This window comes from Accipiter gentilis, chromosome 5 (assembly GCF_929443795.1).
Source record: "Accipiter gentilis chromosome 5, bAccGen1.1, whole genome shotgun sequence".
Taxonomy (NCBI): Eukaryota; Metazoa; Chordata; class Aves; order Accipitriformes; family Accipitridae; genus Astur; species Astur gentilis.
In genome coordinates, this window is record NC_064884.1 from 29,899,103 (window position 1) to 30,043,281 (window position 144,179).

Below are 144,179 nucleotides of genomic sequence, written 5' to 3' on the forward strand. Positions count from 1 at the left end.
GGTCTGTAATCACAGTTCAAAGTAAAAAAAAAAAATAAAAAAAAATAAATCTGTAGAGTAGGTGATGAATAGTTACTTTGCTGACTCATTCCAGATATATATACAAGTTCCAACGAAGTGAGCGCCCACAACTGAAGACAGCTCTGATGGAGGTGAGGGGAACGGACCAAAAACCCTGTTAGAAGTACCTCTTCGATCAACCTGCTGTTAAATCACTGCCTGCTGTCAATCAAAGACTGCAATTACCCACACCATATGGGTGACTTAGTTCCGAAATCTTCCAGCAGATGTCCTCACAAGGCAGTGGTGTCAGGGAGATTAGAGATGTCACCATTTAAAGACTGAGATGGGAAGGAAAACAGACTTAAAATAAGGGTGATATAGAGATAGACATATTCAAAGTATTTAATTTATTCTCAAATGCCAAACTTAAAAACATAGGCAGCGTGTTAAAAAAACCAAGGTTGTCATCTTAAAAACTAAAAGGAGAAAAAAAAAGTCACCTGAACAAGTACATAGCTAGCAGATCTGTTTGAAGTAGCACATCTGGTTCTAATTTGTTAGGTAATTCTTACACCTCACTTATAGACAAAAAAGAAGGTTCAAAAAATGTGGTGAAAAGCATGAGCACAAGGAAAACAGCATAAAGACTCTCATCCTATCCTTATCCCTTCTGTTTCATGTTAAAACTGACACTAATTTCATTGTGTGCACGGAGCTGAAGTGCAGCTTTCTGCACCACTCCCTCGTGGCAATGACATACAAATGCTGTCACGACGTTGGTATTCTTGGAAGCATAAAATCTCTCGAGTATTTCAGGGAGACTTAAAAAGAACAATTTCCTTAAAATAGTGTTCCTCATCATTACTGCTACAACTGGAAAGTTTTGATACGACATTAAAATTATTTGACTTGTCCTTCTGTGTAGCAATGAATGCATCCACAGTTAACTACCCACAGACACCTATGATACAATGTCAGTCAAGTACTGCTCCACAAACTCAAAGCTGGGATTCTTTACCCAGGTCTATGTGACCCGTCTCTCCAGCCCTCAGCCCGTTACCTGCTTTAATGCAGATGTTCATGCCTTCATACATGAGATGCCACATCATGGAATGATGAAATCAAGAAGATGAGCATCACTGACTCTTCTTCAAGAGCAGACACAGAAATAAGTGCTGATACTTGGGGCTTTTTGGGAGACTAGCCAACTGGGACATACATGTCAGTCACTACAGTCTGGCTGGTAGAAAGAACTGGAGACTGTCCCAGCTTCAGGAAAATGCTGGGAGGGTGGCTCCAATAGCTGGGACAGACTTGTCTGCCAGAGGTTCTTTGGTGGACTCATTACGGCAGTTATAGACAGAAAGCGTTGCTATGTTCTACATGCTGAATTAGGTCAAAGCTAGCATCATCAATTATACAAACAGATTTCTTATGAAGTCTTAGAGGAGTATGGTTTTTGTCAGTATCTTGTCTGATGCTTCAATAGCATGGGTGACTCTTTTCTGCAGGCTGCTTGTCCTCAATTTCAACAATGGAAGTAAAAACAAAAAGATTTTTAGTTTGGTGTCAGTCAATGACCATGGTGAACAATACAGAACTGTCACATTTCTTAACTGGTGAACACTTTCATGCCACAGAACATCAGATGAAGTACATTCTGCACTTAGTTTGTCCTGAGAAAAGAAGAATCCAGGTTCCACATCCTAAAAAAGCATGGTAAATACAGTAATAAAGCTATTAAACCTTCTCAGCTGTCATGAAAAATTATAAAAATCTCTTTAACCTTTTAGTTGTCCTTTACTTAAATAAATAAATAAAAAAAAGCATAGAAGGATATTCTATGAAATCAAGACTTCCATCTAAAATAATAAAGGACAAATACAAATGAAGGATGATGGCCGGGGGTGGCTACAGTCAATTGTTACCCGTTTAAGATTACTTCACTAAGCTGCCTTTGTCTTGAATCTTAAGCCCCTCACCCTTTAGCCATATGATAAGGAACACAGAATTACAGTCCAAGCAGAGGCTCACTCTGCTGTTTCCAAATAAAGACTTCTTATGGGAACAAATACACATCTCAAACAAAACCATAAAAGATGCTGAAGCAATTGTAACCAGCTTTTCCTCCACAGCTCTAGTTTCATTATGTAAACATATTCCAGTCAAATCTTTACAAACTATGTCAACAAGTCATGATTTCCCCCTCTTATCCCAGGAAAACTGTGCAAGGATAACTGTACACATGTCCAAGAAATAGAGGATGTCATTTTATTGGAGGTCCACAGGTAATTGTATCACATTAGGGAGTGGAAGAATCTCGTGGTATGGCACAACACAATACTTCACTCTAAACACTTAAACAAAAGGTTAAATGATATGCAACATGATCAAATCAGTAATTCTCCATCTTCTAGGCACCACTGATTAATTTAAAATAAATTTTAATAAATTGAAAAAATAATATAGTCCATTAATTTGTTTGTTGCACTGTCTTTAAATGAAACAGCACTTTGAAAGTCACAAATAAAAAAGCAGCACTTTCTCTTAATACCAACACCACTGTAACACATACTGTAGCGTGGCATGCAAATCCATATCTGCAGTCTTTTTGTATTAACAAATGGAATGGTAATTTTCTATCTCAAATATTAGTAGCATAACATGTAAGTGCAGATCATTCTGGCCACAAGTGTGGTAAGCCTTAACAAGTGGGTATTACAAGAGCATAGAACACAGAGCATGACACTTACATCCAAGAATCTCTCTCTTTTGTACTGTACATGGTGTTTGTAACAGGCTGACTTCCAACTTGCTGTACCCCAAGCTTCAGGAAACAAGATTATTGACCGTTTCTGGTTTTGTTTAAAAATAAAATGCAGTCACCATCAAAGCATAACCATTAACAATCTGATCAAAAAAATGCCATAACTCCATTGAAAAAATAACTTGTCTTTTTAGTAGACTCCATTACATGTTAAAGTTTCCATTATAGGCATGTTACGAAGTCTTTAAGTGGTACTGCAGTGTCATTCCTGTTAAGTAGAGATTTGTATAGACACCAAGAAATGGTGCAATGTTCAAAAAAGCTGTTCAAACTGAGCTAAGCTTCACGAGACCACGTACTGAGTCTTCATGCAGTGAATCCTGGCTGGCTAGACTCAGGATGTGCATTGTATGGCTGTGTGTAATAGGACTTCCACTTGGCAGCATCCCAGGGGGTGACGGAGCTTCTTCAGGAGTGAGAAACTGATGACCTTCGTGTTCCTCTTTTAATGGTATCATGTCTGTCAAACCTGTATCTGATGTGAGATTTGGCATAGAAGATGGTGGTGTTGGTTGCCCTAGAGTTAGAGTTGCACAAGGCCCACTGATAGTAGTCTTTCCTGGTAAAGGTAGCTCTTCACTAGTTATGCTTGGCTCACTCTGTAGCAGGGGGGTGGCAGCAGCCTGCAAAACGAATTTAGTGCTCTGAATGCACTGATCTTGGTCACACTGTAGAATGGAAGGATGTCAAAATCATATAAGGCAAACAAAACAGAGAAAAAAAGGGAGAAAATGGACAAAAAGGTATGGAAAAGAATGGGATGTGAAGAGAAAAAAAAGAAAGCCATTAGTATCATTCCATGGTTAGCCAACCAAAAATCCCACTGCATGCTGCCCAGGGGAAAAAAAAAAAAAAAGCATGCATAACTGAGCCAGTGCTTCATATTATTATTGAAGTAAATTATGATAAACATTTCGTGTTCACTTGAGGGTTTTGGTAACCTTTAATATAATATTTTGTGAGTACTGTAATTCAAATGCTTTGCTTATTCTTGTTAGAAGCCATTTGGAAAGCCTAGCTGCACAGTCCATGTGTAACTAACTGCATCAGGCACCTCAAAACCTCTCCAGTTCCAGGTGAGGTGAATCACTTCCACGCTACTCATTCTACCCTAGAGTAGCTAGCAGTTCGGACACAGGCCTAAAAGCATAATCTAAGCTTCTTTCCAAATTCAAAAACGCTAGGCAACTGTCTTTTTAAAATTGGTCTTCCCATGTAGGAATTAAGGTGCTACAGAAGATTTCCAGAACAAGAATTCCTTTGATGCAGGTGATTTTATAGAGATATAGTTGACAATACAGCCTCTACGAGCAAAAATTCCCCCCCCCACCCCCACCCCATTTAATACATTATATATACACTCTAGAGAATATTCGCAACATTATTCGCAATACTCTAGAGGATGTATAGAAATTAGGCAGCACTGCAGATGCATTAATTTGATAACAACTTTCATGATTTTTAGGCTGTTTCTTGATTAATTTGACAATGTGAAGAATCAAGGTACAAAACACAAGTTTTCTGGCAAGCACTTTCACAATAACAAGCCAAATTCAGAATTATATAAATCCAATTAAGTTCAGTGAGTATTACCGGGAATGCTTTTGCTCTACAACATTCCTAAGAACAGTTTATACAAAATTATCATTCATTCCTTGAGATGACAAGACAGGCAGGTGTTTCAATAATGTCCAGCTAGCTAAGTGGGTAGTATACCTACTGCCAAATTAAGTTTCTTTAACACAAACTGGCATGATTTTTGAGAGCTTCCAAGGACAATATATATTTAATTCATAGCCTGATCAGTTATAACACCTAGAGATTTTAAAAATCCTCTTATATTCATTTGCCATATTACTGTTCTGCTGTGCAAGAGAAACACTACAGTCAATGAATACAACTCTATATCCAATGCAGCTAAGAAAATTTGAAAGCAAGCAAGCAGAATAAAAAGAAACATATCCAGAGGTAAGACATGCCTATTCACTGTTGTTATTTCAAGGATTCTGTTAAAGCAATATGTTCTGCTTTATGACTGACTTCTTTGATCTATTATCAAATTACTGAAAGACATTACAAATCCAATATCTGTTCAAGATATTCCCGATCATAACCACTGCTACTAACATTACAGCAATTCCCTAAAATGCCCATTTGAGTTTAATAAGCCACTGTGATATACTCTATGCAAACTCACAGAGACTTTTGCTTCCTTTAGTGTAGATGAAAACCATCACTATGAATGCTTTCTCTGATATTATCAAGTCCTCCAATTCCACCACTGAATAGCTTAATGATTGATGCACACACATTACATGCAGAAAGCGTGCAAGCAGACTACTTGGTCACAGTAGAGAGGCAGTATTTTAAACGTGTCTAGACCAACTACTTTTTGACAGGCTGAAGTCCGATCCTTACTCAGTTACATATTTTCCAACACACACACTTTCAGAAAGATAAATGCACCAACTTCCTGTTACGTAAATTGAGTTCATATATGTTGGAAGCAATTTTTTCCCCCACAAAATGATGAAAAGCCTCTGCCAAACAACTGAAGTGGTCCCACATCATTTCAGAGGGATTACTCACAGGAATAAAGCCAAAACCTTGTGTAAGTACCTTACTAAGAAGAAAACTGTCAGCATCTTTTAAAGTCAAGCTTTCAATTAGTAATTCAGTGTGAATAACTCAGTCTTGATTCACACCTGCTTATTTCAATTAAACTACAGCCTTTCAACCAGCCTTACTATGCAGACCTTAAAAATCTGCTAAATCAATTTTCAAACTTCAGGAAGACCAACAAAATCCATCTTATCTGAAAAGTGGTAGCCAAAGAGCATGTTACATAACAAAGGAATGCCTATAACCACTGGGGTACACTGAAAACAAACAGTGTTAGCAGCTGACTTACTGCTTTTGTGAAGCCTCAGCACTGATCTTCAAAAGGAAATCATTAATGTGTTCCAGGCAATACAAGTACACAGCTTTAAATTAGCTGAAGGTAATTTACTTGAACTCGTTGTATAGCCTGAATTAATTTTCTTCTTACTGAACTCTAGTGCATTTCAACTGAATCAATATTGAAAAGGGAAAGTAGCCTCATAAAGCTCTATTAAAGTGTTATAAAACTTTTCCAGGTGCTGTACATCTCTCCTTCATTTTCATGCACTTCTGAGTTCCCTAAAGCCTCTCCTTTTATTCAGATACATTTCAGGTTTTCTTTTTTTTGTTCTATTTAACAGTGATCAACATGAAATATCTTAGGAAAATACAGGCTGTCAACAGTTTTGAAAAGTGAACTAGAGTGGGGTCTATACTAGAAAAGGTAGATGTGTTCAATGAAGCTCTCAAAAACACCTGATAAAAACAACATGTACTATAGAGGTAGACCATTCTTGAGTCTAAACAGCCAACACAAAACTAAACAAGAATATCAGATTTGTTTATAGGGCTGGCATGGTGGCTTTTCCTTGATTCCATATTTCACTCTCAACTAAATGAAATGTAGGGCCAAAAGTCTTAACAGCTATTAATCACATGAATTATTCAACGCCAGCATTTCAAATGAAATAAAAAAAGCCTATAATTGTAACAAAAAAGGAAGCCAAGCACTGAAATCTAAATAGCTAAAAAATCTACTGTAGAAATTATTCCACCAGTACCTTCTTACTTCAGATCTACTGATTTTCTTTCCCACTTACAATTTCCACTGTTTCAGAGGAACAGCAGATTCTGAAGGTAAGACAAGTTTAATAAGTTCTACAAGTACAGCAGTTCAATTACATATGTGCATAGAATTTTTTAGCCATCTCTGTATTTATTTTCACATCAAAAGGCACAAATTAAAGCAAATTAGACAAAACCTAAAATTCTGTGTTTATTTCACAAACAATAAATACAAACAACTAAGGAAACAATTTTTTCTTTTTTTTTTTCTGAAGAAAATCTTATTTTCTTCTAAGCTACACAAAACACACGTTAACATAGTTGTTGTACATGGCAATATATTTTTCACATTTCAAATGCCGAAGCCAGAGATAATTTACTTTGAATTTTGAATTAACTTTGTTAAAAATTTTCTAAACACTAGTAACATTAAAGAATTGTTACAGTTCTCAGAAGATGGAGAAAAGCAGGTTGAATTATCTCAGCATCTCTGAATAAAGTACAAACAAGAAGTTCGGATGAGACTGACAGCACTGAATGATAGTTCTATAAGTAACAGAAAGGATGCTGAAATACCATAGTAGACGGATACAATAGATGGGTAAAGAGTGGAGGGATGGAGCTGTATAACTGTTCCCAACAGCTGTAGGATTTCACATGCAAAATCATGGTATTGCAGATACTGTGCAACAACCGAGCCACAAACCCCACCAAGTCAATGGCTTCACTAACAAGTAGTACAGTGCATCAGGAGTAATCTATGAAGAGAAACACTTCTGAAGCCAAAGGGGAAACTATATCTGTCCCAGGGATTTTACTTCAGACTAGCTACTGTTTGTTTTTATGGACTGAATGTCCGTGAATGGTTAGAGCACGCTGGGTGCATTCCGGGAGCACACCTTCTGAAAGATATCTAGTTCATGTGCTCCGATAGTGCTCTGCGATGTGAACAAAAATGCAGTAAATATGTGCAATCAAAAGAATTTCTTCTAAAACTTAACCCAAAGCAAACTGCTGAAGTTGATTTACTGCATGTGCCCTTAACCCATTTTAACAATGAAGTAAAATGCTTTAATGAAAAACTTCTATCAACCTTGACTGTGATCATGTTGACTCAATAAGAGCCCTAAGCTACATTTCAGGCAATGATAAATTATACTTGTGAAGTATGACAGTAAATAGAGAAGGAAACACACTTGTAAAACTCCCAGCGAAGTGGGGCTCCTGTTCTTGCTGATCCTTTTACTGTCATGATAGAAATACTTACTCCTAATAATGAGAATATGAAAAGCAAAGGAAAAAGTATGCTAGGATGCTCAGAGTTAATATTCCCTGGATAAGCTGGATTCCTGTTTCCAGATCAGTGCTAGAAATACTGATGTGAACATTTGGGAGAGGACTTTCCTGCATGTCTCACTGCTAATGAATGTTGCGCATGCACTATTATGGTTCCTACAATTTTAAGTGGTATGTATCAGTAAGAAAACAAACCTTCTAAGTAAAGAATTTGCATCTGGGAAAGGAAAGGAAAGGGAGAACTGATAATAAGGGAATTTGGCACACAAAGAACCACCTAAGCACTGAAGAAGAGATGCCTAGATACGCAGGAGTACAAGCGAATTTTTTAAAAACAAAGAAATAAACCTGTCCTGACACAAAGGCAGATAGAAGTAAAATCTATCACTTTATAAGGCATTAGAGAATTCCTAGAGACATAACAGTAAAAATAAACAAAACTAATTCCTCTAAAAAAAGTGCATGGAGTGAGATACATTCTGTGTTTGTTGATAATGGATTACTAAATAATAAAATACCCTACGTCAAAACCCAAGAACCAACTCAGGCTTTTAAGAGAAAGCTAAGTACTACAGAAGTGCAGATCTAGGTAATGGTAGCTGATGGGTTTATGGTGAAATAAGAACTTTTTTCAGAATACAAAGAAAATAAACCTTAAAGAGAAAGAATAAAATACAGACAAAATTATGATTTCATAGTGGGTGAGATATTGTGTTTCATAAAAAAAAATTCTTAAGAATGAGAAGAGAGATACTTGGGCAATCAAACTAATGAAGAGCTTGTAAAAATAATCAGCAATAAAATGCAATAGAGAAATACTTCAGAAATACCACCTCTACAGATCATGATCTCCATGTGACCATGCTTGTCACATGGGTAAGGATATTAAGAAACTGGCTAATGAATTTAGCAGATTAATTTCAAATTATATTGGAAAAGAGATTAAAAACACTGGGAATGTACCAGGAAAAAAATAATTACATGTGCTTCCAGCCTTCAAAAAAGTAAACACCACTTCAGCTCCTAGTAAAATAAGGGAAGTACTAAGGAGAGAACAGGAGAAAAAGCTCTTCTATAAGATCGAGAAAAAAAATAAAATCATAGTATGGATCTGTGAAGCACTGATTATAGCAACAACCCTGACTTTCTGAGATTGTGACAAACCGAGTCACTAGCACGAGTAGGATAGCTCCTATATGAAATATTCTAAGTCTCAAAGGCAAAATTACCACAAAAACTGTTAAATACAAAAATAGTGCCCCACAAATGGTATCCTGAATAAGAGATAATGTATTGCACTGATAACAAGTGTCTGGCAAGTTTAAACTTAGCCTGATATTTATTTTGAGCTTAAATGCAAAAATGATGCTATGCTAAAAGATGTATTAAAATAAATGAAAGCAGAATATAATACTAAGCAACCCAGAAAGATTTAAAGAATGATGAGACGCTAGTTGGGTGAGGCACAAGGATTCTATTTAGAAAGACACAAGTCACTGAGTAAAAGATTTGAGGGAAGGGGAAAGAAAGAAAGGAAAGAAGGAAGGGAAAGAATTGAGAAGACAAGTGTGAGAGAAGATGCTCATTAAAATCTTCCTTTAATATCTATGGGCAGGAGAGACATTTTAGCATGCTATATGGATTAAGTAGTATGACATCTAGACATTAAGATTCAATGTAGAGACAAGAAGATGTAATGCATTCTGGAATAAAAGCCAAGGAGACACAACAAAAAGGTGTACTGCACATCAGATTTCTAATAAGTTACTTCCTGTACTCAAAAGTGTTAAACTTGCTAAAATAGTGTAATAGTGACACATAAATGGCTAAACCTCTGCCTTTTTAAAAGTATTTATGGACTAAGAGTATGACCTACACACGCTCTTAAGTCAAGGGATTTCACTTTGTCTGTCCTTATCTGAAACCACAATAATACAAGCTGCAGTACCAGATACACCCCCTTCAAGCTTGCCAGTTCTTTGTGGTCCACCTGCCTCAGCTCCAAGAAAGCGTTTCTCATTTTATTCCTCTGGCTGGCTTTTTCCCAAGAGGCGTGTAACCTTCCAGAAGGGAAGACTGAATCATATTCCATCTTTTGCCTAACCTTTGTCAGTGACGACACAAGGTAAAAAGGAAACCTTTTCTTCCACACTTTCCCTTTACTGTCTTGCTTTCACTGGAGTCTTGGGCTTGAGCTAGTCTATTATTTAAACCATCAATCACCAAAAGAAATCTTGATGTTTGTGTCTGAACTTATAGCAAGAGGGATTCAGGAGAATCTTACAAAAATTCCTCCTCTTCAAAAAAACCCAACCAAAAAAACCAGACAATGGGATGCCACATGCCTTGTTTTACTTCTGCCATAAAATGTACTCCATTGCCTTTCACTCAAGAATCTTCCACTGTCCTTTTCAGCAGAGAACAAGTCAATGGCTGGTGTTCCCAGTGCTCCTGTTCCCAAACTTCTTCAGAAAAATCTAAGATTGTGTACTTGGAAGAAAGCTGAGAGAAACAGATACTGTAAAGCCTGTAAAAGTACTAGGCAGTCACTTCATGGGAAAAAGGTTTAAATAGAATGATGACTTGATTATTTCTGTCTACATTTAAATTGGAACAGGAAATCTGGTAACTGAACAGAATGGCTGAAAACAACTAAGCTAGCAGTAAGGTGAATTAGTTTTGGTAGGAAAAAAGAAAGTCTGTTATGTGGATGAGACTGAGATCTTAACTGTGAAATAGGGAAATCAGTTTTGTTGTTTGCTGCTTTATGAGATAGAAGAGATGGGAACCTTAAAGTAGGCAGAGACTCTACTGAGAAGAGTAAAAATGTTGACCTCACAACACAGAAAAAGGGAGATGTGAAACAAGAACAAATCAGAGGCAAAGTTATGTCCCACTGCATTGTTGCCAGCACAAAATGAATTTATAATTTCTTATGCTTCAAACAACTCAGGAAAGAATGCAAGATTTTAAACAGGGAATAGAAAATAGTGCTAGAGAGAGTGGGAAACTAAGCGGGTCTTTAACAGTTAGCAACAAAGCTCAAGGGAGAAATTTTAATGCTGATAGCCAGCTGCCACTAGAAGCCAATTGGTCTTGAACATAGACCAGCAATAATACCCTGAGAAAAGTAGCATCACAGTCTTAAAGATATTCCTCCATAGCAAACATGATGTATTACTTTTTCCAAGCTTTTTCTGAGACATCACTTTCAGGAATGAAAGCTGCACATTTCCACATGACTCTGATAACTGTTAAAGAACCCAAGCCTTTCCCAGCTAGAGTAGCGTGATGTTCTAGGATATAAGAAGTTCAAATCCTTAAAGAATTTGCATAATTACAGGTATTAAACTCTAAAATCATAAAGTTAGCTGCTTGACTTAAAGTAATACCATAACAGATCTCTCCATTTCTAGAGACAAATTTAGTCAATTTTCTATCAAACTGGCACAAGATTTTCTCATTAATATCTAGTAATAATGATAGTGTCTTTTATAATGCAAGTATAATTCTTGTGAAGTTAAGATAATTTAATGCCAGGGACTTACTGTGGGTTAATGATCCTCACAAATAAGAAGCCTTGACAGAGTCAGAAAGTTTGGGTAATCCCTGAAAGACTTTAGGATATTTCTAAGGTTTGCTTTCTCATTCTCTCTCTCTCTCTCTTTAAAAAACCTTTTCTCTTCAGAGTTACATTTTCTTTGAGTAAAATTTGCATGGAGCATTACCTTGTTCTGCACAATTGCACCTCATGAAAGATTAAGAGTTAATACTGTGTCTGTAATACATTTTCTCATTAAGGAATCTAACCAATCTTCTATTTAATCCTCAAAATAGTAGGTAAAAACAGCTTAGGAACTACAGCAAAATTTTTATGCCAGTTTATCAGTGACACTAAAACTAATCTGCCTGGGAAGAGTGAGTCTTTTCTTCTTTTGTTCAAAAGCAAGGCTGAATTACGTCAGAAGGCCTTGTGGCGGCCTCTTTTTTGGCAGAGGGAGGGCGTCCATAACTCATGGCTTCTTTGACAAAGTCTTAGAACCCACATAATATGAAGATATGTGGATAACAATTCAGAAGTAGGCATATATGTAAGATGCTTGCCTTTGGAAAAAGATCTCTTTCCAGTTATTCTCTTCTTCTTGGCACTGGAAATCTTATCTTCCATTATGATAGCCAATGCTACCAGCAAAAAACCAAAGTAAAAACTATTGGCACAGCTTCAAAGATGTTTAAAAGCTTTTGTTGTGACAATCCAGTTGCCATTTTTTGTTCATTGGAAGTTCAGTGTCCTCCTGCTCTTTCTTCAACATACTTCTCCCCTAGAAACTCCTCTTTGTTCATCTTTGCTTTTTAAAACACATTAGTCTATGCAAAACTGAAGTGTACAAGCAAAGAAGGAAATAGAGTATGAAGAAAGTGCCATACAAATAACAGTTAGCTGGAAAATGATGAACCAGAGCAAGTCCATGATACTTGAATATTCCAGTTCAAAACACAGGAGGTGTCAACAGTACAAGCCAAAATGCCAGTATATTCAATAAATCAACAGTGTAGAAAAGCCTCTCTTTTTATAATCCACGAGCAACAACTATTACACTGTGTGAAACAAACATTTAAAAGAGCCTTGGGTTTTTTTTTTCCTTTACTGTTAATAAACAAGTCATTCCACCCAGAGTGTCAGCTGTATCCAGTTAGTTATTACTTGATTAGTTCACATGAAAGTGGAGAAGGAAAACATTCACAGGAATCTTGATGAACAACACTATGGGATGATTCCTACCATGTTGCTCTGAGATTGTGTGGCCCCGTACATAGTAATGCCATTTGATGGTCCTGCTAATTGCGGTGTATCTGGTTGTATAAATCCTCTTCTGTCAATTAAGCTAAGGAATAATCAAAATAAAGAAAAAGTGTTAGAGATATTTCTGATCAATAACTACCTCCTCTGGATAAAAAGAAAGAGGAAAGTTTTCTGTCATACAACAGACCTTAATACCTTGCCAATACCTTCAAATGTCCGCTTTTATTCAACTGAAGTACAAGACTTCATTTTTACTCATCAGCAAGGTAGTTGTTTCCTTGTAATACTACCCGCCACAGTCATATGTACTGCTACTTGTCTAGATTTTTGTCATAGGTAAAAGATTTAGAAGCTTACCAGCAGGTACCACAAAACCCAAGAGTTTTAAACCACAGGTGTGAAAACAAATTACAAAACTCTGTAGTGCACTCTGAATCACTATCTATTTTGAAGGTTCTTTTGTTATCAGTTTCCACACCTCTAAATTAAAGCTACTTTATCACAAAATTTAGAAAGAAAGAGGAACTTTGTTTCAGACAACTTACTTGCCAGGTGTTTCATGACAGCTACTTAACACTGCTTATAGTGCTCCACTATTCTTAAAGTGATGCACTCATAAAATTTCCATATAAGAAAATGTTTTGTGGAGAAATCAATAAAAATAAGTAAAAATCTACATAAGATTATAAAAAAAATAGAATGGAATAATCTGACCTAGCTGAAGCTTTTGCTAAAATTCCACATACAATTTTACTCTCAATCTGAGAACTATAAACCTCACTTAGGTTCTGCTAGTTAATACTCACAAAAAGCTGAATGTACAGACCCAAGTACTATATTCTACCTGTGTATTAGCTCATATCACTTCCATACAAAAAAAACCCCAAAACTTTTCAACTGTTTATGCTTCAACGCATTCAAAGTTTTTGTTGTTGTTGTGTTTTTTCTTTCTTTTTTTTTTTTTTTCCAATTAGATAAGTTTCAATTATAGTTCCATACATTTTGAATCACAGGCCAAAATGTTTTTTTCCTGTGTCCTGAACTATGTTACTTCCCATCTGGAAAACTACAAGTTTTACCACAGGATATCAAATTTTAACTGGAGAGTTTATAGTTCCAGCTACTAAGATATAATGACAGGAATGCCTTAAGACACCTGAGAGCTAAAGTCAGCACCAAACTGGTTTTAGTTGCTGATTTATAGGATCTCTAAATTCACTAAGGGTCAAGATGGCTTCAATTTTAAAAGATAAGAACACGATGCATAGAAAAATCTAAGGCATTTCCCTTCTCCAAAGTCAAAGAGGTTTCTATGATTTGGAGACCAGTTTAAGCTTTACTTGTGAACGTCTGCAGAACAGGTTTTTATGTACATTCAAAACACTTAGAAAATTACTGAGATTACAGTATGCCATGTGGAAAGCACTCCTTAAAAATCAGATACTTAAAGTTATATGATTCATTACACCAGAACACTAGTTAGACCTATGCTGACAGCTATGGATCAAATGAAGATCTGAAAGTTACTGTTGAGGACATGTAAAATGCATTCCGAATTTGCTAGCATAGGTTTAAAAATGAGAAACATGTTCTTTTACAGAAGTGAGAAAAGTTCAGATTATTTACAGATCCTCTCTTAATCTGCATTCCATTCTCAAAAGCAATTGAACATTTTGAATTTTAAGCTGTAATTGCTGCTAAGCCACTTTACCAGAATTTAAGGGGAAAAAATTAATATTTAGTGACTTGGGACACAGCTGAGATTGAAAGTAAAAAAATAATTAGATGTTATAATTTACATTTTACAGTTAGTAAATTTTTACCATTCTCCACAAAATATCTCCCTGCAGAAACTCTACATATACTTCAGCTTCTAAATAAATTATGTTGCTACATGGAATTTAGGAAAAAATGTACAAACTGTTAAAACAAACATGTTAAAAAAGCATGTGTGCTGCTGCTTGTATCAGCCTAAACTGCTATTTCAAATACTGTTAATAAAGATTTCCATTTGGAGTCAAACAAAAGAATTTGAAGCATGGCAATGAGATTTTCTGTCACATACTTTTATGAAAAGCAAAATGGCAAAATTAGAGGCTTGGCTTCAGGCACCATCCATATAGGCAGGAAGCAGAAACAGGGTTACTCTTGCTCACCACAGGGATTACAGTCTTAACCCAGTATATGAAAATCTCAACCCAGTTAAGTCTCCTCCTTAGGAAAAGATGTCAGTCTCCTGTTGACCTTTGACTGCTCATAGAAGAACCACCTCTGATATTCATAATAGCAAAGACAGAAATCCCACTTCCAATGAAACACCTTAGCCACTGGACTATAAAGTCACTTACTTTCTTCCCTCTCAATAGTTCAGATTTGTAACTACATAATTCCAGACAAAACAAAACAGCTTCTATTGATGAGTGTGCCACAAAAATAATCTACAAGATGTCAGCCACTGTCTACAGAGGAACTGGGCCTCTATTGTACATATAGTACACCAACTATCTAACCACTTAGCATTGGAATAAGAAGAGAATTAATTCCTTCCAGCTGCCTGTTTTATTTCTCTAGTCTCAGCTCTGTACTATATTTTGTTCAAGCTGAAAAACCATCAGCAACGTTGAATATACAAATATTTTGAATTTCAAAACTGAAAATGTATGCAGCAAAAATTAATCCCTTAAACTTTCTCTGGAATTGCTTCAGTGTAAGACCACCAAATTCAGCTTAATGTATATATGTTAACAGTAGTATAAATAAAGAAGAATTACTGTCCATTTAAATAAAGCGGTTCAGAGTGAAAAGACAAAAATGAACCATTATCAGGCTAGTTGTAGAATTAAGGTTCCTAAACTCATGTCACATTTGTTAGATATGCAAGAGCTTAATAAACTTTCAAATCACCCATCATGCAACCACTAACTAGTAGAAATCTTTTACTGCTAGAAGTTTTTAACTTCAGTGGCAAAAGTTCAAACAACAGATAAACAAGTTTATTTTCATTTCAGATGTCAATCTTAAATACATTTTACTGGATCTGATGACTAACTTAGTTTAACCACAATTTGCCAACTTACCACTTTACTACTTTAGAAAAACTTAATTAAAGCTTCTAATGGACAGTAAAACAAAGCTTTATTTTTGTTGAGTAAACTCAAGCAATAAGAATATTTTTTTCATCAATAATCATGTGGCTTCATTTATACTAACAATACTTTTGATACTCTTACCTTGGAGAGAGTGGCCCACAGAGTGCAGCACAGCAATTAGTAAAGATGTTGCCATAACTGTATGGATTATAGTTTTCTTTACCTCTTTTATTTGACCATGATCCTTTAATCTGAAGAGATATGAAAAAGATGCATCACGCATAATACAATACAGAAAATGGCTGAGGCAAATTAAGGGTTACCAAAGCAGCAACATGCTACTTATATCAGAGGCAGACCAGAGAAAACCCATGATCACACTTTCCAAACAGCTTAGAGCTTTGGGCTGCTATGAAAGGCTGGACACTAAAATCTTACAAGGAAGCACATGCTTTACCTCCATAGATTTAGACAACCCAAAATCTCAAAGGATCCATATAGTCACAGTAGGAATTTCAGCATCTAAACATAATGGTCTAAGCTTAATTTTACAAATATTACAGCATGTTCTACAGAAGAGGTTCAATTGCAACATACCATTAAAGCCAGCAATAGAGCACTTCTTTTCCATACTCTTGGGTAAGTTCTCAAGCTGTGCAATACCACACAACATTATCTGCCCTAAAGTTCACAAATGGCTCTAAAATATTGTGAAGCAACTCCACTCATTTCTAACTTTTAGCACATACTGCATTTCCTTTTAGCTAGTCTTGCTTTTCTGTTTGTGAGATACTTGAGAGCCTGAGTAAAATGTCTTACTGTATCCAACTGGAAATGTATGCTTTAAATGAAATTACTGAATAGTTTACTTGAAATTCAGACATGTTACACTGCTGCAGTTCCCTGCTATCTGACTTTCAACAATCCACAAGAGCCATTTGAGGGAAGGGGAGATAACGAAAGCATGCTGGGTCCATCTAGAGAGACAATGTTGGCCTAAACCTAATAACTGAGCAATACCAGAGTATCTCAACTGTCTTACTGACGAGGTAGATTTCTTCAGAGTCAGGCTACATGCTCAGATACTTGATGCTGAGGCACAATTCATTGTGAGCCTGCTTGTTAAGTTTTTTCTGGTTGATTGGTATTTATTGTAAAATTTATAATTTTAACTGTGACCTTAAACAATAGCAAAACGTGTGCTTGACAGTCCCAAAGATGCTACTATTATATTTTCCAGACACCTACGAAAAAAGGTGCAACAGAAAATTACAATAAAATAATTTTAAGCTTGCAGTAATTTGTTAGATTACTTGCTAAATTCCAATGAGCTTCCTATACCCTTAGCTACCTATTTTTATTTTCTCCTTTCATTCATTTTGTATTTTTCCTTTTAGTTAGGGGGACACACATGAAGCCCCCACACACAGTTAAACATAATTCCACACCAAAACAATGGACAACTATGTGCAAAATACTACAACTGTAGAAATGAGAAAGTTGACGTTTAAATTAATGATATACTCCTTGTCAGAGGTTTTAGATCTCAGACTGGAAAAGAAATTTCAAAGGAAAAGAAAATAAAGGATGAAATTTTTGTGTTGAGAATTCAACATACTTTGCAATTTTTACAGTAAGCAATTTCTGAGTCAAAGAATATTTAGGACTCCCAGTGAAAAACAGGTACTGAAAATTATTTAGTAATTTTTCTACTGTATAAAATACACTTGTTTTTTTGTCTCTCCTCTTCTATATTTTCCTATTTCAAGACACTGGTCCTGTGGGTGTAAATCATAATGGACACACCATGTAACAGCACTTCTACAAGACACAACAAATGTAGTCCAAAAGATCTCTTTTGATATTTTAAATCAAGCATGATCAGGTTACTTCCTTCTTTCCTACTGAGGCATTCACAAAATTATGCAGGCAGGTATGACTTCTCTCAGAATAACAGAGAAAAACCTCCTCGTTACTATTTAGAAACATATATGTAGAAACATACTATGAACTTACATCCTCATTTGTTGTTTGATTGGAGCTGATCAAATACGTGTGAAAACCTGAGAGGCCAACAATGGACCATACTGAGAAAAAACACACCACAGCTTCCAGCACAGTAATTGAAAGTCAAGGAAATATATGCAAGTGGAAAAAAAAAATATATCCAATAACAAGTAGTTATAATCACAAAATTCAGGGTCGTCAACTTACGGTCCACAAGTCCCTTGAGATCTTTGGGGTACTTCAAAGGGGTCAGCAAAAATTAAACTCAGAAAAGCAAGCCTCTTGTCAACTAGGCTTTAGTGTACAGGCCACTGAATAGTATCTACAGTAGCAAATATTTAAGGGTCTGCAGACTGAAAAAGGCTAGAAACTACTGATGAGTGGTTCTGATCTTAACTGCTAAAATTCATATTTTCATGTTCACCCTGTAAAAGTCATCATACTTGTATTAAGACAGGCAAATTGATAAGTAACAGTAAATAACAGTTCTGATGGGGTGAGGGGAAGATCAAACAGAGAGGTACCCCAAAACTAGCTGAATAGCAAAGACTGAACAGATAAGTTTGTACAAATATTTAGTGCACAATGGGAGTCTTGAGCCAGGACTAAGGGTTCTAGATCTGTGCTTATATGTATAGTAACAACAACAACTGAGTAAACTGCATCTCGGTCATATGTTCTAACTGCTAGACACTCCTGTCTGTCTTCTGTTCCTGAAATTAAGATGCTGATAGGGATCCTAACACTAGCAAAGTACACTAGTCCAGGTAAAATATAAAGCCCACTTGCTCTCTCAAGTCCCTCTAATAACTGGATATATTCTACATTACAACTGTGGGGGTGCCTGAATGGCCCAGCCTTCGCAAATGGCCTGGATAACAACTCCTGCTAAGCCTGTGAGTGTAAATAGTTGGGGTGGGGTTGAATACTCAAAACTCAGCAGCATTTGCCCAAAACTTACCATATGAAAGAGAAACACTATCAACTCCCAACTCACTGTACTGCTATTAAACAGTAGCAGGAGGAGGCATCAGCCCGAATTGTAAGAAAATCACAAAAAATGGCAAAAGAGAACTTGAAGTAGGAACAGCAGCAGGCAAAACTTCGTTTGGTACAGCCACAAGACTCTGCTGGCATCTGCGTAGCCCAGACAGAGCACCCTCCCTGTCAAATGCTGTTGGTAGTGTGCATCCAGAGAGCAGACTGCCAGTACCGGGTCTGACATACAGGGACTTGTACCTGAGGTACACGTATGTGAGCTCATGGGGTGCTTTTTCACCTGTGTATTGTAGGGAGCAGCACAGGTACACATAAAGCAAGAGCACCCACACCTCCAAGAGGGTAGCGACGGTTGTGCGTATGCATGCCTGAGCGCACCACTGGAACTGTTCAAACTGCCTGTGTTTTCACTCCTTAGAAACTGCATAACCCAAATGCCATAAAGCAGTAACCAGGGTTTAAAAGTGAGATTGGTGAGGAAAGTCAGTCAGCACTCAGTGTTGCATAGTTACTACAGTTTACATCATTTCTTTACCTCTAAAGGAGTCATCATCTCAGAAATAAGACAATAAAGCTGCTTCTAAACTTTATATAACCAAGCATAAAGAGCAACTTTCTACAGAAGGCTGTCTGCCATAGTTTTTTATTTACACACAATAGCCATGAACTCAGAATACATCTGCTTTGAGAATGATATTTACTACAACACTTCAATAGTGAATTTTTTTAAGAGAATGTGAATCAACATCAGAAAAGGCTTTGGTTCCTAGAAAAATAGATATAACAAAACAGTAGGAACAAGAAAATGGGAAAAGAATAGGATAAAAATTATTTGTATATTAACCATATATCAACCTTTAGTGAAGTCAGTTTCCAAGACAACATCAACTCAAAATATTCCAGAACAAGGACGGAGCCTTAAAACATACAAAAACATCCTTATTGCTGAACCTGTCAATAGAAGAGAAATATGACAGCTCCTCACCATTATACAGACACACAGACTGGAAAAATGCATGGATGGATGTAACTATTTGCAATAAATAATCCTAATATTAGTTAACAGCGAAGAGTTTTGTATTGCAGGTCTGCTTTCACCTAATGAATTGGGAAATACCTGAATTGTCTGTATAACTTCCCCTAAAATCTACTTGACTCAGGGTGGTTTAAAAGCCAGAAAAAAACCATTTGCATTCTGAGCAAATCTGCCTCAAAAGCAGCAGGATGACTGACCAAAGTGCATTGCTGAGCAGCATGTTCACTACTTTCTCCCTCTCATCTCCTCCTCAAACTATGTGGAGTCAAACCAACACAAGATAGGAATTCAGTCTCAGTTGACTGTGCAATAGCCACAACTAAAGCAAGGAGAATGAGGGAGAATGGATAAGGAAGGAGACTGTTGTTATCAGAGGGTTCAGAAAGGTGTAAGAGAAGGAAACAGTCCAACACAAATTGGGCTTTGAGAGGGTAGAAACCATAAGGAAGGCTGTAGATGAGCAGTGTTGGGTAGAGTCTATACACCAAGACTAATAAGAAGAATCACCAGATCAGAAAAGGGGAACCTTAGAGGGAGAAGGGCTCCCTGCAACCTCATCAGATGACAGAGCACACCACTAACAGGATGTTCCTTGCCATGATTACACTCAAAAGAGTCCTGAAAAGTGAGTTTCTCCCCCGCCGGTAATTCCTACCGACAAAAAAAGGGCATTTCTTTCAGTTCAAGACCTCTTTTGGTTCCCCACTGAAAGGGACTTCTTTCCCCAAGAAAGATACTTCTTTTGGTTCTCCAAGATCCAAAAAGACCTCTAGAACAGCAGGGGTGGTTTATGTTAGAGTAACATGACTCCATAAATTAAACATGAATCCATTAATGAAAAGCCAAACAAAAAATTCTCAATATAAAATATAACCTACTAGCATAATATGGTATAACACTCCCCTGGTATCTCACACAGGGTTATTAGCAAGATAGAAATGGCAATGTTCTCTGTGCCTGAATTGACTTGCTTGCTCCAAAGTAGCATTCCCAACACTATTTGGACAATTTAATTTTTTACTGTCAGGAACTGTAGCCAAGGTATTAAATTGTCCAACTTATCACAATCAAACCAGGCCATTTCTACAAGATGCACTACTGAGCCTTTCAAAGCAGCACATCTCTGAATACAAATTATGAATAAGCAGCCCATTGTTCCTGTACAAGGATCCTCAAATGCATAATCAACTACCTTTTGATTTAAGGACAATTGAAAGTTATTCTCAGTTTGAAAATAGTTGAAAGGATAATTTTTTGTAAGAAGTGACTGTAATTGTTTTAATTGGAAGCTATTGTTTCGCTATTTAGAACTGTTTGTGCTTTGTAAAATTATTTGTAAAAAAAAAATCTGAACAGTGGCTTTGTTTAAAAAGGGAGTTTACAGCTCAGTGACTCTACCTGATGAAAACACACACACACAAAATTGTATCTGCAGAATTTGGAGAATTTGACAGTTGAAAAAACTACTTGGAAAGAGAGGTCTGTCCTTATGCACAACTACGAATGACAGAGTTTTTGCTTCCTACTCTTCCGTGGAAAAGAGCAAACTGTGTGAGGTACAATGGACAAAAGACTTTTCCTCGGCACAAGTATGAGAAAGAATTTTTTTTATAGTATCTTTGTGAGAGGTGCAAACTGTTTATTGAGACACAAACCATTCAAAATGTACACATAAGGAGTGAGAAGCTTACAGTCCATACAGAAATGTAAGGGAGAAACTAAACAGTAGTTATGTCAGCTTCATATTATGTTAGCTGCTTTCAGACAGAAGGAGCCTTTTCCATTCTCACCAAATTGAAAATATACAGAAAGCTGCCGTGAAGTGATAAAAAGAACATGGAGTATTTACAGAACAGAACCACAGAATGGTTTGGGTCAGAAGGGACCTTTAAAGATCATCTAGTCCAACCCCCCTGGACACCTTCCACTAGACCAGGTTGCTCAAAGCCCCATCCAACCTGGCCTTGAACACTGCCAGGGATGGGGCATCCACAGCTCCTCTAGGCAACCTGTTCCAGTATCTCACCACTCTCACTGTAAAAATTTTCTTTGTTATAGCCAACCTAAATCTACCCTCTTTCAGTTTAAAAATGTTGTCTCTCATCCTGTCACTACAGGCCCTGGTGAAAAGTCTATGTCTTTCTTATGAGCCCCCTTTATATATTGAAAGACCATAATGCAATCTCCCCAGACTCTTCTCCAGGCTGAACAATAGTAGTCCCTGTGTATGCATGTGTATACTTTTACATAACTTAACAGAAGTTGATACTTGAAAATAACTTCTCTAAAAACAGTAAATCAACATAAGAATACATTCAGGAATTGAACTCTTCAGGGACAGCTTATCGTTTCAGTTGTTCCACAATCTACTTTTTCTATTCTGACAAGAATCAGCCATTTTGGATGCTTTCTGTTGTAAAAGCAGAAGAATTACTGAATATTTTAAATGAAACCACAGCATGGCTATAGTGTGAGATATATTTAAGAATTCCATCACAAATATATAGAGCATATTTCCATCACACATAGAAACTACAGACCTTTGTCAAGAGTACTACTCTGCAAAAGATGAAGAATAAAAACCACCCCAGGCTATAGTCTCTTTCCTACCTCCAACATGTGGTGAGAAATCCTATTGTGCAGGAAGTGATGAAATCATTAACTGATAAAGTCCCAAATGCACATATCCAACAATAGCAAGAAAACAAGCAAAAACACATCTCAGATGTTATTTTGCAACAAGATCTACAATTTGTTTCAGTGAAAGGATATCTTGCAGGACTGTCCTTCAGGGCATTGAGGAACCCTGTTTGTTGAGAACCTGTAGAAATAGAACCCAAAATTACCAGCCAAGTAAGAAATTGGACTACAAGCTGTTTTCACTATAGTTAACACAATATTTGAAGATCAACCAAGTAATCATAGAATAGTTTTACTAATATGAATCTGAGAATATGTTGCTCAGCAGCAACAACATGGAAAAAACCTTGGGTAAGTTATCAGGTCTAACATCTGCAGGATATTTTCTCAGTCATACCAAATTGATACACGCATACTTTCCCATGAACAAGATTTCTGATCATGCCTGTTCTTTTCAGACCTAATATGGAAACAAAAAATTATAAGCTACTTTTTTTGTTTTGAAATACTATTTTTCAAAGTAACTCTTTGACTTGGAAAATTTATTCTATAAACCCAGATTCTGAACTTTCCCTCCTTTGCTCTGGAAGCAGCCAAAGTTGTCTAGACTGTAATCCTGCTCCTATTGCACCTGCACAGAAGGTTTTTCTACTAGGTGCCTGTTGTCTCTGGGCAAGTAAGAGAATATCTACTACTGAAAAGCGCTCAAGAGCAGCATGATCCAATGAACTAGAGATACAGAAGCATCCACTTGGGTTCCACAACCATGAGATATTAATCAAAAAGGGTAATTTGACAATTTGTTGATTGCAACAAGAGAATAAGTTTGTAGAAACTGACTTAATGTCATATAGCTATAGGCAATTAGTTTTGCATTTTACTGTATAACTTAAGTGATTTAAATGCCATCAGGCTGAAATTAGCAAAAATTTTTGTCTTAGCTGAATTAATCTGAAAATTTTTATGAAGAAAGAGGAATTTTGTCTTTAAAACAAATAAGAAAAAAAAAATATCTGTGTGCATATACACATATATATTCTCTAGACCTGCCTGGTCAATTTTACTGTTTGCCATTAAAAAGGGAAAGTTACTTACCTTGTATTTCTGACCCTTTTCAGACTCTTATAACTGGTTCTTATTCTCATGGCACAAAACTAATGGAACTTCCCCTACCTTCTTACTATTTTTAGGATCCTTAACGGCAATGGCAGCAGGTAGGTGTGATTTCTATTCCCTACTGCTGGTCATACTTTTCCAAGCAGTTCCCAATACATCAGAAGGGGAAGGCTCCTCACTGCAACAAACAGTTAAAATACTGATGCCTCAAACAGAGCTGAGCAACTGTGAAGACAGACACTACCACTGAAAAAGTGTTCAGCTTGGGGAGATGGAAGGAAATCTTTAGCAAGCAAGCAAGACCTTTAAAGTATCTGATTTACAAATTCATTTTACCATCTTTAGTAATACCATGTGCACATATTCATAATCCTGAAAAGGGCAAATTTCTAGTGAATGCCTTAGAAAGCCACAGAAAAAAACCAGTTAAGATGTATCTCATATCTCATCACCACTTAGGCCCACCAAAATTATAAAAATACTAGCTGGCAAGGTGTATTAAAAAATGACACAAATTTCAAAAATTTGTCTAAATTAAGAGACATTTAAAAAAACAAAACCAAAATAGGTTTCCTATGTAATCAACAATGTCAGAGAAGGAACTTCCCTATTAGGATGAACCAAAAGGGATTTTTTTTTTGTTTGTTTAACGTCAATGCCTACAAATTGCTCTAACTATCCCCCAGTCCTTCCTAAAAGAATATTGTCAGAAGACATTCAGACTAACACAGAGTATCTAGAACAAAGTGTTGCTGAAGGTAATCCTCCTAGGATTGTCTTCAGAAAAGCTAAGAACAGGATTTGACTAAGTCAGCAGACTTCCTCCAGAATCAAGAATTTTGCCAGGACTTACAGAACCACATATGGATGACTGATACGAAAAACATAAGGAAGATCATAGTCCCAGGTCTAAAAACTGAGACTTAATTCAGACACACTAACACTCTTCACTCTATGCCAAGTGCAAAGGTTCAGATTAAGAAACAGAATCCTGCGTACTGGTTAGCTGAAGAATGGCAGGACTGCAAAACAGAATAAAAATAGTTGAGTAAGTATTAGAAAGGTAGATATGAGGACTTCTAGAAGCATGGTAGGCACAGAGAGAATGGAGTGATTGATATAAGAAAACCTTATTTGTAAAGAATGCTTTTTTTTGGACACAGTCAAGAATATGGTAGATAAATTTGAAAGATGGGCTTGAAGCTCAAATGTAGCAAATAAACATTGAGGAACTAATCACAATTCATACCTGCTCCCATTGCCTTTGAGGACCAACCAATCTTTAGAACTAATGAGTTTTTTCCTGTCTCATCCAAGGTAGATAAACCTCCATAGAGAGACCATTCTACAGGTGATATACTTAGACAATTCAGCATTTAACATTTCCTATACATTATCTGTAACACCTACACAATACTAAAGTGCTTCTCAACCACACAGAGGCACAATTAATTTCTCTGCTCTTTGTCTAATTCATACTTAGAATTAGGCATGGACACTTTGAAGTCCACTGGATAAATCTACTTGACATACAGAATGTGAAATAGTGGCATAATATCATTTTTCAGCATATGAATTACCAAAGAAGAAAAAGCACTGTAGTCTTTGTGAAATAAAGGTAGGCTAGCTTAAAAAGTAGCTTTACATTGTCAGACTGGTAATGTTTTCAACTACTGAATTCTAGCAAAGTAAGATGACAGAAAAATCCCATGCTTCCTTCTTCTTAAATGTAAAAGGTGTGCATGTGTAAGCCCACATAAATGTAAAGGATTTAACTATTAATGGAAAGTGTTCTTTTTGCGATAATTACATTTCCCTTTTTAAACAATATGTACATCTTATCTCTGCTCTTTCAACAGGTATAAGAAATGCTGTATCTGGCAGTAAGAACAACTTGTTGATCCAGACCCCCTCAAAATTAGGTGCCCCTAGTTCTAGTTTATGTGCTAGATTTCTGAGCTATAGGAGAGCTGCTCAGTGCTTGTATCCCTCTCTTTTGTGAGGCACAAGTAACAGCAGGAGTTCTGCTTTTTAAAATACAAATTTTCCCTGCACAGTGTAAGCAATTTAGGAAATTGAGCACAATCTGGCATATTTTTCAGTAAAACATTCTCTAAATATTGCCATTATCAAGTTAGCTTTATAAACGTGTTATAAACTGAAATTATTACTTCTATCAGGTTTCCATTTTAATACAGAATACAGAGAAATAAAAAGATCACATTTCCAAAATGATTACAGAAATACTCTTCAAGGCAATAGCCTATATAATTAGTGAAAAGATAGAAGAGTCTTAAGCTTCTGAGTGATAGGGTGTTAAAAAACCCACACAACATACAAAAGATCTTTAAAGACAAGTCATATAACCTATCACCATAAATTAGAACATCATCATCATCATATAGAAGCTACCAAAATTTGCTAGGTGTGTGGGAAAAAAAGACAGTACCCAAAAGAGTGTTGACCTCAAACCCAATCCAGAATACAAATAAAAATCAATCTTAAGCTCATGAATATTCATCTTCCTATAGCTTATCTGATTCACTCCATTATGAACTGGTTATTCTCACAATGTCTATGCAAATGAAAGTAACTTGTGTTTAAAAATAGGGTAGAGAAAGATGTAAAACTAAACAGCAAACAACAAAAAGTGTAAAATACCTCCAACCTATTTCCTAGTAATTTACCTGTTTTGATGGCAAGTGACCCATGCTTACCGTTAAAAAAGTACACAAAAGTTCTTTGGGAAAATGAGACTATCTGTATACTTAGACATGCAGTATGTGTGCTGCTTTTCCAATAAATCATCCATAAAAGGACAAAAAAATTAAGAAAATTAACACTGTATTAAGATAAAGCCAGCGCTAGGTCAATGACTACCATGACCAGGGTCTACTACAGACCAGAATGGTACTCACTGGGATTGTGAAGCTTCAGAGAAAAGGCAAATAAATAAATAAATAAATAAACCCTGAATGATCAAAAGATTAACTTAAAAATAAAAAACTTAAGCAAATGGTTACATACGTAATCTGATTTCACCAGCATACTTACGAAGGATGACGTGGGTGATAACGAATGCAAATATAAAGACTGTCAGAAAGGACAGAGATAAAATAAACATATAAAAAAATCTGTAGTTTCTTTTCCCCACACAGTTGCCTACCCAGGGACAGTGGTGATCAAACCGTTCTGAAATGAGAGGCAGAAGAAAAAAAAATGGAAAACAATTAATAAAATGCTGTTTATTTGAAAAAAAGCTCTCTGAATACTATATTAAAACTCATGATTTAACTGGCATTTGCAAATTAGCCACGGAGAAATTCTTATTTAGAGAGGAAAAAATAGAAAAGAAAAAAAAGGAGTACTTTAATGAAACCTTACAGCTTTTAAAGAAATCAAAGGATGACTGAGGTGAACTCCTCTTAAACTAAACAGCATTATCGTGATAAATCATGCAGTCAGACCAATAAGCATGTATTTATCCACTGTCACATGGAGTGGAACCACCTCAATTGTATTTTATTTTTTCAATATAAGGGTTTTTTTCTTCCAGTGACTCTTACACTCAAAACTGGTGGGTTTGATGTTGTTTTATTTATGTCTGTCATGACTATACCTCTGACTTATGTCTACTATCATCTCATCCATCCATTATGGTATATGAAATATTTACACGCTCTCACTTCCTTTTATTGCTTCACTCAAAATATTCTCCGTTCCAGACCACCTATTTTTCCACTTAGAGTTGACACTGCCATACAAAATCATTAAAAATAGCAAAATCCTTCAAATAAACAATTTTTCAAATGTTAAAATTCAGACAATCTTGTAAAATTTGCTTATACTTCTTCTGGTTTTAGGGTTGGTTGGTTTTTTTAATAATATATTCAATCTTGCAGAAATTTATTGTAAACCACATGGTATAAAAATTGGTAGATGTCATCTGAATGCCCTGTTACCCTTTGCAGTATAGGCTCCCTCTTCTTTTTACTAAACCAAACCTTCTCCCTTTATTTCCCTGAGAGTTTAACTCATTCAAGAGATAGGAAGGAAAAGGCCAGGGTGGGTCAGAAACAAGTGTCCCCAACATGGAGGAAATGCCCCAGTGCTGGAAAGCAGCATAGGGAACAGTTCGCTCTGTTTCTCCCCAGGCAGTCTGGACCTCCCATTCCCCTCCCAGTATGCCGCGTAATGGAAACAGAGCAGTTGTCAGGAAACAAACTGGCATTTCCAAACTTTGCTTTGGAGAGATTATGCAGACAGAATTTAAAATTTTCTAATCAAATCCAAGATTGTAACATAAGACAGATGCTCTCATGCTGTCTCTCTCTCATTCTCTGACCCTTGTCCAAATCCTGTTTTGTTTTCTGTAACTTTTATGCACCCATTGACGTACAATATCAAACTATTTGTAATTCCACAGGAAAGGCAAGCTATAAATTTGAAGTCCTTAAACCCTATGTTAAAAAGGCACATCTGTCCAAGCACACCAGTTTATTTTAGCTATGGCTTTATGTTAAAGACCCACATTAGAGGTTTTCCTTGAAGGATGTATTATCTTCATTTAAAAAAAAAAAAAAAAAGTAAAAACAACATTCGCAACAGAGTTCACCAGACTTCCAGGGTTTTTTTTTTTAAATGGTTTTGCATGACAGCTGTTTGGATCACATGTTTCTGCCATAAATCTGTTTCAAATTCCAATGGGGCTATTCAAGGTGAAGTTACTGAACTTTCTTAAGATAAGGCTTCAGAAATACTTTGATTTAGTGAGTACTGCTACGAATACCAAGAACTAAACGCTCTGGTATCTAAAAGGGTAGGCAATACTATCTTTATTCAGTGCAATACAGTTGTATTCCCAAAATAAGTTCACATTGCATTTGAACAGTGCTTATTTTTGCATTTGTGTTTCTGAATGAGTCCTTATGTTCTGATGAGCATTTTACTTCATTTAATGGGTACCTAATACAACACATGAGCAAATAATAACACAAAGAAAAAAACAGTTACGGAGCCTTTTGAAGAGCATAATCCTAGGGTACTTTTGTACCCTACTGCTTCAGGAAAAAAAAAGAAAAATCATGACATGTCTTTCAAAGATGAATCCTGTATATACATATTCTTTCTCTTCTATGCTGACACAGTAGGAATCAACAAATTATATTGACATAAAGCTCAGTTTCTAGCCATGAAACAATATTTAGATATACGTAGACATCTATTTGATAGATTCAGATAAATGCTGGCAAACATAAAAACACACACATACATACACCCTCCTATCTATAAGCCCACATACAGATATATACAGACATATATATTCCTTTCTAAAGAGTGACTTGATTTTTAACCTACTTGTCATTCCTCTCCAATTTCTGTCTTCAAACTTTCTCGGCAAACTGAAAGGCTCTGCTTTCTCAATAAATACCTTGCCAATTATTGCAAAGCTAAGTAACTATCCAAGATGTTTGTAAAGCAGATATGGACAGAAAAGGCTAGTTGGATATGAAAAACACCGCTACAGTGTTAAATCTGAATCAACTCAAATGAAAAAGGAGACGTACTGAAGGGTTTACATGAATGTTATGAATGAATAAACTGGGCCTCATTTTTCTCAGTCATAAAATAGAAAGGCACGTGACATTTATGCTATATGCCACAAAACAGTATATTAAAAAGCAAGGGAATATTCTACTCAGCAGAGCACAAATATGTAAATCCAAGTTAAAGATAATAGCCTTTACAGCTTGTGAGCTGCTCTGCTTAGCTGTTAATGCAAGAGAAAACAGCCAATCCTGGCAAAATGAACAGACACATACTAAGCAGAAATTTCTAATGCTGTTAAATATAAACTCTCTTAAATCTACAGCTGTTTCTTCTTACAAAAAGACATGGTTTAATAAGTATTAATGAAGAAATAACACAGTATCTTAAGGTTCACCTCTGGCACTCCAGATGTCTGCAAACTGAACAACCAACTTGGCTTGGACAATGTTGGCAGCAAAATTAAGATTTACCTCCACTGAGAAATTGAAAACTACTGATGCTGAAAAAACCTGGGAATTCTGGCCCTTGTAAACTTAAAATGCAGAGCAAATACAAATGCAACTGATTGTTATGAAGAATAACAGACTGTTTAGAGGTCATGACTGCAGTTCTGGTTTAAATTCATAGAATATGTGCTGCTGTATTCGATCATACATTTTGTGACAAGGTTAATGTAAAAATATTTGAGGCAAATGAAGAGAATCAAAACATTGGTAATACAAACTCTTGTTAATAAAGTGTATTAGAACTCCTAATGAGGGAGGAAGAAAGATGCAAGGGCTGAAAAGTTTGTCCATGGAAGCATCCCACAGAGAGAAAAGTTGTGATAGATCATCCTCCTTGCACTCAATTTTAAGCAAAAGCAGCAAGGTATTTGCCTTCAGGATGTGGAATGACATTGCAGTCATACCTACCTAATCGAGAACTACTGCTAAAACAGATGGCCCAGCTTCTCCCCTTTTAGCAGTCCTGTGAACCATCTCTTGCCTGTGTGTTAATGGCTCTCCATCCTTAGGCCAAGCCTGGTGTTCATTTTACCCTGTGGGGAGCTGGTTGACAGAGCCAGATGAACTTAAATCTATGGGTAATGTTCTGTTGCCTAGCTCCCCAGACCAGCTTATCACAGTATCAAACACCAAAGTTGGCCCAAGTGAAGCAGTGAGAACAGACTGCCAGAGAAGGGATGAAATGACCCTTTCAGAAGAAGCTAAGTGTTAATTCAGCTTAGCTGTAGCACCAACCTTACTACAGGTTAACACTTATCTATCAGGACTGCAGGAGAAATCCAGTTTTGATTAATTTTTCAGGGTCTGAGAACAAAAGCTGAAGAAAATAAAGGAGACCAAGAAGATGTGTGAACACTTCATAAGGTGAGGTGTCAATGGAAAGAGGAGATGGGTAAATGGAGACCAAAAACGCTGCTGTAAAGACCACAGAAAACCAAAGAGGTAAGAAACCTCAAGAGCTGTTACAGCAAACCTGCAACAGTGACTTTATTTTACTAGTCTTTATTTGCCTCTAGGCACAAAGGAGAGAATCACGGCGGGGGGGGAGAGGATGAAGTTCAGATACTGTCCTTCTGGAAGCAGAAAGCTGTCAGCATGACTCAGTGCTCTCATTAACACTCGCCTAATAATATATGCTAACTGGATGACAGAAGAACATACAAATTATGTCATACTTCTAGACATTTCTCAGTTTTTACCTTCCCTGAAACATTTACATTTGAAAAGTTGCTTAAGAAACATTAACTGCTGGATATCTCAGATAAAAACAAAACTGAGAACACTTCCCATTTTAATAAGCAACAGTCTTATACATGGAGAGTGTTTCCTTCAGAAGCCACACCAAAGCATGTTCCTTGCTGCTCAGAATCAAAGACTCAAGTCTCTACTTTTCCACAGCACAGCATGTTGACTCTTAAATCCTTAAAATTTGTTCAGCTTCCATTTTTCAATCACTACACTCCGGAAACCACATAAAAAATGACCCCAATGCTTTCCTTCCTCTTTCAATACATTTAATAAAAGCTTCATAATTTACAAGGAACAAAAAAGCATTTTTACATGGAACATTTGTAGGCCAGCTTGGCCCTTCAGTGTGCAGCTTTTCTCATCTGTTCACATGTGATCTCAGAAATATTTATTATTATTTATGAACTGCTTCCTTTTTCCTTTGCTCAACTGGATCACTGCACACCAACATACATTTTCTAAAGCTTAATATGAAGGCAGGTCTCAAAGACAAAAAAGTCTACAGGTGCAAAAATATCTAGGTTGCATTACTAGGAGATTCCAATAAGCACAAGTTAGAATTTAATTGCTAGTTCTTTCATCCCATTCAAGTAAAGCATTGTAAGGTAAAGACACAAACCTAAGGGCATTCACTGTATGTTACCATCTTTATTTAACACATGCAAACACACATCCAGGACCAGGAAGAGTCAACAGCCTGCTATTCAGATCTTGCCTCAGTCAAAAAAAATCACATTACAACTCAACCAACTGGGCCAGCATTACTCAAAAATACTTTTGATAGTAGCAGTACAACATAGGACTACAAAGTCCATTGTCGTGGACGGACACTGAGCAATTATGTAGAGATACCGACACATCTGCACATATTTATAATGATGACAATTACAGCTTTTTGTAGGACTATGATGTCATGATATGACCACATCTACTCAGGCTTCTTGACTTGATATTTTGTACGACAAATGGTACTTTCAGAATTTGGTTGCTCTTGAAACATTTACGAAAACAAATGAGGTTTTTTAAAAGTACATAAAAGGAATACTTTTTATTACAAAAAGTATTTATTTTCTTCTAAGATACAGCAGTCCAATCCCGTACACAGGCACAAAAGCAAATATAACTGTGGTATTAAATCCTTTACAATCAGTTCAGAATGTCTGATAATTTAACACAATTAATAAAAAAATCTTGTATCTGATATTCATAGCATATTCATAAAAACTATACTTAGCTCAGATGTTCAGTTCCACTGACTGAAGTCATCACTCCTAAGAAAATTGTTTATTTAATAATATTAAAAAAACCCCACTGATGGGACTTGCCATCAATTGGCAACAGCAATCAAATAAATACATGGATCAATTTAACTTACACAACATTCACCTGTGTGACAGTCATTCCCCCAACAATGCCTTTGCTGCTACTTTTGTGGAATGAAATCAGAGTAGAAATTTATGTGAAGAAAATGGTGAATAACAAAAGATCATTTGCAAGTTACATTTATATGCATGCTGATGTTATTTTAGAACATCTGTTATGGACAATACACAATGGATCCTTTAAATCACTGAGCTTCAGTACTTTTGTACTCTGATCCCAAATCAAAACACCCCAAAAAACCCAAACGGAACAGAAAGAGCCTTTTAGCCTCAAGTTTACATTTGGGAAATACTCACCAAAGGTTTACTCCAGATTACATTCTGGACACTAATTTCTACAAGGTGATGCAAACTGAAACAGCAATGCAATACTAGGAAAGATGGCCCTCTATTAATGAAATGAATTAATAATGTGCATGGATATCTACAACAAAAAGTCTATCAGAAACACAAACACAAGAGCTACTCAACAAATACTTCACTCCCACAATTGTTTAAATACTGTCTCAGACAGCTAAGCTATTCGAGTGGGTTTTTTAAAGAAAATCAGTTGCAATGTCAACTTTTTCCATGCTAATCAACTTCAATAGTATCAAACTAATGTTACTCATAAAAATAAAATAAACATGCTTAATTTTTTAAATAAAAATAGCATTTGATTTCTTAGGAAAATATATAGCCATTGCCCTAGGATAGCTCATAGTAATTAAACCATGTTGTCACATAGCTCACTTCACTGCTACCTGCAATAATAAATGTTGACTAATGAACAACAAGCCCCTTTGACTGCATGCACGTTAATGGTGGCATTTTAAAGGCAGCAGCAGTTTAAAATGACTGTTCTTTGATAGGTACGAAGAGTGCACAGCAAAGGACCTCATTGCTTAACAATCTCTCCTTACATACCTATTCTTGTCAATACAGTACCTTCACACACTGGAAACCAAACAAGCGCCGGACACACACCCAACCATGGAGGAAGAGTTAAAAACCCCAACTTGTCCCTAAGGGAAGCGTAATAATCCTTAGCAGGGATCAGCATCCACAGAGTTCATGGATTTGTTCCTCTCTTTTCTACATGAAAGCACATTTTTTACACACTTCTGTTGCTGCCTTGCATCTGCCTTTGAATTCCTTAACCATCTTTCAAATAGTTATTGCACCAAATGTAAATATTTGTTTATTTTCTTAGGTTCCTAATATTTTTTTTCCCCTGGTAATTTCTCTCTCTAATTTTTACTCTGACATCTGAGGTTTACAACATCATTTACACAGTTGGGTAATAAGATCATCTCTGCTTTTTTTATATGCAGACCAATACATAAGCCACGACCTCTCTCTGAAGTAACCTATATTACTATTATCTTTTTTTAAAGATACTTTGCCATATTTCCCAGGGCTTTGGCTTAGACTTAAAAACTCTGACACACACGCCATGCTTCCTGAATTTCTAAAGTACTTCTAGTATATATATGGCACAATCATAAACAAATAATATATCACTTCTCTAAGTGCTGGTGTGTACCCTGGCAGCTTCTTGAGTGCCCCAAAAAGGTAGCACAAACAAGAAGAACCAAAGCCATTTCTCACATGTAAGAACTAGGAAGAGAAGAGCAGAGAAAAGAGAACGTAACAGCCAACTTTGTAGTTTTAACTGTTCAGCTAGAGAGTCACTTCAAGAGACCCAGAGCTAAGGTTTAACACATTCAAAAATCAGGCCCCAAAATGAAGTGAAAATTGTACTCTCTTCATTGTGGGAAATGCAAGGAAAGAAATAGGTAAAGCTCATGAAAATGAACTGAATCAAGAAGGGAGATCATAAGGTAATGAAGGAGGAATGCTACAGAATGGAATTAAACCCAAGCAAAACAAGGTCCTGACATCAAACAAATCCACACTGATTATAAAGGACCACAGAGTCCTTGGAAAATTACTCTCAGACACATTGTCAGTGTTAAAAAACCAAACTGTTACAATGCCACCTCTCAGCCTCTTTTTGAAGTAATTTGTGTTCTCCAGGTTGGAAGGTGGTAGTATCTGGAGTGACTACAGGGAAAGGCTTCTCCCAGAACACACTGGTAATTCTCAATCTTTGTCTTACATTGCATGTGTTATATGTGTGTTTTAACAATTAATTCCCCACTTTAAGAACGTAAATTTACAGCACTGGTGCCTAGTCTGGAAAATTACTTTTAAAAACAATTATTTTATCCAAATTCTGCTGTTTGGCATACTGCTGGGTACATAACACATTGTATTTTCAAAACAATAAATTAATGTAGTCTGGTCAAGACCAAAACCAAAAGGCAATGCCTACAATTGCCTGGCAGAAGTGTTTTACAGAAGCAAAGATTTAACCAGAAAGGGGGTGCCTATTGGCTTCTAATATAGCATCATTTCTCTTAAAATCTTGACACTTGGTCTAATGTTTAGGATATGTATAAAAGCAATCAGACTTACAAGTGAGAGGAATCCTATCTATTTCCTACTGAAAACAGAAACATCGATAGAAAATGCCAGTGTGGTATGTGCACCTTCAGCACTACTGGCATCCTGGTTCCCCATCTCTAAAAGTTTTTATTAGGTACAAGGAAGGCCAACTAGGATCCATAAAGAGCTATTGAAAAAAAAGGGAAAACCTCCAGGGTTCAAGAAGGCCTGTACTGAAAATTTCTGAGAGCGTGAGAATATTCAGCAGGAAGAATCCCCGTGTGGTCGCCCTCTTCTCCCATTCTTCCCCAGGGATCCACTCCAGCCATCGCGGGAAATGGGCTACTGCACGAACCAAAACTTTGGTCTAACTTAGAATGCCATTCTCAGGTTCATCAGTGATTTCTGAAAAAATCAAACTAAATGTTTCAAAGTTAAGTTCTGACATCCAGTTTGAAAAATTTGAGCTTTGAATCCTCTGTGGAAAAGAAAAAAAATAATCACGTGTTGAAAGAAACACAGTGGAACTGGAAAAGATAAGCTATCTTTATCCATCAGTCACACAGAAATTTATGATGTACAGATTCTGAAACAAATAAAGAGGCTATATTCTCTTAGATTAATATAAATGGTGGATCTCTTCTTCCACCATACTGGATTTTTGCCTTAATCTAAATCAGTTACTTTGCTTGATAAGCAAAACTGTAGCATGTGAATGCAAGGAAGGCTTTAGACATTTAGATTATTGGACTAAGTTGATTAACTGCTTGCTAATCATTATTCACTCTTTCTTGTTAGTTATTCAGTAGTATATTTAAATAAATTGTTTGGAAATAGTCAGGTCTTCTTGTTCAGCTTTTATTATAGAAATCAAATTAAACAAGACGAAAATTATTTATTAAAACCAAACAATAAAAGGATATTACACAGTTGATGTTGAAATGACAAAAAAATTTTTTAAAAAAGTCATTTGGTCATTTCAGAAGAAAGCCCAACCACTGGCTTCTTACTAGCATCACACAGTGAAACCAAAACCTCTTGCCAAAACCCAGCAATAACTAGCTTGAGCTCAGAATTTATGGCTGCTGTGTTTTGTTTTTTTTAACCTTTATCTCTTGTATTTATGTGTACATTATTTTCAATTCATTTATAATTTTTAAGCAACATAATGGTACACAAAAAACCCTTGAGAGGCTAATTTCCAACTGCCATTCGCAAAGGCAGTTAAAGAAAGCAAGTCAGGAATACACCCAAGATATTTCCCTCAGGGAACACTTATTCAACCAAATTTTTGAAGGTATTACATAAATGCAACCAACTACATCTATATGAAAATCCAGATTTTTCCAGATACTACTATGAAAATATTGTAAAGCTAAAGGAGTTTGAAGTATTATTATGGGTAGAACTCAAATTAGTTTGGTTTTTTTAAAACTATTTCTTCATATTTTTATCTAAATATACTATGTAGCCATTTATAAAAAATCAGTGATGAAATGAAAATCAGAAACAAGATAAAGTAACAGATATGCCCATTAGACAACTAGAAAGTTAGGATTAATTCAAAAGAAGGAAAAAACAAACAATGAATAAATTTTTGTATGTACTTACACATTTAAAACGCTGCTAAGGATTCCTTACAGAATTAAAAGCTTCAACAGAAAATACAGAATGAAAGAACCTCTCTTTCACACCGCATTCATTTGCCCAGTATCATAAAACACCTTTAGGTAAAAGTAGCATACTGTGTTTTCTGAGCAGTGAGTGTCGGTTTGAAGAAAGACTCCATTCCTGTGTCACATAGTCTCTGTAGTTAGTTTATAACTACACAGCAAAAGGTTCAGGAACTATATGGTAAAAAGGAATGCATAGCTATATTGGTAGTGAGTTGCAATCGTGAGTTACGTAAATATCCATGTGTGTGTGAAATAGGAATATTTTTGCATTGGTTTAGCTACATCAGTGAGGAACTAGCAAATGATAGTGGCACAAGAACACTCATTGCTATTACAAGATTTATTCACAAACTAAAATAAATAAAAGCACCATTGTATAGACAATCCTACCTTAAGAGTGGTGGTAAACTGCATAACATATTCTGATTAAGCGTACGCTCTTAGACTACTAGTTTTCCACAAGTACATGAGCAATCCAATTCTCCTGACACCTATTTTTCACAGAAGATTAGTTGCAGGTACTTGCAGATTTCACTTTTTGCATTCAATACACCTGAATATTTATATGCCAAATACCTATACCTAATTAGGAAACAAAAGTACTATGCAATGTACCCTGAAAAAGTCATAGATTATTGTAATTCCCATTATAAATGTTGAAGAGAAAAACCACAGGAAATTCATTCCAATAAATGGATGGAATTATTTTAAAACAACTAACTTCAAATTAAAAATTGTGCAAGAGGAAATTACAATGATCACACCTCCTTTATGAGCAGAAAAGACTAATCTTGGATACAATTATCACTTATATGAGCCATTTGCTCAGACTCTTTTCTGATATACATTCATAATAATTCAAATTTGTTGCTTCATTACAGGCATAATCAGAAGACAAAGATTAAGTTGTTTCCCTGCCATCACTAATTGTATGTTTCACAGAGTAGGTTGTCCAAATTTAGTATGAAAAGGACACCACTGGATTACAGAATAACCTGTAGAAAAATCCTTCATACCAGTTTATTAAAAAACCTGAAACATTGCTTTAAAATAAGCTTCAGGATGTGTGTGTGGGAGTTGCTCTTATTTATGCACTCTCAGTAAAGACAACAGCCTTTATCTTTTATTTACTGCACTGGTCAACAACCACATTTTCATATTATCAGGTTTGCTGAGCAATACCACAACACTGTAATGTCCAGGTTACACATTGGATATATTTTTCTGAAAATGTGTCAACTGCAATTCATAAACATCCCTACTTGCCAAGCTCAATAGCTTTTACAACACTTACAAAATTCTAACACATTAGAAAAACTTATTTACTGAAGGAACCGTCTACAGATACCAATCAATTGTATAGGGCCAAAAGGCTAAACTTTTCACTCTGATGTAAGTGTAGTCCCTAAATGAATATCATCTAAACATGAAACTGTAATTCTTCCAGTGACTGCTTTATATCTAAAAATATCACTGCTGAATGCTGCAATTACATTTCTCAGCTGGAGACATCTTTCTACATTATTTTCTTGAATGCATAAGATCCAGGCTCAACAGTGTGCTAATCAGCTGCACTAAACTCTAAATGTGATCTAATTAACTAGAAACTACTCAGATTTGATTGGTGGGTTTTTTTGGTTTGCTTTTAAATCCAAGCGTATCTTAATCACCTTGTCTGCCCTCCAAAGAAAATAGTCATGAAAAAAGACAAGGTGTTCAGGGAAAAAAAAACCCCTATCATTACAAAATACCCTTAGGACCTGACAACATCTACTTACTCTCAAAATAGCATGCTTGCCCAGTAATTTCTTATGGATTCTGACTTTAAAATTTCTAGTCTTAAAACTGTTCTAAGGTAAGAATCACCAACAGTATGTATTCCGGTCACAGTGCAAGCCCTAACCATTTGAACCATGTCTTACAGTTAGTCTGTAAGGAACTGGAGAAGCAGGTCCTTGCCCTCAGTTTAGTTTGGTGAAGGAAACAATTCTGAGACTCCCATAGAACTTGGTTCTCTGCACTGGAAAGTTCATCGCACATACTATGCAGCCCTATTCGAGTTGGGTGTGTTCTTTGTCTTGCAAAGCAGGTTAGGAAAGATGTATGCATCAGAAGATATTTTTCCTTCTTAGATTAGCAACAACTATCTGTTAGGCCAAATCTCCTCTTCTGCCTCCTCTAAAATTCTTAACATTTAACAGAGCTTGTAGGAAAGAAGGGTGAACACAGCAAGTGACCTCATGAGTAATCTTGTCACTAACTAATTCTTTTCTCTCTTGTATCACAAGTATACATAACAATATATAAGCTACTAAATTGAACATATGCCATGTCTTTTTTTACTCACCTACGCAGTTATCACAAAGGCTGCAATGTGAGGCACGAGGTGGGCGGAAAATCTTGCAAGTAAAACAGTATTTTAATTTCACTGTCTGTCCATTGATGATCACTTCTTTTGTTCTGGGAGGGGGGCGGTATCCTCCTGAACTGGAGCCATTTGCAATATCTAAACATGGAAATACAACGCATTAAATTTTTCACATGAGCTATGGTGTATGCATAGAACTGTCCCTGATAGCAATCTATAGCAAGTTTCAAATTTATATTAACACACTTAAAATAAACAATTTTTTCCCTTCTCATTTTTCTCAAATAACATGTAGTAAAGATAATAAATTACAAATAGCATCCATAGCCAATCAATTTGAATTAAAGAAAACACCCAAACCCAATTCTCAAATGCTGACAGCTACCTTGATCCCAAAACTCTTATACTGCACCCTAACAGTTTGTAGAGAATACATTAAAGACAACTATTGACTATTGGTGCAGGATGGTAAAACTTGGACAAGTTCTCTTTAGGATTTTCCTGAATTTTTTAGAATTTCTGTAATAACAAAAAGTCTCTCTACAAGTGCTGCAGAAATTCTACAGCCTAATACAGAATCTGCACATTTACTTAAGCAACAGCAGCTCTGTCATTAGAGCTTGGAATATGGTAGAAATAAAACCAATCATCACTTTGAGATCTCTTAAATGCTGTGATACAATGGAGCACATTCAGAATAGTATTTCTCGTCTCTTGCTATTTCTAAGTTTGAAAATCTAACTCCTGGTGTTACTTTTACACATCTTGGAGTTTGTTGCATAAAGAAAGTTTCCAACTACCTCATTTGGTACAAATGGTGGGGTTTTCTTTGTTTGCTTGCTTTTATGTTAGGATATCAGCATTCATTTTTCCAGCAACTAAAAGACTGATTAGGCTAAATCATTAAAGTTCAACTTCATCCTTTAGATGTGCCCAAGCTGAGCTATACTCTGAAAGCTGAACATGTAAAAGTGGTACCTTTTTCTCAGTTTATCTGTTCTTGTGTAATCACAATCAAATCAAACCACAGAAGTGAAAAAAACCTGAATTATTACTCTTGAACAGGCAGAACAGCAAGAACAATAGGAAAGTAAAATAATTATTTTCCAATATATGAATGAAACTACATTTCAAGGTCACAGTCACCTGCATAACTGTGCTTTAAGTTGTCCCCCTCACTTTCATGTTGGACAAGCGTGGGGCTGGATGACCCACCTAAAAGATCCATGACTTGTATTTGAGCTCAAATTGTTAAAAATATCACTCTCATTTATAATTTCTGCCAGGTCTGCAGTCATATTTACACAGGCTTCAAACTACACATTTTCCAAGGGGGCAACTAGAAAGCCTTTTACACCTAGCAAGGTATTCAAATTAGTGACAGCATAGCTGTGCTAGCAAAGGTGTAATTATACAATATGCTAGATTTGACAGCAAATCTAGCTTAAGAAGTTCCCATCTGCAACGTGCTCACCCACTCCATAAATATGCATCAATAAAAGTATTTGTGGGACACCACTGTAAACCTGACCATCGAAACAACTGGACTTCAGAAAACTCTCTGGGAGAAGAGGGTGGAAGGAGGGGAGCAATAGCTAAGAATGATGGAATCTGGATGTGAAGCTCCCAAGCATCCCTTATGAGAATGAAGTGGTGAATACTGAAGAAACAGCAGCTTAGAAGCAGCTTACTAGACCCTGATGTGGTATAGACATTTGCTTGTGTTTGATCTAAAGCAGCTCCTGCAAAGTTCCTGCGATGCTGGGCCAGGTCCTATGATCCGCACATGGAAGCACAGATTACCGTGTGGCTCCCATAACAATCAATAACACAGATTTTGACCTCAAGGACAATGCTACTTGACACAGCATTTTTGATTAAATAAGTATTGCGTTTTACAAGCTACCTAGACAATAAAAATTGTTTAATGTGCAATATGGACATTAGCTTAAGTTTCCTTTTTTGTTGTTGTTTACAGTTACGTTGTTTAAAAGAAACCATTAATTAAATGACTGTGATTTTCAAGCACCCTAGCAGATACAAGAATTTTATGAGGTCAATAGAAATAAATTGATTTCTTCAGGTTATAGTAAAAAACATTTTATTTACTTGCATAATGGTTTATTTGTCCTCATGACACATCAGTTTGAGTTATGTAATTTTTTTATTTTTACATTTTAATTCAGAACTAAGCTGAAAAGATGTTCTTCTGAGGGCATAGAACAACTGTGCTTATACTATTTAAAGCTTTACAGAGACATGCATGATTCCTAAATCCAGAAAATAGGGAAGAATTTCTTATAATTCAGAGATTACATTAAAAAAGCTTCCATATCTACAATGAAAACTTCTTTTGTGTAGAACAAGTTATCAGAGGCTGCACAAAATGCTGAAATAACTAACTTGTAGTACTAGTACAGATCTACAGAAGACAATACTTTTTAGAGGAGAAAAACACCGTAGTATGTTTTTGTTATTAGAAATCCCGTATAGCTGATTTTAGTTACTACCACTGAAAAATATAAATACATTTTAACACACTGTGCTTTCAGTAACATATCACCAGCAGGCTTGTAATATTCTTAGTCCTATAAATCCATGAACCTTACAAAACACAGTGTTATGCCATAGTCTGACCATAGTATGGTCAAGATAGACTTAAATTGTGAACAAAAAAGTATGTTATTAGCCCTAATTAGCTTTTTATCCAATAAAGCATTTAACATGTGCATGTGTATCATGTTCATTAATAAACCAATGATTTCCATTTGACACTCATACTCAAATTTAGGTGCATAACTGTCAAAAACACTAACAAAGCCTGAATTTCATATAGGTGTAGCTTTCTATACTGCTAAAAATGTTGATGCATTGAACTTCCTGAAGTAACACTAATATTTCAGATTTTCTTCTTCTACAAAATCTTATTATTCCTGAATATGTACATAATCATTGAAAGGAAATTACTTAAACCAGTCAAGGTGAATTGTTTAGAAGAAAAATTCTCTTTTTTCTAATGAAACATTTATGCATAAAAATGCACATTGACTAAAACTTTCCACCCACCATTTCAAGAAGTTCAAAAAGTGCACTGTATTTATTTTATTTTAAAATGGGCTCTGGCAGAATCTTGAAGGCAACTTTCCTCTTCTCTGGTAGAGAGGGAAGACTGCTGGCCAGCCCATTATACTTACAACACTGGTTTTCTAAGAGGATTTCCTTCCAACCCTTTGCAGGGAAGTTCAAGTTCACAGGGACAGCAAATCCTAGCTCTCTGAGAAAAATTAATCTCAGAATCCAAGGGTGAAAGCTGATGCAAATGAAATTAATGAAAACAGTCTTGCTGACTTTCCATGAAGTCAGGATTTTACGCACAATCCTAAATTGCATAATCAAACCAGAAAGTCCCAGTCTTTCTGTTTATTAACAATTTTTTTTCTGGAAACAAGCAGCAGGGCAAGGTCAAATGTGCTTGGATTTAATCAGATTTATCTAACCTAAATGTGCTAAACATGTCCTGATCTCACAGTGATTTTTCAGACTGTAACTAGCCTTCAATTGGACTGCTCATACCTGGGTTCTAACACAGTTAAATCTTTTAATATATGCAGTCCCTTTAAGGCACAATAAGATTAACCTTTACAGAATCACCTTCCCCAAATAAACCTGCATTTGACCAGTACTTTTTACACTTTCTCTTCCAATCTGTTACTGATGTAGTAATGCAAGTTATTTCACAAAAAGGGTAAAATTTTCCCACTAAGGGGATTTGCCTTCCATCCTCTCTGCTCTGACACATTTTATAACTTCTCTAGCAGCATTAAATGTTCATGCACTAGGTGGGGCTCCAGCATTTTTAGTACCCTATTAGAAAAAGCCCAAACACACAATCCATATCCTTGCAGGAGCAAGGTACCCAAACTGCTGCAAGGAAGTCACTCCAAGTATTTAATGGAGGTACAGCACAGTCTAGCAACCTTCTAATGTGACAACAAACTCCACTTAGATCTCTCAAATTATTATGCTGAAAACAAGTGGGAGGTGCTGTTTAGATGAGACACAGAGGCTGGAATTTTGTATACATATCGCCAGGATTCTCCTGCTCAATCAAGCATTTGCTTTTTTGGTCAATTTTTCTAAGATCCTAGGACAAACAGTCTCAGGAAGGCCTCTTCACCTTGTCTCTACACAAACTTCATAATCGTATCACACAAGGTTTGCCGTCAACTTTAAAGGGACACAATTTCAATCTTCAAACAATATCATTAGAAAAGTTAGTAACTTGAAGTAGTTGTAATGTTTCCTGCTAAGAAAAACAGATAATGCAATGAAAAAAAATCTTTATGTATGACCTATAACATCTGGAGAACAAAATGAAAAAATGTAAATCTCTAAGAAAAATCTTCCTCTGTGTTTAACCACTTAAGCCTACGCTACATGCTTAACAACAGTGGGCTACAAGAGGAAAGAGTAATTTATTTTTTTTAGGGAAAAGAACTTAAATAAAATTTTCTTGTTTCCAGACAGTAATCTCAAGGACAAACAATACTGGGAACCTGGCTTAGACTGAAACCAGCAGCTGCTAACTGCATTCTTCACATAATTCTTCATCTGATAGCCAACAAGAGATACCGAGAAATATTCCTCCTGACTTTAGATAAAAGACTTACTGCCTTGATTTCAGAAGAACCTATGTATTATTTTCTTAAGAGCAGAATTGCATCATCTTCTTGAAGACTAAAACTTTATGCGAAAGTTATTCTTGCTCCCAGAAAGAAAGAAGAATCTTTAGTGATTTGCTGAGGGAAAGAAGCATAGAGAGTAAGAGCTTTCTGAAATACTTACCTGATGCACAAAGTAATTTCACTAGATTTATTTTAAGAATGTTGTTTAAAACATGCAATATTAGGTATGACTATAAGCCTATCAAGCTGGTATCCTACCTTTGGAGTGAAAGCAAAAACATACCCACGTTGTACCCATAAGCAGTATGTATTTGTTCAGACTACTGTCAATTCTATGAAATGCCTATGCTGTAGCAGAGATTTAATTTTATACGGCTCTAAGGAAACCAAATTGTGCATTTCAAAACAAATGAAAGACAGGCAAGGAATTGTAGAGAAGTCTCAAACGTAGTCTTGAACATCAATGAAAATTAGAGTGCCAAGACAAAAACAACTTCCAGAGATGGCATGCTGATGTAGCTGATACACTGAGTTCAGAGCTTTTTGAAAAGGCAAAAGCAAGCCAACAGAAACTGTGAACTGGCCTGAGCTGGTTGTAGCTCTTGTAGGAAGATATACATAAGTTAAGACAGTTAACCTGAAGAAAAATCCAAAGCATTTCCTCGCTATAAATGGACCTTTTTACGGCTGGAAGGATAAATTACGATGATCATCTTTTTATTTATCTGCATCACCTATCCAATGCAAGAAAGACGGATATTGTGGAAGAATTGTTAATCTTGTATACCTCACACAGACAAACACTCTCCCATCTGTGAATCCCATTCTCCTGGGTTTGGTTATCCTTTTGAGCCTTATATTTAGAATTTTATTATCCTATAAACATTTTTCCACTTGAGGTGACTTCACACTAAACTAACTACAAGAGACACATATCATAACTGCAAAGAGGTTACAAAATAAGGCTGCTTCTAGTTTTCATGTTCCCATAGAAAAAACAGCCCCTCTCAATACAGTATATTGTGTGATTGCAGAACCCATGCTTATATGCACCATGAAAAGGATGCAACTACCATTGGGGAATGACTTTTCAGTTTTCATAAAAGTTACAATCGAAGTAAATCAACAAGTTTAATTTCCCGGGGGGGTGGGGGGGTGGGGGTGGGAGGTCCTGCTGCATTTAACTGAGATTATAGCACTTTTACAGAAAATAATCCTACATTATCTTCAGTGATTTTGCTTTATACAAGCCTCATGCATCTAGTTGCTTTTGTTCTATTATGTTATATGAGAAAACACTACAGTATTTTAAGACTTATGCTCCTCCCCTCTCTTAGGCCAAACAGATATATTTCTTAAATATTTTCTTACAGGTCATGGTTTCCAGACTTCTCTGTTTTGCTGCCTTGCTCTTGAGTTTCCACACATGGTGTCAAAAACTAGACGGTCAACTGAGCTGTCATCATCACTAGGTATTGCAGAATGTCACTTCTCCTGGTTTATGTAATGACTTCTTAAGCATCCCCCAAAGAATTTCCCCTTTTTCTTATGCTATTATGATGCTGACTCAATCTGTTTGTGGACAATACTCAAGTCCCCTTTTACTGTACTATTCACTACTTAGCCCCCTTTTTGTTAGCATTTGATTTCCATTTGTAACCATGCAGTTTGTATTTGTTCCCTAAATTTGCTAAGACTATTTAGAGTATATTTAAAAAAAAAAAAATTAAAAAAATAATCAAGCCAAGTGCTTGCAAATTCCCGCAACTCATCATCAACTTCAGAGTTAAGCATAGTCCCTTTTTCTTGAGCCCACAGTCAGTCTCTGCAAGATCCTACTTGATCACTTACTGTTTGCCACTAGACTGTCTTTCCAGAAAGCTGCTCACTGACTTTGTGGTAATTTCATCTACACCTTATTTCCAAAGTTTATATAGAAAGAATCCTATGCAGAACAGCATCAAGAACTATGTTACAGTCAAAATTCAGCACATCTGCTTCTTGTTTTCCACCAAGACAGTTACTTGGCTCTTGAAATACTTTGTTGCTTGTTTTGAGTCTTAACTGGCCATAAACCCCACCCCCTGCCAGCCCCAATTCTTACAATTTGATCATTTAGCAGTTTGCTCCCTATCTTTCCAGACAGAAAATAGTGTCTACCGATAGAATAGACAGATTTCTATTAGAGTAAAATATTAGACAGACAGATATAGATGCAGTATAGTAGATTGACAGATTTTATTTTTTTTTTTAACTACTACTACTGTCCCTCTTCTGACCTGCACTTCCTATCAGCTGGCAAGAAGCGTGCAAGTTCTCTTCTGAGATCAAAGCAGCGTTGAATCCTTCAGACTGCCCTCTGTTATTTCTCATTTCCCAATTACACATCATGCCTTCAGCTTCTCTTTCTTCCTCTGACCTCTAACATAACCGGTCCTGTTGTCTTCTACTGTTACTTGCTGGTTATAAATGACTTTATTCCCCTTTTTTCCAACATTTTCCCTATATGTCTGTGCCACCTCTTTATACTCACCTTTAGAAACTGTCTCCATTTCTGATACAAGTATCTTTCTGACTGCAATCTTCATAAAACTAGGAATACAAGCAGAACAGCCTCTTCCTACACTTCCCAACCTTCCTCTGTATGAGGATAGCTTGATGATGTGCACTTAATATACTATTTTTCAATAGAGGTCCCTTTTGCTTTGTGGACATCCTTTTTTTCCCCTCTCAATTCCTTTCACTTTTTGTTTATGAACACGGATGGTGGCTGGACTACTACCACCTCACCAAATCTTCAAGGAACAACTGCTTTCCATTCCTGTACCCTGGTGGTGGAAACAGTAGCATCACAGCTCTGTTAGTCCTTTATCTTCAGGTGGAAAAAGGTGATAGCCTAGGTGGAAACATTTCACACTGTCAGCATGACCACCCTATTTCCAAAAAGTCACTTGAATGAAGTACCAGAAGTTTCTTTAGAAGGTATTATTTTGAGAACTGTTCTCCTTACTCAGCTCATCCTGTTATATGCTTTCTGACATGCAAAAATAAAGTTTAATAAGCTTTAAAAGAACTTCAAATTAGCATTCTTAAATCAGAATTCCTCCTCTAGGCACATAACAGTTTCTCACCCCATCTGTAATAATTTCTGCGAGGCTCCTTCCCAAAGAAACAGGTAGGGCAGAGTAAGACTCAAGTTTATCTAAGAATAAAGTAAAAGCCACAGATTGGACACGTTACACGCACAAATTTTAGAAAAGAAACAATTCAGTAAAGGCATTATTTTTAGGTGATTTATCTGAAAAATCTCTTGCCTCGAAGTATATTACTGTTAACCTTGCACCCCATCTTTAGAAGGCACCTCAAGTTCAAAGGTACAGCAAGTTCCACAGCAATCAAACCAGAATGATAGTTTTGGAGCATGTAGAAGTTATCTTTTGAACTGCTGGAGCCATCCAGCTTTTCCTGCTGCACAGATGCCACTCCACTAGGATACATCTTTTTAGGCACATTAAAAAATATATTTTAATAGTACAAAGATGCTTCTTTCCATTTCCATTGCTGATTCCACAATCAGTTTTAGGGCAGAAGGATTTGTCATAGCTACCTCGCTTGTTCCTCTCCATTAGACTTGCCATAAGCCCTCATGCTTGGGAATTTGAGCCCCAAACTCCACATTTGGTGGCAATATAGTTCCTCACTTCCTCCGCTCCATTGGCCCTTTTTGGAAGACTACTGGTTTTGCTACTGCTGAAGAAATGACAGAGGTTTTGATCAGCTCAGCAGTCAGAACCTGTGAAGCAAGTCTTGTGCTACCATTTTTAAAAAAGATTTGTAAATACAATTCTGAAACAGTCCCACATGGAAACACTTTGACTCTCCTAATCAAATTTTTAATGCAATCTTTGTCTTTTTTTCAGTATCCAATTTTTATTTTTCATTTTGTTTAGCCAAAACTCTTTATCTGACAGACTCTTTCTTTAGGGAAAAATTATTGTCTGCTGCTTATTTGAAATAATTTATTTCCTTACTTAGACTAATGTTGCTTTGAATACAGGGTAAATAATCAATTCCTTGAACAGGAACCTGTGCCTGTATTTTGGGCTAAAGCTTATTCTAGGTAAAGGATTTCTTAAAAGAGATGAATGAAACTAGACCGTAACACTTATTAGGAAAAGGTGCTAAATAAATGCTTCATTATATTTTTCCATATTTTTATGCTTAAAAAAACCCCATGAAACGAAACCCAAAACCAAACCAACCCCCCCCCCCCCCCCCCCAACAACAAAACAACTTGGTGAGTTTTTGTAGCTTAGGCTACACACCTTCGCTCTGAGGCTTTCAGATGCTTAAGCAAGATGATTCAACCACTTTGGAAACTCAGATGAACAGCAAACATTTTAATACCTCTATCATATTGCAGAATTTGAAGAAAGGACCTGAAACTTAGCATGTGCTGTAGCCTTTGGGCTTAGCATGCAACTTTTTCTGGACAAATTTTGGCAGAAGAATGATGGGTGGGGGAGAGGGGAGGTCACAGTTCACATATCCTCAGTAGCAGCTTGTTAAGAGCTATAGAGTTAACTTAGGGATTTCTTTACTGCAGAGCACATGTTAACTCTTGTTTCTGAACAGATTATGAACACTCCATCACTGCAGAGAAACTAAGGATGTCACATCCCAGCAGAACTGGGCTTATCGGAGACTGCTACAGTCAAGCACATAGGGCAAGGAATCTGGCTCTCCCTCTTACCACCTCCAAAACAAAGAGGAGGCACCTGCCCAGCCCAGAGAAAGGAAAAGCTTTCAGGAAATCCCAGCACAGAAACACAAGGTGAGTAAAAAGCAGAGTGGAAGGAAGGATCAGAAACACAGGAAGTAGTGACAGACAACAAAAGATGCAACCAAGTAGGATCCAGGGCTGAAGAGAAGTACAGGAAAGACAGGGCAGAACTCGGGGTGTACGTACCTAACAGATGCAATATATGTAAGAGGCAGAAAAGAGCCCCAGAGCGGACTCTAAACACCAGAAAGCACAGGATTCTCCAGAAACAGGAACCAAAACCCAAAGAACTTTTTGGAACAAACTGCGGGTAACTTGTTTTTGTGTCAAGGCCCCAATAACAAGAAGTGCATTGTTATAACTGCTGCCTTCTGCCTTCCCTGTCTAGGTTTTCATTACTTAAGGAACAACTTACTGCTCCTTTTGATTTTTTTGTGTGTGTCTATTTTATAACCACTGGCTTATGAAAATAACGCATCTAAACCACTTTCTATGCCAATTAGAAAGCATTCAAAATACCTCATCCTTCAAATGGAGCCAAGAACACATTCAGTTAATATTTATAGCTTGTTTATACGTCTACCATTCTATAAGAATGGAGAATTAAACTTTACATCACAAAAACTCTGAAGTGACTATTACACCATGTCCATTTCAAAATCATAGACACAATTAAATATTGCATATATGGGTACTTGATTTAAAAACTGAGGAATTAATTTGCTGTGGTTAAGTTGGGAAAAATCCTTTAATAAAAGCGTATTTAAAACGTCATTTAAAGACCACTAAAGATTTCACCAAGTAGCTGGATATAGCAGTGAAAAATATCTGTCATAACAAGATAACTAAACACTAATACCTACTCTACAACAACTCACTTGCAATCTCATTTAGCAGACCGTCATCATTATCATCTTTATACATAATTACTGAAAAGGTAAATTTCCATTAGAAAGCCCATCTGTATTACATAAAAAGAATAGGTTATACAAGTTTTTGTTCTGAAAACATTTTCCCTTACTGCACCATCATTATTACTGGTAGATAATCAGCAAGGTAATTTCAGTAGCAGCTTCATTAATGGATTTTAATTTCATTTTCTGCCTAAGGGACTCAAGAAATTAAAAGAAACAGACACAGAAATGGAAAAGTACCGACAGAGATGATAGGGAACATAGGACAGTACCTAGATGGATACTACTGTTCTTTTCAGCATCTTACGCTCCTCTCTGTTCCTTTCTCAAATGCAGGTGTGAAAGCCTCCCACTGTTTAGGAAGATTTTATTTCATTAATTTTCAAACACTTTAAGGAATTAGGACTATAATTTTTCTACAGCTGAACTATCAGCCAGCAGTGGTACAATTCAAAAGACCATACCTATCTTTCTCTTCTAAAATTGACAACCATTTGTTTTCTCTCAGCAAGCTGCTCTCAGTAAGGGAAGCAACATCCTTACTTTAACCAGAGTTAAGATAACTTCCCTCAAATACATTTTTCTTCACAGACAGTTATGCTCCAGCTTTTCCTTAGTGATCTCACACTGTAGTAGGAATAAATTATTCTCTCAATCATCAATACTTGCCTCATTACTGAGAAAAAGCAACAAAACAAAACAGAACATCAGTAGTAAGAAGCCCAACGATTTGTCTGCAGATCTTGCTTCTAGCCAGTTTTGAAATCCTATCCTTAGCCAAAAACAGGTTTAAAGAAATCTGTTAATACAGTAAGTGAAAGAAAGATGGCTGGTCAACAGGCTTGGATACAAACATCTCCCCTTCTAGTTCTGGTTTAAATATGCTTCATGAGTGCAGACTTCCATACAGTGTTCTCCTATGGTGGTCCAGTCTTTTGCTAACGAGAACCTCTTCTGATTAGGTACAGCAGTGTCCCACACAATGCTGCTTTTCTGACAAGGTAAAAGGCCAGCTAACACAAATGGGTTGGTCGTATGCGTATAAGTAGTATGGTACGTGTGTTGTTCAGTAGAAATAGGTGATAATTTAAAAACAAGCTTTATGTTCATCTAACAATTGTTAAGCTTTCATTTTTAAACTAACTTTAAATGCCAAATTTGATAAAGGTGAAATTTAACTAAAACATACAACTTTTTTTTCTTAATTTAAACTTTTAAAAGTATCATTCATGTTTTATTTTATTTAGAAAGCAGGACTGCTTCCTTTATTAAATGTCTTAAGTAACTCATACCAGATATGATAAAGATCTACATTTTTTTCTTTGGAAACAGCTTAGATTCTGTTAGTTATCATTAGGACAGCAGAGAGCAGGATGATGACTGGCAAATTAAGATTACTTGTGCTTCACCACAAGAAGAGAGAAAAATAGGAGTGCTGGGATTGCTGAAGTAAAACATGTAGGAGACTTCATGGCGGCAGACTTATGAAGTGTAAAGGTTTAATAGAAATCTAAGTTCTTCAAGTAAGTCTTATGGAAGGTTATTCAATTAGAAAGATATTCTTATGATTGCAAATATCTAATAAATATATTTACTTTCTAATCATAAGACATTTTACTGGGAACTCCAGTACTGAAACAGGCAAAACATGTCTGCTTTTCCCCCAACACCACAGTAATAAAACTGAAGAAAAACTCCATTTAAAAAAAACACAGAATACTTGCAAGCCATCATAGTAATTACAGCAGTAATAAAACAGTTACTTGGGAAGCTCTATTTCAAAATGGCTCTTTCTGGAAAACTCTGAATTTTAAACAACTTTTTATCTCCAAATTAGAACACAATTTTATGATGTAAAGGGACATTCCTTTTTGGCAACACTAAGGAATACACCTGCCTGAATTCCATCCTCCTCCCACATGTTATTCCTGAAGAGAGGATAGTTTTTTCTGAGAAGAAATATGGGCAAAAAAGAGAAAGGAGGGGGAAATTATAACTTTTCCCACATTTCCCTTAATAGTTTTGAGATGCTTCTTTTCCCCACTCTCCATTCTTTCCTTCCCAGCTATAAAAATATTCCCATTACCCATTATAGCAACTTACGCACTTCTGTGCAGCACATTACATACTCAGTATTTGATTCTGAAAAATGTTTGCAGTGACAGCACTGGCAAAAGCTAAAAAATAAGCTCTAAAATCAGTCTTCCTAAGAAATCTGTTAGCTTTCCCAACAATATAGATTTGAACTTTGGCATCTGTTTTCCACGTATCTGGATTCTGTGAATATTTGGCATCTGTTTTCTACATACCTGGATTCTGTGAACATTAGGAATTCTTCTATTACACAAGCAAGGACTGAAATGACTGTGTTTGAAGAAAATTCCAGTTCCTCAGTATAAGAACATTTTTAATGGTTTTTTTTAGAGTATAGAGAGAATACAGGTCCATAATGCTCCTCCATTTCTGTTTTAATTTCTTTATGGCATGTAAGGGCAGGCTGACTGAACATTTTCTTTTTAAATAATCCAGAGTCCCATATCCGAAAGTAAGCAAACAGAAGAAATTTATATAAATTTAAATTCATCCATCTAGGATGGATCTATCTGGGTCATCTAGGACCTAACAGTTTTGTTCCCTGTATACTATGCACAGTATGGTCCTGACTGGCTAAATGTAACCTTCCTGTCATGGCAATGACAGCTGGCTCCTGGCTCTGCACAATTAGATTATACAATGTATAAAAGTAATGTATGTTTTCTTCCTGAAATGTGAATGCCTGCAGAATACATTGTTTTTGGAAAGCTATACCAGGTCTATAAAATTCGGTGAACTACACACCTCAGACTTCACACACACCCATGAGAAAAGATTTCCTTCCCACAAGGTTCAATGACCATGTTACATGATCATACAGTTCCAAAAGTCTCAAACCTACACAAAGAGCATAGAGAGTAAGTACAATTAGCTGCTGCACATAGCATGCTGCAAATGTGTTGATTCCACTTCAGAACTCAAATCCAAACACTCTGAAATACACAAAATGCTGTTTATTACACAGACAACTTTTTATCTTAATGTGTAACATAGTATAACAGCTGTGGTCAGGACCTTCCAAACCTGATGAAAGAAAGTGATCTCACTGTCGCAACAATCAATGAACTCATCACCATATTTTGAAATCCTGCTTCTTTTAAAAATAATCCATACCAAAGATAATGTGTGTTTCCAGAAAATAAAACAATTCTTCCTCATCCAAAAGCAGTTTTCTGAAACTGAGCCCTTCAGACAAGACTTTTTAATCGCAATGAAACCGTTAGATTCAAACAACCACTGAAGTGTGTATGTATTTAAAAACAAACTTGTTACCTTTCTTCTGCTAAAGGCTCATGAGAACCTAAAATAGTAATTACAAGTCATTGCTTTTTTTGTTTTACCTTAAACAGTATTATTTCTTTGTCTGACAGATCTCTTAAGTGGAAGATATAGCTGCATGATGTGCTTACTGTCTCTTAATAGCTAAGTAGTAAGAGGAAACTAATGCCATATTGTTGTTAACATTTTGCTATTTTGACATGAATTCTCCTATCATTCCCACTTATGTGGGCATGGTTCACAGCACGATTTTGGTGCGTACAAACTACATTTGATTTCTGAGGAAACTAAACCAGGACTTCTGCTCCATGAACTCTACCTCACAACATGGTGTTAGAGTCTACACCAATGACTTAGCTCCTCAGACATTTTCCTAGTGCTTTGTGGAAGACATATAGTCTAGAAAACCAGACAAAACCTGGTCTGAAGTAAACCCCTCAAATTCACATTCTACAGATGCAGAAGCATCTGCAACAACAGCTTTAGTGCACGCATTTGCTTCTACTGCATTAAATTATTTGTCACAGTAAACAAAGCCTAAGACTGTACTTTAGTATTAAACATCAAGGACCCTGCAGGTATTTCTCCTGTGCTTGCATAAAACTGTTTTCTGTTTTTTTCAATTATATGAGCAAGTGTTCCTCTGAAATTGCTTCAGTAAATGGTATTTCCACTGACTATCATATCAAAGCAGATATAGTAGCCTTAAGTAAGCTTCAGTAGCTTACTAAAACTGAGCAAACAAAACCACTGTTTATGAAGCAGCTCTGCAAACTCATCCTGTGCTTTCTTATCTAGGTAGCACATTTTAGCTATTGAGCCTATTCACAGCTGTAAAATCTAGTTCACTCTCCTTTAATTGTGCTGGCTTTACACAGATGAAAAATAGTAATATTTTATTGCTGTTACTGAAGAAAAATCTCCCCAAGACTGCATCAACTTACAAGACTGTATATTAACAGAGACTTATCTGACTCTTTCACAATATAAACAACAACATAATTAAATTCAGTTAAACTCTGAGGGTGCATTACTTTAAAAGACACACAATTCTAGAACCTTTGCAATATCAGCTTTCTTGCCAAAACCACTTTAGAAAGTATTCTCTTGTGTACCACAGAAAGACTTCTACCAGACTTGCCAAAAAGTATTTACAGTAATAACTATCACTCTCCAAGGCCAGGATTTTGTTTACTATCTTTCTTGGTGAAGAACTGATCAACCATCTTTCCACAGGAATCACTGTAATGTCATCAGACATTACAACTCCAGAACAATTACTCTGGCAAGATAGGAGTAACTCCTCCCATGAGCAGAGCAGCACACTGCCTTCACACAGTACATGCACTCTTGGGAGGAAAGCGAAGAGACAACAGACCTTCAGTGTTACCTATTTGTCTCTCTAGATCTGCTGCTTCATCTGGTGTTGCGCGTGGAAGGACACCAGGATCACTGAAACTAGTACGCAGCAGGGTCCCCATCACGAAAAAGAAAAGAATCCCACCAACTGCAGGTATAGCAGGTGTAATCTTCTCCGACAAATACGGGCAACTAGAAAAAGAAAAAAGATTAAACATAATCAGTAACACATAGTGCAACTTGCTCTCAAAAATTGTTTACCATTATAAATGCATATGAAGAATTCACTTCTATCAAGACATTACTTGTCTTGGAACCTTTATTGAAGTTGAAATTTCTGTTTATATGTTCATGACACTTCTGAAATTTCTCATAATCTGTTTAATATAATAAAAGTCCAAATAGCATAATAATGACCTCACTAATATGCAGTACTCATTTACATAAGAAAAAATTTTTATTACAGGATATAAGTTCATCTATTTGTTCATCTACTGCCCAATTACATAAAGTAGATTTGGGGGGGGATAACCTGAAGATATTCAGCAATAAAAAGCAAAGCACAAAACATGATAAGCCACACTGAAAACTGTAATTAAGTCCATAAAACGAATTTATTGTCCATCACAAAGATGGTGTTCAAGAGATTACACCTGTGACACATTCCTTTAATAGCCTTGGTATATATCAGTATTACAACACCACTACTGATTCTCTTTCTTAATCCACTTCTTGTAAATGAGTAAACAAGCTTACCAAGTTACAAAGTAAGACCAGTGCAAATGACAGTGCAACACACCTGAAAACAAATAACCCATGGGGGTCTAGGGCAACATCAACAGCCCTTTACCAGCACAAAAAAAGGCTCTGGTTACCAGATTTACAATATACATGCAGGGCTTAAGACTGGATCATAGTTTTAGCAAATTTTCCTCTATGCTTCACCTGTCATAAAATCAAAATGGACAGAAGCATTGGAATCTAAACAACACACAAATATAAGTATCTCTTTACAGTTGCGCAAAAAGAAGGGATATGAACACTTAGACATTACACAGTATACCATTCCCATTAGAATCATACAATAAGCACTGCAGGATCGTCTGAGAAAATACACAGGCTGAAGACTCTCCTCATAGCTCTTATATTAAATAGAGGTGGGCAAAACACAGAGATGGCTTCATGCATTTCTCATGTCTACACGAGAAGTCAAAAAATAAGCCTAAAACCAACATAAGCCAAAACCCAACAATTTCTAGGCCTAGGGCTTAATCTAAAACTTCCAGGTATCAATCAAGTTCAATTAACATAGTCTTCCCTGTTTTTGCTGACTGCCTTAAATGATGATTCAGACATGCAAGCTTTTGCGCTGCAAGTCAGTTAACCTCACTGGAATGTTAACTCTGAGCAAGTGATGACAATGTCAGCTTCACTGTCCATCACTTCTGCCAACTGGATGGGCAGAGAATGGAACCACTTTTCGTAACAGCTACCATGTACCAAGCATTTATCTCCCCTGCATAATTCTATTAAATGTACTTGGCTGTTTCATCGAATGCCGTGGTTGCACAGACGCAGTGAGTCCAAATGCATTACACGGTGCATCATACCATCACTATGAGTGGAATTCATCTTTTGCCCTACATGAATGTAATATTACAGGTGTAACAAGTTACAAAAGATTAAAAAGACAACTGGGTACAAAAAAAAAGAGGTGAGGAGCAAGAGATACTGTAGTTTCATATGATGAACAGACTGTTTAAATACTAGGAAATGTACTTCAAATGCACACTTTTAGAAAATCTGCTTCAAAGCCCCAGATTTATGAAATCAGTGCTAACTAAAGGAAGCAGCAGCAGGACAGCTGGTAGATATAAGCCTTGCTCCATTCATGTCAGAGAAGTCAGCCAGAACGAACAACCAAAGAGAATCTTTCATACCACATAAATGTCCTACTGCTCAATTTACTTCTTGCCACAAAGGATTACTGAAATCAAACCTGCTGTAATATGCTCAGACAAACAGGCTGCAAAAACATATTTTTAAAAGGATTAGAGGGAACATGTACATTAATGAACACTAAATATAGCACAGTGCTATTATTCTTCTATTGCATTATTCATTACACATACCAAAGAAATTGCAACTGTGATGAAGTCTGTTGACCAAACAAGAGCTGTATGTGTGTGAAAGGTACCATGAGATAATCTCAGGGCAGCACAGTAGGTGCAATACAATTTAGATAGGTACCAATGCAAAACCAGCAATGGTGTCTACCTACACAAATTCTCTGTGATACTAAAAAGCATGAAAATGAGTAGCTCTGTCTTGCTGAACCAAGTCCATCTGCAGTGAAAACAAACAAACAAAAAACCCCAAACATTCTCAAAGCACTGCACGCTCTTCTTCATAGGCAAGTGTAAATTAATCTGCTTTGCCTAAAGGTGTTTCCAGGGTTTAACAACCTGTATTTTATCAACTTTCACTTGGAATTACTGCAGCAATAATGTAGAAAAGACTGAAGATGTAATCTTTAGCAATAATAACCCACTAATGCTCCATCAATTCAGAAATTATTTCAAGCTGAGAAACCAGTCCTTACAGAGATTCAGATAGTAAGCCTAGGCAGGACCATTCAATCCGTCTGACTTACATACAAACAGACCATATAATATTACATAGGCCTGCAGAGAGCTCAATGATATCTATCCAATGATATCTAGGCCCAATTAATGTTTCAAATTCCTGTCAATTAATTTAAAAAAAAAAAAAAATCAGATACCATATAGACCATTTTTTTCTTCATGTCTGTATAAAAAAAGGGAAAAAAATGTCTTCATATCTCCTGCATTATTAAAAAAACCACTACAAGTGGCTTCAAATTAAAAATGCGGATTTCAGCTCAAAATTGTCAATACATCTGTAGAAAAACACTTGCATATTTATATACTTTATATTTGCATGCTTATATAATGAATATATTTGTACTGCTACATTAAGTCAATATTATTTTAAACAATTTGTTTTAGTGTTACTACTTTTAGAATTGCCAAATACTGTACATAGAAAAAGATTATTCCCAATATTTGTTCAAATTCCTTAATTAATTTACTGCAATTAAGTTTGCATCCCTTCAGGCATCAGATTTCCTCAGATATTACAAGAAATATCTTTTCTGGATGGTATGTTCATTGAGTTTTTAAAGTAAACTTTAGCAGGTACTTCCTGACAGCAAATCTCAACTTTCACGCAAAGGGACTCCTCACACAGAGGACTGCCCACCTGCAGCACCTCTTACAATAAAGCAGCACAGAGCTCCAGAACAAATCTCTGTCCTACTGCAGAGCAAAGTGACAAACCTTTTTAAATCAGCACTTGGTAACTACTAGACATGAACTGACATCCTCAGTTTACATTTTAGACACAGTAAAACAATTGGTTTTAATCAGTATCTGTAATGATAGCAAGTACTGACTAGGTCCATCACAGAAAACACATTTTTAGGAAGTATTACTTGGCCACAGATCCCACTAGCAATTGTTATTCTGGAAATAGCTTCTTCAGAGAACGGTGTTTGGATTTGCATACAATAACCAGTAACACAACCTGAAGTTTTGACTTAATTAATAGAGGAGCTTTATGCAAATCAGCCCTGCTTTTTGCTTGGCTTCTCAGCTGCTTTTCTGAAGCATCACGTGAAAGTTTGCATGCATGTAGGAGGGAAATAAAATCTGCTGGACGACTAGTCTGTCACAGCTAGATAAAAATAAAAACACACTAGTATTTAAGTGATAATTATCAAGTATCATCCCTGTAAACAAAGGATGCAGGAGAACAACAAAAGTAATTCTTACCACCCAGCAGCCCTCTTAACTGTGTAACCATGTTCCCTGTGGCTACCAAGATCAGCAAAAAAAATACACATAGTAACTCCACTGAAGAGCACACACTGTTAGAGTCCTCAACTTTCAAGCTCTTTCGTTAGAAAAGAGGAGGAAAGAAAAGAAGCCTCCTTAAGGCCTTTCCTGGAAAGATGAAGGCTTTCCTGAACAGTTCACCGACAATTATTTTTATTCAGTGATGGGGAGATACAATAAATGACAAATCTTTCCAGTAGGGATAATGGATATTTGGAGATGTGGACAGAGGCTAACCCTGTAGTTACAAAAAAACATTTGTAACAAACACAACCACTTACTAAAGAGCACAAAACCCACAGGGATTTATACCTGTGAGAAATTGGAGATCTCGCTTAATATTTGCTAACCTGGCAGTCAGAAAACAATAAAAGTACAGATTTTATGCAAAGATATAGTAGTCATCATACTTAATTACACCAATTAAAAAAAACAATAAAAAACCCCAAAAGACCCCTACAAGCGTGGCTAGCAAGACTGATAATAGGATACTATATGTCAAGCTTTTCATCAACATAAAACCTCTTTGTAGCAGATATATAAAAAAAGTACTCTAGGAAAAGCATAAGTATAGTTGAACCAAGTAACATACAGAAAGAAATTACTGTTCATTTTCCTACATTATCAATTTATGTTTCTGCATGTACCGCCTATTTAATATACCAGTAGCTATTGGTGTGCAGGTGGCGTCCAATGCTAAGAAAGAAGGCTTGCGCTGCAAACCCTGAGTTTGGTTCCACATGTTATAAGTTAACATCTGAATGAAACTGTGCTGCTTTCCCTCAACTAACTCAAAGGTTTTGTTGTTTGTCCTTTCACTCTTTTTTATGGCTCCTCTCAGCTTCCCCTTCCTTTCAACTCCACTGCATCATTGCTACAAGCCACTCAGTCCCAAACTTCTGCCCTTATGCCAAAACAAATCTTCATCAGCTTCGCTTGTGACCTAAGTTAGTTTACTAAAATGTACAAAACCGACACCATTTTGTTGACTTCTCTTTCTGCCTCTTTAACAAATCAAATACATGCTTGGAAAGAAGCACAACAAAAAAAGAGACAGAAGCACACACAAAAACTAGAGCGAGAGGGAACATGGGACAGATGGAGGAGACGTCCATTTCAGCAACTGTCAGTAAGGTTTTCATTCAGACCACTGCCTCTTGTGAAACCACATTCTAACCTTGACCTGCTTCATTTTAAAGACAGCAACAGAATACCCATATAGGTAGATTAAAGGCAAATCAAGACTCTGGGCTAGAAGAACAAAAATGGCTTATAATTTACTTTTCAAATGACAAGTTACCAGTTTAAAGAAAGCAGCCAAAGACATGCACGCAGACCACAACACAGACAGTGGAAGATGCAAGGATGGGCAAAACATGAGGGCACAGGAAGAACCGTGGAGGCTGCTGGCTGACAAAGATAGTAGGATAAATGGGACAAAGAAAAATGATCAGAGTGAAACAATTTCACTGTTGTATGGTTTGGAGGGTTGCCTCTTTTTACTTGTTTTCTAACAGAATCTCAACTAGAAAACACTACATTTCATACTGCTATTAAGAAAAGTGTTGGCGGAGTATAAGGAGGTATAAAAAGAATCACAGAAGCACTTCTAAAGACTGCACTGTGGATTGTCACATACAATGCAGGCTTCAACCTGCTACAGATGACTTCGAAGGTACTGCACCTATGATATTAAAACAGTTTTAACACACTCAGAGCTGTAAGAAGAATGGTATAAAATTTTCCCATTGTATAGCCATAGCTACAGCAGAAAACAATGCCACAGAAAAGAATACATACTTAATTTAAAGGCTAGAAGAAAAATAAGATCAAAGAATGTTTGAATGTATCAGTTATTCAGTCAGTACTTTCCACCTCCACCCCCACCACCAAATCCCAGCATCCTACAACTACCTCTTTGAAAGGACCTTATTTTAAAGGTAAGTTGAAGAAACCTCATAACTAAAAGACCTAAAGAAAGGTCTGACACAAGAAAAAAATTATAATAGGAAACAACTTGCAGTGCATCAACCAGTTAATGGTTAATTCTTCACAAGCATGCTGTTGGCACACAAAAAATGTGATGTAATTTGAGTATAGATTAGTCCAAGTAATGTTACATGAATGCCTAATAGGATCAGCTAGGGAAGTTCTGCATTAGTTTCCTACATCTGCCTGATTCTTTTGTACAGCCTTTAAAATTCCTATTAAAATTTTCAAGAGATATTAAGGAAACCACAGACTAATTTCAATAGGATTTGAAATTTGCTTTTAAAAAAAGTGTTTATTTTGTTATTCTTTTTTGTGGTTTGAATTATTTTTTAAAATCATACACTCTCTCATTTCAGAATGGTCAATCAGTTTGGATAACTTATTTGCTAAAATAGAAGACAAAAAACACTGTTCTAATACTTGCTTCATTTCACATCCAGGAAATTCGGCATGCTGCAAACATGAGAAGACTATGGAAAACACAACAGCTAACACATAAAAGGCAGAATGACAGTGGGAAGGGAAGAAACAGGCAGAATATTACCCCCTCCTCAATGTAGTAATCTAAAATACTATACCCTAATCATAAATGCAGATTTATGGGATGGTTTCAGACAAGAAGCCTTTAACCTTGCTTGAATGTTTTACTAGTTTATTCTATATTTTATGGTACTAGAGACATATTGGTTTTTTTCTGTTATATTTGTTACATTGCTTGGGTGTAACTCCACTTAAAATTAATTCTAATTAAAAATAATTTTTAAGTGGAAACACATACAGAATAATAGTAATTATATTGTGTACGTAAGTGTCCCAACCTCTACCAGCCCTTAGAAATTATTACATAAACCAAAGAAGATTAATATGATGAAATCACACAGATTACAGAACAGCATGATCCTTAAACCTAATAAATTAAGTACTCAGAAGTTCTCTCAAACCTAGTACAAAATAAAATTAGCTTAATGTTACCCTGAAAAGCAAAAGCTCAACAACTGTTCTTAAAAGTTTCATGTGAAAACCCGACCCAGTTTGGTCTTTAAAGACGATGTCAAAACACATGAGCAATTACCAAGAATGAAAGACTGCAGGGACCTCTCTCTCCCCTGCTCAAACCAGCAAGTGTTCAGTAGAACTCCTTGCAGTACTGGCTTCATTAAATTGTAGCACATTACCATTGAAATCAGATTTGCACTGGCTGGATTTGGATGTAGGAGTTTAGATGAAGCCAAGCCAGCAGTGTTGATTATGAAACTATATAGGATAACCACAAACTCCCTTCTACAAGTAAAGATCTTAAGGGTTTAATGCAGCAGATAGGCAACAATCAAAGTAATAGCCTTGCGTGACCTCCCAATTTTTATTGCTGCATGAATTAACTCTAACAATACACTGTCAAACTTCAAAGCTGGGATAGATAAAATGCATAATGCAAAACCAACCTGTCTGCAAAACAGATGTGGTTACTGAAGCTCCTACAAGGGCATCTAAATATTGCTTTGTTACACAGAGAAGTAACTTCTTTGTTTTACAAAACAGTTTCTAAAATTTTGATTGCGTCAACTGTTGGCCAGAAATTTCCAAGCAAGTTAGTAAGGAAATGGGGAATATCTAGTGAACTATACATCAAGAGCCTGAGCCTTGCCAAATAATCAGTTTCTGTATGAAAGGCCAACACAAGTATGACATATCTTCAAAAGACAAACTCAGAAAAGGGAATGGCTTCCAACCACGCAGCAAATCAAAGTCTTGCTTTATTGCAATTTCTGTTCACTGACTAATTACTTACTTGAAAAGCTAAAAATATATTTGTACTGTAATTCTCTGGTTTTGCATACAGTGCAAGGTCTGGTTTCCATAGTAAAAGACTATTGATTAATGAATTCCACTAAACGCACAAACTCACTATTTCTCTTAAACAGCTCATATAGAACACTTTCTTTCCTGTTATGCTTCATATTACTTCCTTATTATTTCTTATCATTTCCTGTTATGTGATTTTATAACTAAACCATCAAGTTAATCCCAAGTACTTATGAACAGAAATGAAGACCGGGACAAAAAAGCGGAAATGCCTTATACCACAACAAAGTCCCTGAAGGAGTACAAGCTTCTAGGTGATTTTCCACAGGATTCTCTGGAAATTGAAACGTATACAAGTAAGCTGCTGCCAGAGAGTGGACTCTGAGCTTTCAATGAGCAGTATTTTGTGTTGATGCTGCACAATTCATAAGGTCTAAAGGCTATATGTAAAGCCTAGCTCCTGCTAAAGGGCAAAGGCCTGCCAATGCAATCCCTACCACTTGCTGGCCACACTCTACTATCACTTTCCTTGTATAAGCACAAGTGAGCTGGCTACCACCGAGTTATAAATGGAGGAATTGCTCTCAATCTGTTCCCTTTTCTGAAAAACACATTCATTTTCTGTTTGATCAGCTTCCCGAACAACTTCACTCACTGTATGATGTAATGAGTGCCAGTGAACAGGTAGGAACACACAGAGGGCAGGACCAAGTTGAACTGTCATTTCCAGAGGCATTCAACGGCTATGTGGACTTAGCCATAAAATGAAAACCCACCCATAGTTATAACAGCTTAAGAATAACAGATCCAGTGCCTTATAGGGATTTTTTTTTTTTACTGTGTCTTTCTCCCTCCACAATTCTCCATATTGCAAGTCTTTTGCATAAAACACACAGATTAACTTTAATGTAAAATACAGGGGAAAAATATTAAAACCTTAACTTCTCAGTGGAACTCACTACAATACAAGCCTTTGCTCTTTCATTGAAAAACAGAGCTGAGCTTCACAGATACAGCACTTCCTGGGGCTCCTTTACTTATAAAGAAGTGGAGAACTGATGATCCTGCCCACACTACATATCAAAAGTGTACATCACATTGTTATAAATAAAGCACCTGGGAACATAAAGCAAGGAGGAGCATAAAAGCAAGCGAGTTTAACCTCCTCTTCCCCAAAAGAAGCAGGGCTGAGCAGTAGCAATTCAGCGACTTCAGCATCCTTCTCAAAGACCTGAGAGGCCTGTTAGTAGGAACTTCACAAGCGTGGGTCTCCACAACCGTTGGGAGAGCTTTACCTGAGGTGGCATCCTTTGTTTTTTCCTACTGCCTCCTCACAGTATCACAGGAATTCTCTTATCCCAGACCAAGCATTCAGTGGACAGACAGACTGGCATACCGCAGGCTACTTCAGATCAAAAAAACCCCAGCAACTAATTGGCACACATCATGCCAAATCAGTGCCAACTCTCCATATCTAAAAGTGAGTCAGTTTAAATATAAACAAATTGCAAGACCAGCTCGAGGCAAATCTTTTATTTCATGGAAAAAAATAAAGCACACAGTGCTTTAGACAGAAAGCATTACCACTACAAATATTCTGGTTGGCAATGTAATTTAAACAACCAGGAATAGCCTTTTACTGTTTTGTATTAGAACTGAGATTTGGGTGCAAGTCATACAAGCCCAGGCATTAAAAGTTTAAGAAATACCCTAACATTGAAAAATTGCTTCTGAATCACCAGAGTTAGCAATGTCATAGCATTTAATTATCTTCAGGGATATGTGCAGAAAAGATTGCACTGTTTGAATATTTTAAATACTTTTGTCTGAATTTTTGGGTTTTGTTTTTTTTTGGAAGAATCTAAAATGCTCTGTATACACTTTTATATTAAATACTTATCAAACCTAGATAAGCACATTCAAATTGAAAATCAGTGGCTATATTGTATTATGCTTTTCTCTGTAGTTGCACAAATATATCAAACAGGCACTTTCCGCTCAAGAAAGGCCACTGACTGAAATTATTAATTCCATATTCCCTTTCTTAACATCTGTATAATTCAAGAAAAGTTATTTCTACCATACATCAATTCTATGATTTAAATAACGTTTTTAAATAAGGGAAACAAATTCCAGCATATTTTCTCTTAAGCCAACTACATCAAGAAATATCTATTACAGAAAAATACAATTAAAGGAAATTATAAAAGAAATAAAAATTAAAACCTAAGGATGAAAATCATCCATATCAATGGTTAAAAGTTGAGAGTATCACAGAAGGTTCTGTAGCAAGCTCAACAGCAAAAAAATTTCCACATTTAAGAAAATTATCTTCTTCACAGAAATGTCAGTCACTTAAGAACCACAGTTACTTTACAGTTAGCAGCTATACAGTAACTAAATATTTTGACTGCTAATGTATAAACAAGACATGAATGGAAGATGAACAAAGAAGAAATGCCCAGTTTTTACATTGTTCCTTAAAAATATTTTATTTAAAATTCCCACTTAGTTTTAAATTTTTTTCATATGCAAATTTCGCTTTCTACTATTTCATTAAAATTTTCAAGCCTTTTCCCAGTTGAGTTGCTGCTGCAGTTTTGTTCACTAATTACCACAAACCCCAAATCTTAATGTAAATTGAACATTTACATTTCAAGATTTCAGGTAGGGGAGAATAACAAACACTGGGTATTACTGTTACCCTTTTTCAAAAGTGTAATTTACTTCTTCAATGCAACATCTGCCTCTTTTTGTCAGACTGCCAAAAGCTTTTTAAAAAGAAGTGTCACAAGAAGGTGAAGCAAAGCAAGAAAGGTCTTTATTACATCCATTACAACTGTAAATTTCAAACTTTTTTCTTCTAACATTTTAATTATGCAACCTGTTATCGCCTATATAATACAATTCCAAGTCCCTCTGAAAAAGCATTTCTTTTGCCACTATTTATACGGGCACCTAGTAGATGATTTTGCAAGTGGAATAACATGATCTCTCTCCCTAAGGCAAGCCAGCTGTGAAAATCAGAGCAAAGCTCAGTTACTTCATTGTTCCCAGAATATACTCTAAGGAATTGCAACACAAGACTTGCTCTCCTTCTTTCCACTGTCAAACATGTTCTGCTGTCCTCCTCCCAGTTTCAGATGCTGACACGTAAACAGTTCTCCCAGACACACTCAACCATGCAAATACTGCTCCAACTGTTGGTCTGCACTTTGGCACTTTTGCACAAACAGGAAACTAGCAGCTAGTTAAATAGAAATGGAAATCTTTTGAATACACAAAACAATTGCACAGAAGCTAAAATAAAACCAGGATTGCAGCAGCAAACAAAACACCACTGTGGGACCACTGTCTTACAAAAAAAAAAAACCCAAACAACTGGCTGTATAAAACGGCATTACATGCTACATCCTGTATCTCCATAGTGCGCCATCTCCAAACGTAAATTGGTGATGTTTAACCTGTTTCACCGAGTCCTTCAAGCACCAATATCACAAGCCCCACCATTTGCCCTAGTGTTTTGTCTTTAACCAGGTCTGCTGCTGGCTTTGGCCAGTCCCTCCCCAGTTCCACAGGCTCTCTCCTGGCTGGACTCTGATCACCAGGGAACAGAGGCTGCCCAAGCCCTTCAGCCAGCTCCAAATGCACGTGCTCCTGGTGCTACAGGACCAGAGGGGAGCTGCAGCCTTTACAACACCCCACCAGTGTGCTGATTTATCTGCAACTGAACTTGAAGAGAAGCTGCTACCCTGGACTAATCAGCAGATTTACACACGGCAACAGGAACAGACCCTAATCAGGAGGAAGATACAGCGTTTGGTAATTCTGCAGCCTTTGCTCTTTTCTTCTAGCCTGTCCTCTGATTAAGTCCATTCTCTATGGAAAAGCTTGCCTTTCAGGTTTGCAGATCGTACTACATTCAAAGAGGTGAGCTACATGTAACTATAAGAAGTGTGCTGGTTATGTTACTTCAAATAGTTGCGTTAAATGAAACGATAAGTGCCCAGCATGTTCCTGCTCCTTTCTTTCTGTGCCCTTACAAACATGACAACAAAGTTCAGGAGATATCAAGTATGGGGCTTCATTTTTCAATAGCTTTCTTATGTAAAGGTGCAATGTAGCGGGAATTTATAGCATTTTCTGCCTACATGTGTTCAGAAAGGAGACACCTTGGTGCATCTTGCTCTAGTTATAAACATTAAGCTAATGCCCATAATGAATAAGTAAAAAAGCAAAGTGTATGAAAGACACATGCAACACTGCAGCAGAGTAAGTAATTTCTCTTTACAAATAAAAGACAGACCAGAAGCACAAGATTCTGTTTCTTCACAGGTATAGAAAAATCCTTTTCATCTCAAAGCATAGGAGACTACTCTGCTTTACAATTAAGTATAGAATTCTTTATTGTCTGAAGGAAAAAAAAAAGCAAAGTAGAACGGACAGTCAATAAAGCAATCTTAAAATACAGCTGTAAATCTGATTTCAGGTCCATTGAACTTTACATTATGAGCTTAATGACATTATGTGCACTTATTCCTCCAACAGCAATTATTTTGTCCTCTTACACTCCAAAAAACCCCTTCATTTTCACATCCATTAAACAATAACTTATTACCTAGTGTTTCATTAGCCTGAAGAAGATCAAACCCTCAAAGTTTCACTGGTATGAAGAACACACCAAATAATTTACCATATCACTGTGAATAAGTTCACAAATTGAAGTCCAGAAGTACTGCCAGGGAACTGAACTTCTTGATGAACTGAATACTCAAGTCATGCTTGTTTATTTTTTAAAGACCTTCTTAAAGTAATAAACCAAATTATTCTCACTACTGGACCACTTCCATTCTTTTCTCATATTTGACACTTTGTCAGATACATTCCCATTCTGTCTGTAAAAATAAAGCTTCCCACTAGCAAACAGAAGATTCTAGTAAGATTTTGCTGAAAGGATGAAAAACGGATTGAAGACTACACAGCTTATAACAGACATGATCCTAACCCACAGTCTGTAATCTAGAGAGAAATCCACATTTCAAATGGATGTTAATTAAAATTCTAAACATTGCATTTTGTCCTGGATTGCAAAACAACATTAATATCCTCTATGTCCCAAATACATATTAACCAGCTGTTAAATTGTTTAAGACATGCAGAAAATACTGGGGCTGGAGAGGAATAGAAGCAAATATGCAAGAGTACAGAGTGCAGTTTTTCTATTCAGAAAAACTACAAACCTCAAAATAGCAAGCAGCATGGCAAATGCCAAGTTGTTAGTGTAACTGCATCCATTCCCCAAAAAGATTTTTAATGCAACTAACTTTGAATTAAAATTCATAGCTATGAATGCATATGAGCCCTGTTATTGGTGTCCAACTCCTCACAGATGCTGAGAAATACTAAGATACGAGCTCTCTGCAATTTTTCAGTCTATTAGAACAGTGAACAGCCATTAAAATGTAACAGTCCGCATCTGCCAACCACAAGTTCCAGGCTTGTGCTTTAGGCTCGTGCACTGTGCAGAGGGTATTATCAACTCACTGTGAAGATCCTCAGGACAGCACAAATCTCCCTCTTTGAATGTGAACACACTCTGCTGTTTCTCAACAGCAGTGATAATTATTCATAGTATCCTAAGCTGTATTTTGATCTGTAACCTAAAAAAATGTAAATGCTTGTTCTCCAAGCCTGTCCTACACTAGGATAAGGTCCCAGAAAAAAACCCAGCATTTAGGATCATGATCAGCACCGACTGTAATAGGACCTAGGTACCAATATAAATCTAATCTGTGAGAGGGTTTTATTAATTTATTCTCTATTAACCCCTTCTCTCCCTTTTCTGGAAACATACATACATACACATGACAAAAATAATTAAAACACCCATTGGAATGAATCCACAATTTGGTGTTCCAAAACTTGTAATATCTAGCTAGATATTAAGAGAAACAAAAGGGAAGACCTTATACAATGGAGGCCTATAAGCTGTATGATCTATGTTCCTACTGTTAGCTTTTAAGCAGGAGTTTCCTTGAAGCCCAGTCCCTATTGTCACAGTCAAGAACATCAGTGCATGAAGAATAATATTCACAGGAAAGCGTGTTAGTGACAGCTATATTAAAAACTACAACAGAGCAATAAACGAAGCAATTTTAAAATAGAAGAGTCAAAAGTGACAAAAATTGTTGAGGTTTTTAAGAAGGAAAATTGAACAGCAAATACTTTATTATTTTATTTTTACTATTTTTCTTCACTGACTACTCAATGTTCAAAGCAAAGGATTTAAGTTCTTTCCTTTGTTTTTCCTTACTGTTCTCCTTGAAAAGCTGGCACACTGCTCATCAAAAACCTCTCAAGGTGCTTCTCACATGGTACTGAAGAGCTAAGTTAAACCTTAAATCTATAAACACAATTTAAAGATTTGTAACTTGAAGGAGTATTTCTACTTCACTAAAGGCTAAAGTGAAAAAAAGAAATCTCCATGATAAGGAAGTCAACAAGCGTAAGTTAAGTGTAAAGAAAGGCCCTGGCAGCATTACTGGCCAAGGGTGGCCTATTACAGTCAAACTGGTACAATAAAGCATCTACATTACCAAAAAAAAGTATTGAAAATATTCTGAAAATACATGGCTTAAAACCCCCAGTTGTTAATGTGCTACATTGCAACCCTACATTGCAATCATCTCTATTTTGTATATGACATTATACTACTCATGCTAAAATTAGCTAAAACTATGTATTCTTTCAAAACAACAAAGCAACATTCCTTATTTTTTGACCTACTCTGCACTCAGATGCTTGTAGCTTAGCCAACCCTCTGCAGCTGCTTCAACATTATGCCAATGCCTCCACTTCCTCAGCCTTTCTATGCTTAGGAAAGAATCTCTGGAGACCTAAAGAATATTGCACAAACAATACCGTGTCCTCCAACTGTTGCTAAATACAATATCCATCTTTGCTTCTTTTGTCTCTCTTGAAGGACAGTGAACGTGTGCTTTGGACTTCATTTTTAGTTGATGAAATAATATTTTATTTTCTCTCAAAAAGGGGATGGATTACCTAAGAGAAGCCCTTTACAACAGAGGTCAGAAACAGTTCAGTGGACAGGATAGGACAGGAGACCAGGAATTGGTAAAGTCGTCTTCCTGGAACAGCCAGGAATCTGTTGTGTGACCTTGAGCAAAGGCAATTCACCTCTCCATTATCCCTCTGCTTTTTTGGACGTATACCTATCCAGGACACAAGCACGACAGAAAAATTATGTGCCAAACTCTGTAGGACTATAAAAATCCCCCCCGGTTATTTATTTTTATTGGGGTTTTTTGCTGCTAATAAACACTGATGATGGTCTTGGACTCTACTGTATAAAAACACTGTCTAAGCAGCAAGCAAATCAGCTGGAATCTCTAGGCAATACTGAAATACAAATAATTACTAACAGGATACACAGCTTGGCTTACACACTACAATAGAAAAAAAAAAGGAAGATGACAAAATAGTAAACCTATATGTTACTATGCCGATTATTAGTTCTCATTAAAAAAAATACTGCAGTTACAAGAAATTAAGAAAATATACAGAACCAGAAGTGTTCCAGCCTCTCCTAAAGAGACAGGGTGTTTGTCCTTTATAAATTTAAATCTTCTTTTATAAAATGATACCATTCGGGTTTAGACAAGAACTTAACTAGTTTTCAAAAACATTTAATAGGAACCTGATGTTGACAGTTATGTTAGCAATAGTTTCTTTCCAAATATAGTCAGCGCATGTCTGTCCAACTTTTTAGACAATAACTTTGAGGAAATTACTTCGAAGTTCTGGGGCGGGGGGGGACGTTTCTTGAGATTACAGCAAAAAGAAGAATTCAGGTAAGTGAATGATATTGAGAAACATGCATGTTCCAAGAAAGTATCGTCATTTTAAAAAAGCCCTAGATTTTCAGAATTACAATATCTGACCCTTGAGACAATCAGATATTAACTGTTTGCCACTGTGAAGAGTAACAGTAGTCCGTACAGACCAAAGTCATTTCCTCCACCAACATGCTGAGAGCGAGTAACTTTTTGTTGATGGTGCCAACTGAAGCTCCTCTTCCTCTCAGCCAGTCCAGTCATTTCCACCCCTGCCTTGTGCTGACACAAAATTTCCGGGCAATGAGGAAACAGACCAGACTGATGCCCTCCCCAGGAAAAAAGGAAGAACAGAAAATGTGCTAGAGTGAGAAGTAAGATGATTGGTTGTTTTTAAAATTGCTGGTTTTCATTGTTTAGATTTGTCTGTCTCTTTATTTTAGACTGTTAATAAATAGTCAGTCACCAGCCTTCAAATATCTGAAATCACGTTCAATTAAACTGTAAACACAGCTACAACAGAGAAAAACATAAAAATATTTTTGGGGAAAATCAGACACCTCCATTTAATTTGAGGCACACCATAGGACTAACTCCAGCCTGACAATATAGTAAGTATATTACATTATAAGTTACATCTGTAATCCCAGGAGTATTCTACATAAACACTGTACCTGCAAAAAAAAATAAATCAATCTAATAACAAGCTTTAAAGGAAAGCAACAGACCTTTCTAGATAATATGAATAGGCATTATTAAGCAATAGTTGCTGCACTTTATAATCAGGATGACTGATTAAGGAAACAATCCAAAGCACTTAGAAATACCTAACCCTTAGAATGTTTTACTCTTGAACTCCACAGAATTTTACAGACAAAACTTTTTCAAATAGAAGCCCCAATTCCACTCAGGTTCTTCAAAACATAATTATTCAAGTTAGGTCAGGTCATCTGCAGAGATGTGAACTACATTGATAAAGCAAATTTTACCATTAACATCATAACAAAACAAGGGAAATCTTGCTTTGCTCCTTACTTTCTTTTGTTGTTGATTTTATTATATAGAAGTCCTCTGATTCCTAGATAATGAAAAAAATGTTGGTGTTATATGGAAGTTGTTGCTACTTAATATAAAATCAGTTTACTCTGCAATTTTCTCCTGTGTCAAGCAAAAATATTTGCTGCATGATGAGTTTACTGAGTAGAACTGAAACCTTCTTGGGACAGAATGACAGTTAAAATTGTTGGAATTAATACATACTCTGCATATTACAGTATATTATTATTGCTAATACTTCAATAACTAGACAATTTCTAGGCTTAAGTAAATTACAAAATAATCCTATGATTCCATGGTTAAAAATTCCCTACCTTGTCAAACTTCCTTTATTTTTTGCTTTCTTTAAATCTTGAATACAGACATCAGGCATTTTGTACCTTCTATTTGCAAGAAAAGCACACCTCCAAGTCAGTCTCTCTGGCATTTACTATTAGAAATCTTTACTTAAGAAACTGGACAAATCTGTATTTGTTCCCAATGCCTGTATCAGTTGATCAAATCAACTCCAGCAAGCACAGAATAAATCACATGATCCTAATTCAAAAGCCGAATGTTCAGTGTCATGTTTAAGATGACACAAACACCTCTAAATTGGAAAAGGATTAACACTGCAGCACTGGAGGAGGACTACAAATGGAGTAAGTAGTGAAGCTTACTGATCATCTGAGCTGGGAAGCACCAAAATGCCTTCCCCCAAAACCAACTGTTGGATAATAGCTTTCCTTAGTTCACAGCCCTTTCCTGTGAACAGGTCAATCCCCATGGCCAGTGCCCAAGAGTCCTGAGTGTTGCCATTCTACCTCCCATGCATGTCAGTCATGAGACATGGATAGCAGCCGTAACAACAGTGCCTTGTGTTCAGGGTGAAATGCATCTTTTAGAAGACAGCAACAATACAGCTGTCCAGGGAAGCATCCTGATAATCAATTCTTACAAATAAAAATGTAAACTTTTTTTCTTCCTAGTTAGGCAACAAGCCTCTCTCAGCACTTCAGTGCTCCAACACTGCAGACTCCAGCCAGGGGACCATTCCCTTTGCTCAACAGAGGAACAACTACAGAGACTACTACACCTGAGAGGCCCTTTATACAGGGGAATGTTGTAACTCAGCAGTTTTAATTATCTCAATCTGGCAGGAAAGAACTATATCCCAGTGTTATAAACCTATAATGAAGAGAGAAAAATCATTTTGGGGGGGTAAGGCACTTTCAATGCAGCACTGAATGCTTCATTTTTGTTCCTTTCAGCACTGCTTCTTTCTCCAACAAAAGCAAATTCTGAGTGACAGAAAAGTACATTTCCCTCTCTGCCCTGCAGCTCACTCCGTGACTGTGCAATCAATAGCAAAGTCTGAAATGGGGAGGGGAAGGGGGAAGAAAAAGAAAAAAAAAGTGCAGTGAATGATGAATGCCATACAAAAATGTATGTCCTTGTATGGCCCCAAGCTTCAAAACAAGGAAAGCAAGATCCCTGAAGAAATGCAAACATTCAAGAGACAGACAATCCTTTGTTACCAAGATTCTTCTTTTCTGTTAGGTATCCCTGGCAACTACCTGCACACTACCACTACCACTACCATTTTATTAAGTGACATGATACTGAGTAAATTGGATCAACACAATGAAAATGACCAGCAAGTGCCATCTTCTTGATAAAGTCTACAAAAATATGCTTCTTAAAAAAAAGTATATTCAGATTATGACTCTTATATGTTATACAGGTGACACTCAGACTAGCTTTTAAATTATTTCAACTTTAGTAACAATTCTTCTGGAGCTCATTTTACCCTTGGTCTAACAATGCAGAATGGAAAGACACTGTCAACTGCACTTTGGATTTTGATCATGCCTCATTCGCACTCAGAGTTGCATCATCTTAATTAAAGGCAGAATTTTAAGCAAGTTGAAGTGGCTTTATACCCTATAGGTAAATCACACAATCCACTTAGGCTAATTTATGTGTAATTCTGCAGACCAAAGCAAAAATGTCTGAGTGCACCATTAGGTAGAAAATATGGAAACTCCCTGTGTGTACAAGCTTAAACTTAAATCTGTTTTCACATGAAGTCAGTACCCTGGAAAATCTTGAATCCTTGGAATCTAAGAGAGTCATAGCGGAGTTTTGGTTTCCGCACCCAAGCGAAGTTGGGGATACACAAACACAGCAGAGAATTAAAGAATTCTCCAGCTATAAGGACAGCAGAGGGTCTGATATGGATGGGAGCTGTAGTCACTGCAGTAGTTCATGAAAGAACTGAAGCTGAACTGGCTCTTTCAGGAGAGGTTAGATAGCACAACAGACATTTGCACTTGAATATATGAAGCCTGGAAGACACAATGTGAAAAATTAGAAATACTGGTTCAAGACATTAAATTCAGTATGTTAAAAAAGACTGCAGAAAAAGATAATGGAATATCCACATCAAATCTTAAGAGTAGATGGTATTCAGTAAAGTAAAACAGAAGTAAAGCCAGTTGGATACTGAAGTGCATTAGTAACATCTTGCCAATTAGAAATACAGATTCCTTAGATAACGGAGAATTGGCTTTGCTCAGAGTCATTTAGGGAAATGATAGTTTAAAAAGGTTGTATTTACAGTACTACTAAGGGTTTGCAATAATTGGGCTGGGAGATGAACAAACATTAATGGAACAAAAATTTCATCATCTTGGAAAGACTATCTTCACAATCCAAACACCAAAAATCCAACAGTAGCTTAGAGACAAAGACTTCTTCAATCAAAAAGCACTGCTCTAGGAAGCAATGCTAATTAAAATCTGGTTTTGGATAGTAGGAAGGAATTTACAGATGAACAGGTCATAGAAAATAAACTGATAATAAAGTGATTCAGCTTTTTAAATACTGAAGTTAGATGAAAGGATAAAACAGTCAGTAAATAGGTATTTCTCCACCCCTTCCCCCCCGACAAAGACAGCAGAACTGGAGAACATAAGAACCTGGATCTGAAGGAGGCTTTGTCATTTCTTAAGTCAAAAAAGCACAAAAACTATCCCGCTGGGGGTAGAGGCACAGAGAGAAACAGGTGCCCAAAATCCAAAATTAACTGTACAAATAAGCATCTCAAGAAAGTTACCAGGACTGAACAGAAAGTCAACAGAAATGCTGAGGGAAGACATACTGATACAAGACGTTTACATCCTGGAAGTCAAGAATTGCTTGCTTAAAAAGAGAACTGCTCAAATAAACATTTGAATTTGGAAATTGGAAAAAAAGGTGGCATTTTGTCACTCTAACTGGGGGGTGAGGTGTGGTGGAGGGGGCATAACAGCCCCAGACAGGAGAAGAAGCGTGCATTCATGCTATATAGACATCAAAGATAACGTAAGGTGAGCATCCAAACAGATGTCTTGCCTCTGTTTCCAAGAAACAATAGATCAACAAAAATAGAGGCATGGAAAGAAGGCTAACAAGACTGAGTGGAGAGACATGCAAAGGCCCACATCTTATGTGAAAGAAACCTAGAGAGCATGCCATGCTCCACTGTGGAAATGATAATCCCGAAAACTGAAACAAGAGGCATACTGAAGTAGAAATTAAGTAGAAAGATTTTTTTTTAATAGGACTATGAAATTAGCTATATGTTACCATATAACTAGCAAGCAGCAAATAACTGCATTTGTGAAAACAATTCAGACAAATATAGAACTCTGAATTTGCCTTAAGTACCATAAAAAAAGCTTTAGAATGCATTTTGAAAGAAAGAAGAAATAGAAAGTAAACAAAGATAAACTACAAAGTTTTATTCAATATCTACCTTTGATGAACTGAAAAAAGATGAAGCAAATGTAGTCCATCTAGTCTATCTGGATTTCAGTAAAAAATTTTGAAGATGGAACTTCAGCTTATCTGAATCTTTTACTTTTCATATTAAAAGTTTCCTTTAACACAATTTTATAATAAAGATTCCCCACAGTTGGAAGCAATTTACCCTAGACAGAGTCTGAGTATTAATTAAACCTCTGAATGGTATTTGTATAACTCTGAAACCAGAAAAAGAAAGCTAACTTGATAGTTATATCTATCTGATTGAGAAATCCTATCGTATTATTTCAATCATAGGCTCACCAAATTCTGTACCTGGAATGTCTAACATGTAGCTTTTAAAATGTGAATCTTTTGCCTCAGGAGACACGGAATATCTTTTAAAAAATGCAGCCCGTTTCCCAAAATCTGGGGAAAGAAGATTCTGAAACCATAACTCAAGTTATGACAAACATTGATTGTAACAGAACCAGAACTAAAAAGTAGCTATAAACTTACAAAATCATATGCTCCAGTTGCTTTTGGTATATTTCAGTGCCTTGTGTCTGTGTTTGTTTTCAGGTGTGTGTGTAACTGTTTACATCTTTAATCAAGCATAATACCATGGTCATGGAAAGAATGGTGTTTTTGTCATTCTGTGCTTAACAGAAAAGTGCTACTCACATTTTTTAAATTGCTGAGAGTTCACAAAGTTCAGCTACAGATATAGAGATATCAAAATGTAAATGATGTATTTGAGGAAGTTGGCAGAAGGAATACATCCCTCTTATTTCAAGTAACCCAACCAGCAAAAACAGTGTTTTCCTTCTTTTGCTAAGAGATGGTCGGACCATTCAGCTGACACCTAACAAAAGATGAGCTATTTGTCTTTGAGAGAACTTTTCAGTTAAGAACTTCATAAACATTGAGGGTAAACAGACATCAACAATACCATTAAAGTAACTGTTGGTTTTAATATTCCTTTATGGAATACAAAGACAGGCCTACAAACTGCAGAAATTCAAAATGCAAGGCTACAAGCAAAAGGCTCTTGTTTTTATTTCTATCCACAAGATTTTAAATATTCAGATGCTCAGTAACAGCGGCAGATACAGAACAAGGACTTAGAGCTGAAACAAAGATTGCCAAATACTCAAAATGGCACTAGCTAGTGTGTAATGCACCCACAACAGCAATGGGACAATTAAAGTCTCATGTCCCACCATTATTCTTTCCACATTTAGTCATCAACTGAGGTGAACTAATGATAATTAAGTAAACGTAAAATAAATTACATTGAAGTGACACACTTATTAACTTGGATTCCTTCACCATTAAAACTACCAAAGAAATTCCTGTGCCTTGTCATATCTAGATTTACAGTTCATGTTGTCTAGTTCAAGATCCCATACCCTTTGCAAAGACCTGCACAGTATCCCAAAGCCTTATTCTCCTCAGGCTTGCCAAAAATCTCTACCTCGCCTAAATCATACAGGAGCTCACAATAGCAGAATCACCTATTAAAATTAAAAGACAAAGTTTACTTGTTAGAGAAGAACAGAATGAGGAGACATTTCTGAAGAATATTATCCATTACTTTTGCCAACACAATCATGTTTTGATCGTAGTTGCTTTTGTAATTTTGACTTTCCATGCGTAAGTCAAAAAGCCAATGTAAAGTACTGACCCTGTATTTGACAGTCCTCCAATGATTCTTTCTCAAATTACCACGCTTTTAAAAAGCAGATTACTGATCCTAGATCACTGCTACACTAAAGAACCCTAATTTATTAAAAGTACTGTTATGAAGCAAAGTTGATTTAAACAGACATATAAATTAGCATCACTGGAAACAGCTGTTTAAATCCAATTTTATGCAGAAGAAAAAACAGAAACAAAAATATTTTCTCAGATTACTGACTCATAATACATATGCACAATATAAACCAAGCCGTACACAAACCAAAACACACACAATAATAAACCAAGCTATAGACTACAGAAAGTGACGGCTCATGTAAATTACCCCCAAACCAACAAATATAAAAGTCAGTATCTGATATATAGTAAATAAAGTGGGGTAGGGAAAGTCTAGACTTGATTACAGTTATTTAGATTTACACTTTTTTGCTAAGAGATAAAAATATATTCTTGATGAACTCCTGAAAACCTGGGGAAAAAAACACATATTAAATAGTAATCTTCTTAATGATTAACTTGTATAAAAATAGTAAAATTCTGTCTGTAAGAAACATTCAATAATAATGTAAAGCTTCAGATTTTCATACTTTTAGCCAAAAGAACTATCCTTATCTAAATTGTTTCAGTTATAGGAAACCAATAGGAAACCAATACTAATCCCTAGATTAACTTAGGCACATGATTAAAAAAAAAAAGCTCAACCAGGAGCTGAGGCAGAAAATTATGTTAACATTTTGTACTGAAAGCTTCACAAGAAAGGATTTCTGCAGCTTGTTAGAAACTCATTCAGAGGATTTAGAAGTTACAATAAGCATATTGATAAGGTATTATGCAAAATATGAAGGGTAAGAAGTCCAGCTCCAGTAAAAAGAATTTTAAGTCACTGAAAGGTGCAGGTGGGAAGATATATGTTTAAAAGATGAGGTCTAAAATCTGCAGGTCCTTAAAGACAAAAAAAAAGCCCATGGGGCCAAAGGTCAAGGACAGATGCACCTGATCTCTTGCAAAGCAGCTTTGGAAGGAGAGACTAGCAAAATGGTTTTGAAATAGGCAAAATCAGAACCTGAATGTAAGGTGTATTTGAAAAATGACTGCTCTGTAGTATGAAAAAGCACAGAGACGTACTCAAGTCTGTTACAGACAAAGGTAAGACTCCATGTGATGGGAAGAGTCAGTTGGTGCTGCTCTGCCCACACACCCTGCAGCTGTACAGCCCCATGGCTTACCCTGTGCCAGCACTCCCTATGAGCCCGTGCAACTCCCCAGCCAGCAAAGGGTTGGGGAAGGGCACCTTCTGCTGCATTAGCAGACTGGAGCAAATCAGGCACTAGTCCACGAAGCATCAGAACTGGAGCATGGGAGACAGAAGGACCATACCCACAGCTGTGGGAGTGGATTAGAAAGAAGATCTCTTTATTTTAGTAACAGTAAACTAGTATCAGACTGTCTCAGCTATTAAGAGACTGCTGCATTACTCTTCCAAACCAAGATCTTACATTCCCCCAAACCTAGTTTGTTTACTATTCTTTCAATACCTATTTTCATATTCAATCTTTGCCAAGGCTTTGCAAGTGGTTTTACAGCCACTCATTTTTATATTCTCTCACTGAGCATGAAATTCATCCCCAGTAGACAGCCAATACAAAACACAAACAGCATTTAAGTTTTTTTTCCTAGTACTGCATTTTCTTGATGCTGTCTCACTCCTATTTGAAGAAATCCAGCTATAATAGTAGCCACTATTCTAAAGCAGTAAGCCATTAAATATTCATTTCTCCTCAATATTTCATTTTGCTTCCTCAAAACCACTTCAAAATGTTATTTTTACTCATGGTATTGCCAGATAAAACTACTAAGAGCTTAGAAAAAGTGTTAATTATAAATAACACTAATTTCACTCTCAACACTACATTACATCATGCTACAACCAAAACAATCAGAAAAGTTGGCAATCACATACCAGATACAGTAACAGCATACACCAAATACAGCACAACACAGTATGTTAACCTAACTGCCATCCAACCTTGAAGAACTTCTTAGCTACAGAAGTGTTAAGATCGGTCTTCCATTAAGGTTTCCAAAGGCGGTGGCCAAGATTACAGGACTTCCAACTGTGATTAGATACCCAAATTGTGTATAAGAAATGATAAGCATCTTGATTGCTCTCCATAACAGGCCAGCTGCCTTGGCAAAATAGGGAATCAAAACAGATGTTCCGCACTAAAACCCATCCCCTCATGCAAAGCGTGAATTAAAGCCATCTCTAAACTCTAAAATAGTTGCACATGTAAATCTCACAAGCCCCAAGGAGTTTGCTAGACTTCTTTATGCCTTCTGTGTCTTGTACAAAATTTGTATTTTTCAGAATCAAACATCATACACACATATGTATAGATGTATATGTACACATGCACAATTATTCATATGCATACATGTTTATATACATGAGTGTACACACACGTATGTACACATACACACACATGTGTTCTGACCCTCACTGTCCCAAGAAACTTTAAAGTGTTTCCACAGTAACTATATTTGTGGTGGGTTGACCCTGGCAGGATGCCAGGTGCTCACCAAAGCCAAAGCTGCTCTATCACTGCCCACCTCAGCTAGACAGGGGAGAGTAAATATAACAAAAGACTCAGAGTGCAAGATAAGGACAGGGAGAGATCACTCAGCAATTACCGTCATGGGCAAAACAGACTCAACTTGGGGAAATAAATTTATTACCAATCAAATCAGAGTAGAATAATAAGAAATAAACCCAAACCTTAAAAAAAAAAATTCTTCCCCCACCCCTCCCTTCTTCCCAGGCTCAACTTCACTCCTGATTTTCTCTACCTCCTCCCTGCAGCAGCACAGGGGGACAGGGAATGGGGGGTTGGGGTCAGTTCATCACACATCATCTCTGCCACTCCTTCCTCCTTGGGGGAGGACTCCTTACTCTTCCCCTGCTCCAGCGTGGGGTCCCTCCCACAGAAGACAGTCCTTCATGAACTTCTCCAGGGTGGATTCCTCCCACAGGGTGCAGTCCTTCAGGCACAGACTGCTCCAGCGTGGGTCCCCCGTGGGGTCACAAGCCCTGCCAGAAAACCTGGTCCAGCGTGGGCTCCTCTCTCCACGGGGCCACGGGTCCTGCCAGGAGTCTGCTCTAGCGCAGGCTTCTCATAGGGTCACAGCCTCCTTCGGGCACCCACCTGCTCCGGTGTGGGGTCCTCCCTGGGCTGCAGGTGGATATCTGCTCCACTGTGGACCTCCATGGGCTGCAGGGGGACAGCCTGCCTCACCATGGTCTTCACCAGGGGCTGCAGGAGCATCCCTGCTCCAGCACCTGGAGCACCTCCTCCCCCTCCTTCTTCACTGACCTGGGTGTCTGCAGGGTTGTTTCTCTCACATATTCTCACTCCTCTCTTCAGCTGCAGTTGCTGTTGCACAGGTTCTTTTTCGCCTTCTTAAATATGTTTTCCCAGAGGTGCTACCACCATCACTGATGGGCTCAGCCTTGGCCAGCAGTGGGTCCATCTTGGAGCCGGCTGGCATTGGCTCTGTCAGACGTGGGGGAAGCTTCTAGGAGCTTCTCACAGAAGCCACCCCTGTAGCACCTGCCCCCAAACCTTGCCATGCAAGCCCAATACAATAACTAACTATGGAGCAATCCAAAAGCTAATTCAAAATTTTAGCTCTGAGGAACTAAAAAGAATTTGGGAAAGCAGTGGAAGAAAGAAAAGGATTAAAGCAAAGATTTGGTGCTAGCAGTGCCACAGTCAAGCTGCCTTTTTTTTTTTTTTTAAACCAACTATATAGAGCTGACCAAACCCTCTACAAGAGAGAATCTGACAGAAATGCAGTGAACAAAATAATATATGAAAAGTCAATATAAAAAACCTTGCAACTTCTGACATTTGTTAGCGGTAAGTCTGAATATCAGTGGGAGTCCTTTCTGACAGAGGGTTGTACAGTCTTAACTTCATACTATGCTCCTACTAATCATAATCCAAATGGGCATTCTGAGGAACAAAAAAGATATTTGGCCTGAGCATAGCAAAGCTGGAATTCTCTTCTCTCCCAGGACATCTGATAAAGAAAGCTCATTAGAAACATTTCTGAAATTGTTTTCTCTCACCAGAACTAACTATTCCAAATCTGCAGTTGGTTTAAAATGAGCAAGTTTGTGGCATAGTGGCACTGATACAAGTAAGAGGAAGTAAAAGTGACAGTGCAACTCCACAAGTTGTAAAAGTAATATTATTCCTTGGCCTGAAAGAATCCATTAAAAATAAAATGTTCTACCATAATATAAAGTAAGTCCATCTTCAGAAAAGGTGACATTTAGAATTGAATTATTAAAAAGACCAAATGTATAAAAAGAAATTCTGAAACACATTTCTACTCTGGAATAGGAGTGATGCATTCCAGAACAAACCTTTTTATTTCTTTCAGTTTTTCAAAATACCACCAGGTTGTGAAGTATTTTTTATGTTTTTTTCTTGGCTAAAAATAAATGTGCTGTGAATCATCAAGAAAACCATTACACAGCACTTCCTGGGCTCTGCTAATTCCTTTCAGCCAGAGAACTGCAGTTTTCATCCTTTCTGGAGCCACTTTCAATAGAGTCAAGGCACGTAAAACATCATTACAATTAAAGCTGCTCTGTATGTATACTTACACAGCATTAACATATGACTGTAAATTCAAACTCCTCTATAAAGCAATTCTCCAGATCAGGCTTTGCTAAATTTGTGCCAATCTTTTACTACAAAGTATCAGATATCAGAAAGAAAGCACTATACAGGAAGAACAAAATTGCCACGCTACACTCTGGATTATGAAAATAGAAAGGGAAAAACTGCACAGATTATCATACAGAAGATGAAACTGGATGCAGACAGATTAAATGGTTGCCAAAACAGGCATAATTTAAAACATTAATGCAACACTAGGTGTTATTAAAAAACAACAACAAACAAACCCCACACTTTAACCCATATAGAAACATGAAATTTTTCTTCATTGTGATCATTATCTCAAAATGCTTGAAACTAAAATTTTAACTCTTAAAACCACTATCTTTTCTGAAAGCTTCACATTTTTGCATGAACAGCCTCCAATCATGGATGAGAGCATATTTTAAGAACATTGTTACATGCTGGTTCTTTTCCAACAGTGAAAACAGTGAGGAAAGACCCTAAGATGTTCCTGAATTGCCTCTGCTCTCTGCCTACCTTGTTAGATCACCCATCAACAAGGTCTTATCCAAAAAGCTAATTAAACAAACGGGCAGGAAGAGACCCACACAGTGCTGATCTGGAATTTGTTAAGAGGATTTATTTATGGCAGTGTTGCCTATTGCAATCAAACACTTCCCTAAAAGATTTACATTGGTCTACCAATTATGTAGCAAGTGTTCCTTTATCTGACACTGCGCACACATTACTCTATGGACCTGTACGCAACACAGACATAAAAAAAGGAAGGGGGAAAAATACAGGGAATTTTTTGCAAGCAGCTTTTTTTCTGTAAAGTGAATCTTGTCCACAAACATGTCAACATGAAACCACTTTGGTCCAATTATGCCATATCTTTTTCTATTTTAAAATGTCACATACTTTGCTTTTAAAGAAAAGAAACTAAAGTTATTCCTGTTACTATTCTTTTAGAAAGAACATTTATATTCTTTGCTAGTAACTGCATTAATACTGATCACGGAGATTAGTTAAACTCTTGAGGGAGTGGAGAAAAGACTGAGCAAAAAGGGAATAATATTGATTCCTCATACTAATCTTTCTGAAAGTAGAATTTTCCAAGGGCAGTTCACAGACATCTACAATAAGCAGCTGAATTATTTTGCATCTTGATATACTTAATCCAGGAAAAAAAAATAATCTCTGAAATCTACTTCCTTTTCTTACCTGCAGTCATAGGATGTGAACAGTTTAAGAGTCAGAACTTGAAAACAAGATACTAGGAAAACCGTTTTGACATAGAACGTGCATTTAGGAATAAGGACAATTAGGGGCCATGAGAAAACTGATTAGAGGTAGAAAATATTTGGAGCTACAAAATGGACTTATTTTATATAGTTCAGTCTGTCTACTGAATGGAAAAAAATAACAACAAACAGGCTAATGAATACCTTGCTACTCTGACATTTTAGATATGCAGAGCCTTCACAAAGAGCACAGCATGTTACAGCAGAGGCCTCTGTATGAGAGCTTTGCTTTAAATCTTCCCGACTCAAAAATCTCCTACTGGGATAAATTTATCTGAGGAACTTAATTAACAGCACGTTTAATATAGGGTCTCTAAAGTACACTGTTGGGTTTCACACAGAGTAGCAAAATCAAAATAAGACAGACATAAGCAGCAAAGGGAATGAACTCTGCTTGTCACACACAAAATATATGCTTATTACCTCCCCCTTTCTTCCCACAGGGTGGAAGGGAGGGGTATGTGAAAACATACAGCTCTGCTGAACAGAACATCCATCACACAGAGCTGATCCACCCTGCTGCAGGATGGTACCAGATACACTATGGGTTCTTTCCTAAACACTCAAGTTTCCTTTTGGATGCCGAAGGGGTTATTTCTGGAATTACGAAAATTTTACAAATCTCTTCCCATGACCTTTCTGACATTCAAACTTTGATGAATAGCTCCCACACTAGATTGCTCATTCTGAGAAGGAAATTTCACGTTCCTTTTCCTTAGTGCCAGATAAATTATGGATTGTCCACAGCAATGATTAAACACAGTTTACAAATACACTGGCATAGCAGGCATTTGTTCTTAATTCAAAAACACCTGACCTTTTTTCTGGCATGACCCTTTTCTTTTAAACCCAACAACGGACCTTGCAAAAATAAACTTTTAAAAGCTATTTTGTACCATATCTCACTCATGTCATAGGTTCTGCAGGCTATTCCTAGAGTTACACAGTTATGAACAGGAACTAGGCCCAGAGAATATCAAGTTGCAAAATCAAGCACTCCAAAGTCAGCAAATGTCAAAGACATTGCCAGAAACAATGGGCAAAATGCCCGTGAGCCTTAATTTGCCCTTGTCCTGTGTGTAAGCATTATGATTAAGTTTTTAGGTATAGGATCACATCCTATCTCCCCCCACATTGCTGTTCCCTGATCCAGTTAAAAAGAACACCACACATTTATTGAGTAACTACTCAGTATTTTGTTTTCTTTTCAGCATCTGAAATATAGCCTGAGGCCTTCTATACTGAGCACTACTTAAGTATTTCTACAAAGGCAGACTCCTCAGTTTCCTGGTGTGGTATTCCACATTATATCAACTGAGTGTCTTACAAAACACTGTCCTCAAAATACACCCCTAAAATCTATAAAGCATTACCCCAATACTTGAGATGGAAGAATTGAGGCACAGAAAGGCAAAAAATGTTCAAGATTTGTAGATACCGAACCGAAACATCTAGCAGCAGGTTTTCTAGGCGAGGCAGCTTTACATGGTATTTTTATTATACATAAAAGTTGTATTTTATATTTACTTAACACAAAATTACCATGAATTCAACTGCACCTGAGAGCTCATAGCACTTTTGCAAGTCAAATTCCAGGTTCTTAAGTTGAACCAAAAGAAAAATACAAGTAGTGACTACCTACAGAAATTCTGATTTTAAGTGAATCACCATAGGAAACCTGGGAAAGGTAGGAACACAGTCCAGCTCTCAACACAACGCTAAGTTGTACTCTATAATTAAATTCTAAAATAAAGTCAATGATATGACTAGTAGTCCCAAGCTTCTCAAATATATACTTGGACAAAAGAAATGCAGGTCACCATACTAAAAATAAGAGGATTACATACGAAGGGCTGAAATTTTGTTATGCAGGGCAGAAGGGGCACATGACATGACCAAAACCAAACCAAACACAGAAAACTAGTCTCATGTATACCAAAACATACATCCTGAAAGAAATTTTGCACCTCAATGCAATAGCATGCCAAACAGCAACCTAATGAAGGAGAATGGAAAATAACACCATATTTGAAGCTCTATTAATACTATGTGGGGCAGATTCCAATAACCCAAAGCCCAAGGAAAAGAACACTCTCACAGGAAGCTGCAAAGCAATTAGGAACTTTGGCCAGTTCAGTGCTTTTTCAGTACACATACAGCATGGGAAAAATGATGAGTACTATACACACATACACCTGAGACATAAAACCTTAATAAATATAAAAATACTGCTTTTGTAGAACATTGTGGAAAAACTTAATCTATAACAGTTCTAGATATAACTAGCACATGCTGAAAGATAAATACCAAAGTTATTAAAATCTAATGGCAGATGTCTGTGCAATCCAGTCCTGATACAGTTTAACAGAAGCTTTGTGCTGCAAATGGTTTCAGAGGCAAAGGTAATTAATAAAAAGCTGAAAGAATCATGATAGTATTATTACATTCATTTACAGAATTTTCTAAAATGTTTGTACTAGATAAAACTACAATAAAATCTTTTATGTTCATTCCTATTAATCTGTGATTTTTGTACTGTATCCACACACCATATGTAAATGCCAAAAAGCATAGCAGAATTCCCCAGAACAAAAAAATATTAAATGAAATTAAGACCATGAGTATGGACCTATGTATATACCATGTGTGTATACACGTTTATTATACAGATACAACTGTAAAACATGTTACCAACCCGGGAAGTCAGGATCAATTTTAAATCAATGACATAATGCAGAAATACTTTCTTTTTTTTTCATCCAAGGAAGTGAAGTAATCATCAGAACAAAACTAGCACAAAAAAATAGTGTCTTCTGTAACCCTTAATGCCTTTAAATGAAGAGTGGATATCCTTCCAGCAAATGCGCTTTAGCTAAGCATAAACTGCATTGTGGTCAGATAAGTCAAAAGGTTCGTTATCAGGATAACTGGATGAAATATAAAGAAATATAGGATGTAAAGGATGGCAGACTAGATGATTTAATGGTCCCTTCTAGCCACAAACACTATCAAGAACTGTCCCAAAGGAAACCATGCAATAAACACATCATTATAGTCAACTAAATCATGCCCATACCCACTAACCCAAAAGCCCCTCACTATCCTCTTTGCCAGAGGTAAAGACCACCTTTGGAAGCATTACCCACAAGGCAGAATAGCAAAATGAATTCCCTACACATCCTCCTTTCTTATTCCTTATATTCAAATACAATTTGCTATGTACTTGAACATATTTACCCCTTAATCCTAGTCTCTCTCACACACACTGCTCTTTAAAAAAAAAAAAAGTTAAATAAATTAAGGATGAGCAGGTTTGAGGTTTTTAAAATTACTTTCTTAATTAGAATATTTTCTGTCAATAGGCAGCTTAATCTAAAAGGCAAACCATGGATAGTTACCAAAACAGTAACTGTCTCTCACAGCTCCTAAACCAAAGTCAAGTTACCCTTAAAGAACAGAACACCACCTTTGCAGCAAGTAAAAAAAAACAGAATTCAAATCTATATAATCATTTTTAAATACATTTATTCTTGATGGTATTCTCTGTGCTACATAGTATATTATATAAGTATCTCTTGCAAAAAAAGACCTACACTTCTAAAGAATAAAGTGATCACTTTAAAGAAAAGTTATCATTAGGCCTAAAAAGCATTTAAAGTACTTGTGGCCATGTTCAGAAATGCATTTAAGGTGTCTCTCTGAAATTCTACTGATTCCAGCAGGAAGCTAGGTATCTAAATATCTCTGTGGACCAGAGTCTACTTGTACACTAATCCCATATAAATCAATTTTATTACGAGAAAGAATATAACAGTTTATTTTTGTTGCTATATAAAAGCAAAGTAGATAACAGTAGTATGATTTAAAAGATTATTTCTTTCAAATCAAAATCATATTAATACATCAAAACCAGGAGCTTACATATCTGAAGTTACCAGAAGGATAGTCAATTATGCTAAAAATTCGTACAAGCATACTGTTTAGGCCAAGTGGATAACATGTATTTGCTGAAAACAAACTCACCAATTCCTCTGTCCTCTACAGAACTCAATACTAAATCCAAGCAGTGGGGAAAAACAACAAAAAAGATCTGTATGATGCTGCTTAGCTACTACTTAAATCAAATTTTAACTACACGTTATGCATGCAAGTTCAGAGAGGTCTTGTGGTCCCCTCAAACCAAAAATGTGGTAGTTGGAAGGCAGGTATCTCAGTCACACATGAAAGTATATGCTGCAGACTGCACAACTCCTGTAAGAGGAAAAGAAAAAACAGGTAACAATATAAATTCCAAGAAAACACTCTGCACTAGTCAGCTGCAATAGTTACTGTCTCTGGTCACAGATCCAGTCTTTGCAACTGCCACAGAATTCCTTGGCCAAGCAGGACAGGCAATTACGTAGTTCTCTCACACACTTTCTAATAATTTAGAGTATATACAAAACAACATCCAAAAGCATACATAGATCTTTTTGAGAAAGAGGCAGATATTAACTATTACATATGGCCTACTGCTGAGATTTTAACCAATGGCCTCAAAGTATCTCAGTAATTACTTTTGCTAGTCAAAAAAAAAAAAAAAGACACATGATTTTGGGAACAGACATGATGAAAAACCAACCACTGCATTTGGCATATCATTTTTATATGGGGGGAAAAAAAAAGTCTTTTCAAGACAGTATCACTCTTTCACTTGGATTACATTTCTTTGTTTGCGGTCCGCACTTCTAGGATTTTGTGCACATTCTCTTTCCACTCAGGCCTAAATTGAGGAAGCATATTTGGGTTCCCAGTTTTCAAAAATCCTTTTTAAAGTATCAACTTGTTATCTGCTTCCATTTAAAAGAATTCAAGAGAGAGAAATTAAAGAAAACGTGCAAAAGCACATTAGTTACTTGTTACAGTAAATATTACTTGTGCCTTTTCACCTCACTTAGAAACATCTGGTACGGTATGCACATGTATACAAAAATCACTCAAAATCCTCTGGTGGCCGTTTCACCACACAAAGAAGGTAAAGAAGAACTGAAACAAAGTTCAACCATTTTATTTTCATCTTGGACATTCTAAGGACGAGAGCGCACATGGTCATGCTGTCCATCTACTCTTCCGGCTTCTTTCTGTAACTTCCAAAAGACCAGGACAAACCTTTCACCCAATTCTGACAAAGTATAAAGGAGTAAAAGTTTGCTTGTTCTAATTAAAATCAAAACATAGAGGTGAAAAAGAAATTAGTACTCCACTAAAGCAGCAGCTGTTGCCAATAGTTATCTTTTATACTGGAGATACTGTGGGAAGGAGGATAAGAGGGTGTTGAGGGCAGGTATTAGATCTGAGGGTTCACCAAAGAACTCAGGGTATGGCATTTTCACGGAGAGGAGATGCAGTTATTTTAAAAGGATTTTTTAGATGATGCAGAAAAAAAGCTTCACTACTTCTCCCTTATAAAGATCCACTTGTTAAACAAAAATACCTTAAAACACTTTGGGTTCTAGAACCAAGAGAAAAATATGTCTTGGGATAAGTAGCAAAATTAAGTCTAGTTTGCTCCACTGCCTTCTTGACAGCATAACTGTTTCTCATATGCAAACCCTAGTTTTTCAGTTTCTTTCCCCTACAACTAAAGGGCATCAAAAGGTTACAAACTTAACCTCTTTAAACACCGGTTTATATCTTCAGCTGTCAATGCAAATTTTACAATGCTTTATCTTCTATAAGCAATGAGGAAACTGGAACCAAAGCCAAAACTGTATTGTAACTCTCAATAGTTATATGTTTTCATCTGTACATTTTAATACTAAAAAGCAGAAAGATCTTAAAAAGCTACCTTGAGAATTATTTAATGTTGGTATCTATATTCATTCTTTAGTCAGCAGGGGAACTGTGTGCCTGGTTAAGTCACTACCATCATGTTGAAAAGCAGCGAAGATTGTTTCCATGCTTAAGCTAGAACTCACAAGTACTATTTACAAAAACACATTAATGTTTTTGTTCATTTCATTGATCAGTCAGCCAAAAGGTACAGTTAATGAAGGGGGGGGGGGGGGGGGGGGGGAAACAGATCCTAATTCATCTAGTTACTTTGTTTTAATCTCAAAAGGGAAAAACATAATAGAAAATGCTGTCAATTCCAGTAAGAAAGCCATCAATTTTTAAATCGCTAGCAATATCACCAGAATGGCATTTTTCTTCTGGCTACTGCAAATCTTTCAAACATTATGTTTGTTATATCCTGCAACTGGTCGGTCTTGTTAACAAAACTGAAAGAGTAAGCGTAACTTAGAGAATAGCTTACCGTCTGAACAATCAACACAGCTCTCAAAAATGAGGTTAAACTTTATCTCCAGGCAGCTGTCAATAAATAAGGCAGGGCACATACTCCTATCCCAAAATGGTATGAATATTTAAGTCCAAGTTTAAATCACAAAATACATCATACTTGCTATTTAAATTGCATACTTGCAAATCATTAGGTGGCCACCATTGCATTTGTTTGGATTTTACCATTCTAAGTTAGACACGATCTTAATGAAAAAGGAACTGTTTCATATAGGCAAACATGCTTATACAGAAAAATGCATTTCCAGTATTTGTATTAAATGAACTCTGAAAATTAATATAATCCATGTAGACCATCCCTTAACTAATAAGACTTCGTGTAATCTCTCCTCCATTAAAAATATACAGTAATTAACATTATTCCTTTCAATAGGCTGAAGACAAAAGTTAGCATCTTTGCTTAAAAAAAATAATAAACGAACCGAAACACAACACCCCACCTCAAAAAATCCACAGCAAAACAAAACAAAAAAACCCCACCACCAAAAGAAAACACCTTCTTGGAAGAAATGCTTCTTCAGAGTATACTTTATAAGCAATGAAAATGCATGTTGACAGGTAAGAAAAGAAGAGTTGATGAAATATATAAAGGTAAAATAAATCTGTTTATTGTGAAATTTAGGAAATAAGATTATATTTTCTGCTGCATTTCTGTTAAGTGTGATTTAACATAATTCCTTGCACTGGAAGGAGGGAGAAAACCAATTTTAATAACAAGGCTAAATTTATGAAATAAAAAACTGTGCCAAACCAGGCCACTCTTCACTTACTCTGTAGAAATGACTGACACACCCCCAAAAATAATTTGGAGTAATTCTTACTTTGACAGGAGTTGTTCACATTTCTGCTGACTGTAACAAAGAAAAACATCTGCTTTTCCATGTAAGCAACTATCCAAAAGCAGATTTTAATAATTATGGTATCCAGAAGAACCCCTGGATTTGGACTCCTGCTCTCTGAAAAACAGCACTAATGCTTGCTCTGTTTACAAAAACTGAAAAAGTGACAACTGTTCCACAAAATTGCTTTACCCACTTCTCAATCTTTAACTAAACTTTGCTTTAATGCCCTTCAGTCTCCTGACTATGCACTACTGATTAAGTCAGAACTGGACTCCACAACCAGAAGTCAGTTAAATAACAGACAGCAGTTAAATAAAATAGCACAAAATTATTTTTCTTTCATGTTCAAAGGTAGGCTTTACAGCCTTACAGTCAAACTCTCAAAAAATACAGTATCATCTACAAACATTTCTACAAATATATAGACTGTCTTCTATGAAGGTATTTCCTGTATACCTTGCCATGAGTTTACAGAAAGCATTTTACAAATCTTTCTTCCTCTGTAAATGTCTAAATCCCAGGGGGCTTCTGGGAGGCCACCAGAAGTAAACCACTGTGCAAATAGCAACACAGCTAGGGGCTATATGTACAAAGCACTTGCGCAACTGAGTATGTGTCCCCGCATATACACAAGACCAAAACCTCCTGCTGTTACTGAGATCACAGATGAGAAAAGGCAAGTTGGAGAAGCACATCTGTGACATCAGATGTCCAGTGGCCATCACACAATGCCAACAAGCCAAAAATCTGTAGGAAGTAGATTTACTGCTACTACTGATCAAAGAGAAAGTAGGAAAAGGAGATGCTTTGTTTCAGTCACGCTAAGCCTGAGTTGACAGTTAGATATTCGTAAGAAAATGTCAGAGAAAGAGGCCGAGACATCGGTTTAGGCACTAGAGGTCAAGATTTGCACAGGCAGATGTATCTGAATTGCCAACACAAAGATGACAGCGGGCTTTAGGTTACTCTGTGTCTTCCATGACTATATTTACATCTAGTCTCTAACTCATGGTTGTTCTGTCCAGGTTTAAAAAGGAATTGTCTGTCCCTCCAGCCCCCACCCTTTTATCTTTGGATAATCTCATCCATAAACAAAAATTGAAAACAGTGTGGATAGCAACATTAAAAGCTGCTGACAAGGTAGACAAAAGAGTTCTGCGAGATTTTTATTTTTTTTTGGTGGCCTCTTCCTAGAAACTTTTTAAAAGAGGCACGGTGGAAATGGAAGAATAATTCCATGTATGGTGCTTATGTTGTAAATAGTTTGCATCAAAATATAAATCAGTCTAACAAACTAACCTATTTTCCACTGACAAGGAAGTTAGACGCTAGGACATTTGCAAAGGAGGTTTTATGGCCAATTTAATATGATCCTCATTATCTGCTAGAAAGTAAGACCGAGATCTATTTAAATAATATCCATACAATATAATCTTGTTCAGCTAGCCAAGATCCAAAGTACAAGATCTCCTTAAACCCCAACTATAACACATACAAGACATGATAACAATGCATATTGCAAAAGACGGCAAAGTTTGATTCAGATTTACAGAATACTCTGCAGGTACCCATTATGTTTCATTTCCAAGTCTTCCAGATAACTCTTAAATGCATACAAGAAAACAGAGTGATACAAGAGAAATCCCTGAGTTGAACTGTCTGGCATTTTGCTGCATGAAATCGGCAGCAAATTAGTAGACAACAAACCCCAAAGAAAAACCTGGAAGAAAGTTTTACTTTGTACTTGAATTCATTAACTTGGGAAAAGCAGGCAAAGAAAATCCATGGCCTCTGCAACAGCATTTTTACTAAGTTAGAAAAATGATCAGAAGTATTTTAATATGCACTTTTCAGATACTGAGAGAGGACTACATTACAGATTAATATCAGAAAAAAGTTTTGCATAAAAAAAATCTTTGGTAACATACAGAAGTGTAGAATAATACAACACATTTAAAGTTAGAAAAGATGCACATAAGATTTCAAAAGAAGGCAAGAATAGGCAGCATGGGATGAACTAATAAACTTCCTCAACAAAAAGTCCATGTTTCTGCCTTGAATATGCCAGCAATTACTCAGTGTAAACCTAATCAAAAACTTAAAAGTTGCAATGATAAAATATAAAAAAATCAACCACCCCATATTGTCAGTTTCATAACAGTCTGTCTTATATCAAAGGAGTTAATAGTTCTCTTTTTTGCAAATCTCAGTGACTGATAATACTCATGGAAATATTTTATATTTTTCAATGGGAATGAAACTGGCTATTATTCAAGTGATGTTCTAGTTTATCTTTCACAAGAATGTAGGAACTATAAGGGGTTTTTTTAAATCAATGCTTTAGGAAACACAGAACAGTCTAGTGCTACTCACTCTCCAGAATGAAACTATGTGCTGTTGGTAAATCTCACACCCCAAATCCAAGTATGTTAAGAGCTGTCAAGCAAGGAAGATAAAATAAGTACTCTGGTGACTACATTTTTGATCTAAAATAACAAAGACGTAATTCTATCATTATGAAATGACACAGAAGCAGCAGATTTTCCAATGAATTTTACCAATCATGCTATACATACCCAAAACAGGGACTAAATTTAACATAAATCTGTGTGAAAACACAGTTACCAAAGGAGAATAAATGAAGCAGACTTGAAGTGTACCCTAAAGAATGTACTCTAAATCACATGCCAGCGAGAGCTATGATGGTTATTTAAATCTCACATTACAAAAAAAGCAGAATATATGAATTAACAGGTTTTTACAAACAACTGCCTACTGGTTTAAAGGCACTGAGATACCTAGGTCTCTTTAATATAGGGAGTTTTCATCTAGTCTGAAGTTATGTACCTTAAAACACCTGCCTAGAATAAAGACTACTATATAACTTTGTCAATCAAAATGAAATATTGTAAGGGGTTTTTTTTTAATGTACTTCATAGGTATTTTTTTAGTTATCCTTAATATTTACAAATATTTTCATTTTTTTAATCTATAACTAAATATCCCTAGATTCACAGAAAATTGAAGTGCTTTCTGTCAAAAATTTGAACACATTAAGATATTTTCAAATAGCTAATAGAAAAAATATGTTCTTGATAAGCACACACAAACTTAATGTATGCACGACTATTAATTTAGAAACAAACCACCACAAGTAATTTACAAAGAAAACAAGTTTTATATTTTTCTTCTCTATGTTACATTATTTTCTGATCTTTGTGATACAAATCACTCTTTGTTAGTTAATATTAAAGGTTCAGAAAAATATATCTTTCTCAGCAAACTGAAGCAGAAGAAAGATGGCTGGAGAACTAAGGCGCTATCCCTTCCATTTGCTAATTCTCAAATACATCCAAGTGGTAATTACAGTATTGATCTGAATTATATTTGTTAGAAAAAAATGATAAACTTCTGGAAGGACCCAGCTGAAGAAGGTCATGGTAACACCAAGCACTAATCGATTTGTCTAGCATTACACAGCAGTATGTTCCTGTTTCTATACATTACCTCAGTAAAGCCTACAATCAATTACACTAACAAATCTGAAAACAGAAAACAGTTAACATTAGTTACTTTAAATTTTTGTCTTTACCAGAGTTTGTCAGACTTTAAAAAAAAAAACCACCACCAAAGGAAGAAAAACAACAAACAAACAGGACAAAGATGATATTAGTTGCAAAGTCTCCGTGTTAGGACTCAAGTGAGGCCTAAACAGTAACTTTTTGTATAGAGTTCTCATACAGTTAAGAGAATGCCTCAAAAGCAGTATTCTTAATAGGCATGTGGTGAAGTTGGGAGAAGGAGGATTATATATATTTGAACATAGAATCTACAGCTAGCCTTTTTCCCTACTCGGGCAGAAGCACAATTACTGTGTCAGCACAGAGTGGGAATATGACACCAGGCAGTTATGATCCATTCCTATCCCACAGATTTTTAACATTCAACTATGAAAGCTTTACAGTTTGAAACTTCTGTTCCCCACAGTTCCCATATAGTTCCTTTAACATTAAATATTATTCTTTTTGCATAATACAAAACATTACAGCCACAAAGTAATAGAAGCATATACAGACTAAAGTAGTTTGATATCCACTCATCCAGAGACCTCTTCTCTCCCCTTTGTAATGAACCACCACAGCTGGGGTCACAGAGATAGAGATGCGAGAGCTGAAACTCCATTACCACTCAGGTTGAGAGGGTAACTAACAGGATGCTCTTCATAAAGGATTAAAACTCACAGTCAAGTCTGGCCTGTACGAACTAGCTTGTTTGCAATATATTCTGAAGCCAAGTACAGCTTTGTCTTTTGCTAACTAAGGAAGAGATAAATAGTGGCAAGAGGGCAGGATTCCACATGTTGGTAAACAACTTACAAGTTAAGTCTAATCAAACAGAGCACGTTAGCTGTTTGCTTATTAACTGTGGAAGAGACTATCAACAGTAGTGAGTGAGAAAACCTAGCTAAAGCAGACAATGAAACCTCAAAGGTCTGCAAAACAAGAGGTCCTGAGGTGGTTATCTATCCAAATTACTTATTAGAACACTCAAATTAAGCATAGCAATTACAGCCATGCCACAAGATCCAAAAGTGTTCTCTCACTGTCAAATTGCTCCCACACCAATTTAAGAGGTTATTTCCCATAAAAACTCTGACAATTTGTCCCAGATACACTTCAACAGTTTGAAAAAAGCAAACTCCCCTCCACTTGCCATTGTGAACCAGCCTATTGTTCCTCCAGTCAATTCAGGACCATTCTGGCAATTTGTTTGCCAACGCTTTCATCACTTCTCCTTGTCTACCTCAACGTTACCTTGTTAAACTGAGGTTTCCATTACTCATTCCAATTCCAAGGCTAACACTGGACAGGTAAACTTTCTTAGACATGTTAAAAAAAATCATAAGTACTAGTTCATTAAAACTCAGTCGTTTAGTAATGCAAACAGTAAGAATGAATTCCACGAGTATTTATTTTATGTAGGCCAAAACAAACATTCATGTTTTCCACACACTATGAATTTTTAATATATCTCTCAGCAATGCTACTGAAACTCACTGGAAGGTCATAATACATATTGCAATTTAGAAATTCACATGTTTCAGTGTATCACATGAAAGCGCTTTGAAAGTTTTGCAAGCTTCACATCCTACCTTTGATTTTAGTTCAATATGTTTAAGATGCCGGACCACACCATTTCTAATAAGGTGACTGTATAACCTTCTCCAGTGGCACAAGATGGCTGCGGGCAATAGACCTTTCCATGTTATATGACAAGACAGTTGGTAACTGTACATACTACAATTCCAGGGCTTCCTAGACACTATGCATACACTACCTGAAAAATCAGATAGGCAGGAGTTAAACAGCACTCCTGATTACTTGGTCCAATCTACCTCTAACCATCAAAGAAGCTGTGGGCATCAGCAAGCTGTTCCCATCTGCCATTTTTCTTCAAGGGGGAATAAAGTGGCCCAACTCTTCCCTATTATAGCAAGATACATACCATAGGTGACATCTTCTGGAAAAATTATGCCCAGGAGGACAGTACTATTTGTTTCCAAAGAGCCCTCAGGCTTTGCAAGAGATGGACTGAGGAATTGCCTTTGTAGGCAATAAGAAAACTGTATGTTTACTAGTGGAGTATGATTTTTTCCCTACTAACAAGAAAATACATTTATAACTAGCTGATTAATATGAACACAAAAAAAGAACATGCTTTGTAATAAAATTAGATTTTTTTCTTTGTATGCAGTAGGTCTGGAAAACACCATCTGGTCAATTTGGTAACCTACTAAATTTTTCATGTCAGACTTCATTAATTACCTTTCCTAAGACATCAGTGAATATTCAGATTTATTTCTTCCCACATTAATAGTCTACTATGATAACTGTAAACTCTAGATTGTAGGTTCCTTTTAAAACTTTTTTATTGAGTCACCAATAGCCTTCCCCTTTTCAAAAGTTCAGAAGTCCTTTCTCCTATCACCTCTACATAGTAATAGTTACAATGAGTTAAGTAACTGACATAATTACACCCTACTCAATATACAGTACACTCCTTCCTCTCCCCAGTCCCAGAAGTGTTGTATTATTAATGAAGACAAGAAAAATAACAGTTTCAGCTAAAATCCTTCTAGTATTTTATAGACATATTCCTGAATAATGGTAGTGGAACCATCTTTGGAAGTTACTCTTCTCCAAGAAGGGATCAGCTATACATGAACCAGTTCAGATAAACCTTTGTCTAGCCTGCTTTGCAAAAAAACTCTAATGATGACAATTCCACAATCTTCCTAGGAAATTTATTTCAGTCCTTATCCATCCTTGTGCTTGGAAAGGGCTCTTTTCCCCTAATGTCTACTAACCTCTAACCTGAATACTTCCTGCTGCAACTTAAAGTCAGAACTTCCTGTTACATAAATGCTTCTCCACATTGGTTCTTATTATCATCCTTCTACATATCCAAAGGCAATCACCATAACTCTCTCAGCATTATCCTCTCTGGGTAAAAGAAATCCCAACCTTTTTTAAGGGACCTCGGGTGGTGAGAGGGAAGGGGAAGAGAAGGAAGAAATTCTTGTGATAGAAACTGCCAGTTTTACTGATAGGTCCTCTAATTCTGAATAAAATTCCCTCTAATAAAAGGGAAGAAGTTCAGAAAATTGAAATAAAAAAATTCTAGACATTTATCAGTTTAACAACCTAACATATCTATTGTTAGGAAAGCCATACCCAAGGGAAGACAACATCTTTAATTACACTGCCCTTACACATCACCCCAAGCACAAACAGGACTACAAAGGAGACAGCATTCTCCAGTAAAAGCAGCAGAAAAAACACATGTTCAAGTAATTAACACATGCCAGTTCTGATCTACAGTAACAGTTTACACTGACACTAACAGCATTTAAAATTTTTTTGTACACATCATAAGCATTACCTGTGACCCATTCCAAACTTGTTAAGATTTCACTTCATAGAAATCGTCATTTAAGTCTGAAAAGAACTGAATCTGATCTAACCTGGTCTCTGCATGGATTCTTAATGCCATACTTGTCATCAGTGCCACTGAAAGAGAACTCCACTCATCCCCAACAGATTTCCTTTACAGAATTTTTTTATTGTTGTTTTGCACAACACAGAGCACAGAATTTGTTGAATTGCTATGCTGCATCTAACCACGCAATGCTGCAAGGAGAAATGTACTATTCTGAGGAGTTTCCCTTGACTAGGTTAGTCCTACTAGTAGAGTACAGACTGAAAACAGAGTCTCTGAAGAACTATTTAAAGTATAAACATGTGAAAGAAAAAAAAAAGTCTAAAGAAAAAAATTGGGAAGATACCATTTTAAAATTCATCACATTCCAAAAGATATTTTTGGCTGTAATAAGACCTTAGAGTTGGCCTTCAATTTGTAGTATGAGTTGTGCTACAAACCACATTTCTAGAACACAACTACATTTCAGATACTTCTTAGGAAAGGATGTAGTAAGTTTGTCCCAAGCCAAAAAGGAAAAAAAAAAAAAGAAAAGAGTAAATATATTACCGGCGTTGCATCCGTCAGTGGTCATCATCTCCTTTGGAAAGATTACACCATGTGCCAAACTCCACTCTGCAGGTATACCTTTGTTAAACTGGTACCACAGTTGTGTTCACAAACTTAACATGAGATCAAAAGAAACAGAGGCAGATGACTGGATTCAAGCTCTCCCAGAAGCCAGCATGCCGTATCAAAGTCAGTCACAAATAGTACTAAAATTTAATTGATGTCTTACCATAAGAATAAGACAGTCCCTTTAAAATTCTGCTTTCATCAAATAAAGAAAAAGCTTGGTTTGTGGATGATTTTTTTCTTAAAGAAAATTCCAGTGGAACCTGACAGTACAAAAGTAGATTGCATTCAGCTACCTTAAGGGGACATCCTCCTCATTCATTTCCACAACTGCTGAAATCCCCTCTGAGTCCTGAGGGTCCTTGCTTTAAATGAGAGCAGCCAGTGGCACAATATTATATATGAAGGGTCAGTAGTTCTGAAATGCATTCACTCCCATTGCTCAGAAAGACAGCTGGACATAGTGACCTTCAGAACAAGGTTCATCTTTTTTCCCAGGTTTTGTGCAACAAAAATAAACTCAAGATGGCAGGGAGCCTTGATAACCAGCTGAGGAAGCAGCCAGTGCCAATCTTACTGCAAAAAACCTACTCCAAGCCATAGTGTAATAATGTAATAATAAATAATAGCAGACAGCAAAGCAAAAGAAGTTTTGCTTCTCCATCTTGCCAGCTATTTAGTATTAACTCATTTTTGCGCCTGTTGATCAACACAGCTGAGGAAAATCTGTACTGAAGCAAAAATTATTACCCAGCATGTCTGTCACACCCATGCAGAGACCTCTGAGTTGCCTGTAGTCTGATCAGCCCCCGGTCCTTTTATAACTACCACATAGAGCTAAATAATACTTTGAGTTAGTTATACTTTTATCCACGCATACTAGACCAATGCTGTCACTGGGGAACCAAGCTGATCTCAGTTTCCTCCACCAATAAATAAACTTCAGTTCACTTGAGTCAACACAACTATCAGAAGGTGGAGTCATCTTAGAAACTGAAAATAAATTTAGAACTATAATGTATGATCAAAGCTGAAGCAGCAATAAGTTTCCTGCACCTTCAAAACAAACAATATTTAATATTTAATGCTAACATATAAAAAAGCAAAAATGAAAGCTGGTTGTCAGAATTAGAATACAAAAATTAAGTTGGAAGTCATTACAAAAAAACAACAATAGTAAAAAAGTAGGTTCTGAAGCACTACCATACAGAAATTATAAACAGTCAATATAGGGCTGGTATGCCTAATTACCAAACTATCTGCAGTACGTTACCTTATAAAGAGTAGTGCCTTAAGCATTAAAAGATTGTTCTTTTGCAAATATAAAGAAAGCCCATGTATAAAACGGTCACAAAATGAAAATTGTCTGCATTAAATACTATTACACCATGGACTCTGCCAAGCTAAATTTGCTATCAATTTCCATTTCACCTAGACCCAGGCAGTTTCGACGGTCACTTTGCTATTCCATAAGTTTGACTATTGACATGTACATAAATAGCTCCCCTTATGCAACTTGCTTAGAACTTTAACTGAAAAGCAAAATGAGTATTTAGCATTACAAAGTGGTTTTGCTTGCAGCAATTCCTATACAAGCAACATTTAGACCCACTTAATCAAGCCACCTTGTTTTATATAGCAGAGCAGTAGCCCTCCCCATGCATAAGTATTTCCATCATGTCCTGGGCTGTCCAGTTCTACTCATTCCCCACTGTACTTTGTTGCCTGCAAAGAGCACCTCTGAACCTTCCCCAGTTTCTTCTAGTCACCCATACCACAAGCACTGTGAAAAAAAAAGTCTAGTGGCAAACAAGTGCCACCTGAACAGCCAAATGCCCCCCTATGTAAAAGCACACAACACAGCACCTCTTCATTTCTAGTACTCTCACTATCTATAGTGCTTCCCTCCTCAATCAGAGGAGCGTAGAAAAACAAAAGCAACTTTAAGAGACTTACCTGCAAGACTTGCAGAAATGAGAAGAAAATAGGGCAAGACTACTACACCACTACAAAATGAATTAAGCCCCTTGCCTTTACCTCTCTCATCCCTACAATAAGTTCAAAAGCTGTCTTGAGCAGAAGAGGCAGAGCTGCCCCCTATGGCTCTCTGAAAAGTGCTGGAGGAAGAAGCATCAGTCCACAGAACACAACAGTAAAGAGCAAGCATGTACAAGGTATTTGGAAAGAGAAGAGAAGGGGAGACATTGATTTGGGAGTCTATGGAAAAGAACAGAAGTAGTGCCTGGTTGGGAACTTATTGGTCTAATAATTACACACAGAAAAACTATGCTAAAACAAACTTCAAGATTGCTACATTCAAAACTGCCAAAATGAAATAAAATGCCAGCATGTCTGTAGAAGTTAAATTATACCCTTCTGCCAGACTCTCCTTCCCCTATCATATGCCTTATCACAGAGCTTTTAGTTTCAAGACACCAGCCCCTTGAGGACCCCTGCTGCACTTAAAGCTGTGGGTGGGACTATTCTGGAGATGAACTGGGGTTTAAGTGAAGATTACTTTTGTGTAATATTAATACACAGAACTGGAGATTGCAGAAACTGGAAGATGTGTAGTGAGTGAAGAAGTTTCACTGTTTCTTCATTTATGCTGCCTGTAGCCACAGGTGAAAGCAGCCCCACAGAGCAGAGCTTAGCTCTCAAAAACAGTTGTGCTACCAAACTCGTGAGTAGGCTGGCATTGCTCAAAACTGTAATTTCAGTGAAAGTTCTGCCATACCCTCAGAGAAACATGCCCAGCATAAGCACAGGTTTCAAAGATTTTACTTGATAAAAATCAAGTTCTTAGCACACACAAAAGATTCAAGCTTGGGCAGACACCAGTACTGGACTTCTGTGAAGACAATGTAACATACATCTTTGAGAGATCATCACACTTGCAACTCCTTCCTATGTATAACAAAGGCTCAGAATAACCCTGTCCTGGTTTCAGCTGGGATAGAGTTAACTGTCTTCCTAGTAGCTGGTACAGTGCTATGTTTTGAGTTCAGCATGCGAAGAATGTTGATAACACTGATGTTTTCAGTTGTTGCTCAGTATTGTTTAGACTATAGTCAAGGATTTTTCAGCTTCTCATGGCCAGCCAGGGCACAAGAAGTTGGCACAGGACACAACCAAGGCACCTGACCCAAACTGGCCAACGGTGTATTCCATACCATGTGACGTCCCATCTAGTTTAGGAACTGGGAAGTGGGGGGGGCAGGGAATGGCTGCTCGGGGACTGGCAGGGTGTCGGTCGGTGGGTGGTGAGCTATTGCCCTGTGCATCATTTGTACATTCCAATCCTTTTATTACTACTGTTGTCATTTTATTAGTGTTATCATTATCATTATAATTTCTTCTTTTCTGCTCTATTAAATCGTTCTTATCTCAACCCAGAAGTTTTACCTTTTTTCCCCGAGTTCCTCCCCCATCCCACTGGATGGGGGAAGTGAGTGAGCGGCTGCGTGGTACTTAGTTGCTGGCTGGAGTTAAACCACGACAAACCCACTATCTCTTCTATACATAACCTGCAAGCCTGTCTCCCGGGTCCTCTCCTCACCATCATGGCACCAGAAGTAAAAAAAGAAAAACTTTGGCCAGAGCCACAGAGATTCCCTGTCATGAAAGATTAGCACAAGAGAAATTAGGAACATTAAGAAAAGGGAAAGGTATTTCTGGACTGAAAAACACACAAAAAGATTTTGAAACCTTAAAGCACTATGGTATTACTGTCCTTAACAGCTCTCTTTTCTGAACTGCTCTTAAAACAAATACATAAATAACCAAACTCCAAAAGGAGTTGAATAACGAAGATCTGTGTATGCACCATACCGTCATTCCCAGCGTTCTTAATTCTGCACTGATGAACTAGGACTGCCAGTGTATCTCTGTGAGCCACTTCAACATCTCATATCTACTCACAACTATTTTTCATATGTTTTTCACTTTCAGCCTCTTAAGTGAAAGATGTAGGTAGGACACAACATGCATGAGCAACTTGAGTGCAGTCCAACTCTCTCTACAGAAATGGATTCAATAATAACTCAAAAACCGAGCACGTACATCAAAAGTTATTACTAGCTTACTTACTGGTACTAACTAAACATGGACACAAAACAACTGTCCCTCAAGTAACTGAAATTAATTTCCAGAAGCAAATACTACAGCAGATACTTCAGTTCCTCCTCACTCCTTATTCCCCCCCAATTCTTCTGCATGCATTGAACAATCTTCCAAAACTGTCAGTCTTTTCACCATTCAGAATGTGAAGGCAAGCAGAGCTGGCCTAGGGATGCATTCATTCTGGATGAATAATGTAACTATGCAACTCTTATCTGTAGGGATCAACTTCAGTGACAAGTTGTACGCTCCCTAAATCTGAGCTTTATTTTGCAGTCAGAAAGAATACTTGTAATAAAGCTCAAATTAAAAGCTTATTTCAGTGACAGTGTTATTTCAATAACAGTGAACTACCTTTGCAACAAATGTTGTTTCTTTTGTATTAAACCAAGAAGCAACAAACCTATGTTCTCCTTTCACAAATGCCATTCCTTTGTTGCAAAAGCAAGGGCTAGTGCCAACAACTTCTTAAAAAAAAAGTTACAGAACAGAAAATAAACTTACTTTTGCCAAGAACAGTCAACTATTGGGTATAACACTGCACCTCCAGACTATAATTTAGCAACTTCAACTGTTGGTTGAACTTTTCCAGGATGCAATAATAGAAAGGTATGTGCATTGGGAAGGTCATGTTTACCTTTCAATCGAGCTGGATGTCAGCCCACAACAGTTTCACTTACTGGGATCCAAGCATGTCACTTGTTTTTCTCATACCAGACTGTTTTGATTTTCACATTCATATCCAATTGCCTGTTTCCCAAACTCCTCTCGAATATGAGCTGACTAAAAAAGCAAAATTATTTTATCCCACCTAATCTTTATATGCTTTCCTCTGAAATGTCCTTCTGCCCCCAGCACACTTCTTTTGAAATACTCAAGTACTGGAAATGAGATTCCGGCTTCCAGGGACTAGCATTAAAAAACAATGCACAGTGCAGCCTGATCCTAAAAGGGTCTGGGGTTCATTACATTAGAGGAAAAAATCCATATTTTATTCCAAAGATGAACACTCACATCAGTGATGAGAAGTCTCAGAGCTTCCACAGCTCAAAGTAAAGAGAAGGGAGCCTTCTGAGCTTAGTGTCTTATAAAAGAAGAATGATTATCCTTTCAAGGACTTATATTGAATTAGAATCATAGAGTCATTTAGGTTGGAAAAGACCTTCAAGATCATCGAGCCCAACCATCATCCATGCCCACTAATCCATGTTATGGAGTACCCCGTCTACGCGCTTTTTTAATACCTCCAGGGATGGTGACTCAACCACTTCACTGGGCAGCCTATTCCAATGTCTGACAACCCTCTCAGTAAAGAAATTTTTCCTAATATCTAACCTAAATCTCCCTTGCTGCAACTTGAGGCCATTTCCTCCCATACTATCTCCAGCCACCTGACAGAAGAGACCAGCACCCACCTCACTACAATGCCCCTTAGATTCATCTCTGTCAGATTTCAGTCCACAACTTCTTCCCCATCTTCTGCTCTATAGACAATTCCTTCTGCTCCGATTAGCTTTAGGTGTCTTATTTAACAAAATAATTTTAAAGGCCAATAACCATCCACTCCAACTGTCTCTTGCATGCAGGCTGCTCAATTTCCCATTAACTGCTCTATGATTCTTTCTTCATCCTCCTAAACTGAAACTTTCAACATTTACAATACCAAACAAACAAAACCCACCCAAGTAGGCAGCTGCAAGGGACTGTGAAGAAACAGGCAATTTCCCTGGGTTGTTTTCTCTTTCAGCTGAAGCGTGGGACAAATGGCAAGGATTGAGAATACTCCTTTCCTGGTTCAGCTTAACATCTTTTGAACTCGCTCAGCTGTTTTTATACAAACTAAGGTGAAGAAGCATTCATGAAGCTTTTCCATAGGCTCTGCTATCAAATGCAGTACAATACATTGGCTCTGCAGTCTGGATATGGGGAACACACACTACACAGGCAAGGATGTGGGAAGAATCGCTTCAGTTACTGCCCCTGTGTTGTGTTACAGAACTGGGTATAGTGCCTTTTCAAAAAAAATTACAGAAAACTCATAGGACATGAACAACTACAGAACACTTAATGTGTTATTCAAAAGATGCTGCAGTTCAAGTTCTGTAAACTACAATCCAGTTGCTTCAGAAATAAAATATGATTAAGAAGTCAGAACTCCGTAGATTCTCATTAAGCAACTAAATAGTAAATCAGGTAAGCCTACAGATGTTCTGTTTGTGCCCTCACCAATGCCAAACAATGAACCAAGAGTACGTAACAAGTTTCCTCAAGTTGGGATACAATTTCAAATCACAACTAAGATGATGACAATCTCCTCCCTCTTGCTTCCTCCCTTGCACTAGTAATAACATTTTTCTGAATTTTCAGGGATTCAGCTCAGGGATCTAAAGCAACAGAAAGTTTTTCTTTGTGTGGGCAGAAGGGAAGGATAAGCTTTCTGCAGGAAGGGAACTCCCTGAAGTGGTTCACCACTGGGTGTGGAAAACAGCAGAGCCAGACAAAAGCAGCAAGATCTGAGGCCTGGGAGAAGGGAAGAGGTGGGTCCATCCCTTTCAGCAGCCTACAACCATCAGATTAATCTCGCTGCAACTGAGCCTGCTAAACAGAAAGGAAACTGGGATGCTCCCATGAAATACTCTAAAGTTTTGTTTGAATTCATGAGCAGTAAGAATCCAAACCCCATCCCCTCAGAAAAAGCAGGCAGGTCTACAGGCATGAAGTTCACTCTGAAACACAGTGCTTTGAATATGTGGTATCAGGAAATGCCCCTTCGGCTTCCACCAGCCTCAGGGAAACTTAGCAGTAATAGCTACTATAGGACATAGATATTCAGATATATTTCACTCAAATAAAATATGCCTAGTTTCATTTAAGCTTTCTCCTCCTACCATTTTATTTCCAATTTGTAATCCAGAACAGGAGACCTGCCTTACTGGAATTATTTACACTTTTTTTTTTTTTTTTTTTTTTAAAAGCAAATCAATGTTTAAAGGGAGTCTGGATTAATCTGATGTATCTAGGGTGTTTTCCCTTCTCCAGAGTTAACAAATCCAGCTTTAGCAACTGGATCCTTTATGTCTAGGAGTCCCAAAGCTGGAACATGCCATCTGTTAAGGTAGAAGAGTTATTGACAATACTTAAGCTAGTATTGTCAAGTAGCAGGCTCAAGATCCTGCAGGATCTGAAAAACTTTTTGACCTGGCTCAAGCACTGGGAGACAGACCCCATGATTTCACATATATGCACTATGATATAGGCAAATACAATGTAGATTACAGGAAAAAATTGTACTCTTATGACTACAGAAAGGGGAAAACTAAGTCTTTCAACTTCACTTTTGCTGCCTCCCCATCCCTCCTACAGCAACAGTGCTCTTAGTCTATTAAAAGTGAACAAGTAGCTAGGATGATTAGAAAAAAGGGAAGAAAAGCTCACAAAATTTAAGTGAGTCACAGACCAACTGATGAATACTTTACACTGCTGGAACAACTGTATACAGAGACATTCTTCTGAATGAAACTGATTTTATTTAAACCTAATGCTGTTGTTTACATGATAATAAAAGAAAATACTAACTATAATTTAGCAAAAGCCAGATGGATAGTAGAGGGCAAAGCTCAGTGAGGAACAGCAGACAAGTGAAAGAAAGCAGGAAAAGAACTCCCAAGAAGTGTTGGAAAATGCACTTTGAACAGAGAAAGCCATATTGAAAGGTGACAAGAGAAGAGGGGACAAAAAGAACAGCTATGGGTATTTCACTTGCAAATTTTTAAGTTTTGTTGGACTGAGACTTTAGGTTCAGATCCAAAGACTAGATAAAACAGAAGTTCTCATGAAATATGCATGTAATAAATGGGTCACTAAACCAAGATTAAAATTATCTCACTAGATATACCTTTTGGTGTCTGATGGGATGAAGGTCTCCAATTTTCACAGATAACACAGAATGGCTGAAGTGGGATGGGACCTCTGGAGATCATCAAGTCCAACCCCCCAGCTCAAAGCAGGGTCAGCTAGAGGAGACTGCTCAGGTCTACATCTGGTTGGTTTTCAGTATGTCGCTAGCCTCTCTGGGCTAGTGTTCAATCATCCTCACAGCAGAAAAACCCAAGCCAAACAGGCAAACAGGCAAAAAAAACCCCAACCAAACAAAAAAAATAAAACCACCACCAAAAATCTTTTGTCTTACATTTAATGGTATTTAATTTTGTGTCCATTACATCTTGTCCCGTCACTGGGCACCACTAAAAAGAGTCCAGGGGTCCTTTTTTTTTTTTTTAACTCCCCCTCCCCAGTCAGGTACTTACTTTAATAAGATCCCCCTGAGTCTTCTCATCTCCAGGCTAACTCACTGAGGCAAATCAGAAGTGACTATGCTCTTTACACAGTGCACTCCAATATTTTACATCACACCATGCAACACATTTCATTTACCAGTCTACTCAGACTAATGACAAAATTTACTTGGCTGTTTCCACACCCAATGCCTGTCCAGCCCTGGAAAGAGTTCAAATCAAGTTGAATGGTAAAAGTATCTTAAAAGTTGTATTTTTTTCACTATATAGAAGCACAATGTGCTTCAACTCTGAAGAAATTACATTTATTAGAGAGTTGCAATACTAATGAGAGAGAGGTCACTGCTATTCTAGCTTTTACTTTTCTTCTTAGTGCTTTTAACTACTTTACATAGTTCCAACTTAGGAAAAATTATAACTCTTCCACACTGTTTCAACACTAGAAAGCCCTTTTTGCTAATAAAACAGTATTTACCAAGGAACATGCACAGATAGCTGTGCCATGAAAACCCACACCATAAGCACAAACAAGCATGCCAGCAAAGTTTAAGTACAGGCTGGTCTGACACTTGCTTCTCTCTTGCCTGAAACACGGCATTCATAACGCGTGGGATATCTAACAAGTGTACTGAACACACAAGACCAAGACTGCAATTTCCTGATATCTAGACAGCTCAAAAAAGAGGGTACACAAAATTTATCACAAACAGAAAAAAAAGTTTTGTATTAGCACTCCTTTTCCTAGAGCAAGGAAAAGCTTCCGATCTCTACCAATGTTGTTTAATCTACATTCATAACTTCCAGTAATATACTGAGTGTTTATGTTAAAATAGTAACAAATGCTTGTATATTTGTCTCTTGCTCTTAAGAACTAATATATAATATATATTGGTCATATGTATAGGAAACATATACTAAAATGCACAAATTTATTTCATAAATTCACTCAATGCAGACAATGCAACAGTATTATCTCGCACTTAAACTATAACATGAAATTCACAAACTGCAGATTTTATGTACAACTTGACCTCTGAGTTCAGGTTCTCAGAATTCTATTTAATCTCTGTTTTGTAAATTTTTCTTTTAAAAATAAGAGTAAAATTTAAAGAAGCTGAACTGACTGCATATTCACCACAAAAAGCGCATGCTGCCAGTATTTATTGCTAAGAAACTTAAGAGGATGGCAGGAGTGGAAAAACAGAAAACAAAACCAGCTGTGATCTCATTAGCCAAACTCATTATGTAAGACCTCATTAGCCACCATCCCACAATAATGTGAATAAACCCTATGGACACTGATGAAGAGGAAGTGATCAGGGATACAGAAGCTGAATAATCATATCGCACTACAGCACACTGTCAACTTCGTAGTTAAAGTTCTGGAATGCAGTTGGGTAACATCTCCACTAATGCACACTGCAGAAAGCCCATAGTCAGGCTTTGCACATACAAAGCCCCCTTTGCCTGTTAACTGCAGGACGAACAGGAGTTTGAATATGAACACATACAACAGGCTAAGGGACAGGGTGTGTTACACAAACCCAAAACTCTTCAGCTTCCTTCCCCAGGTACATTTTATGCTAGTAACATTTAATACTTCTGCAATATGAGAAATATGAACAGAATTTTATTTTTGGGTATTACACATAGGCTTCATCTTGATTTCTTGATTTTAGTTTCTTCAGTTTGTAAAAAGTTTGACCACTTTACAGTTTTTGTATTAAGTTCTGAAAAAAATGGGCTGTAATTATATGAAGTTTAATAAACTTTTGTAGTTCCAGCTGACTTCAGGAGATTTTTTCCCTTTTCCATCAGCTTTGACAAATGAAAGATGAGCAGCATTGACATGTACAAACCTTTACTGGCAGCCTGGAACTTAAGTGATCATGAGCTACTATGGCCTCACTTAGAAGGATCATCAATCAGGATAACAGAATTCCTAGATAAAGTTGTTATAACATTTTAAGCAATTTTTCAAAGTGTTACAGTATTTTAAGTCAACGGGGTTTTTGACTGGGCTATTTTGAAACAATCACACAGCTTAGAAAGTTAAAAATATTCTCAGGTTTCTCCTCTTCTGCAGTCATCTTCACTTTCTCATTAATTAGTTCACATCTGAATGTTACAACTAACAGTTTAATGCTACACTAGAATGGAGAGATGTTTTCCACTAGAAATTTTGTTTTGCTGTTGTTTTCAAATACTCAAAAGGTATAACTTAGTTGTTAAAAGAGAATTTATATATTTAATGTCCAGTTCAAATTTCAGCATTTCAGTTCCTACTGAATCTACAAATAAGCACAGATATTTTTAATAAAAGTTTTTCTGGTCCCAGGCCCCGTCCCCCAAAAAAGAGGATAATGAACAGAACAGTTTGGTTCAAGTTCTGCACAGACTAATATTTTCTCTTTTTGTTCTAAAGGAAGATAATTTCTCAGTCATCCAGATCCACTGGTATACTTTGTTTTGTATGAAATGCCATTTGCAAAATAATAATGCAACCCAGCTATGCCAGAAAATAAATCATGTAGGAACAAAGGCATTTTTTTCATCAGTAGTCCAAATTTGAACTTGAGTAAAAAGAATACTTTACATGAACCTAAACATGTAACATGACTCCTGAGAAACTGACTTGAGAAAACATCTGGGAAAAAAATAATCTTTCCTTCAAACAAGGTATGAAAATCTCTGTGGGGTTGATATGAGAAAAGTCCCAGAGATGGTCACATGACAATGCCAGTCTTCCAAGAAGAACTAATAGAAATTAGTTTTTCAACAGCATAAATCTATTTAACATGACTCTCCCTACACTAGTCTCCACAAGATACATTTTATACCTTTGACACACATCCATTCAGATAAAGGGGCAAGAGTACCTACTCAGGGAAAGACAAAACAAAACAGGCTTACTATACAGATTATATCACCAATAGAAACCTCAAACTTTTGAGTGATAAATTAAGATAGATTTTATCAAACAACTGTCATAAAATTACAAGTCTAACCTCACATTCTAAAGGCTGAGGATGTACAGATGTATTATCCATCAGCATTTGTAAATATTTTAAGACATTTATATAGGTAAGAATAACCAAACTTTTGAAATTACCTTTTTTCCCCACTCTGGAAGGGATATCAACTATCCCAGGTGAGAATTTACACCTATCTACAACAATCATGCTGAGCTATGATGAGTGTAGAAAACCACCCCACCACAGACTGTGATGGAATTTCCCCTCTTTCTCCAAGGGGTCGGGGTGACATCAGGAAAAGACCACCATAAACGTTCACATTTCACTCTGAAGATGCACATGTATCAATGGTCCAAAGTTACACAGTGGTTTCCTCAAGGTCCTGAGAGGACATGGTATCTGAGAAGCCAACAACACTTTTTACACTGTTATACTCCCTATTTTCATTGCCCTCCACCTCTGCAAAGAAAAGGTGGAAATATAAGTAGAACTATAGGCAAGAGAGGAGTAAATTAAAAGACCAAAAATTATGTTCAAAACTTGTCTTCTCCACAAAACAGTAGATAAAGGCCATCAGCTAAGCTGAATACCCCCAAAAAACCCCAACAACCAAAAAAACCAAACCCACCAAAAAACCCCATCCTCAGAAAAAAAAGCAGTTTAACATTTATTTTTGAAAAGGCGTTAGTGTTAAAAAAACATAAAAAGCCTCTGCAGTTTCAGGGGAACTAAAGAAGGTACGACTTCTAAAAACAAGAGAGGTTATCCTTCTGTTATCCTCACAGAATTTTACTCTGAAAAATGAAGCATTTAATCATTATCCATTTCCACATAAACAGAGCTAGCCTTGAAAAGTAGAGGTGCATGACCTTATATCAAATGTTATTAGTATATTTATGGGTAAAAGGATTTAAATTTATATCACATAATTCATTCAAAGCAGGTTTAAAAGTTTAAACTGATGTACCTGCTCAGTGAAGTGCTACTTTAAGATAGGGTAGTACAAAACTATTTCCTTTTGGCCAGGGAGAAACTTCATCATGCATACTTGCACAGATCACTGGGAAACTTAGAAGAGATTAATTAAGTAAAGTTTCTTGTGACCAAGGAAAGTCCCTTGTCAAGGAATAAAGTATTAGATATACTTTGTACCTGAAAGTTAACATTTCTGTATCTGACAGTTAACATTTTCAGGGTAATTTAAGTGCAAAGAATAAACAACAGCTGGTTGGAATGCATACCATCCCTTAGGAATTTCCCATATCATTTGGTATATCTATATAAATTCAATACAAAGAGTACACCCTAAAGATTAGACTTACTGTATTCCATTACATTTCCACTAAGTTACAGAAGCATAATATGGCAAAATGAGAAACAGAAATATTGCTCAGGTTTCATTTTAATGATGGACTTTTTTTTTTTTTTTTCCACCCAACAAAGAAAACTGGGGGAAAAAACACCTACTCACAGTAATCACTGCATTCGCCTATGCCACTATGCACTCTTAGGTGGCTACTGCCTTCCATGTAGAAAATGATGCAGTTCTCTGTTGAACAATCATTTTAGTTTATATACCATGATTTTTACTTTAAAATCTGTTTTAACATCCTCAGCAGAAAATGCCCTACAAGTTTATAGCAGCCTTTAACAGTTGAAGTAAGATTGGTAGCACTTCCTTCTAAGGAACTTATAGTTTAAGGACATGGTCATCAAAAGACGCAAGTAACCTAACTCAAGAGCAGAGGAAAAAAGTTAAAGGAGGTTATTAGATGAGGAACATTCCACCTACTTGGAATATGACCTCACACTAAGAATCCACCTCTTGCAAAAGCATAAGATGAAGATAATTGTTGATACCACAGTGAAAATGCTCAGCTTACTGATATCAGTGTTTACACATAGAGGTTTGTCACAGTAAGTAGCAAGTTACACCACTTTGCCATAGCACACAAGCACTATAGAAGTTCAATATTGAACAATCTACACTGCATCAGAAAGCATGACTCATGAATGTCCTCCAGTCACACTGGTTTTCAAAGTGGGAGGCATGGAGCTGGTTGCCAGCAACAGCAAGAGCAGATAGAAAGCAATGATTTGTACACACATATGCACATAAACAGTCACAGTTTAAATAATTTTCCAGCATCCATCTTTTGAAAGACAGTGCAATGACACCAGTGCTCACAAAAATCAAATGTTAACTAGCTAAAAAAACAAACAAAAAAAAACCCAAAAAAACCTCCAGTTTGTTGAATCAGTGCAAGTGTCAAATGGTATCAGAAGTGATTGGGCTCTGACTCACGTTTACAGAGAAAAAAGCTGCACTACTTCAGCCCTTCCGGCATCCTACCATCTGCTCCAACCTTCTTCCAGAGCCACTCACCCTGCAAATGAGTTGACAGAAGAAAACATGACTGTGCCTGAGTCAATTCAGTTCAGTTGGCATCATCACTTCAACCCACCTTTTATGGGAAGTTTAATTTGCCTGCCTGAACTGAAGCAGCTCAGGTGCAGACATGTTCCCTCCTGCTACCTGCGCAGCGAGGTCCAAGAAGGAAGGGAGCTGGCACACAGGGGCAGCGTTAACTCACAGTAGCAAAGCAGCCAAGCTCGTTTACCGCTCTGAACTCATGAAACTTGTGCATCCATACAAGATTTGCCATTTAACAACAAGATGTCTGGTTTACATATCCTACTGTGTTAAATATGTCATTCAGCCTTCATTTTGCTTTCCTGTAACCTACAAAAACAGTACAACAAATTACTGTAGGCATAAAGGGTTCTTTTGAGTATGTATACCTAGCTGAATAAAAGCAGTAAGTATGAAGTGCTTTAGTTTTGCCTCTCTTTATTGCACCAATAAAGGACCTTACATATATGTAAATACAGTGGTTGAACTCACTAGTTACAGCAGTGAGATCTGCCCTTCAGTTATGGATGTTATCTTTGCTCTGGGGAAAGGAATTTGTTTTCTAAGATTTTCATGCAGCTACTTTTACACGGGCACTGAATAGTTTAAAAAAACATATATGTCTGTGTAATGGGGCAAAGCAAAGGGAAAAAAAAGGAAGTGCAACACAAAGCCAAATTTGCAAGGAGAAAAAACAGCTAAATATCACAAGGTTAGAGTTATGAAATATATTCCCATGATAAAATAACATACCCAAATTTTAAAGACAAATTAATTTGTGGTGCCTCAGCTTGAGCATTTTAAAATAGGCATCATTTTTAAGAATACTTCAAGCACAGCATCCCTCTTGGGACCCAAAAGTGCTTGCGATAATTCACATTACATTTAATAGACAAGTTACATAAATAAAACTGCTTGTAATTTGCATTCACTTCCTTTGGAAGGGGAGGGAGGCAGGAATTATAAATATTTCACCTGCTTGAAAGCTCATGGTTTATTGTTGTTTTTCTTTTAAGCCAATTCCAGCTTACCTCTTTGAAAACGAAAAGGAACAGTGAAACTATAAAAGGAAGAAGTGGTGATGTACTTGGAGTATATGAGAGAGAAAAGTCAACAGAAAGGAATAAAACCAGCTGAAAGTAGGAGCTAGAAAAAGTAGGCAGGAAAAAGCACAGAAGCATAAATATGAAGAAACAAAGAATACAAAGGCATGGTTCAATGTCAAAAGCTATCCAGGTCAAGATGTATGACATATGTTTGCTTTTGGAGGGCTAGGATTTGTTGATTCAGAGATGTATTTCTCCCCTGGAGAGGATTCCAAAGCACGTGAGATACAGCTCTGGATGAATGGGTGTCAAGAGTATAAAATAAAAGGAAGGGGGGAAAACCATGTTGGAGGAACAAACGAAGCCAAAACGATAAAGGACAAGTGTTTACATTAGCACAATGCTTTCCCTGGAATTAGCTGTCAAAGTCGTCTCTTTCCTACTCCCCCTCTTCACTGCCTGCCACCAGGGAATGACTTGGAACATGAGTACCTATTTTCCAGCTACCAAAACCGAAGAGAACAAAATAATTTCTTCCAATTGTAGGAAAAACACCAAACAATTCCAAGAACATACAGGGTACCTTCCTGTATGTTCTTCCTGACAGTTTGACCTTACAGTTCAGACACAGGCGGCACTTGCCCATTTAAAAATCACTTTGCCTCACATGTACACAAAGGACAAACACATTTCTGTCATATTCTGTAAACAGTTGGTTAATTAGGAGTGTCACAACCAAATCAGCCAAATAATGGAAGTGACACTCTAACAACTCAAGATGTTATCAACTGATCAATAAATAGTAACTTCAGACCACCAGGAAGAGATGCAATTAGAAACTGCTTCAAACTAACACTTTTTAATCAAAGACACTCCCCTCTTTTCTTTGTAACATTAACAGCCTTCTGCAGTTCAAACATCGCAAACATGCTGAACACCATTCTCATAGTCTTAAGGTTTGGTTTTTAATTAGCCTTCAGAGGATGACTAATAATTTTCCAGTGTAAGTGCTTTTTAAAGACCAAAATCTACCTTATTGTTATAAAAATGAAATATCATTGGCACCCTCTACTTTGATTTTTCTTAGAAGGGAGAGTGCAAGTGATACAAGAATGACTCAAGACCAGTACACACACACACACACAGAATTTGTGTAGTTATATAAAGCCCAAAATTTTTCCCTGCTTCAAGACTGCCAGTTAGAATAAACACCAAATATATATCAAAATGCTGTAGCTTGACTAAAAATGTTGTCCATCACATACAGTTACACTCCAAATAAGCTCAAAGACATGACAGAAGTTGTAATGTTCGACTCTGGTAGAGGACATAACTCACAGTAGTAATGAAATCAGAAGGTGATGAACAGCTAGCAGCTTGTGCTGCTTTAGCAGTTCTGAACCATGCAGCTGCAGAGAACATCTATCTCTGAAGAATCAAAGTGTTAAAATGTATAAACAAACTGTAAATGGTGGCTTAATAAGTAAGTTTTACAATCACGATTATAAAACATTACAGTTTTGATCTTACATTTACATTCTGGTATTTGTGGGAAGTCCAGCACTTGCCTTCAGAGGCTCTGCTGAAGGTGATGAGACTGCACACAGATGCAAGCGTCAGCCCACAAGAGAAAAGCTTTCCAAAACCAGGCCTAATTGTGGCAAACAGAATAGAGTAGCACCCAGTCCCAATGCAATACTATCAAGCTACACCTTTAATACCTCTGCTGAGCTCACACGTATATTTAGCCACTGGTTACCTGCTGAGGATTTTTACCTTCTTTACTGCTACCAGTATGTTAAGATGGACTACATTTAACTGGTACAATTTTGGGTTTGTTAATGTCACTATCTTCTTCCTTGAAGATGCCAAGTAATGAATGACCTTTGTTGTTCAACTGTATCACTTAGTAAACCAAGCAGAATTTCTGGAGGCACTGAAGCTTACTTATAAATAGCTCCTATTCAAGAAAACAGTAAGAGCTGTATATGTAATTTGAAGAATTTTTTCCTGCCACAGACCACAAATCAAATTTAAAACAGGTAAAGTAGTATTAATTCATTGAAAAGAATTAAATTATTACTATACCAAGTGTTTTAGCAGTGTGAACACCTTTATACTTGGTGCTTTAAAAAAAATAAGTAAATAAAAGTCAAACTGTATTGTTCACATCAAGTGCCTAATTCTTTATTGTCACGCATAGCTAATTTAACCACTTGAACCTAACTGCAAAAATCAGTATATTTGATTTTCTGTCACTGTGTGTTCACTTTATACAGATGAAAAGGACTCCTGAAGATTCAGGGCAACAGAGAAAAAAGCCCTAGGAGGACACCAGAAGAGTGCTTAAAAAAACCCAAACCTGCAAACTAAACATAGCTTAAACTAAGACCAAACTCACATACAAGTTATCACAAACAGAAAGTAATGCTGTTACCTAGTGGTGGAAAGCTAGGTACATGCAAAATTGTACAGCTCTCTTTTTTTTCTTTTTTTTTTTTTTTTTTTTTTTTACTAACTTGGAATTGTCATCTATAAGCTACTAAACGACTTCAAGAGAAAAAACAAACCAGGCCTAATTCATAAACTAATGAAAGATACTGCTTTTCTTGCATTCAGTTCTGCCACAAAGGGTCACTACTTTTGCACCTGCCAGTTTTGATTCTCAGCGGAGTAACTGACAGACAAGAAGCTACATCATTTCCTGACCATACCAAAACTGCTGTTTTACACTCCTCTTGCAACATCAGCAAGAGCTGGAAACCTGTGGTATAAAAGCACTACTACCTTAATCCTCAAACGTCAGTTTTCCACAGAGTATGATAACTGAAACAGGATCATACATCCCTCAGGATCCTATCAGGCCATATTTTCAATTATATAAACCAACATTAGCTGAACTCAGTCAGCATTCTCTATGGCATCTTGATAAACGTGTACTCTGCTTTCAGTCAGAAGATAAATACTAGAGGAAGAGCAGAAAGATATGAAGACTTTAATGTCACTTACTCAAATGCAAAGAAGAGTCCACTGGTGACCAAGATGAGAACAAGAGTCAGGTAGAAGACTCCAGTCTGTCGAGCCATCATGATCCTCCCATTGCAGAAGAATTTGTTTCTTCCAGGAAAAACCTCCCATTTTCTCTTGGGAGCTGATTTCTTTTTCTTATGGGGAGACTCCATGGGAGACGAAGAGCTGTGTGTACTGATCTGACTGTATTCACAGTCTTTCATGGGCCCACTACCACCTCCAGGAGTCATCAAGAGAGAGTAAAATGTGGGGAGAACCCCACCAAAAATATATACAATATATATGTGCAAATATTCTTCCGACCAAGATAACCCTCTCCACCAGCCCCAGTTAATCAAAAAAGCGAATAAAAAGATGAAAAGTCTGCTACCAGACTAGCAATAGGTGTATCATGCAAACACCAGTTAACTCTTCAGAAACCAAAGCTGTCATATCAGAAATGCTTGAGAGGGATCCTTCCTTCCTTCCTCCACCAGTTACAAAACAACCACGGAGGACAATCCTTTTTAAAACAACTTATCATAAAACAAGACCCCAAAAAAAGTAATTATAAAGCAGTTAGGCTGTCCAAAAAAAATTAGTCTTTTTTTTCAAGTTTATTTTCGAATGGGAGGGTTGGTTTGGTTTTTTTTCCTTCCCACGCACACCCTGAGAAATCTCTCCGAGGGTCAGAAGGTTGGTCAAGGCAAGGTTTAGCAATCGAGTCTATCATTCATAGAGATTTGTTATAATCCTCCTTTGCGCAGCAGATTTCACCGCTAAAAATGACCGTTTCTAAAACGTTCCCTCAAGAGACACACGTAATAAATCATTAAGCCAAAAAAAAAAAAAAAAAAAGGAAAAATATAAAAAGCAAGAAAGAAACCAGGCTGCAACTCCAGCTTCCGAGAAACACTTCAAGCTCTCTTCTTCCTGAAGCCGCTATTCAGCGGGAAGCGGCTGCCGCTCCGCGCAGACCTGCGGGCGCACGGCTCCCCGCGGGCCCTTCTCCCCGGTCACGACTCCACCGAAGGGGATTCTCCCGAGCCCGAGGCAGCCCGGGGCAGGGCCGGTCCCCGACAGACACCAGCGCCTGGGGAGCAGCTCCTCATCCTCCCTCCCCGCCTCACGCCCCGCGCCCCGGGCGGCGCCGCCGCCGCCGCGCTTAACCCCCGCCTCCCCCTACACAACAGGTCCCCGCCGCCGCCTCATGCTCCCCAGCGCCTCAGCCCCGCGGGGCGGGCGGCCGTGCGGAAGGGAGGGGAGAGGAGAGGAGAGGAGAGAGAAGGAGGCTTCGCCGCCGGTGGGAGATCTCCGCCGGGACTTCTCCCTCCCTTCACCATCCTCGCCGCCCGCCTCAGGGCCGCCGCGGGCGGTCGCACGCCGCCGCGGCGCAGGCTCTCGCCCACGGCCCGCGGCGGTGCCGGGCCCCCCCCCGCATGGTGCCCCCTCCCCTCGGCGCAGAGGAGCGGCCTCCCGCCGGCGTCCCTAGTTTCGCTGTGCTTTTGCCCGGAGCAAGGTGAGGAAAAACGCCCAGGTCCCCCGCCGCCAGCTGGAGAGTGGCGACTTTCTCTTCCCCCCCCCCCCCCCCGCTTTTGTTTTTTTTTGGAGCCTCTATCCAGGTTTCTCCCCAGCAGCCAGACCCCGAAGCAGCAGCTGCCACCTCTTCATCTTCAGGGGGAGGCGGTAACCACCGCAGCGGCGGCCCCCCGCGGCAGGAGCGGGGGGAGGCGGCGAGGGACGGGACCACACAGGCACGCGCCCCCCGCCGCGGTCGGTCGGTCGGTCCGTCAGTCAGTCAGTCAGTCAGTCAGCCGCTTCCCGGCGGCAGGGCAGGCAGGACCCCCGCACCAACCCCGGCGGGGACGCCGCGCCGCCGGCCCGGCCCGGCCCAGCCCAGCCCTCTCTCCGGCCGCTGGAGCGCAGCGACAGCGCTAACTCTTCCCCATCGCCGCCTCCGCAGGCGGCCGGCCGGGCTGGCGGCGGAGGGGAGGGAGCCGAGCGGCGGGTGCCTGCGCTGGAGCCCCGCTCCTGCCGCCTGCCTGCCCGCCCGCGCGGGGCGCCCGCTCAGCCCTCGCCTCCCCCGGCCCACGCAACCAACCGCGCGCCGCCAGCGGCGGCACACGCGCGCGCACACACAGGCACAAGCCGCGAGCGATGTCTGCCGTCAGCCCCGGGCGGCGGCGGCGGCCCCGTCCTCCCCTGCTCCAGCTGCCGGGCCGAAGGCGAACGAGTTGTGCGGGTGAGCGACAGGGGAAGAGAAGCCCCGCCCCCGCAGCCCGAGCTAGCGGGACCAGCCTCCCTCCCCGTCCAGGCTCAGTCACGGACGCTCAGGGGCACGCCCCTCCTCCCGCTGGGAGTTGTAGTTTCGCTTCCCCGCTTCCGCGAAGCGGCCGTGGAGGAGGGAGGGCGGCGGGAGGGACTACAAGCCCCAGCATGCCTTGCGAGCCGTCCCGGCGGGAGGGGGCGGAGCGGTCCCGCCGGGCAGCGCGGGAGCGCTGGCAGGGCCCGGCCCGGCGAGGGGCGAAGGCAAGGCGAGGGCGGGGCTGCCCCGTGCGGGTGCGTGAGGCGACTTCGGCCGGCCCGGCTGTGCCCTGCGGCTCTCGGCCTCCGCAGGGCCCCGTTCCCCCGAGGCAGCCCTGCCTTCCCACCTGTCCTCCCCCGCGGGCTGGGCACGGTCGCCGCCGGTGCTTATGTCCGGACTTGTATTTCAGTCAGGCCTGAGGGCCGGGGCTGCAGCCCCTGATCCCTCCAGCTGGGCGCTGCGCTGCCCCTCCGCGGCTCCCAGGTCCCCCAGCGTAACCAGAGGTTGCTCCTGTCCCGCTTACCCAAAGCCCTCGACTGCGCTGGTGAGAGGGGCCGACGGGCGGCTGTCCCGACTTGTGCTCGTACCGGCAAACGTTTCACTGCTTTAGTGGTGGCATCCGCGTGCTCCAGTGTGCTGCTGGAAGGAACGGGCTTGTCCACCAACGCTGACATGTTGGCACAGACCCTTACTCTGTCCTGACTTCCCGAGACACATCCCAGAAAGGTACAAGCCACGAAGGAAAAGCTTTTCTAGAAATGCAATCCTGCACCGAGCCCTTCTTGCATAGTACCGCCCCGGTGTGAAATGGCACCAGTGGCAGGGTCGCCTGCAGAAAGGCCAGGGAGGGGGCTTCCCACAGCTGAGGCAGAACCACTCACAAAGCTGTTTGCTGTTGTTTCTGCCTAGTATGTTCTCCGTGCGTGTCCAAAGAATAGCAATGAAGCAGGTGAAGGGCCTGGAGCACAAGTCTTATGAGGAGCGGCTGAGGGGACTGGGGTTCTTAGCAGGGAGAAGAGGAGGCTGAGAGGAGACTTTATCACCTCTACAAGTACCTGAAAGGACGCTGTAGTGAGGTGGGTGTTAGTCTCCTCTCCCAAGTAACAAGTTATAGGACAAGAGGAAACAGCCTCAAGTTGCAAGCCTTCAAGTTGGGAAGTTTAGCAAATATTTCTTCACCGAAAGGTTTGTCAAGCTTTGGAACAGGCTGCCCAGGGAAGTGGTTGAGTCACTGCCCTTGGAGGTATTTAAAAGACATGTAGACGTGGTGCTTAGGGACATGGTGTAGTGGTGGACTTGGCAGTGCTAGGTTTACAGTTGGACTCAATGATCTTAAAGGTCTTCTCCAACCTAAATGATTTTATGATTCTGTGATTCTATGAACTGCTAGAAATAAGTGGACATGCACAGTGCTAGCAAGGGTTTCACTTTGATGCATCTTTTACAAAGGTTTGCAACTTACTGGTGGAGCTCTGTAACCTACAGACAATGGACTAGTTTGGGACATGTGGTAGGAATCAATCCTCAGTTCAAAAAACCCAAAAGTATTACTGAACAAACTTCTGGAAAAAGTTGAGGTATATTACAATCAGCCCACATCTCTCATGGTTGAATGTTGTCCTAGGAGAGACACCAAAAACACAGCATGAGGGTGCAGCTGAGTTCTCATACATAGGCAATGTGTTTTCTGTTTTCATAATTCCATTTCTAATTTTAGAATTGAATATTTATCCCTTTAATTTAATACAATAAGCTAATTCTTTATCCATAAACAATGCCTGATAACAAAGGAACCATGGAACAGACTGACCAGCACTGGATGCTCCCCCTTCCTTGGAGGAAATTAATTACTCTAGCAACCAAATTACACAGAGTAGCCTAGTAGATACTCTCCTGGTGAGTCTATGATCCATTTTATTGATACACAAGAATCATTTTGGAAATGCTAATGCCACATGGGAAGAATATGGATAGGTGTCTCCTTCTGCAAGCTGTAAAGGAGTAGTCCTTTGGCAAGTGGGCAGCAGGATGTAAAACCAGTTTCTGATATCATATCACATGCAAATGCATTGACATCCTTTTTCCCCACGTGTAATTGATGCTGCTGCATTATTCCTTCCCATCTCATCCTGCTCCTGCAGTGCCTGTTGTCAACAGTTTGTCTGCTATCTCATAACTTAGACATCACAGCATTTTTTATTCTTTGGAATGTTCTTTATAAACAGCTAATAACTTTTCTTTCTATCTTCATGAATACAGCATCGATATATGCCAGCAGAAGGCTGCTGACAGAAATTTTGTGGTTCACTGACAAGCATTTTTAGTCTTCTCATCAGGTTTTTATTAGCATATTGCTGGAGATCTGTCTTCAGTGCTTTGACAATATTAATGACTGTATGATGTCAAATGGCACTATTTTCTCCTGAGATTATGAAATATTTTAGACATTCGCAAATAGAGCAAACAGTTTATGTAAAAATGTCATTGTTGGCTTATCTTCATAGGTAGCACTCAGGCTAATTTCAGAAACACTCTTCAGAAGCAAAACATTTGTAAACAATACCAGCACCTCGTTCAAGCTGCTGTCTCATTCCACTGTCCTTCCCTGGGCTTTTAAGATGTTACAGTTGGGAAGTGAACTTCAGCCATATTAACTGAGAGAAATACATAAAAGAATTTGAGGAGTGCCTGGAAAAATAATTCTAAAAGTCAAATTCAGAGAATGAACACACTTTTACTTTCAATAGTGAATCAACTTTGATTCTAACAGGATCATCCAGCGCCACACATTGTACTTTTCACAACATCCTGTTCTAGTCCCTAATCAGTACCAGTATTACATCGGAATTTAGAGTATTATTGATGTCCTTTGCAGACATTATGAACACACTATCAATACCTCTTTTAAGTTGTTTTTAAAACAATTTGAAAACTCCCCTACAAAAAAGACTTTATACGGCTAATATTTCACACAATTCAACATTATTCTTGAAAGCATTTGTTATTGTTTATTCACAACATTAATGAATATCAGTTTGAGACACTGAATAGATTAAATCTTAAACACAGTAGGTGATAGAACAAATACTCTTTCTTCATAAAACTTTGTAGAATCATGTGTTACGGTAGGTACTCTTCTGATTTCTTATTTGTGACTCAGGTTGATCTTGTGCAATAGATGAATATGTTGTAGCAACATTACTTAGTTTAAGAAAAAAGACAGACTATCTTTTTGTTAGGGAAATGCTAATGTAAGAGCTGTTGCCACTGAAAGCTGCTATCTCTTACCCTGTCTGCAGTGTGGAGGTGTCATAAGGGCAAGCCTTAAAACAACAGGGAAGCTAATTTGCTGAGATGACACGTCACCTTACATATATAGAACATCTGTTACCATGCTTCATGGCAGAATCTGCTTGACTATGCTGGAAGCATTATCAGACTAGGTATTTAAGTGATTAAATAAACACAAACTAGCAAACTGTAGCATTTTGGACATGAGATATCTGTACTCCACGTTGCCAAACCAATTGCTTTTTACTTCCAACCAAAAAGGAGGATGAAGTGACAGATATTGAACTGAAATATCTTCTGATATTCCTACAGGTGGAAAGAAAGCTAGGCACTTTTTCCACATCTTTCACAATGAATTTTGAAAAATAAATTTTGAAAAAAAATTTCAAAGTAGTGATGATACCATTGTCATGCAAGACACTGGAAGTAGCCTTGCAGGTCCAGACTTGCTGAATGCTGCAGTACATCATACATGCCAGTTTACAGTGTCAAGAGCACATAATGCTAAGAGTTTTCTACAATATACCTGTCTTCCTGACCAAATATTTTTCTCTTTTTTCTCTGCTGTTTTTCAGAAGTTATCTCTCCCTGTACCACTGCTTGGACGGTGAGCCATCATTTTAGAGTCTTACCAATACCAACTATTCATTTTGTGAAAGTACTTAATTTCCTTGAAAAAGATTTTGGGTAAACTAGAAATATTACATTTCATAAAAGTTGGCAGGAAGAGAGAGTGAGAATGCACATCAGAATCACTCTCTAAGGAATCAAAAAAATAAAGAGAGGTTTTCATTACAATGTGATCAACTTAAGCAGGTCCAAAAAGCTTCTAAGTGTCTCTTAAGTCTTGGTTTTGAAAGACCGAGGTGACTAGTCATTTATTGTACAGCCTTCCAACAAAGTGTAACATATGCTACTTCTCTGCAGTAGGTGAGTTAAGCAGGCAAGAGGAGGTAAGAAAGCTTTTTCATGGCAAGCTCTGGAGCCCAGAATCAATTTTCTATTTACATTTATCCACTGCATGTTAAAACCATCTCTCTTGATTGGGGTGGCTTTTTTTCTGTTTTGAAGCATTAGAAACACAGTTGTTTATAATTTAAAAATCTGAAATGGCTTAATCATATGGAGTCTGGAATATTGTTATAGTTTTTCAACTTCAAACTTTGGCTTCTTACCACATAGCTTCATTGCTTTGGATAGAAATCAGAATCTATGGATATTTTAATTTATTCCAGCAGAATAAAACAAGAATTCTCCTTAAAAATGCAGTTAAAATCCGGAAGTTTTCAGAATTGGCTGTGCTTCCCTGATGAATGACTGCTTCCAAAGCTAAAGGGAGACTACCTCAAAATCTTACAATTTAAACTGAAAAAATAAACACGAGCATTGTGCAAGGTCAGCAGTGTGGTATTTTAACCCTATTTAACATTTCTTTCTTGCTCTAATTTGAGTGAAGGAAGGAAAAAAGTCTTTCATTCCAGGAAGCTGACACAGAACATGAGCCAACCAAAAGAAAGGGCCAGGATAGGACAGTTACATGAGGAAAAAAAACCCCAGATTTTCCAGTGTTATCAGCCTTGGAGCACATCAAACGTTCCCTCACTGGAGCCAGGAAATGATTTTCCTCAGTCTTACATCATGTATTACTACAGTACACTGCTCAATCAGTGGAGTGAATTACAGTTTGTTTGATGTTTTGCTTCCCTATGAAGAACGTTGTATTCATCATTGCTTGATGCAGAACAGTATCATTTAATCGGTCGGTACTATACAGAAATTTCTGTATACTTAGTGAAGGTCAGGCATCCACATTACTGATTCTTGATTAACACAGTTCATACAGCTTTATCCTAATCCCAGTTCACCAAACCAGTACTTTTTCTTCAGTAAACTTCCTCTTTAAAACCATTTTTTTTTCCTTTTTTTTACAATTCATACAGGAAATGAACCTAGCACTTCAGAGAAATAAACATATGATCATGGGTCATACCCGTCTGTACTCTTCACAGCACATCTGCGTTCCAATTTCTAGGTGTCTCCATTGCTAAGCTGCTTACTATTGAGCCAGGCCTCATTTTTTGTGTTCAGCACAATTAATATTAAAACAAGCGTCTGTGTGAGCAGTGCATGAGATGGAGCTGGATTTCCTTTCCCCATCACAATAACCTCGCTTTCCCCCGTGGTCCGCATGACACTCCGCACGTGACAAGAGAATCACGTACTGTGGCTAACTTGGAGCTGCACATAGGCAGACCAGGGGCCAGCTGGCTGCCACCAAATGACCAAAAGTGAAGTGATGTAAGATGGGTGAGTGGCTGAGGAGAGCTAGCAGCTCACTGGCACAGAGGGAGGAAGTTCTCCCTCTCTCCCCCTTTTCCTGCTCCTAAACTAGCAGTGAAGGGTAGCAGTTGCCCTGTCCTCTCCTCTTCTCAGAGCCTTCCACCCTCTCCCTTGCAGTCTCTCCACTGCTCATCGGATGTTTTGCTGAGCTGTCCTGGTACAAAAGTATCAGCAGATAGAAAACTATTCACTTTTTTTTTCACCGAGTTAATTTTCTGCCACTTTATCATGCTGAAATGACTCAGCAAAGGACATGACAAAGCATCCAGGACTGGTGCAAGGGAGGGGCAGGAACATATTGCCCCGGGGAAAGGGAAGTGAAAAAGGAAAGAGTTTTCCTCTTTATATTTATATATAATATATATTTAAATAGATATAAAATGAAGAGACAGAGAGTTGGGACTGTAGGCAGCAGTTAGATTGGTCTAGGCTGCCACTGAACTTCAGACTCGACCAGATGTGGTCATAGAAGCATCCCATAGGTACAAGAGCTGGCAAAAAGTGAGAGGAGACAACACACAGCTTAAAGACAGAAAAGGAAGGGAGAACAGGACCTTTGCCTCTGGTAGTGGTAGCCTTTTAGATAAACTCAAGCCATCTCATTGTGACTTGCTCAGGATGGTAGTACATAATGACCAAGTCCTTTCCACAGCGCTGGCATTAATTTGTCTTTCTTCCATTGATTTTCAGGAAACTTTTAAGAATTTAATTATATGTGAAATTTCTACTCTCTTTCCTATTCAGCCGAGCAAGTTCCAAAGTCTTCCTCTGGGTAGAGAAGAAAAGTCTGACTGACACTTTAAACAACTGTTTAAGTCTGTTCCTATAGGCAACAAAACAAAAAATAATAAAATACACAACTACAAATGGTTGTGTAATTAAAGGGATGCTGTCAACTGCAATTATTTTAACTAACCAATTAAAATAGTAAAAATGTTTTCAGATAGAGTACTTTAACTAATATCTCCTGTGTAGAAGGATATCCCTTTTACAGGTGGTGGGTTTTTTTTCCTTCTGTTTCCTACTTGGGGCTTTAGAAGGGACTGGACTCCTCGTTGACAAAAGAAAAACTGCAAATATGCTTGAGTTTATGTCATATACAAGCTTTTTTGCCCCCCTCTGTGTATGCTTCCTGGCTGCCTCTTCCTTTCTCTTCTCCACTGCCTCAACAAACAGCCGGTTATGGTACTGTGGGAAAGTAGTGCTCTGCAGTAGAGTGCAAGAAAGTGATTCCATCCAGCTCATGCAGGAGTGTGATGCTCATTTTGAGAAAAGCCTTCTTTATAATTATAGTCGTGGGCTGTTTCACTGTTTTGGACTACGCACTGAGCATTTACAGCAGAACCACGCATTGCTGTCAGTGGAACACATCCATGATGTGTGTTATATGGATTAACACAAAATACATAATAGTTTTCCTGGAGCAATTAGACAATTAGAGACTTCTATAAATCCCAGAGGGGGGCTATCTGCATCATTAAACACTTAACTAGGCCGTCTCAAAATGGAGCAAACTGCTTTTGAAAAATCTCTTTGATGCTTCATTGTCACAATTCAGCATCATTAACGGGGAAGATTTAGTATTATAACATTGCTTTTCTCTTGTTCCTTTCTTTCCCATACTCCTTTCCCTGCCTTCAGCTTGGGTTTGTGTCTCTTCTAGGCCTGCCCTCCCCCACTGCATATACTTTCTTTCAGCAAATAGCAATGTTGGTCCTGGGTTTCATACCCACCCCTCTTTCCCACCTTCCTACCATAAAACAATGAGCAAAAAGAATAAGGGAGAACAGATCATCTTACACCTCTCAGAGCTATTGTTTTCAGGACAATAAGCCATGACAGATTCAGGGGTGCAGCACTGCAAGGACTGAATTAATTTCAAATTTGGAAAGCCTGGCTTCCTTCCCTTCCCCCCCAGCAAACAGGATAAAAAAATTATTTCATTTACTTGATAATTTATACTCTGTAGAATCTGAATATTCAATGAGCTCTGCATACAAAGGACTAGATATGACTCATGAGTCATATGGCTGACAACACTGCAGTAGGGAAAGGAATTCTGACAATCAACAGAAATGTGATACTAATCATACACAAATGTGGTCAGAGGCATAAAACAAAAACATTTTTCTGCTATTTTTCTTCATTTATTTGCTATAGTTACCATTCACATATTTCTGTGAACACTTAAATGGCTTTTCTCTGCTCAGAAGCTTGTGCCCGACTAGGTATGTGTTTATGGCACCAGAGTTTTAGCAGTTACTTCTACTACTAGTTGATGTAACATCTTCTGATGGAAATGTGCTTTTCACTTAATAAATGCGTATTTCATATTGCAATCAATGTAATGGCTCACTTTTAAGAGTTCTCAGAAGTTTGTCTTACTCAAATGTGCCCAAATGGGCCTCATAAGACATTTCTATTTTTCCTGTGAGATTATTAGCCATTAATTATTTTAACCAATAATTATTCTTCAAAAAATACAAGAACTTCTTATAAGAAAAGGTACGGCATTATTTGTATGGTTAAGAGAAGGTTTTGGCCAAGATTCTGAGGGTGAATTGTAAAGGCTTTAGAACATATGCTTTTTACACCAAAATAGGAGAATAACTTTATAAATCTGAATTTTTGTAGAATGAATTTATACTCATCTACTAGCATTCATATAAATGAATTCTGATGAGCAAATGGCAGTCTGCAGTATAATCACATCTTAAACCAATAAAACTGTAACCAGCAAATCCAGGAAGACCATTCAGAATTCTAAAGAAAATTATTCATGCAATAAATAATATGCAAAGATTAGTCTTGGAGGTATTATGAATTGGTAGGTTTTGATTGAAAGGAGTGTAGGTACAGAATACTAGCAGGAATATAATGGAAAAAAATCTTAACTTCAGAAAGAAATGAAGTTGGGAGAACTATTTAAACTGAGACTTAATGTAAAGATAATGAGAGCGTTTACCAGTAACCAGAGTTCCTCCTAATGGGAAATCCACATATTCATTTGTACCACAGGTATGTGTAAGCAAACATTGGAGAAATCTTTTCACTTTGACTATAGCAGGGCACGTTCAGCCTGTCTTCCCTCCAGCTCAGAGCATGTGAAGTGGACCATCCTAATTCAGTTGCCTCTCAGCCACAGAGCCCCAAGTGACCAGTAACATCAGAAGGAAAGAGGACAGGAGGGGAATGTTTGTGTGAATATCTGAGCTTGAAGAGCTTCAGTTACTAGTAAGTAGACTCCCCTTTTAACTTTGAAATACAAACATAAATATTTCCATGTGGAAATTTACCAAGTGGGGTTACATGTAGAAGAACGAGGTCTCCAAATACCCATAGCGAGGATTCTGAGTACTTCACGCAAAAAGCATCAGCCCTGGATGCCCCAGAGAGGGTGCATACTTGGTAAAGTTGATGGCTGAAGCTTCAGGTGGCTGCTTAGAGCCGAGTAGGGGGAGAGGACATCAAGAGGGGAAAAGTCTGGCACTCACTGCCCAGGGGAGAAACTGCAGGTGGATTTTTAGGGACACCTTACTCAGAAGGAACATCCTATAATGGGAAATCATCTGTAAAAACTTGCATTTTTCCACTTCTGAAGATAACTGCAACTAGAAAGGATTCCTCCACAGAGAAATGCTAACAAAAAGCAAATTACTGGTGGCATGAAGGGGCAGCTCTTGGGGATTTATAAGAATTTAACTTCCATTTTTTGTGATTCTCATCCAGACCAACTGGCGCAGACTAGCTTTTGGCGCACAGGTCAAAGCTAGGGCTTTCCTAGGGGATTAGCATCATCCTTTCTTCACACTCAGAGAAGCATATTTTACTGCAAAATCACCCCATGCTTTTTTTTATCTGCATACCACAGCCCTGTCTATTATTCATTATACATAACTGCATTGGGTTTGTGTGGTGGGGTTTTGGTAGCAGGGGAGGGGCTGCAGGGGTGACTCCTGTGAGAAGCTGTTAGAAGCTTCCCAGGCTCCAAGTCAGACCTGCCTCTGGCCAAGGCTGAGCCCATCAGTGACGGCGGTAGCACCTCTGGGAGAATGTAGTTAAGAGGGGAAACCTGCAGCAGAGAGCGCAGTGGGATGCAAGAGAAACACCTCTGCAGACACCCAGGTCTGTGAAGAAGGAGGGGGAGGAGGTGCTCCAGGTGCCAGAGCAGAGATTCCCTTGCAGCCCATGGGGAAGACCATGATGAGGCAGGCTGTCCCCCTGCAGCCCATGGAGGTGAACGGTGGAGCAGATATCCACCTGCAGCCCATGGAGGACCCCACACCAGAGCAGATGCGTGCCTCCAGAGATGGCCATGATTCCATGAGAAAGCCCATGCTGGAGTAGTCTGTGCCTGAAGGACTGCAGCCTGCAGAAAGGACCCACACTGGAGCAGTTCGTGAAGGACTGCAGCCTGTGGGAAGGACTCATGTTGGAGAAGTTCACTGAGGACTGCGTCCTGTGGGAGGAACCCCACACTGGAGCAGGGAAAGAGTGAGGAGTCCTCCCCCTGAGGAGGAAGGAATGGCAGACACAACTGTGACAAACTGACCGCAACCCCCATTCCTCATCCCCTGGTGCTGCTGGAGGGGGTGGAGGTAGAGAAAATTGAAAGTGGAGTTGAGCCCAGGAAGGAGGGAGGGGTGGGGGGAAGGTGTTTTAGAATTTGGTTTTACTTCTTATTATCCTGCTCTGATTTGATTGCTAACAAATTAAATTGATTTTGTTTTTTTCCCCAGGTCGAGTCTGGTTTTTGCCTGAGACCAAAAGTGGTGAGTGATCCCTCCCTGTCCTTGTGTCAACCCATGAGCTTTTTGTTATATTTTCTCTCCCCCATCCCACCGGGGGCAGGGGATGAGTGAGTGAGCAGCTTTGTGGTGCTTCGTTGCCAGCTGGGCTTAAACCATGACAATGACACTCAACAACTGCCTGCTCTAACCACATAACTAACCACAATATGTTGCTCAGAATAAGCCTAGCACACATCAGTAACCTTTGCAAAGCCTACACTGCAAAAACACCCTACTTGCTGTTATTTTGCTTCCTGCAGCTGCCACTGTACCTGCTCCTTATGCGACAGCTCAAGAAATCATGACAGCATCTCAGGCCTCTCCTGAGCCTGCTTGGGCCAGGTAAGCCATCTCTAGATGTCACATCTCAACATCTTGCAGAAAATTCTAGACTTACATAAAATAGTTTTTTTCTTTTTTTTTCCAAGGACCAATTTTTTTTCAATAACCAATACTTCATAACTTAAGATGTTTTGCATCTTGGAGACTAACATTCCCTGTGATACCATGTTATGGTTTGTATTTTGGACGAGCAGTAGATAATCAAGAATTCTTGGCCACAGGAAGCCACGTGCAAGATGCCTGTCTCAGAGTTAGCACCTGCCATTCAGCACTACCTAGCATTCTGGGCACCCATGCATGTTTAGGAGGCATCTGGTACAGATTAGCTTCAGCAAATCCAAGGTGGGTCTGTTTACAGTAAAGATCTTCAAAGCCATTCTCCACAGCCTGTATCTCCCATATAATCTTCTTCAGCAACACTGAAAATATTGTCAGCTCTTTTCCTAGCGTGGACTCCCCCATTGCAGGGAACAAAAGACAGGATGCACATTCCCACAGGCTGTGTCTACACAGTTCTTACAACTACACCAAGAGAAAAAATACCAGTCATCATCAACTCTCCACTCTTCCAGAGTGGGTAGCTGGCACTCTCTCCTCCTCTGCAGAACCTTGGCTTCTGCAAAGCTGGAGAACCTGTGCTTATTTCAGGCCTTGCAGCTTTTTAATCTTGGATGAAGTGCCCATACCCAGTCAAGCTGGACACATACAGAGTTGGGAGGGAGTGTGCACTCAACTTGCTGACCACATGGATGGACTGCCAGGATATAGGGGATGCTAATTTCCCATGTTCTGTGAGAAACCCTATGACCAGGTGCGTCTCATGCCATCTCTGTATGAGGAGTTTGCTGAACCTTTCAATGTGGATTAGCCCTGTAAGATTATGTCTTTCAGGGTATCTATATCCATCTCAACACTACTGCTGCCTCCAAGCAATCCTGAGCCCTGGGATGGTAGGCAAATGTGTGTTAGCAACAGCACAGCCTCACAAGCACCACCCGGGTCTGTAGGGTGAGAAAGGCACTACTGTAATGAATGTTCATTCCAGCCACTGCTCATAGGGTAGAGTGTTTTTCTCCATACATGACCAAAAAAAGCACACTAATTTCCTTCCTTCCTCTGTACCTCCTCAAGAAGACAAAAGCCAGAGTTTCTTTCCTTTTTATACAAAAAAGACACCCCCCCAAACCCTAATCCCCCCACTTCCTTTTTCTACCTCCTTCCAAAGTCATGAAAAGCACCAGCTTACCTCTCCTCTCCACCAACCTAACCAAAGCATATAACTCGCCATCTTCTTAACACTTAATAAGCTTAGCTCCTCCCCTGCCTCTGGCTCCTCCCCTGGCAGGCTGAGGAATGCCCTTTGCAAAGGTGAGTGGTCAGGCCTGTGCCATGAAAGGCTCGAACAAGAACAAAACCCAAGCTCTCTCAGGCAGATTGACAGTTATCTTGCTGCTTTGCTGCCTGCCCTGTGCCCCCTCCAGACAGAGGCAGCCCAGATTCCCCACCATCCCTCTAGGAGGCCAGCTGTGGAGCTGAGATGAGGGAAGGAAATACTTCCCTTCCAAGCCCGTACTCAAAATAGATGGCAAGCAGAAAACTTTAAATAAAAACATGCCATAAAATACATGTAGATCTGTATGTAAAAATATTTCTCATAAGTAGAAGAGTTCGCCATAATTAACCCCTCAAATTAAATAGAACCAAGTGCTTACATGTTGAAGCTTCATCTACTGTTGCTATGCAGACCATTCCAGTGGAGAAGCACTGCATTCGGCCACCATGAATAAGGGATACTCAGGCTGGCAGTTGCTTGGGCTGTTTGTGTTGTTTGATGGGCTGACAGGGTATGTGGCTCCTCCATGGATGAGGTTTTAACAGGGGTGAAACTCAGAAGGTTCCTGAACAGCTTTTGAAGAACTTGTCATTCCAGCAATAAAGCACTCTGACCCTGCTAGTGGGCAAGATGCTGGTGCATCTCACATCTCCACCAACACCCACTACCTCCTTCATAGCACTTGCCTATCACAGATTGTCAGCCTGCTTTGGGCAGCAAGCAGATCAAGAACCTTGTACTGCTGCATGCAGGCATCTTGCCTGCATCTTCCTCAGTTTCAGTAGAGAAAGTGAAAGAGAACAGGGTGATTCAGGAATTTCCCATGACTTTATCACCAAGTGCAGGAAACAGGTTTTTGCAGTGATGTGAGGGTACGATAACCAATGGTCTTTTGAATCCCCATTGTGGCTCAGAGCTTTTCATATCACCGCAAAGTCAGAGAGGAGAGAAGAAGGAAGATCTTTGGAAAATGGCACCTGCCTGGAACATGCTGTTTGCAGTATTAGAGGATACTGTGAAAGCAAAGGCTTCTCTTCCAGGTAGGAACAGACCACAGATATCCTTAGCAGCTGTCAGGCTGAACCTCTGTCTGAAATGCACCTAAGATGCTTCCATGTGCCTATGGAGTACAATTCACACAGTGCGTGGATGAAATTAAACTTTGGGTGAGAATATCAGCATGAGACAGCTGGAAACATAGGAGTACAATAGTAATAATCCTAGCTGGCCCAAAACTGTGTTGTTTGAATAAAATCTTTGCTCATTAAAAGCTTGGTGTCTGTTGAGTGGTTGAGAACTGAAACAGCATTGAACACGCTCCATCTTATATGAATGGCAGCCAAACGTATGGAGAGTGCAGAAGCATGCCCTCCGTGGATACTCAAATTTCTCCTGTCTGGAGTGGGAGGACATGGGTACTACATAGCTCAAAGACAGAAATACAGCTGGCAATTTCTTGTGCTAGGTGAGAATTCAAACCAATTTTTTATTGCAATAGCATGTTTTGAAGAAAAAGAAATTTTGAGAAGATTGAGTTTTCAAGAGAGAAAGGAATTCTCTGGAGTGACAAAGTATCTTGTTCAGATCTTGCAAAATTCAATTTAAAAAAAATCAAAGAGAAATTTCTGAAAATCATGAAAATATGAATACTTTTTTTTTTAGATATTCTCTTTTCAGTGTTGAGTTAGAATGGGAATAATCATTGTTAATAGGTAAGGCTTTTAAATTTTGAATTTTAAGACAATCTTTTGTATTTTAATTAAAAAGTTACTAAAATGTATAATTTTGTAAGTAAAAAGCAAAGTTCCTCCCATCCTGAGGAATGCCATTTGATTGCACTGTAAGATTCTTTATATAATAAATTATCTGCAATTCACTGTATTGGGGAACATACAACATTGTTTTAACATTTGGGAAAGCAGAATGAATTGTATTGATCAACAAACAACTCCTTAAAATCTTAGAAAGCTTAGCTCACTAGAGGAACACTCAAAAATTGTGCTTGTGGCTGCCACTGTCTTGGAAGGCCTGCTGGATCCAGTGGTGGAGGTAACATACTGCTTGGAACAAAGACAAATTAGATCACAACATACATCACAGGTGGCCACCATCTGCATGGCCAAGTGCCACTTTTACACCCCCAAAAGCATTTGAGGTCAGATCATGTTGTCAAGTCTCTGTCCACGCAGGGTAATATGTGCTACAACCCTGGCATTTATAAAGTTCAGAATTAGTCTTTTATTTTCTGTCAAAGACAAAACTAGGAGGACTCTTGTCAGTTGTTAATTCTTTCTTGCCCCTCTGCTTCCTATCGGACAGGAGTACTCTTTTCTATCAATTCAAGGGATCACCTTTCTTGGAGGAAAGGGTTGGTTGCTTTTCTCCACACCTGCAAATTCCTCTAGCATCTTGCTGAGCTGAAAGCACTTAAAATGTCAGCTGTGAATCAGAAACCCTAGGCTGATTGGTTGCATCTGTGCCTCCTTGTCCTACCAAGTGGGTACAGCTGACCTTCCAGGTCCTCCGGGGGTTCATATACCCTGTAACTGGGCAAACCATCCCTATTTGCTCACTAAGACATCAGATTTAATAAAATCTGCCTAATATACATATACCCAACATTTGTGCACATGTACAAACTCCACCCCAGTGTGCACAGACAGACAGAGCACTGCCCCCATCTGACCTTCCAACCAGCCAGCCTTCCATGGGGCTGATAAAACGCCCTTGTGAGCTACCTCCTGACTCAAGGGCTTATAATAAGATCAGGGCCATAGTTTAAATCAGATATCAGAGAGTTGTAAATCCTGACATAAAAAAGAATAATCATACTTCAGCTCAGTGAATGCAGCAAAGCATTCTGAAACGCAGTATTCCTGTTTCTTTGTCTGGTCCCTCATTTTATCCACTTTGTAGCTGTTACAAGTGTTAACCTTGTGAGCAAAGCAAAGAGGCTTGGAAAAGAAACTCTGCAAAGGGTCAAGAAAATACATGGCATTTTTCTAGAGAACAAAAAGCACCATCCAATGAACACAGAAGCATTTGAGATGTCAGCGGTTAGTTTGAAGCTTTATTTCTGCTCTAAAACCAAAGACCTCTTTATAGCCTAACAGAATTATAGACTCGAGTCTACTGTTAATAGCATGCATGGCGCCAGTGTAATAAAAAATGGAAATTCATTGTCCAAGAATGATTTATGAAGTTCAGTAATTCATGTCAGAGTTTCCACAACATTGTGCTTCTCAAAAAATCTCAGGTCCAACTAACTAACAGTGCTCAGTTAGACATTGATCTTTTAATGAATGTGTGCACTTTACTGATTTTATTTTGGCAATGTTACAAGCATGGAAGCAAGTGAGCGAGAGAACATGTGCAGTAAAATATTCAGCAACATTTCTAATCTGCTTTGTACTTGGTACCCTTAAGATATTCATTTCATCTTTCCACCCTCCAGGACAAATATATACATGGAACATGTAAACTTCTGAAAAAATGCACTTTTTTTAATATCAAGTTCAGCAGAATATGTAATAAATAGATGTGAAGAAGCAAAGACCAGATTTAAGGGTCATTTTAGCAATAGGCTTTATTTGAGATCTATAACCATGAATAAAAATAATGCATAGAAAATATTAACTAGCCCATTTTCAACCACTTGTGTCTCTGTAGTGCTACACCAAGTGAGCTTACTCACTTTTTTTTTAACCGTGTACATTTAGTATTAATGGTTCAGCTCTTCTTCAGTCATCAATAGGGAGCCTTGTTACCATGGTGACAGACAGATGGATTAATGCGATGTTTAGCGAGATACAGTAGTGCCAAATTTTTATATATACAGTAAGCACTAATGTACTGCATACACAAGAGGGCATGCATGCAGAAAATCTCAGGGACAGTCTTCCATATGCACAGAGAGTGCCTTGACACAAAATTCCCATTATCTTCTGACAGAAAGTGGCCATCTATCTCCCACTTTATGCCCTTCAAAAATACCCTGTTGGAGTCACGGACAATTGCTCTAGAAATTTAAAACAAATGTCTAATGAGGCCTGTTGGAAAGGGCTGCTGTCAACACCTAATGTGTCAGCTACATGTATTAGGCCATGAAGCTACCGGTCATCTTAGCATGATTATCTATAATCCACTTCTTGAAATGCTGTCTGACGCTTTCAGCTGAGACCTTTACATTTGACTGTTTACTTTATTCATTGCAGGTCTCACTAATGAGAAAGAAATGCATAGTATAAAAAAATCATTGGATTTTTACAGAGTACAGACAGAATGCATGTCAAGTAATTCTTCTAAAAACTTTCACACTTCCTTCTCTTTCAAACCTTAATGACCTGTACCTTCCTTGCCCATCTCACTCCCTTCCCTAGAGCTGCTAATGAGCTTTCCTGTTTTCAGAGCGTTACCTTAATAGTTTGTGTCTTGCAAACATCCTCAGATGGAGATAAAATTAATACAGGAGAAAATGTGTGACAGTTATGCTATGAATCCCTGTCATTTAGACTGTGAATCTCCCATGCTCATAGAACTAAGAGATTATGCTAGTTGCACAGTTGTATTTTATTTTATTTTATTTTATTTTGTTTTATTCTCCATGCAACATTTGAATCTTTCCATCATTGCCGAACATCTTTGCTGCAGAAGCCTATGATAAGCTGCTAAATTGACTGAAAAGTCAGGTATTTTTAAAAGACAATTTGACCTGCCAACAGAAATTCTGGCACAAACTCGGTGCTTTTAGAAATATTCTAGATATGAAATCAGAAGTACTTTATCCAGATCACACTATTAATTTATGTTACAAGAATAATTTAATTAGAAATGTTTTCCATCCATCTACACAAAGTGATAATTATCATTCATCAGGAGCCTAATATTCAGCTCTCCTTCCAGGCCTTTTTTAATTGTAATATTAAACTATAGCAATTAAGCTCTGTGAACGACCGCAAAAAGGGCCTTTGGATATAATTGCACTGAAGCCGATTAGGAGAAGTATATATCTCATATTCAAGCCAATTAATTTTATTGTTGGATTTCTCAGCAGGTGATGTACTACTACATGAGTCAAGTCTATACTGGCCACCTCCCCACGATAAATGAAATGCTAGTCCAATTCCTTTCCTCTGCCAGGTGCTCTGCAGCATGTGCCACTGCCAAGAGCTCCCAAACCAGGGTCACCGGCCACAGGAGGACAGCCAGTGGCATGGGATGGGCGTAGCAGCCCTCCCATGGGACCACCCAACGGAGCAGCCTCTGAACATGGCATCCGAAGGACTTCTGCTGCCCAGCAGCGGCCCGTGCCAGCAGCACGTCCCTCCTGCCCCGCAGCCACCGTGGCACATGGTGTTACCACAGTGCCAGGTGCAAGTGAGCCAAGCTTGAAGTACCCTTGCCCACTAACTAATTTGCGGGGGAGCCAACCCACATGTCCCAAGTCACCCAGGCTGGAAGGGAGCTCAGAAGTTCTCAGTCCAATCTCCTCCCCAAAGCAGGCTCAGCTGTGAGGTCAGACCAGCTCACTCTGAGCTTTATCCTCTTGATAACCTCCTCAAAAGGAGACTGCACAACCTCTCCAGGCAGCCTGATCTGAGCCTGACCGTCCTCACGGGGACCTGTTTGAGCAATGGACAAAGAAGTCATCTCACGGAGCCCACACACAGGATGGACAACTCTACGTATAGGACTGTCACCAGGAGGCCTCCTCTGCCCTGCCAACCATAGTTTTGGAAATTTCCAATTCTGGCCGTGTGGGCCAGGAGCAGATTTTCTCTGTAGAAAATCCTACTTCCAGACTGTCACCAGGCAGAACCGGTCGATCTAACTGGTAGAGCAGGACCACCGCTGCTACCTCAGGTAGCAGCATCGAGGCAGAGTGGCTGAGCTTCAAGTACAAGGCCATGCTCTAATGACACCGTGGAAATTATAATTAATTTTTGCTCTTTCTTTTTTTAATTCAGTCAGAAATACATTTTTTTCTGGACCATGTTAAAGGGTTTTCTAATACGGTACAGCAAAGTAACTATTAAAAGTTTATAGAGTACTATTCTATAATGAAATACATACTGAGACCATTAAAGACATGGTACCCAGTAAAAAATAAAAAAGAGCTCATAAACATATTTGCTAGGTCTGTAAAGACAATGGTAATACCACAGGAATTGGGACGGGATCTATGATTTGCCTCTCTAGTTAATGTGGGCAGAGCCAAAGAGATATAGGCGTATTTTACTTGCAGAGAGAGAATATCTTAAAACACTGAGCAGGTAATAAAACATATAATTTAGTAAAGGATAAGAATAGAAAACAAGTAGATACATGCATATGCAAGAAAACGCTCCGTAAGTGTTCTCATCTCTGCAGAGCCAAGTAAATGCCGTCCAAGGCATATGACAGCCTTGATATTTGTTGTCATCAGCTCTGAAACTTGTAGTGCGCTTCTGTCCAGCCATAATGTCATCATCCATGAGTGCTAATTTGGGATTTATAACTGAAAATCTGGCCATATTGCCAATGGGACTTTTGCCATTTACTGAAACGTGGCCAGCCTCTGGCCGTAAAAAGCAGGGCCACTGTGGTGTCAGTGCAGCATGCCGGCACACTCAGTCTTGTCCAAAGCTACGCCTGATATGCCCTGCTGATTAACCAAATGTAAAAGTGAAATTAAATAAGAAGCATTTCATCTTCTGCAGAAGTAAGCTGTAGCTTAGAAAGGCAGCTCTGGGGCTGGGGGAGGTGACCGGGAATCTGGAGGTCCAGCCTCTCAGCTCCTGATTTTACCAAAGAACTACAGCAGAACTTTGTGCAAACTGATTGATTTCTTCATCTTCACCAAATGGAAAAATACCCCTCCCATAAATCTATGAAGCTAGCTCAACTGATATTTTTAAAGTGTCTTTTGATTCTTCAATGCAAGGCTCTTCTTATAGTTGTTCTTACATTTGACAAATGAGCACTGACTTTGTCAGTAATTCTGTGGTTAAAGTCTATAAATTATTACTCAGTGACCAGATTTTTTCTGCGATATGAGACAAAAGACCCGAGGACTTACTCTCAGCATGGGAATTTCAGTCATCAGCTTTTTAAGAGATGTACAACAGTAACCAGCTTACTGTAAAAAGAGGTTCCTGCAGAAACCCAATCATAGCTGCTGATGCTTTCTTGTCCAATCGACCAGAAAATTGTTCAGAAATACGTAACCGGTTTCTTCATGCCTGCCTATACACAGCATTGAGGCTGCATGGTGCTTTCAGGAATATCTAAGCTTCCATAAACACAGGAAATGAGCCCGGTGAGTCAGGCGGGGAGCAAAGCTCAGCTCTCCTGAGAGCCGGAGAGTAGCCCAACTGCTGCATTTTCTCTCCTTCCAAAACCAGTGTTTGGCTCTCTCCCAAATACTTTTACATAATCCAGTTCTGTTACCGAACATGTCAGTTTAACTAGTATTCAAATCAACCTTCTCTATGATTTGAATTGGATTTTCAAACTCCAAGCAGAATTCTGCGCCTCAGCTGCCAACGTTTTTTGCAGTGGCACTCAAGACTGTTTTGGATATATAAAATCAGTCAGTTAGACGATTTAGTGAATGTATCAAATTACTGCATTGGTTATGTCCCAGCCAGCTTATAAACTAGCTTCTTCTCCTCTGAAGACCTAGATTTCAGTCTTGGTCCTCAAGTGAAACTTGCCTTCAGTGGAGATGGCCAGGTATCAATGTGCAGTCCTGCACAGAGAAGGAAGGGGAGCCGGAGAAACACAGGCCAAGACTGAAATATTTTGCAGCATTATGCTAAGAAGTTTGCACACCGTGCTGTTATTTCTTGATAGAGCTGCTTATCGGCAGAAATACCACGCATTCACAAAGATTATAAAAATCTCTTAGGGAATATATTTATGCAAACCTGTTTCTTTTGGGTTTTTTTCTTAAATTTCTTTTCTTCCTTGTGCTCTTCCTAATTCTGTTTCCACACTTCACCCTCACCAATACTGTACATTCTTAATGAACTTTCATGAGAGAGGCACTGTATTACCAATTTTTCATTAAAACCCAGGGGTCGATGTAGAAATCCTAACCATAACTTCAGAATCACAGGTAGAGCTGAAAACTTTGGTTGCCTCTCACTGTCTGCTTTTGGCTCACCAAATTTTTTGTAATAAAACAGGAAGACCACAGAAGGAAGCCCACCATCCACAAACTCAGGGCATCCCGGCTATTGCAAACCTTGACAGAAAGTAAACATGACCACAGTGCCTGAACCTGGTCTAGCAATTACTGGTGCTCTGTCCAAATTCAAAGTTACGAGAGCTCAGACCTGTGGTCAAATTAAATGAGTAAAAGTAATGTATTTTTCAACTCTGCTATCACCTATATAACCTACGTATTTGCATATATATTTTCATGCCCTCATTTTACAAAGATTTGGATATTTGATACAAGAACAATTAAAATCTGTCTTTCAAACAAAAATGTGTCCGCTTTTAGAAAAACATAACTGAATTTTAGAAAAAGATAACTGGTTAATTCTGAGTAGCCATATATAGATGAGTATACTTGCATGTGTACCACAACAGTGAGAGAGGAATAATGACAGGAAATGCAGGGCTCTTGGGTGAGGTATACCTGAGGAGAGAAAGCATTCTCTTATATTCAATTATATAACAGAAGAGATTAACATTGTAAGCTATATGGATGCAATTCTGCTGAACATCTCTGTTCTTTTAAAGCAGGACAATTTATTTTACAACACTAAGAATTTTAAGTTATTCAGTAGAACAGAGTGGATTTTATGGGTTTTATGCCCTACTTTAAGTCTCTGTGAATGATTAATAGAGACAGATCTTTTCTGACTCTCTTAAAGGTAGATTCTTGGCGTTATTCAAGCCAGGATTAAATAACATCATTATACCTTTTCTCTTCTCTTTCTTCCTAGTTCTGGAGAAGATTTGAAAGAAAGTGATGTCTTGATTGATGTGAACTCAAAAATCTATCCTGAGAAAAAAATCTAGGATTGTATCATCAAAGACACAAAAAATAGGTTATTATCTCTCACAGTTCAAGGATTCTTCTAGCAGATGCAATGGTGATCTTGACACAATTTACAATCAAAATGATATGCGTGCTGCTGTTTTAGTTTTATGCATACTACTAACATTTAAATACTTCATATAATCATATACACTTCAGCACAAAGACAAAATAAAAATTTCCTCTTTTAATATTGTCACTGTGCAGTTTTTCTAAGACCACCTTTTCTAAGCTTTTCCAGGAGGTTTTATTATTATTTGTGGCAAAATCTAATGCCATTCCAAAACACACACAGGATTTTGGGGTGCTTTTTCCAAAGGAGGGAAGAAGACTGTAAGTCATTTAGGTGCTGTCCAGATTAGAAAAATGGAGCTAGTGATGATGGGCCAGCTATACAGCAGAGATAATGTCTCCTTTTGCAGTAACTGCTTCTTGACTGTGTAAAATTTTGTTTAACTGACACAGTACATGGACCATTAGGAAACAGCTTTAGATTGGTTTTCAGAAGTACCATGAACAGGAAGTTTCCCAAAATACTAAATTTTTGCCTAGCAACCAAACCCCCCCTATAATTAGACCCTTAGATACAGGCTATAAATGATGGTTTAAAGATACAAAGAAGGAAGCTGGAGAAGAAACACTTGTTTTTAATTTATTTACATTCTTTGCTTGCTGTTCATGTACTGACTGTTATAAATAAAAACATACTTTACCTGCCCGTACTGAATCCTGTTAAGTTAGTATACCGTTTGATAAAGGAACACATTCAATAGAGTGATCGATAATTGTACAGCGATTTATATCCATCAGCAACAGCAACTGAGAATTACCGTGGCGCAGCCGTGAAAGAAGACAGAAACGTACGGTTCTCGTAGTGTTACTTTATGATTTCATTCAGACAGAATTTAGATGCATATGAAGAACCACTCACGTAACTTGGGAGAATGATTAATTTTGAACAAAAAGATGTACACGAGCGCAACACCATTCGTCGAGACACAGCTTAGTAAAAATCATGGGAAGACAGACTTTTCCCCAGTTTCATTTAGTAAAGTCCATGACATCATCTGTCCCACAGACTTAAAACAAAAAAGCCCTTATGCGCCCGCTACAAAACACTCGATTTAAGAGCGCCTTCGACAACTTCTGCCAGTTCCCCTCCCCCTCGCGGTGTGGGCTCTCGGGGACACCGAACGCGCCCTCCCACGACAGCCGGTCACCGAGGGGGCGGCGGGCAGCGGCACACGAAGAGACCAGCGGCTGAGGAAAAACCTCCAGTGCTCGGGGGCGTCCTTTACCGGGGCACGCCCGCCCCCCGGCCTCGGGCCACCGCCGTACCGGCTGCCGCCGGCGCCCACCACCCCCAGTCACCTCACGGGCGAGCGGCGCTCGTCTCAGCCCCCGGTAAGCCACTCCTCGGGTCAGCGCGCCCCAGCTCCCCCGCCCTCCTCCGGCCTCTCTGCGGGGCGGCAGCGGGCGGCCAAGCCCCTCGGGTTGGCGGGTTCCCCCCGCCCGGCTGCGCGGCCGAGGAGGAGGAGGAGGAGGAGGACGAAGGAGGGCAGGCGGGCGGCTGCGTGTCCCGGCCCAACTCCGTTTCCTTCCGGGTTGCGGCCCACCGCCGCCACCTCCTCCTCCCGCGCCCTGGGCCATGGACGCCCGGGAAGGGGTAGCGCCTCCGCTGGACCCCGGCCGCAGTCTGCCCCTGCCCCGGGGGGCCGGGAGCCCTGCGGCGTCCCAGGACAAGCTCTTCTTAATCAAAGGTGCAGAAAGCCTTCCTCCCCTCCCCTCCCTAGCCTGCATGGGTCAGGGACGAGCAGCGGCGGCTGCCGTCGGGGCGGCGGAGGCCGGCGCCCGGGAGGAGGGCGTTTCCATTCCCCCCCCCTTGCCGTAGCCCGAGGTCTTGCCCCGCTCTCCCGTCCCCGGGGAGGAGCCGAGGCTTTTGGGGATGGTCTCGGCCGAGGCCTCCGGAGGCAGCGAGGAAGCCCCTACAACGCCGCCCGCCTTTACCCTTCCCTTCAGCGGCGGCGGCGGCGGGGCCTGCCGCCCCATAGCCACCCGCCGGCGGTACGGGGGACGGGAAACGGGGCTACAAGGCACGGCGCGGGCCGCCCCGGCGCTGCTGGGTGGGATGCGGGAGGGGCCGAGGGCGGCAGCCACCGAGGGCAGGAGGGGAGCCGCCTCCGTCCCTCGCCCCGGGCCGAGGCGGGAGGACCGCGGCGGGGGTTTGCGGGAGCTCAGCCCTGCGGGGCTGCGAGCGGCGGCGGGCGGGGGTCCGCGCCCAGCCCTGCCGGGACGCCCCGAGGGAGTAGGAGCCGTGGGGAAAGAGCCGCGGCGAGCGCGTCGCGGCTTCCTTAAAGCGAAGTTCCCGTAGCAGAAGCAGCCGCTCTCCCGCGCTGAATCCCAGCCGGCGGGGGGGGGGCGGGCGGAGGCGAGCGGCGAGCCCGGCCTCGCAGCAGAGCCGAGCGCCTGCGCCGTCACGGGCGGCTGCCGGAGCTCGCTGAGCGGCCGCTCGCTGTGGGTGCCCGGGCTGCCCGCGCCCCCTGGCGGAGCGGAGGCCGGAGCTCCTCGCGCTGGCCGGCCCAGGCCGCCCCGTCCCGTCCCGGCGCGGCGGGGGAACGGAAGGCGGGCGGACCGCGGCCAGGTGGATGTGCCCCGCGGCAGGCAGCGGGCGGGGACGTCTCTGTGAGCGCGCTGACGTAGGGGCCCCGTTTCCTGCCGCCGCACGCTTTGCCTGCCCCTTGCGATGCGTCCCTGCCCCTCCGGAGGAGGCCGTGCATCGAGCTCGTCCTGTTTATGAGGAGAAGTTAATTTAAGACCGGTCGTTATATCTGAAGTCGGGGCAGTGTTGGGTAGTAGGCCCTGAAGCGTAAAGTGTGGTGGGCGTGCAGAGTGCGGACAGCGTGTGGGGTCTTCCTGCTCCCAGGCGCAAGAGGTCCTTCACGGATTTCGTTGACGCGAGTACAGCAAGGTCTTTCATCACAATCGTAGGATAGTTATTTTTTAAGAAGTGAGACCCAACATAAATGCGCTTTGCTTCTTGCTTCCTATTCAGGCCAGTTTTTTAATTACCTAACTGGTATTAGGAAAGGGAAAACAGGCTGTGGGTATCAATAGTTGCAAAGGAAGAACTTGTAACCCCCGGAAATGTTCTATTTTTAATATGAATCAGATGGTTTTGTACGGCGCGCTCAGTCTTTGTAACAAGCCTTTTTCTTAAAAGTGGGCACATGCCTTTGTTGCAACAACTAGAAGGGATCAAGGAACCCCAGGTGACTTTGGAAACACTCTGAAAGAACTGAGAAGTGAGGAATGCTTTCTATCCTGGGAAAGCTTCCTGCTAGTGTAATTTTCTTTTTTTAAACAGAGCATTAGAACATAAAAGAAGAAAGCTGAAGAGCAAGTGTTGCTTATGGAATGGCCTTCAGACGTACTGGTGGATTTTCAGGTGGCTATTTGAAACAACAATTGATGCAACAAAAATAATTGCATCTTCCTTTTGGGGAAGGGTGAGGTGTAGCCATAGAACAAGACAATTTTAGTAGCCTGGCTCTGAAATGAGAGAGAAATTTTGAAGTACTGTGAAGAGGCATCCTGGGGCTTGAATGATTTTTGTGTGTGTGTGTTTTTAGGTTGAAAATACATACACTTGCCACTAATTTTAAAAATGCTATATTTCAAAATATTCTTTCTTGCTTTCTTGCCATATTGAGTTAATGTAAATAATGTAGACAACTGTGCCTTTCCCTTCTGCATGTGCTGACAGATCCTAATTTTTCAGGTTTTATTTTCAAAACAGGTTTGGCTTTGTGGTTTGGGTTTGTTTTTTTCCTCCCCTTAAGAAACAAAATCTTAATTTTTATTTCTTAAACTTTTCTTGACAGGTGGAATTTTTCTAGGTACTGTTGCTACAGCAGGAATGATAGCAGGTTTTGGCACCACACTTGCCATGACAAAAAAGAAGAACCCAGACTGGTTCAGTAAGGTTTGTTCCTTTTAAACTCTTTTCCAATTGTGATATGCAGGAAATAAGGATGCATCAAATGCTTTTTAGAAATGTTCATATATGTGGAGTTTGGCTGTGTGAAGTTGATGGCAAGAGTACTAGATTTAGCTGAAGTCAAGAGAGGTAGGTTTAATTTAAAAATCAGTTCAGAGTTGGCACTGCTAAATACTTTAGTACTCGAGATTAGTTAAAATACATAAAGCTTACACTGTTTGCTGGAATCGTACTACTGCTATATAATGGAATATAACTGATGGTCTGGTTTGATTCTGTGATGTGAACACACTTCAGTCATGACCCTGTATCACCTCAGTGATCCAGTTCACCATGCAGTCCCACAGTGCTATAATGAATTGGGAAGTGAGGTAACTGCAGTAGGGATGGGAAGGAGGAGGTAGAAAGCCTGTAAGCTGTGGAATATGTAAGTGGAATAATTTAGTCAAAATTTTAAGCTCTCCACTCTCTTCCCACCATGTAAAGGGACTGATGAGAGTGAGTAGTGGCTTGGTACTATGGGATCTGATGGCCAAAAATAATCTGATCTCGTGCAATTACTAACAGGATCCACCTGAGTGTTCTGTAGAAGAAAACTGCAAAGCAAAGCTAGCAATTATACTAATCTGAAATACAGCATATTTAATTGAAGAATGCTTTTTTTCCTCACTAATGCTTTGTTACTGCCGAAAATGTAAAAAATAGGCCCTTAAAATTGATCAGTCTTGTCTCCACCGAGGCCTTAAAATACAACATATTTCACAGATGTTTTTAGGGAGCTGAGAACCAATCAGTTGTGCTTATTTTAAAAATGTGAATTCAATAACAATGCATATCAAGAGAAAAAAAAATACTTTCATTGCAGTTTCTATCAGAGCCTTTGTACCTGATCACTCCCAGTCTCCTTTTGTGGTCGAAGAGCGTGAGCTTCCTTCCTTTGCCATCCTGTTTTCCTCTGCTGTGGCATAACTCATCCATTGCCTTTTCAGCAACAATAAACATGGGTTTCTTTTCTGAAATAGACAAAATAGAAAACTCCATGAGAAGTTATTTCACAAGCTATAGAACTATATTACAGTAAGGAAGTTTTCTCTTTCTTTTTTTTAACATAATTTTTTTTTTTAAACTTCCTTTTTCTTGAGCATTGCATTTTCTCCAGCTCACATGTATTTTTGGCTGTCTGAGCTGTCCTGTTACCAGTGTGAAATTTATCAAGAGTGACATTACATTGACATCTGAGAATATATATGCTGGAAATGGCACCAAGTGATACATACCATTTCAATTTTTGCTGAAAACCTGTATCTGCTACTATCCATGCAAATGAATTACACCAGTATGCTAGCAAAAATCTGTGATTCCTGGCCCTCTCAACTTAAATACTGAAAAGTGTAGAAAGATGCTTTTTTTTGTCAAGGTACTTGTAGGTGAGCAATTTCAAAAGGGAAGGCTAAACTTTGAAAATTACTTAACTGTCTTTAGAGGCTCTCTGAGGTACCAACGAGGTAAACTGTTTTGCAGTAGCATTCTTACTTAAATTTATAGTTTCTGCAAGTCATTTTTAATAACACATAATGTATAATAACAAAAACGCAACTATGAATAACTAAAGATGATTGCATCCTTCTTGGATGTTCAATGCCTATATGTTATTTTTATCCATGTTAAGGTTTGGCCATAGTTTTACAGGTACTTTAAGCAAAATCAGCCAGCATTGCTGTTGAAAGAAGTAATCCTACCAGCTCTTAGTTTCTGGCAATTCATTCCTGTGCCTGTAAAGGCACCAACACTTGTGCTGCTGGGTTGGTGAGATGATACTGGTTAATTCTATGTTTGTTTGGTTTTTTATTTCATGCATTAGTTTTAGTCCAAGTCAGTCTTCTGATACCCTTCACTGCATGACTGCAGTGACTGTGCTGGCACAAGCTTGGGGGAAAGTCCAAAGGAATGAGAATTCATGATCAATGTTGGGAAGAAATGCGAGACCTAATCTTCCGGCATCTTTGCTAGCTTGTGTCAGTTTTTGTGTCAGTGAAGTGACAGCATGCAAGTCAGGTAGAAACAGGAAGCAAACAGAATACAGCCTGGGACAGATTTAAATAGTTTTATGGGAGAAAAAAAATAGCAATTTAGAGGGGAAGCTGTGGCATTGCAGCATCATGGCTTCGTGATTTCATTCAGGCTTCCAGGAAGCAATAGTGTGAGACCCTACTCTTGTAGAGTAGCATCAGTGTTACTGGGAAGAGATAAAGCTGAAATT

At 38.4% G+C, this 144,179-nt stretch overlaps 2 protein-coding genes across 11 annotated transcripts in view; one reads left to right on the forward strand and one right to left on the reverse strand.

Moving 5' to 3' along the window:
• Window positions 1–2,257: 2,257 nt before the first annotated feature.
• On the reverse strand, window positions 2,258–115,472 carry ZDHHC14 (zinc finger DHHC-type palmitoyltransferase 14). Of its 5 annotated transcripts, none has more exons than XM_049801073.1 (9): window positions 114,491–115,472; window positions 53,788–53,948; window positions 38,623–38,781; window positions 26,538–26,675; window positions 22,500–22,548; window positions 17,702–17,804; window positions 15,827–15,936; window positions 12,576–12,678; window positions 2,258–3,453 (listed from the first exon to the last, which is right to left on the reverse strand). In XM_049801073.1, the coding sequence occupies exons 1-9, from the start codon at window positions 114,739–114,741 to the stop codon at window positions 3,097–3,099; spliced, it is 1,431 nt and encodes a 476-aa protein (XP_049657030.1). In that variant the 5' UTR covers window positions 114,742–115,472; the 3' UTR covers window positions 2,258–3,096. The 5 variants fall into 5 exon arrangements, with proteins under 5 accessions (XP_049657030.1, XP_049657028.1, XP_049657029.1 ...); XM_049801071.1 differs by having other exon boundaries at window positions 2,258–3,498; XM_049801072.1 differs by having other exon boundaries at window positions 53,776–53,948.
• Window positions 115,473–137,920: 22,448 nt separating this feature from the next.
• Window positions 137,921–144,179, forward strand: part of TMEM242 (transmembrane protein 242) — a 25,606-nt gene continuing 19,347 nt past the window's right edge. For 2 of the 6 annotated variants that reach the window (XM_049801077.1, XM_049801078.1), the window contains exons 1-2: window positions 137,923–139,682; window positions 141,804–141,904. In XM_049801077.1, the coding sequence (XP_049657034.1) occupies window positions 139,571–139,682; window positions 141,804–141,904 (213 nt within the window). In that variant the 5' untranslated portion in view covers window positions 137,923–139,570. Of the gene's footprint in view, window positions 139,683–141,286; window positions 141,368–141,803; window positions 141,905–144,179 lie in introns of all 6 variants that reach the window. The other 4 variants (XM_049801079.1, XR_007506085.1, XM_049801080.1 and 1 more) reach the window with 4 other exon arrangements.

Excerpts from the sequence above, each read along its gene's own strand:
- ZDHHC14 (XM_049801070.1), bottom strand. The coding sequence starts at position 114,741 with ATGACTCCTGGAGGTGGTAGTGGGCCCATGAAAGACTGTGAATACAGT. Across the intron at positions 26,676-38,622 it reads CCTTTGTGATAACTGCGTAG|AACGGTTTGATCACCACTGT; the intron begins GTGAGTAAAAAA and ends CTCTCATTTCAG. Across the intron at positions 12,679-15,826 it reads TGTGGGCCACTCTCTCCAAG|CTTAATTGACAGAAGAGGAT; the intron begins GTAAGAGTATCA and ends ATTATTCCTTAG.